Consider the following 134,490-nt stretch of genomic DNA (forward strand, 5'->3'; position numbering starts at 1 on the left):
GCCCGGAGACAACTACGAGGCCTGGAGCAGCTGACCAGAGGGCTGGATGCAGTGCAGGGCTTCCAGAAGGGATAGGCTGGGGCCTGTGTGAAGGTTTTCCTGGCATCACAAAGAATTCCCTCCTGGTGTCCGTCCTGAAGCTCCTACCACTCCGTCTGTCTGAATGACCCAGCCTGGCTCTGGCCTTCTGAGGGGGGAGGAAAGCCCCTCTCTCCACCCTCCCATCACTCTGCAGGTCTCAGTCATGCCCTCCTCAATGGCCCTTTTTCCAGACCATGAAGCCCCCTGTGCAGAAGCCCAGTTAGGAGGGAGCTCCTGCCCCCAACCCCTCAGGCAGCACCTCCTCCGCTTCTGGAGGGAAGGACACCAGCACAGACATGGGACTCCAGCCCCAAGGTCATCTCTGGGCAGGATTTGTTCGCAGCCTCCCTCTCAGTTCCCTGGGCAATGACCCTGGCGTGGTGTCTGCTAACAGTGGGCTTGAGCTTCGGGCTCAGCTCCCTGCCTTGACCCCAGGAAGACGGATAAATCATCCACTAAAATTGAGTGTTGGGAGAGTTAGAACAGACAAGAGAAAATATTTCTTTACTCAGCGTGTGGTTGGTCTGTGGAACTCCTTGCCACAGGATGTGGTGATGGCATCTGGCCTGGATGCCTTTAAAAGGGGATTGGACAAGTTTCTGGAGGAAAAGTCCATTACGGGTTACAAGCCACGATGTGTATGCGCAACCTCCTGATTTTAGAAATGGGCTATGTCGGAATGCCAGATGCAAGGGAGGGCACCAGGATGAGGTCTCTTGTTATCTGGTGTGCTCCTTGGGGCATTTGGTGGGCCGCTGTGAGATACAGGAAGTTGGACTAGATGGGCCTATGGCCTGATCCAGTGGGGCTGTTCTTATGCATGTCCTTTTTGCGCTGGGCATCCAAAGGGGCAAAGAAATAAAGGAGAAAAAGTCTACCAACAGGCAGGGACGGGTCCGCTTTGTGGTCTCCAGAGTATACGGCGTCGTGGCTTATGAGAGGGTGAGAACCAGTAGAGACAGGTGGAAAAAATTATAGGAGTGATTGGATGGGGTGAATCCACCTCTAACGTGGTGTCTCTGTGTTCTAGTTAAACAGCTGATGTAATGTGACTGTAGTTGAAAATGTCAAATGTGATTTCTTTCCTTTGTATTATTTATTGTAGTATGAAACTTTTTAAATAAAAATCTATATTTCCCCCCCCCCCCAAAATCTATATTTCCCAGGAGCATCGAGGCTGAACGGGGCTGGCCACATGGTGCCCCCAACTGCTCCTATTTGGAGAGATCCTTCCAGAGCTCTGCACAATCCACTGGTATCCTGAACAGCTTGGTGTGTGTGTCATGTAGCAATCTCTGAGTTTGAATCCAGGGTGGGGTGGGTTGAGGGGAGGGAGGTGTGACATCCTCACAAGCTGTGCTGCGACACTAGCCATGCTGTAGCCAGTCCCAGGCGGCACCCAGGCCATCGCTTCTGCATAGACAGGATCACACCCTCTGGCTTGTCTGCATTTTATTTCAGGACAACAGCTGAAAATCCAGAGGAGCCCAACAGCTGTGAAGGAAAGGAAAGAGCACCACGTCAGGAAGGGAAAGGCAGGCACCCACCAACCCCGGCCCGGCTTGGCTTCAGCAGCACTGAGGCACCTCCAGGCCAGACCCCCAGGGCACAGGCCCAGCAGCTGCAGAGACAGTACAGCACCAGAACAAGGGCCCAAGACAAGGCAGCCCTGGAGGCCCAGAGCTCCCTGGCAGAACCCACGCAGAAGCTCCAGGCCGTCAAGGCGCTGGCAGCCTCTGGCCAAAGGGGACACCAGGCGGCAGGGCTAAGAGGCCACCAAGGGCCGCCCCCCACTGCAAGAAGAGCACCTGCCTTGCAGGAGGAGGGTCTTGGGGTCTCCCTCTGGCAGCATCTTCCGTTCAGGGGTCCCAGGAAGTAAAGCTGGGAAGACGCTGCCTGCCTGAGGCCCTGGAGGGCCCCTGCCAGCAAGCTGCTGCAGCAGAGGCTCCTGTGCGTGAAACCATCCCGGCCACTGGCCTCTCAGCCTCAAGCCCAGGGGCCCAGGATCTGCCCCAGACCGCTCTCCCCTCTGCTAGCAACACTGGCCCCCTTCCATGACTCGGAACCACACAGGGCAACACCCCAGCAGGGCCCCCCAACCCACCTTTTCATCCACGCAGGGAAAGGGCCCTGCCCACGGGTGTCGTTTCACACAGGGTTGCTGTACAGGTAGAAGCCGCCAAAGGCCACCGTCCCGAAAGACAGCAGCGCACCCAGGACCTGCATCAGGAGCAGCTTGTCCAGCTTCTGCGAACTGGCTGCAGGGGGGAAACAAGACTCTCTGTCAGGGGAGCCAGCGGCCTGCAGAAGGACTAGACCCTGCCCCAAGGAGGCCACAATCTCACATGCCCTGGAGAAACCGGGGCAGGGGAGGAGGAGGCGACTACTACTGGGATGTGGGCTCAGGCACATGGGGGGGGGGGCGGGACTGCGGACGCAAGGCCCAATCCTATCCAACTTTCCAGCACTGATGTAGGGCGTGTGCTGCATCCTGGAGTGGGGAGAAAGTCAAGAAGACCTCTTCGAGCTAAGGGAATATTTGTTCCTTTACTTCAGGGCTGCACTGTGACTGCACTGGTGCTGGACAGTTGGGCAGGACTGGGCCCTCAGGCAGCAATCCTATCCACACTTTCCTGAGAGTAAGCCGCACCAACTACAATGGGACTTACTTCTGAGTAGGCATGCCGAGGATTGGGCTCCCGCTGTCTGCAGGGATCTCTGCACCAAGTGGTGCTCAAGGAGAGGTTTGCTCCCTTCCAAATAAGTCCAGCCCTGCTGGCCCCCCAGCCCCCCCGTCCCCCGGGGCCTGGGCGTCCTCACCGGCGGGCGCGGCTCGGGGGGCGCAGTCCCCGACGCGGCGGAGCTCCAGGGCGCCCTGGGGCCGGCCGGGCGCGAAGACGGCCGTGTGCAGCTCGAGGGGCGCGGCGCCGCCGGCCTGGCAGGTGTCGCGGAGCAGCTCCTCGAGGCGCCCGCGGGCCTCCGCCTCCTCCTCGGGCCGCGGATGCACGATCACGCCCACCAGGGCGGCCGGGGCGCCGCGGCTCTGCTCTTGCACGCCGCGCAGCACCTCCCGCAGCCGCTCGGGCCGCTCCCGCAGCGACGGCGCCCGGCACAGGAAGAAGATCAGCTGCCCCGACGGCGCGGGCGCGGGCTGCGGCTGGGGCTCGGCGCGGGGCTCTCCCGGGCCGGCGGCGCCCGTGGAGGGCAGCGCGTGCTGCGCGAAGGAGCTGAGCACCGCCTGGCCGCCGTCGGGGCCCCAGGGCTCTCCGGCCAGCAGCAGCACCTGCGTGCGCTGCACCACCGCGCCCGGCTGGCCCTCGCACGCCCCGTCCCGGGCCCCGGGGGCCCGCAGCGCCCCGTCGCGAGGCTCCTGGCGCTCCATCGCTCCGGCCCGGCTCCGACGCCGCGCCCGGGGGACTCCGCGGCGGCGGCGACAGGTCACAATCGCCCGCGTAGGCCGCTGCGTGGGTGCCGGCGCCGGCGCGCCCTCCTGGGGAGGCGAAGCGAGGCAGGCAGGGACGGGGGCGCCCCCCCAGCCGCGGCCCGCTCCGTCGTCGGGTCCTCTCGCCTCGCCAGGCCTCCCTGAGCAAGCAGCGCCGTCGAGCGCGCCGGCAGGGAGACCCCTGACAGGCAGCCGAGCGGGGCTCCGCAGAGGCTTTGGACGGAGAGGCGGGGAGACGGCGGGGCCAGCGGAACGCACCGCTGCAGGACGCCTCGCGGCCGGTCGGCCTTAGAGACGGCTTTTACCGTCAGGCAGAATGCCCAGATGGCTCCTGCGAGGGGGGGAGAGAGGCCTTCTTTCCCAGCCTGGCAGAGCTCCAGCCACAGGGTGCTGGGCACTGAAGCTCCGTGGCATAGGCTGGCTCGTCGCCATCCAGTTGTGACCCAGTTCCAAGCCCGTGATCTGAGCTGATGTGGAAGTGCCCGAGGACCAGATGAAATGCGGCTTTTTGGAAAACCCAGTTCTGGACCCTGATTGTGGGAACGTTGTGACCAGTGCGGACCTGAAGCACCCAGGCCGATGCCACGGCAGGGGTGTCAGCCTCTGGCTTGCCTTTAACCCAGGTGCAGGGTGACCAAGGCAGCATCACCCAGGGCCCTCCACTGTGGACCACTTCTGTGCCCGTGGGCTTCATGCGGGGGCCCCTCCATTGCGGCCCACCCCGGCAAGAGGGGGCCCACGGGAGGGGGTAGTTTGCTGAGTGTCCCCTGAGCTCATGCCATAAGGCTGCTTGCATTGTGACATCAGCAGGGAGGGCAGGAGGAGGTCCCTGGAGCCCAGCAGAGGGCAGCAGCAGGCTGCAGGGCAGGTGCCAGCAGGACATGGGCACGGAGGGGCAGGGCTCGGGACAGCCGCCCAAGGGGCAGAGCTCAGGGCAGCCTCCCAAGGGACAGGGCTCAGGGCAGCCCCCCAAGCCACCAGTATGCATCCCGCTGGCCGGGGAGAAGGTCCTGCAGGAGTTCCAGATCCTGGTGCAGAAGGTGGGGGGCAGGCCTGAGGTACTCCTGATTGGGGAGACGCTGGAGGGCAAGGACATCCACGGCATGATGAGCAAGTTTGTGCAGGACCTCTTCTCTGCTACCTGCCACCCTGTCCACCCCGCAGATGCCCTGAAGGAGCCCTGCACGGCCACCTGCTCCCTGGGTGGCAGGCAGTGCCAGCTCATCTTCTTCCTATGCCGGGCCTCATGCCTGCAGGGCAAGCGGACGGAGCTGCGCAAGGTGCTGAAGGAGGTCAAGAAGTTTGTCCAGCGGTCCCCCTGCGCCCTGGTGGGGGTCATCATGGACCCCACAAAAGGAGAGGCGGAGGCAGCACGAAACCAGATGCTCCGGATGCTCCAGAGTGTCTTCCCCAAGCCGGTGAACAAACGGGGCAAGCAGGCGGCCGGCAGTAAAGGGGGGACATCACTGGAGCTGGAGGACATCGAGGTGGAAGCGGAGGTCTACATCCCTGGAGAAACACGGGGCAATCTGGCCATCATGAAGGCTGCCTGCCGGGCGTCAGAAGCCCTGGCCAAAGGTGCAGTAGGGTGAAACAGTGGGAGGGATAAGGAGAGGAGAGCCCCGCTGGGTCAGGCCCAGGGCCCATCTGGTCCAGCTCCCTCTACCCCACAGTGGCCCACCAGATGCTATGGGGGGGGGGGAAACACACGACAACAAGAGACTTGCGTCCTATTGCAAGTCTCCATCTGGCATAGCCTGAGGAGGTAGCCTGCTTTTAAAACCAGGAGGTTGCATGTACCCATAATAATAATAATAATAATAATAATAATAATAATAATAATAATAATAATAATAATAATAATAGTACACCTTTCTTGGTCTTTATTCAAGACTTTATTAAAGGTGGTTTACATAGGCAGGCTAATTTAAATCCCCGCAGGGGATTGAAAATTCTTCTTTACAATTTACAATTGAAAATTCTTCTTTACAATTTACAATTGAAAGAAGGCTCTATGTTTCAAGAGCCACAACAATTCAGATGTTTCATTCTGATCTGGCCTCCATCCTCCCACACTCAGAGCAGATGGAATAGCTTGGCTTCAGCTTGTCAGCTGCTTCAAGGTCGCATGGTGCCGGTGGCCTCGAACTGGCGACCTTGTGGATGTTATCTTCAGGCAAATGGAGGCTCTACCCTCTAGACCAGAACTCCTGCCCTCCTACAATCATGGCTTATAACTGTGATGGACCTTTCTTCTAGAATTTGTCCCATCCCCTTTTAAAGGCATTTAGGCCAGGTGCCATCACCACATCCTGTGGCAAGGAATTAATTACAAACTGGGTAGAGAAATTTTGTCATTTTTCTGTTCTAACTCTCCTGCCACTTAGTGTTAGTGGCTGTCCCTTCATTCTGGTGCTTTGTGAGAGGAAAAAGAACCCTGCCCATGTATAATTTTATATGCTTCAATCATGTCCCCCCTCAGGTGCCTTTTTTCTAGGCCGAAGAGCCCCAAATGTTGTATCCTTTCCTCCTAAGAGAGGTGCCCCTGTCCAGTCATCTTTTTGGTCATTTTCTTCTGCACCTTTTCTGGTTCTAGCATATCTTTTTGAGACGTGGTGACCAGAACTGTACGCAATACTCCACATGTAGCCTTACCATTGATTTGTACAATGGCATAATGATCAGGGCCTTTTTCTTCACAGTCCCTTTCCTAATGATCCTGAGCATGAAATTGGCCTTTCAAGCCATTGGGTTGTCACTTTCATAGAGTGTCAACCAGTACTCCAAGGTCTCTCTCCTGATCCATCACCAACAGCTTAGAAAGCCACCAGCATATATTTGACGTTTTGATTTTTTGCCCCAATCTGCATTACTTCACACTTGGGGCGCAAATCCTAACCCACTTTCCAGCACTGAAATAAGGGCAATGCAGCTCTGATATAAGGGAACAAGCATTCCCTTACTTTGCAGAGGCCTCCGTGAGTGCCACCCAACAGCACACATCCCATTGGCACTGCTATGCCAATGCTGGAAAGTTGATTAGGATTCAGGCCTTACTGACATTGGAGTGCATCTGCCATTTTGCTGGATGGGATTCTGGCCAGTGTGGCTGCCGGGTGCTGGGCTGCAGCTTCCTCCAGTGACTCTGCCCTGCTCTCCTGCTCCCCCTTATGCCCAGACCTCCCTTCCAGAGCCCCCAAACACATATCACAAGATTTTTTTGTACAAACCAGAAAACCAAACACAAATCCCACAGTTGCCGCTGAGTGGCTGAGCCAAGTGGTTTGGAAGTGGTTGCAAATCTTGCACTGAGCGTTTCAGTTCAGCTTCAATGTAGCCCAGTGGTTTTAGTGTTGGGTTCAGTTCTGGTTCACTGAAGAAAGAGAAACAGCTTTGGGGTTCATGTTATGGGTTCAGCTTGATGCCCTGCTCAACAGTGATGGTTGGTTGGCAGCCTTCAGTCTCGAAAGACTATGGTATAAGCCTACAGCACCTGGTATTCCCAGGTGGTCTCCCATCCAAGTACTAACCAGGCCTGACCCTGCTTAGCTTGCGAGATCAGACAAGATCAGGCATGAGCAGGGTAACAGTTGCTGCCAACAGTGATGTGCTACTGAATTTGGTTCTGAGTGTAGGACTTGCACTCTGAGAAGCCAAACTTTGTAAAATCAAGTGGGGGGGGCGCTCATTTGCATCTGCCCATGACCAATCAAAGCAGAACAAATGTTGTCATCTGGGCATTTATGTGGATGGGCTTGAATGGTTTTGCCCTGGGGCAAAGCTCCAGAGTGGGCAGGTCCTTGTGCTGACATGGTGGGCACTGGTAGGGAGGTTCCAGGGACCAGCCTATCTAGTGTGGTCTTGAGCCAGTGTCCAACCTGGTCTACTCCTGATGCCACTTGAGTGCAAAACTGATCAAAGCAGCAGGACTTCTGCTGTCCTTTTCGCAGAATGGAGGTTACTGTTCTTTCTTACAGCACAGAAATTCTTGCAGCCCAGGCTGGTGTTGTAATTCTCGGGCCGAGTTCCAACACGGCCTGTCTTGGGTTAGGGTTAGGGTCTGCCAAGTCTCCATCACAGCACAGGGTCCGTGGGAGGTGTCCCTCATTTGTAGGGATGGGCATCCGGTCTTGCTGCCCTGATAGGACTGGGCATTGTCTGTCATCTCTCCCCCCTCCCCCCTTGGTGGCCACATCTTGAAGAGATGGGAGTGGGAATGTGATGCCAGGGCCTCCTCTGCCATCAGGTTAACCAGAGAATTCCTGTGCAGGTTTGTCGGAGCCCGGGGTGGCTAAGGATCCGCTAACCGTTTCAGGTTCTTCGTGGACTTGGTTTTTTGTCAAAGGCCTCCTGGGGACTGCACTTGTTGTCGGCATGGCATCCGGCGTGGGGTGGTACCTCTATGAGCAAGGACTTCTCCCTCCAGACTTGATCCCAACAGCCTTCTTCTCCTTCGCCTGAGGTGCGTGCACGTTTCCTTTCCAGTCTTGTTAGGAACCGGCACGTGATGTGGAGTGAGGGAAGGTGCTCGCCCTGCCTCCAGACCGTGCAGCAGGAGCATTGTCGGGAGGGGGGCACTACCAGCCATTTGGCACCCACACTGTCTAACAAACAGCCCGATTTTATGTGGCCGTACCACCACCAGTTCTGGCTGCAGCTGACACTTTACAGCATTGCCAAAGGCCTTCCAGAAGCCTTTATCTTGCTTACCTGGGGTGGCCACTTTGTCTCCTCAGATTTGTGCCACCACCATTGGTGGCTGAGGGGCTTAGAGAGAGGTAAGGGAAAATACTTTCCCTTCTCCCTCCCAAGCTGCCCAATTGTCCCCATCACCACAGCAAGCAGTGCAGCCTGTTTTGATGCAGCTGCATGCTATGGTGGAGAAAAGCATAGAATTTGGCTGTGACTTGTGGAACTCACTGCTACAAGATGCGCTGACAAGGTGCTAGCTTGGATGGCTTTTTAAAAGCATTTGACAGCACTGTGGAGGAACACAATAGGCCTCTGCAGTGCTCTTAACCATGACAGGTTAAAATGAAACCAACTGCTGGGCTGAGAGAAGGTGGCCTTCTGTGCCAGGCTGTCCTTGCCCATTTCCTGGGGGAACCTGGTGGGTGCTCTGGGGCCAAAAATTAGATGGTCTTTTTTGCCTTGCTGGATGAGACAATTCTCAACAGTATTTGGCCAGGATGAAAGAGGGTGGAGGAATTTTCCAGCAGCCTCTGCCACGAAGGGACCAGGTTGGACAGGCACAGTAACCTTGGCTTGCTCTGCATTGTGGCCAAGGACTCCAGAGCCATGCATGTGAAGTGCCTGGCCTGCTTGCAAGGCAGCATGTCAACACTAGTGGTGTCATACCCTTCCTGATGCAGCCGAGAGACTAGTATCAGGATTGCTGGAGGAGTCATGGGGGTGAGTTGCTATTGTTGGACTCTTTACATAGAGTGAAAAATGCAGATCTCTGTAGAGGGCATTGCATTCTACAACTTGGCAGTAGGGAGGGGAGTCTAGAGGGAGGGGAAGCAGGCTTTTTTCACCTTTGAATACTCAAACTTAGTTCTTAGTAGGGACTCAGGCATGGTGCCAAAGGCATAAGGGAATGGAGGGGATTTGCATGCATTGGGTGGAGCCAGGTTGGAGGGAGGGATCAAGCAGAATCACTGGTGGACCAGTCAAGGCAGTGGGAATGAGCAGCTCCTTCCAGGAGCTGAGAGGCAAAGGGCAGCAGCTGCAGGCAGGGGAAGGTTGGAGGCCTCAGCTGGACTGATGGGCATGTCCCTTTTGGAAGTCAGGTGGATCTGCCTGCCCAGTCTTTGTTTCTGAGGTGTGGCTCAGATAGTGAACCCAGGTTTGATGCCCTGACCAAAGGCCCAGAATTTTGCCCTGAAGGCTGGGACAGCCTTGTTCAGACCATCACCCTGCAGCCCCTTGCAGACATCTCCAGTTTAAAAGTGGGGGGACGGAGCCCCTGCAGGCAGAGCAGTATGACTGCTGGGCAGCTCCGGGGTTTGCCATGGTGGAGAAAGCTCTTTGCCCTGGCAAAAGCTGCTAGCACAGTGGGAGCGGACCACAGTGGGAGCGGCAGCAGGGGCTGGGAGGCTGAGGCTGGCAGAAGGCAGCTCTGGCTCAGCACCGTGTCCTTTTCCAGAGTCCTTTTTGGCTGGCCAGTGGAGCATTTGGCAACGACAACTGCCTTCATACTCCCATCTTTGCAGACCCTTGGCAGAAATTCTGTGGAACTGACGGTCTTGGTTTCTCTTTCTCACCAGATTCTGAAATCACCTGGATTTCAGCTGTCCTGCAAAATAAACCCAAGAGCCTGCTGCACTCTGTGTTTGTGTCTGTGCCCCGTGGTGCTGGAGATGGAGAGCAGCGAGGATGCCAGCTGAGCTGTTCTGAACAGTTGGGAAGACTTTGCTCTCAGTCCCTGAGGCCTCCTCTGTAGGGTTAGGGTTAGGGTTAGGCCACACAGGCATTTGGTTGGGCCACCTACCCTTTGCTCTGCCTCACACTGCTGAGCTGGGATGCACAGGAGGCACAGCAGGGTCAGTACACTGGCTCTAGAATGGAAGAGCAGTGGGGGAATGGAAGAGACAGAGGGGCACACAGCTGGGACAGAGACAAGAGGCACTGCCCCAGACCTCAGCATGGGTTCTGGTGTCCACATGCAGAAACACTGCTTGTCACAACAAAGACTCTTGTGCTACCATGAGACTCACACAGTTTTTTATCTGTTTTTGTGGGCCAGAGTGGAGTCCCAGCTGCAACCACAGCGGAGTCTTGGGGTGGCCACAGAGCACTGCTTCCAGCTGCGGTCAGAGGTGCACAGCCCCCCCTGCCCTGTTCCTGACATGTGGTTCTGTATACATGAGTGTGTGATGCTGGGTGCATGCCAGCCAGTCACCAGGCTGACCAGGCCAGTCTCATGGCATTCAGAATTAGGTTGTTGGCAAGGAAGCCACGGATCCTGCAGGCCTTCAGGAAGAGGCAAACAATCTAGCAGGTTGGCTTAGGATCTGAGCAGGAGCAGAGTCTTACTCGTGAGTAAGAGCCCAAGGGTCAGGCACTTGGGAAAATAAATAAAACTGAGGAGGATAAAGTGGAAAGCAAGTTTTTCTACTTTGTTTTAAATTAACCCTATACTTAACCCAAGTTAAACTTAATCTAAGTTAGAACATAACCTAAACAGTTCAGTAAATTGGGACACAGAATCTAGGTGACAGCAATAAATAAACAAACATACAAAATCAAATAAAAACTAGCATGAGCTTAAAAAACAGTCCAGCCTAAGAGAACAGAACTAGGAGGGTAAGAGCCTAGGAAGGGCCAGTTCCCAACCACCCTCACAATCTAGCATAGTCCATTTCAGCAATTTAGCATCACCACCTTCAGGAGGTGATAAGAGCCCCATTAGGCTAATCCAAGCAACCCATTCAGGGGCCTGCAGAGTGGATTAAGCCCATCAGCAGCCTTTTGTATTCCTGAGCTTTTGTAATCTCACCTGGGAAAACCAGCCCCCCCTTTCAATCAGCAAGGAGGGGGGGAGGAGGAGCTAGCTAAGGGTATAAAGCTAGGGCCTGCCATCGCTGGAGCCTCTCTGCAGCAGCACGTGGCCTTTGGGACCCCAAGTGCCTCTGGGAGCTAAGTGCCAGGTAAGGCACCCAGCGTTTAGCATCTGGGCAAGTTCAGCAGCAGGGCGAGGAGGCCAGGGCCCCAGACACTGCCCTTCTCTTCCCTTGAGAAGAGGGCTGCTAACCAGTGTAGGGTTTTTAAAAGTACCCCTAAATAAAAATTAAAAAAAAAGCTATGCAGTCAGGCAGCCAGCAGCAGGGTGGGGGCTATCCAGTGTTCTGCATCGAGTGCCACATGTATGACTATTTGCCTCTGGGGCATGTCATGGGTGTGTCCTCGGTGCAAGGAGCCTCAGGGAACGTGTCCGCTCCCTCGAAGCCTTGGTGGCCGACCTGGAGAAGCAGAGGCCAGCAGAGAAGGACCGTGGGGAGACTTCCGGGGCGATCAGGCTTCGTCCCAACCTCAGGTGTGCAGCTCCTCAGCTGCCTGGGTGGGAAGTCTCGGGACTGGAGGACGTCATCCTGGAGAGGAGGGAAACAATCCCCTAGGGGGGACCCCTTCTCCAGAGGACGGGCCCGTATCTGAACACACTCAGGATACTCCTTGGCAGGAGGGGCTTCTTGTAGTGGGGGATTCGATTATTAGAAACATAGAGAGGGGGGTTTGCGACGGATGTGAGGACCGCATGGCGACTTGCCTACCTGGTGCGAAGGTTGCGGACATCACTTCTCCGCAAGAAGGCAGGCGGAGATCAGGGGTCTCAATGCGTGGATGAGACGGTGGTGTAGGGAGGAGGGGTTTAGATTCGTTAGGCACTGGGGAATGTTTTGGGACAAGCGGGGCCTGTACCGGAGGGAAGGGCTTCACTTGAACCAGGATGGAACCAGACTGCTGGCGAATAACATTAAAAAGGTGGCAGAGCAGCTTTTAATCTGATCCCTGGGAGAAGGCCGACAGGAGCCGAGGGGCATCTGGTTCAGGACTCCTCATCCCTATGGGACAAGGATGGGGAGATTAGAGAATAACAAGACAAAGGCAGAGTAGGAGAAGAAATTGGGAATGGTCGCGTGATGGGATGTGATAGACGGTTTGGCACAGTGAGAGGATGCGGGGACAAAGGAGCGAATAAGCAGCCCATCCTGGGGCATTCCATGTACAAATGCTTTTATGCGAATGCCCGAAGTCTCCGAGCAAAGATGGGAGAACTGGAATGTCTGGTGACAAAGGAAAACATTGACATAGTGGGCATAACGGAAACCTGGTGGAATGCGGCAAATCAGTGGGATATTGCAATCCCGGGCTATAAACTCTACAGGAGGGACAGGCAGGGGCGTGTTGGAGGTGGGGTGGCCGTTTATGTTAAGGAAGAGATAGAATCTAGAAAAGTAGAGATTGAAGGCGGGTCCGACTCCACCGTAGAATCTCTGTGGTTAAATTACCAGCCCTGTGGAGTGATGTAATACTGGGGGCATACTATCGTCCTCCAGACCAGAAATCGGAAGGGGACCTTGAAATGAGGAAACAGATCAGGGAGGTGACAAGGAGGGACAGGGTTGTAATCATGGGGGACTTCAATTATCCTTATATTGACTGGGTCAATTTGTGTTCTGGTCACGAAAAGGAGACTGGATTCCTTGACGTGCTAAATGACTTAGAGCAGCTAGTCATGGAGCCCACCAGAGGACAGGTGACTCTGGATTTAATATTGTGCGGTACACAGGACCTGGTTAGAGATGTCAATGTTACGGAGCCGTTGGGGAACAGTGATCATGCTGCGATCCATTTTGACATGCACGTCGGGGGAAGAATACCGGGCAAATCTTTCACAAAAACCCTTGACTTCCGACGGGCGGACTTCCCTCAGGTGAGGAGGCTGGTTAGAAGAAGGTTGAAAGGGAAGGTAAAAAGAGTCCAATCTCTCCAGAGTGCATGGTGGTTGCTTAAAACAACAGTAATAGAGGCCCAGCAGAGGTGTCTACCACAAAGAAAGAAGGTATTCCACTAAATCCAGGAGGGTGCCCGCATGGCTAACAAGCCAAGTTAGAGAGGCTGTAAAGGGCAAGGAAGCTTCCTTCAGTAAATGGAAGTCTTGCCCTAATAAGGAGAATAAAAAGGAACATAAACTGTGGCAAAAGAAATGTAAGAGTTGATACAGGAGGCCAAGCAAGACTATGAGGAATGCATGGCCAGCAACATTAAGGGGAATAATAAAAGCTTCTTCAAATATGTTAGAAGCAGGAAGCCCGCCAGAGAAGCGGTTGGCCCTCTGGATGGTGAGGGAGGGAAAGGGGAGATAAAAGGAGACTTAGAGATGGCAGAGAAATTAAATGAGTTCTTTGCATCTGTATTCATAGCAGAAGACCTCAGGCAGATACCGCTGCCCGAACGGCCCCTCCTGACCGAGGAGTTAAGTCAGATAGAGGTTAAAAGAGAAGATGTTTCAGACCTCATTGATAAAGATCAATAAGTCACTGGGCCCAGATGGCATCCATCCAAGAGTTATGAAGGAATTGAAGAATGAAGTTGCTGATCTCTTGACTAAGATATTCAACTTGTCCCTCAAAACGGCCACGGTGCCAGAAGATTGGAGGATAGCAAATGTCACGCCTATTTTTAAAAAGGGAAAGAGGGGGGACCCGGGAAACTATAGGCCGGTCAGCCTAACATCCATACTGGGTAAGATGGTGGAATGCCTCATCAAAGATAGGATCTCAAAACACATAGACAAACAAACCTTGCTGAGGGAGAATCAGCCTGGCTTCTGTAAGGGTAAGTCTTGCCTCACGAACCTTATAGAATTCTTTGAAAAGGTCAACAGGCATGTGGATGCGGGAGAACCCGTGGACATTATATATCTGGACTCTCAGAAGGCGTTTGACACGGTCCCTCACCAAAGGCTACTGAAAAAACTCCACAGTCAGGGAATTAGAGGACAGGTCCTCTCATGGATTGAGAACTGGTTGGAGGCCAGGAAGCAGAGAGTGGGTGTCAATGGGCAATTTTCACAATGGAGAGAGGTGAAAAGCGGAGTGCCCCAAGGATCTGTCCTGGGACCGGTGCTTTTCAACCTCTTCATAAATGACCTGGAGACAGGGTTGAGCAGTGAAGTGGCTAAGTTTGCAGACGACACCAAACTTTTCCGAGTGGTGAAGACCAGAAGTGATTGTGAGGAGCTCCAGAAGGATCTCTCCAGACTGGCAGAATGGGCAGCAAAATGGCAGATGCGCTTCAATGTCAGTAAGTGTAAGGTCATGCACATTGGGGCAAAAAATCAAAATTTCACATATAGGCTGATGGGTTCTGAGCTGTTTGTGACACATCAGGAGAGAGATCTTGGGGTGGTGGTGAACAGGTCGATGAAAGTGCCGACCCAATGTGCAGTGGCAGTGAAGAAGGCCAATTCTATGCTTGGCCAATTCTTAGAAAAGGTATTGAGAACAAAACGGCTAATATTATAATGCCGTTATACAAATCGATGGTAAGGCCACACCTGGAGTATTGTGTCCAGTTCTGGTTGCCGCCTCTCAAAAAAGTCATAGTGGAAATGGAAAAGGTGCAAAAGAGAGCGACTAAGATGATTATGGGGCTGGGGCACCTTCCTTATGAGGAAAGGCTACGGCGTTTAGGCCTCTTCAGCGTAGAAAATAGGTGCCTCGGGGGCACCTATTTGTATGACTGAGACATACAAAATTATGCAGGAGATGGACAGAGCAGATAGAGAGCTGCTCTTTACACTCTCGCATAACACCAAACCAGGGGACATCCACTAAAATTGAGTGTCGGGAGAGTTAGGACAGGCAAAAGAAAATACTTCTTTACTCAGCGCGTGGTTGGTCTGTGGAACTCCTTGCCACAGGATGTGGTGACAGCATCTGGCCTGGACGCCTTTAAAAGGGGATTGGACAAGTTTCTGGAGGAAAAATCCATTACAGGTTACAAGGCATGATGTGTATGTGCAACCTCCTGATTTTAGAAATGGGCTATGTCAGAATGCCAGATGAAAGGAAGGGCACCAGGATGGAGGTCTCTTGTTATCAGGTGTGCTTCCTGGGGCATTTGGTGGGCCGCTGTGGGATACAGGAAGCTGGACTAGATGGGCCTGTGGCCTGATCCAGTGGGGCTGTTCTTATGTTCTTGCTTTCTGTTGCACTTGGGTGAAACTTCTGTGACTGGCTGCATCGTTTTTGGTCAGCAGATTTGAACCTGCCAACAACCAAATCCCAGGAACTTCCTGACTTCAGAGTAAACAAATGCTGGAGTTAACCACATGCAAGAGGCACCTTCAGCCTTAGCTCCCCTCACCAACTTCACGGACAACCAGATTGAACAGTTGTATGTAGAAGGCAGAGGCCTCGTCAGCACACTTTCAGCAGGCTTCAGTACAACATAGGCACCATCTTGTGCCAGGGCCATACCACCAAGAGTCCTCAGGGTGCAAGAACCCCCCCCCCCGAGCCTCCATGCTTTCCTCTGGTCATTGTGGGCATAACAAGCCAGGCTGCAGGCTGCTCGTGGCCTCACCTACCCTCTGCCCACCCCTGCTGCCATTGCAGTGCTCACAAATTGTAGAGACCAGCTGGTGCTGCCCTGAGCAGCACTCCCATGTGCTATACCACCCCAAGAACCGCTGTGCCAGCTGGCAACAGAATAGGCATCATATGGCTCCCCTCTCAAGTCTGCCCCCCCCCTTTTTTCAGACTGCTGCTATGGAGCCTGCTGGGCTGCCTCACAATGTGCCCTTCACCAAGAAAGCAGTCTATCGTCTTGCTTTCCCTTTCAGCCAGAACCTAGTCCTCCTGGGCTGCAACTGGGATGCAATAAGACCTCTGTACCCCCCTGGAAGGACACACCTGAACTCAGCCAAGCCCAGGGTGCACACCCAGGAGATGCTGCTGGGGCCAGGATTTGGTCAGGGATGTCTTCAGATTCTTTGTTCAGGCTGCTACAACTACCCCTGCTCTGGAAGCAGAATTTTGGCCTCCCCCCAGGTGTCCATGTCATCTGTTTTGTGGCCTCTTCCTTTAAGGGACATGTTTTTGAGAGGCTTCTCCCACTCAGAACGTCTCTACCACAGTAGTTCCCCTCACCCTGGAGGAACTGCTGAGAGGGGCATCACACATCAAGGACTATGGGGAGGTCGTTTCTCTTGCCCTCCCCGAGCAGTCCTTTAGACCCTGCGCTCCCCTGAGCCTGCTTCAACCTTCCTACGGGTGGTTCTGCTTCACTCCCTCCCTGCCGTGCTTGTCCCCCGATCCTTCCAACTTTCTGGGACTGACGCAGCTCTGCCAACGGGGTGTGCAGCAGGGACGTGTGGTGGGTGGGGAGGCAGGGGCGGCAGAGCCTCCACACCTGCTGCGCGAGGGGCTCGAGCACTCTCAACCCACGTGCAGAGCGGTGCCTTTCGAAGGGCTCCCGTGGCAGGCTCTGCCTCACCTGCCTCCCCCACTGCAGTCCCTGGTGTGCACTGCAGCCTCCAGGGAAGGGAACGCTGTTCCTCTGTCTCCGGACTTCCCTGCACATCCCCCCGTGCGGCTCCAGGGGCGGGCGGACCCGGACCGTGCATGCACACGTGCAGCGGCAGACAGTGTCCCCGCAGGTGGCGCTCCCCGGGCTGCGTGCGGGAAAGGCGCTCTGCACGCGCTCAGAGGCACTCTTGCCGTCGCGCATCCGTCGCGCCGCCCGCGCACTTCCGTCGTGCTCCGGGGCGCGGTTCCTTTAAGACGGGGCCGCGCGCGGCCCAGACAAAAGCCGGGAAGATCCCCGCCCCTCTCCGGGCCCCGGATGAAGCCGCGCGCTGCCATCGGCCGAGGAGGGCGGGGCACGACCCGCAGCGACGCTCAAAATGGCGGGCGGGCGGGCGCCGCGCTCCTCTGTGGCGCTTACATAACGCGACCTTCCCTCCCGGCCTCGCGCGGCGCGCGTCTGAGTGACGTGAGCGCCGGCCAATGGCGCGCCGCGCCCGCAGAGCCGGCCAATGCGGGCGCGAGAGCCGGCGAGGGCGGGGAAAGGGGCGCGCGGCTGGCGCGTGCGCGGACGGGGAGGAGGGGCATCGCGCTGCCTGCCGGCTTCGCCTCCCGCGCGCGGCGGAGGAGGGGGAGGGGCGGGGCGCTCCCGCCATTTTCTTCCCTCGGAGCGGCCTCGCTTCTCCTCCGCGATGGCGCCGCTGCTGGGCCGCAAGCCCTTCCCGCTCGCCAAGCCCCTGCCGCCCGGGGGGGACCCGCCGTCGCTGCCGCCGCCCGAGGAGGCCGCGCCGGAGCCGCGCTTCGTCGTCGCCCACACGCAGGAGGCCTTCCGCTCCAGAGAGTATCCGTCGCCGCCGCCCGCCTCCCCGGGAGCGAGCCCGCTTCTGAGCCTCGGCCGCGGGCCCCGCTGGCCGCAGTGGACTCGCTTCTGTGCGGGCGCCGGGCCACGGCCCGTGCGGGAGGGCCCTGCGCAGAGGCGCTCGGCTTCTCGGGAGCCCTCTGCTCTCTGCTCGGGAGCGGCCCGGCGCCGGAGGGTCTGCGCCGCCCCGCGCTGCCGCTGCCTGCCTGCGCCCTCGAGGGACACGGCCGCGCTGGGCTCAGGGCTGCGTCCGACCCCTCCGGCGTCGCCTCTGCGGGCTGCGATGGCGCCTCCTCCAGACACCGGCGGCAGCGCCTCTCCCGCTCTGCCGGAGGGAGACGCTCTCCAGACGCTCCAAGGCCGGGGCGGGAGGGGAGCTGGACGCGCCTCCTCTTCAGGCCCCCGCTCGGCACTGCGTTTCCTTTGTGTGAAGCTCGCCTGAGGCCTGGCGACGGGCTGCGTCTGGGTGTGCGCCGCGCCGCGCCGGCGAGCGGCCCTTCGGTTCCAGCTCTGCAGCTCCTTTCCTGGGCAGGCCTGGCCCCAGCATGCTCCAGGCAGTCGGTCTGCCTGGATGTGCTTTGCTCAGCCTTCTGGCTCGCCGGGCATCGTCCTGGTGCCGGAGCTGCCAAGGAGAGGAGCCTCGGAGGCAGAGCTAGAAGCTGCAGTCTGGACGGGCCGCATCTCCGTCCGACAGCAGTCTCCGCTCTGGGCAGGGCTGGGGTAAGTTCCCTTGGGGCACACTGGCCCTTCAAGGATGTCACCAGCTTCGTGGTATCAGGAGTCTAGGCAGAGATCAGGCAGCTCTTCAGTGGTTCTGTCTGGGGTGAGATGTGCCAGCTGAAGAGGAGGGAACTTTGCTGGTGCTGCTACTGTTTCTCCACCCAGTACGCTGGAAGCACAAGCAGCCTATGTGAGCCTGCTGTGGAGACTTTGGAATTGTCTTCTTGCTTTCAGTGTGATGTTTGGAAAGTCCCTGCAGAGGGAGCTGTCCCTGGGCAGTGCTGCTTAATTGCAAAGTGCAGTCATAGAAGTGTCAGTGAGGGAGAGGAAGGAAGTGTGCTTGGAAGGGGAAATCTGAGGCAGGCAGTTCTGCAGTCTTCTGCTGTATATGTGTGGGTAGGAGCTGTGCTGGAGGGAGTGTGTGTGAGTGAGTATAGGGGATGCATCTGAGCCTCAGTAGCCATGAGAGGTTGCGGAGCACAAAGGAGCATGTGTGAAATGCAGCTTAGTGGAGCTACTGGTTCAGAATTGGGCAAGCTCAGGGAAGTATTCAGAGGGTGGCACATTGGTGCATTTTCCATGATGAGTAGAAAGCAAACACTGTAGGTGCAAAAGTGACTGAATTTGTGCATTTTGTTCTGTATGTGTATTTGATGGAGTGATATTGATCAGGCAGTTGGGGGGGGAGAGAAGTTGCACGCAGTGCTCCCTAGTGGGAGGGGGCAGTTCTGGCTGCTTTAGGGTGATTTATCATGTTGCTCTGGGAAACCTTGGAGTCTTATCCTTAGCTGCCAGTGGCCAACTCAGATAGAAAGGTGTTGTGGGTCTCCTAGGAGAGACTTTTCTTTCTCAAGCAAGTATGAAATAATGCACATTGGGGCAAAAAATCAAACTTCACATATAGGCTAATAGGTTCTGAGCTCTGTGACAGATCAGGAGAGAGATCTTGGGGTGGTGGTGGGCAGCTTGATGAAAGTGTTGACCCAATGTGCGGCAGCAGCAGAGAAGGCTAGTTCTATGCTTGGGATCATTAGAAAAGATGTTGAGAATAAGACGGCTAATATAATGCCATGGTACAAATCAAAGGTAAGGCCACACCAGGAGCATTGTGTCCAGTTTTGGTTGCCACCCCTCTGAAAGGATATCATGGAAATGGAAAAGGTGCAAAAGAGCGACTGAAATGTTTCCTAGGCTGGGGCACCTTCCTTATGAGGAAAGGCTGTGGAGTTTGGGCCTCTTTAGCTGAGAAAAGAGGCGCCTGAGGGGGGACATGATTGAGACATACAAAATTATGCAGGGGATGGACAGACTGGATAGAGAGATGCTCTTTACACTCTCACATAACACCAGAACCAGGGGACATCCACTAAAATTGAGTGTCAGGAGACTTAGGACAGACAAAAGAAAATGTTTCTTTGCTCAGCGTGTGGTTGGTCTGTGGAACTCCTTGCCACAGGATGTGGTGATGACATCTGGCCTGGATGCCTTTAAAAGGGGATTGGACAAGTTTCTGGAGGAAAAATTCATCAAGCCTTGATGTGTGTGTTCTGCCTCCTGATTTTAGAAATGGGCTATGTCAGAATGCCAGATGCAAGGGAGAGCACAAGGATGCAGGTGTCTTGTTGTCTTGTGTACTCCCTGGGGTGCTTGGTGGGCTGTTATGAGATACAGGAAACTGGACTAGATGGGCCTATGGTCTGATCCAGTGGGGCTGTTCTTATGTTCTCTGCTGCTGCCACTGGCAGGGAACAGAGGGCTAGACTCTTAGCTGAGGCACCAGGAGCCATTGTCTGATTTCAGTTTTGACTGCAAAGCTGCTTTGCCCATATCAGTTGCGGGGCTGCCAGTTTATTTAAACGTGTTCGCGCCTCCTTTTGGCAGTTATTCAAGATGACTTGCAACAGAAATGATAACTTATTGGGTACGGTAGAACATTCGAAACTGTTAAAAAAGAAGCACCCTGAAACAAAAATATGTCTGTGGAACAAACTGCATGATCCAAAAGTCTTAGTAAGTGAGGGCTCCTGAAAGGCCTCAGACCCCTTCCTGTGGCCTGCTTTTTATTGGAAGGTGGTCGTGGACTTGCTGCTGTTCCATAAGGGGTACAGCTGGATGACCCCAAATAGCAATCGCACTCTGGCATCCTCAGTGTAGCTTTTGTGCTCTCCTTGCATACGTAGAGGGCAATGTCCTTGTTGAATGGGGTCAACTCAAGGCATGTCAGGCCGGTTGGAGCATCTAGTGCCACCATTGTGTGTCTCCTGAACACAAAGAATCTGTGTGGCCCGGGTCATGACATTGTTGCGGCTTCTGAGGTTCAGAAGTGCAGATCTAAGACTTCTTGGTACGCTTGAAATCTTCCTGGCTTATCTTCTCTTGCAGCATGTGAGATGACAGGCTTATGCAAGCCACCTTGAATGTCTTGCTCAATTACAGTCATCTGTGCACCTCTGTGTTGACTTGCCAGTGCGCTGCACGCTTTTGCCTCCAGCTCCATAATTTTGAGCACCCATCACGGGCTGTTTCTGTGGCATGCAATTAGAAGTGTGGAACTTGCTCATTTAATTCCTCTTTTTCCTTCACTTTCTCTTCCCTTTCTCACAAGCCTGGTTTGTAAATATAAGATCAGGTAAACTGCTGCGATAAATGAACTGACCTCTGAGGAGCTGCAGGACCTATTTCCATAGGAGCAAAGCCTTGTAGTGTAATTGTGAAACATTCCTGTGTGCTGTGTTTGAGTGATCTTTCTGAGACATCATTGTAGAGATGCCTACAGAAGTTAGAAGTAATAGTTCTAGACCCATTCCTGGTTGCCACATTTCCAAAAAGATGTCGTGGGACTGGTCAAGGTGCAGCAGAGAGTGACCAGAATGATTACTGGGCTGGGGCACCTCACTTATGAGGAAAGGCTGCAACGTTTGGGGCTTTTCAGTGTTGAAAGAAGGCACCTAAGTCGGATATTTGTGACACACAAAACTATGCAGGAGATAGTCTGATCTGAGCTAGTGTGTGTAGCATCTGCCTGTTTCTGAGGGACTTGCCACTAGTGCTGCATTCCATTAGGGTTGGCAACTGGGCTTCTGTTATAAGTGGGGGGAGCTGTTGGTCTTGGTTTCCGATCCACATACCTTATTTTCCTAAGCGCTGCTTCTTCAGAGAGTACGAAGCACGGCTGGAGAAGTACAACCAACGCATATGGACGTGCAAAAGTACCGGGAGCAGCCAGCTGACCCACAAAGAAGCCTGGGAGGAGGAGCAGGAAGTTGCAGAGCTGTGAGTGATTCACTTGTGCTTTAACTTTGGTCTTACTTTTTTAAAAGGGGGTAACTAGGAAGCTGTCTTATCCTGACTCAGATCAGCATTACCAACACAGACTGTCAATGGCTGTCCAAGGCCTCGGGCAGCAACTTCCTTCTCTGCTCTTGGTGAGATGCAGCCAGGGATTGGCCTTGGGCCCCTCTGCATGCAAGGCAGGTGTTTTGCCACTGAGCTGTGCCCTTTTCACAACAGCATATTGTGAGCTGTTTCTGTGTTTCTAGCTGACTTTTCCCATAATGGCTCAATGGTGAGCCTGCGACATTCATGGCACAGTCAGGTGCATGCGCAAACTCCATGAGAAGAGCATCGGTTGAAACTTGCTTTCTGGGGAGGAGTGATGTGAAGTGTGCTTGCTCAGTGTTCAGGAGGAACACATGTCGTCAGCAACTGTTTTCTTGCTCAGGTAGTGGCTGCACTTGTGTTCAGGGTATGCATTCTCCCATACGCACCAGACTCGTGAAGGACTGGTATCTTGAGATGACCTAGTTCTTTCATGCAGCAGATAAATTAGATTGAGGTTGAGACTCCCATGACATGAACGCTCTCTCCCAAGCAAAGATTCCTATGCACAGAAAGTCAGCGTGTTTGGGAAAGGCTCTGCTTGGTTGAGGAGGTGGAGCACCGCCTTTCCCTGAAGCTTAAGTGGAACAGTCAGGAAACACTTTTATCACTTTGTCATTTGTGAGACCTAGGCCACAGACATCCACCTTGTCCTTGGCCCACCCTCTGATCGAATGACCCACAGACTCGTTCCTCAAGTCTGCAGTTGTGTGAACAGCGCAGGGGCAGTGCTGCAGGCTTGCTGAGTTCCCTGGTTCAGTGTGGTTCTGGTCTTAAGGTTTGCCCTCCTATAAAACTAGAGACTTGCTAGCAATATTCCCAACTGGATATTTTCCTATCTAAATGGACACAAGGCAAGCCCCTGCATTAGTCCTGATGGTGGTTGTCGTTAGAAGTGGGCAAGTGGTCACAGAAGGATTCAAGACCATCTGCCTGTAAGTGTCAGTAGCACCTTCAGTCGAGTGATATTCTATATCCATCCTATAGTGGCTGTCACTTAATATGCTGTGTTTTCTTTTTGCGGTCTCTCAGCTTGAAGGAAGAATTCCCCGTCTGGTATGAGAAGCTTGTCCTGGAAATGGTGCACCACAACACCATCTCCCTGGAAAAATTGGTAGATTCTTCTTGGCTGGAGATCATGACCAAGTTTGCTGTGGATGAAGAGTGTGACTTTGAGGTGAGGCCTCCCTCTGGGTGCTCAGCCAGTACTTTCAGGGCCGCTTTTCTCTCTTCAAGGCATGTGGGGGGGGGAGAGCACGCAACTCTCTAATGGTGTGTGAAGCTCTTGGCACCACCATGCACACAGAACTACAGGGGGGTATCTGTGGTGTTGGCTTCCTGGGGAGTTTGTAAGGAATTGGCTGCAAGGACAAAGGGGGCTGCAGAGGCTCAGACAAGCAGATGGCTGGTGGGGTGAAGGAAAGTCCTGTTTCCCTCCAAAACATCTTTGGTTGGATTCAGATGTGCAGTGGGGAGGGGCGAGTGTAAACCGCATGTAAGCAAATGGTTGCGGGCCTGGGCACCTGAAGGACCATCTTATCTTGCGTGTGTACTTTGGTACGCTCAGAACATTGCCTGAGGACCTGTGTTGGGTGCCTGCTGATTTGTTGGAAGCTGACAGGCATATGCAAGTAGTGGTGCAAGTCCTCTGAAGTGCCCTTAACTCTTCGTGGTTGTTCAAGAAAGCTTGCGGCGTGGGGGCTCAAGCTCTCTTTTGGTGATGATTGTTCAGTTGTGTTACGGTATCATTTTGTATTGTGCACCTCCCAGAGCCTTACAGGAGAAGGCATGGTGGTAAACTTAAAAAAAAAAAATACCGTAACTGCATGGTGAGCTGATCGTTTGTAGCCGTTTGAGTGCCTGGGGAAAGGGCAAATACCAGAAACGGAAATGGCGCATTTTTCCTGAAATGCAGTCCTTCACTGCTTTGCGTATTCGTTATTACATTTTGTAGATCAAATGTCAGTTCTGTGGAGAAATACAGTCGTTTTCTTGCCATGTCGTGTTTGGCCACTAGTGGGCGCTGGGGTATGCGGTGAACTCCCGTGCTCCCTGCCCTGCTGCACATCTGCAATTCCCGGCTGTTCACCACGCCATGAATGGCAGGAACGGGTTTGTCCTGAGTTTACTTGCTGCTTCCACTCAGGTTGGAAAAGAGAAGGTGCTGCGAGTGAAGGTGGTGAAAATACACCCCCTGGAGAAGACGGTGGAAGAGGAGGCTGCTGCGGAGAAGAAGACCAGTGAAGCCTGCGACTCCCCATCCAGCGACAAGGAGAATTCTAGCCAGGCCGTCCAGGACAGCCAGAAGGAGCTGACACTGAAGGAAGAGGATGCACGGAGAGACAGTCTGAGTGAGTGGCAAGGCAGTCGGACCCCAGGTCTGGGCAGGACCCTCCTCCAGCCAGTGCTGAATTGCACGTGCTGAGGGAGGTTCGCAGCCCACTATGGGGAATGAGATGCCTCCAGGTTTCCAGAGGGCATGCTCTGCAGCGCTACTCCTTAGGCCGGTGTGTCCATTGCAGCAGAGCTCAAGATTGTGGTGCCTGTTTAGGGAATGGGGCACAGCACTTGCTTCGAGAGAAGCCTTCAGCAGGGTGTCTGTACACTTGAACATCAAACACCTGGATACCATTCAGGCTTGGCATAACAGCTGCTGTCTGGCATAAGACTCTCATTTAAGTGGCTCTTTGGAGAGACTTGGTGCCCCATGCAGGTAGTGTAGCTTCCTGGCCTCGTAAGATCCCCCAGGGTGCTGACCTTCCCCTCAGTTGGCGTTTAGGCTAAGGGCAGCAGTTGAAGCACTCCAGAATGCCGAAGGTTTCCTTTTCCAGTTCTTTGAATGGAGTGTGTGAGTGAATTCCTTGCCACTCTTCTAGGAGCTGTTTGCCTTTGGTGGTGTGTTTATGTGTATGCTTTTCGCAGCAGCAGGATCACGTGCAGATGCTAAGAGAACAGAGATGAAGCTGCGAAAAGCAAAGGCCTTTTCTCAGAAAGCTTTTGCAACGAAGTGGGGAGAATCCTGCTGTGTTGAACCTGCTTTTTGGGAACGATTCTGCAGCTGCACAGTCCATACATTCTCAGTGGGTCAGCCTCAGTTCTGTATTTTTGGTGGCATTTCCATGTTAAGAGGCTCCTCTCACAGGTTGAGCACAAGCAGCCAGGGAAGCAGCAGTCTTTCCCCACCATGTGTTGCCCTTGGGGCAGGTGTGACTCAGTTGCAGGCCTTTATCAGACCCCCTTCTCTTTCCTGCTTGGGCAGATGATCGGGCACGCCGATCTCCTCGGAAGCTTCCTACCTCTCTGAAGAAGGAAGAGAAGAAATGGGTCCCTCCCAAGTTCTTGCCGCACAAATATGACGTGAAGCTGCAAACGGAAGACAAAGTAAGGAGGCTGCTCAGATCCTTCCTTTGCAGTTGGGGAGGGTGGGGTGGGGGAGAAGGTAGAGACCTGACAGCCTCCTGGCAGAGAGGGAGAGACATGTGAGGTGGCCTTTGTGCATGAGGCTTGTGAGTGCATCTGCTGTGCTGCTGCTGCGCCGGGGTGGTTGAATGGAGTCACGCCTGTTTGAAGGGCAGCATTCGAGGTTAGCGGCTGGTGGGGGGCTGCTGCAGGTCCCAGCTGCCCCGTGGAAGGCTCCAGGCTTGTTTGTGTCTTTCCCAAGATCATCAGCAATGTGCCGGTAGACAGTCTGATTCGGACTGAGCGACCCCCCAACAAGGAGATCCTGCGCTATTTCATCCGCCACAATGCGCTGCGAGCCGGGACTGGGGAGAACGCCCCCTGGGTGGTGGAAGACGAGCTTGTGAAGAAGTATGCGCTCCCCAGCAAGTTCAGCGACTTCTTGCTTGACCCACATAAGGTGAGACACCAGCCCAGTGGTGGGGTAGAGAGTAGGGGCTGGAATGGCAATTCTACGGTCCCTTTCAAAGGTGGCCTGATGTTGGGGGTGGCTCTGAGTCTCCTTGTCCCTTGGTGGACATTCAAAACCTAAAATGGCACTTTTTGTGTGCGATACATGTGTTGTCATTTATGTGCCTTGCTGTCAGTCTCCAGGAGCAGGATGGCCCTGTTGCCTGCCATGTACCTTACCCTCTCCCTGATAGCCTTGTGTGGGTGTTCATCCCAAAGAGAAAAGAATGTTGAGAACTTCCTCCAGTGGAAGCAGGGTGTCCTTGTGAGTGATAAGTTCACTTCCTGCTCTGGCAGGAAGGCTCCTTGCTTAACTTGCATCCCTCCAGCAGGCCAGGCTGTGCAAGTCAGACTGAGGGAGCTTGCCTCCCCCGCCCCTGGGCCAACCCTGCTTTGCTTGGAGGCACTTGGGGCATCAGTGGACCCAACTTTGGAGGTTGGGTGAAAGAGGAGCCTGAGTAGGGGGCTGCTGGGGTTTCTCTCACCTGTCCTGCAGGTGATAGAGGGTTCAGGGAGAGGACTGAGTGTGGCCAGGGTCAGCTGGAGAGCCAAGTCCTTCCCTTGGATGCTGTCAGTCTGGCCCAGTCAGCCTGTCCCAGAGGGTACAAGACCCTGTTGCGACTGTAGGGTGGCCAGTTTGAGGGTGGGGGCAGACTGCATTGTGGAAGGGCAAGAGTCCCTTGGGGGACTTAAGAAATTGGTGGTTGGTGAGAAAACCTTGAAGAAAATTTGTCTTAGGCCACCACTGAAGCATGACATGGTGGGAAAGAGCTATGGTTGGAGCTCAGGGCTGGTGCAATTTAACCCCGCCCCACTTCTGAGAGGAGTTCTCTTTTCTTTCTCCATCCAACAACAAGCTTCATAATTTGCAGGTTTTATTTAGACCAGGGAGGAAACCGTGGACAAGAGCTGCATGATCTCTCTACCTTACAGTCCTGTGGTGTCTCTCACAGGCTGGAGAGGCTAGACTAGAGAACAGAAGTGCTGGCAACTCCTTGCTGGGCTTAGCAGCAGGCTAGCAGCTCAACTTGGCCTGGGCGTCTGGGCCTGCTGGAAGGATTCCCGTTCTTCCTGACTCTCTCAAGGCAAGATCCCCTGCCACATTCAAAGCTGGTCTGGCTCTGCTTTTAGGCTTTTATTGTCCAGTATTTGGACTCTAGGATATGCTTTTCAACTGGTAGGGAGACAACACTCTTCTAACTTCTAGAAGCTTGAAAGGAATTGGTTTATGATTTTTTCAGTTGCCCAATCAGAAAACGTACCCCCAAGAGTGTTCCGAAAAAAGAAAAGTAGATTATTGGCATGATTAAAGCTAGAGCATTTAGTTCTGGTTTTTGTCCAGATGCCCTGAGGCAGCTTCCCCTGGTGATGGTGCCAGATGACATGGGGCTGAATTTTCTAGTTCTTTGCAGGTGCTCCTTTGGGGTTTTTACATGGTTCTTGGAAGGAGTCTATTGAAGACTGTCACCATCCCTTAATCCACCAGTGTTGAAGCCTGTTTTTGGAGAAATTGTGATTTTTATTTCTCTCTTCCTTACCAACAGTTGTGCTAAAGACAGTGTGCAAATCACAATGTTATTTCATTGAGGCCGTGAGAGCCACATTAGTGTCTTGTCCTAGGCCAGAGCACCTCTGAGGGAAAAGTGGGGCTCTCGCTCTCTGAACTGAAGAAGTTGTGTCCCCTTGAGTGGCTTTTGTCTCCCTGGCATACATAATACAGGTCTAATTTGGCCTTATGACTTGTATGGGGTGGGTATTTCTGCCTACTTTGGATCTTTCTTGTCTAATAGCAGTGGGGCAGCCACGTAACTAGACACAGCAGCAGCTTTTGGGATGGGTATTTCAGCCAGTAGTTCAGAACTAAACCCAGGTATGTGAGAAGTTCTTTCCTGGGATGAAAACTGTTGTTGGACAGTCCCCATCAATGTCCATTTCTTGCTGTAGTAGGGAAATGGACACTGGACCTACCATGAGAAGTTCATTTTCTCCAGCACAAATTGCGTATCCTACCCAACCAAGAAGTTCTTCTTATTGGGAACTCTAGAGCATGGGTCTCCAAACCCCGACCCGGGGACCAGTTGCGGCCCACGGCCAGCCTCAATCTGACCCATGGCCCTCCTCTTGTCCCCTGAAAACCTCTGACCCACTTGGTTATACATGACTGGAACTGTGCTCTGGTTGCATTTGAAGGGTGATCTAAGGCCCAGAGAGTTTGAATGAATGAACCCATTCATTCATTTATTCACTCATCTAAGTTCCATCTCTTATTTATATAAATGTTATATTTAAATTTTTTTCCTGCCCTCAGCACCTTGCCAGATATTTGATGCGACCCTCTGGCCAAAATGTTTGGAGACCCCTGCTCTAGGGGGAGAACTTTGATCACCAGGATTTGTATTTGGAAAAAATAAGGTCCTGAGGGCGGCAGCCCCCTTTTCCTTTTTGTGCACGTCAAGGGTGTGCTTAAGCTTATGTACAGTTGCTGTTTGTGATACTTGGTGTTTTGGAGACTGTGTCTTTCTAAGCTAAGGTGCAGCCTGGGTCTGGGAAGGTTCACTTCTGTAGGAGGCTGTGGACATGCCAGACTCACTTAGCCCTGCCCACTTGAGCAAGTGAGGGAAGGCAAAAAGCCATGCAAGGGTCATCTCTCTCCAAAGCAGAAAACGAATTTATCACAGCAAATCCAGCACTCCTCATTGGAGCTGGCAAATCACTTCTGGTCACCCTTTCTTGCAGTAGCAGCTTGCTTTTCCTTCGATTACCCCATGGTGTCTTGTTGCAATCTGGGCCTCTTTGTGGTAGAGCCAAAATACCATTGGGTGGCCGCCCTTTGTGAAGCTGCCTGAGAATATTGTTTTAAGTCAGCATAATTTAAATGTACATAATTTGCAAAGGCTTGCAGTAATCGCACAGAAAGGCTTTGAAATATTTCTTTAGTTTGCAGATAGCCCTGCACAGGCTTTAAAATTTCAGAGGAACAGCAAGAAACAGGGATCCGTGACTGGTCTGTGCCAGAATAGCAGGATGGCTCTGCTTCCGTGTAGAAGCGTTGTTGCTTGGAATTCTTGAGAACTGCCACCCCTGTGGACACAAAATCAGCATTCAGTTGGCAAAGTGCCTATTGATCTTTTTTCCTCTGTTTGGCTTCCAGTACATGACCCTCAATCCTTCCACAAAGAGGAAGAGCACTTCTTCGCTTGACAAGAAGGCTTCCAAGAAGGCCAAGTCTGATGGCTCTTCTCCAGGGCAGGGGCTGAGCTCTTCCCTGTGGTGCAGAGTTCACCTGAAGAAGTCACTCCTGTGCTCCCCACTGAAGATCAAGAACTCCAAGAACCCCAAATTCCCTGCAGAGGAGCTGGAGGAGGTGATGAAGATGATGGCACCTGGCAGTTTCGGCCGCAAGGGGCTCGGGAAGCAGAAGAATCGGAAACTGCTGAATGGGCAGAAGTCTGCTGGGAAGTCCCGCTCTCCCAAGAAGGACCCCAAGATGAAGCAGATGACCCTGCTGGACATGACTAAGGGCACCCCCAAGGTGTCGAGAGCCCCCAAGGGCTCAGGGGGGACTCCCAGGTCTTCCAGCAAGCCTGCTAAGCATCTGCCCCCTGCCGCGCTCCACCTCATTGCCTACTACAAGGAGAACAAGGACCGCGAGGACAAGAAGAGCGCCCTCTCCTGCATTATCTCCAAGACTGCCCGGCTGCTCTCCAGCGAGGACCGTGCCCGGCTTCCTGAGGAGCTCCGAGGCATTGTGCAGAAGCGCTATGAACTCCTGGAGCACCGGAAGAAGTGGGCCTCAATGACAGAGGAGCAGCGCAAGGAGTACTTGAAGAAGAAGCGAGAGAAGCTTAAAGAAAAACTGAAGGAGAAGGCGAAGGAGCGACGGGAGAAGGAGATGATGGAGAGGCTAGAGAAGCAGAAGCGCTACGAAGATCAGGACCTCACAGGGAGCAGCCTGCCAGCCTTCAGGCTGGTGGACACCCCGGAGGGGCTGCCCAACACACTCTTCGGGGATGTGGCCATGGTGGTGGAGTTCCTCAGCTGCTATTCTGGGCTGCTGCTGCCGGACGCCCAGTACCCCATCACGGCAGTCTCCCTCATGGAGGCCCTCTGTGCTGACAGGGGGGGCTTCCTGTACTTGAACCGGGTGCTTGTCATCCTGCTGCAGACCCTGCTGCAGGATGAGATCGCAGAGGACTACCGTGAGCTGGGGATGAAGCTCTCAGAGATACCGCTCACTCTGCACTCTGTTTCTGAGTTGGTCCGACTCTGCCTGCGCAAGTCAGATGTGCAGGAGGAAAGTGAGGCGTCAGAGAATGTGGAGGAGAACAAGGACCTGGCCGCTTTCGAGGACAACGAGGTGCAGGATGAGTTCCTGGAGAAGCTGGAGACCTCGGAGTTCTTTGAGCTGACCTCAGAAGAGAAGCTGCAGATCCTAGCAGCCCTGTGCCACCGGATCTTGATGACCTACTCTGTGCAGGACCACGTGGAGGCTAAGCAGCAGGCGTCGGCCGAGCTGTGGAAGGAGCGGCTGGCTGTGTTGAAGGAAGAGAATGACAAGAAGCGGGCAGAGAAGCAGAAGCGTAAGGAGATGGTGGCGAAGAACAAGGAGAACAGCAGCAAGGAGGAAAACGGCCTGGCGAGGGCGGGGGAGAAGAAGAAGGGGGAGGTGGAGAAAGCAGTGAAGGTGGAGCCGCGGGCAGAAGTGAGCACCGAGGACATGATCAGTGCCGTCAAGAGCAGGCGGCTCCTGGCCATCCAGGCCAAGAGGGAGAAGGAGCAACAGGAGATTCAGATGAGAGGTGAGAGGGGGGAGGGGGGAGAAACGTAACCGGGAATTGAAAGGGGGCTACAAAGCTGACATGTATGAAATGCTCCTGCCTCACTCCAAGCAGAGGACCCCAGGATCTGCAGGGCCGGGTGGGGGAGGAGTAGGAAATCTCTTGCAGCAGTTGCCACCTTGAGGGGCCAACATGGGCAGTGCGAGATCTTCACCAGTGCCTCACCTTGCTGCAGAGAAACCTGCATGCCTTGCCTCAGCTGCTTGGGTTTCTTGAGTTCTTCTGCCACGCGCTTGCCCAAAGCACCTGTCTTTCACAGTTCTTCTGGTTGGGAAGCTCCAAGTCCTGTCACCCTGGTCTTGGCTGACCACTAGGAAACACTGAGCTGCTGCTCGAGTCCAAGGACCAGCATCTTGCCGCTCCGCTGAGAACTCACTGAAAGGGTAGCCCTGACAGTCTAATTGAATGGTGGGAGATGGAAGAAGAGGCCTTCTGTGTAACTACCCACGTGGTGAATTAAAATGTGATGGAGCAGTGATGAAAGGCCTTTGCTTTTAGACCAGTTCAGGGTCCCTGGAGAAGGATGGCATTACTCTGCCTTCTGGAGCAAGTGGGAGGAGTGACCAGGGCCTCAACCCTAAGAGCGCTGCCCTGTGGCCAGTCTGTCTTGTGTGTAAGAAGGGCAGCAGATGGTTGTGAAAGGCCACAAGGAGTTTTGCAGCACTGGGAAAAAGTGCCTCTTTCACAGGCTACTGCCTGCTGTTTGCCAGGCCTTGGGGTTTAGGCTGCAGTCAAGAGCTTTCAGGAGCCACAGGGGTCTTGGCTTGTGTTTGCTGCAACCAGCGGAGATGATTTCTCTCTGACTAGCAGCTAGAAGCCTTGGTGGATTCCATGGAAAAGCCTTTTGTGGCATGAACGTTTTTCTGTGGTCACCACGTGCATGCTCTGGCAAGCTAGGATGTGCGTGCATGAACCAGTCCCACATGTATGTAGCTAGATGCACTCCTTCCATCCTGTGTGTAGATAGTCCCCTCGCTGAAGTGGTGCATGTCCTGAATGGGTCCTGAGCAGGAGAGAGAGAATCTTTCTGATTGTCAAGTTTAAGGTAAACAAGTGACATCCTTATGTGGAGGATGAGGAAATATCTTTATTCCTCCTTCCCATCAGTAAAACTCGAAAAAGAAGCAGAGGAGGAGAGAATTCGCAAGCATAAAGCTGCGGCTGAGAAGGCCTTTCAGGATGGCATTGCCAAAGCGAAGCTGGTCATGCGCAGGACGCCGATCGGCACAGACCGCAACCACAACAGGTAAGAAAGAGGAACTCCTGTCAGGCTGCCTTGTGTGAGAGCAGCAGGTGCCTTCCCTGCACTGCTGCCTGCCAAGCCATGACTGTCTGGTGCGGGTCCTTGCTGGCCGTGGCCTGCAGACACTGCTGCCTCTTCTTGGGCAAGTTTGTTGGACTGGCTTTAGCTGTGCATTCCTGCTACTTTCTGCCTTCCTGTGGAGAGATGTGTGCAGGAAGGCTGGCTTGTTGAAAGTGACCGTCACTTGTGTCATGCTGCCTTGTTGACTGCTTTGCAAGCAAACCACAGTGTTTTAGTGCAGTGCTGTGGCTCTGTTGCAGGTGTGTAGTGTCGTTACTCTGCCATTTTGTAACAGCAATCTGAATAAATGCCTCCCCCCCCTCAAAAAACCCCTCTTGTTGGACTGCTGGGTTTCATTCTTCAGGCTTGGAAGCTGTTTCCTAACTGTAATGAAGAGGTCCTGGTGCCAGTGACACCACAACTGCAGCCTTGGCTGGTCAATTCAGACTTCTTCCCCCATGTTAGTCACGCTTGCCTTCTTGCTGCCTTCACTGGACAGCCTGCAGCCCCCCAGCCTTCCAAAGCACTTCTGAGTCCAGCCCGGCTTTCCCAGCACATGGGTTCCATGCTAGACTTTCTTCTCAGTTTTTTCTTTTCACACTTGTCCCTGCTCCCCCCCCCCAGTGTCTCTATCTGTTGCTTGCTTCTACCCCTCAGCCTCCTGGCTGCTGGACTCCCTGCCTTTCTCCTTTCCTGTGTCTAGATCTTTGAAATGCATTCCCCCTCCAGCTTTCACTTAATGCACTGTGACAGTCGGTATCCAGAGGCTCACACCTTACCTCGAGCAGTGCAAGCGTTCATAAATGCCTGTTGACGCTCCGGCCAGTTCAGTCACTGTCTGGAGCCGGTGCTGGGAGAATCCTTGCTCAAGACTGTCTGACCTTCGGTCTTGTAGGTATTGGCTTTTTTCCGATGAGGTTCCTGGATTGTTCGTAGAGAAGGGCTGGGTCCACGATGGCATAGACTACAACTTTACACCCCTTTGTGAAGAAGGCGATGAGGAAGAGGAGGATGCAGAAGAGGAGGACGAGGAAGATTATGATGACTACCCGGAAGGCAAGTATGACCACTCTACATTGTGAGTCTGAGGGCAAGACCTTGGACGTGTGATGTGCTCGTGTGATGCATAGCATGTCGCGGGCCTTGAGTGCTAGTTTGTCGTGGCCCTTTGGCTGACGGGGTGGCCAGCTGCCTGTTTCAGAGTCCTTCAGCAGAAGCAGCAGCATCCAGCTGGTCTTTTAGCTTGCTGCCCCTGCAGGGGGTGTCATTTTTCTAGGTATGTAAATTGGCCCAGGTTGTCCAGCCATCTCTCTTGGAAGACCCTCTTCAGCAAATGTTTTGATTTGGTGACAAGGCTGGTCCTGTTGGGCTCTTGTGCTGGAGAAACTGGTCTGGCTTGAGCATTCTTGGAGATCACATTCTCTAGGTCAGCTGCAGATGGCAGGACAGACTATCTGTTCTGGGCACATCTTGGCTTGACTCGAGAGTAAGAAGTGGCCATAGAAGCTCTAAGGATGGAGGCCATGTTTTAACTGTGTGTGTGTTGCCTACAGACATGCAGGAGACCCTGGTGGAAGGAAGTGTCTTGAACCCTCAGCAGGGCTCCCTGCCTATTCCAGAAGTTCCTGTTGAGACTACTGTGCCAAAGCAAGGACAGAATCTCTGGTGAGAGGCTCTTCTCCTGGTGCCTCAGAGCACAGGTGTTTACTGCTGGGGGTGGGGAACTGGCTTGCAATCTTGGGATTGGCTGCAAAGCTATAGCTTCTGATGATCTCCTAGCCCCGAAACAGCACTTCTTCTGGGAGGGGGGCTCTCAGGGGCCCTGATCGTTGCAGGAGGGGCTTGTTGAGATGCTCAGCCAGTCATTCCAAGGAATGGGTGCTGCTTGCTGAGGAAGTAGGCCAACTGGTACCACTAGTCTAGTATGATGCTCTGCTTGGGGTGCGCCAGGACCCTTTGCAGAGTGTTAATCTTTGGATTTGTGAACTAAGTTTTGGGTTGACTGGCAGAACTTATGTAATCTTCTTGGTGTTGCAGAGTACAAGATTGCAGACAAGGAACTGTAGATTTAAAATATTTAATAAATGGTGACTCAGAGCTTAGTGGAACATACAACTCCTCCCCTGAAGGATGCCTGGCTGCCAGCCAGCCACTTTCTCCAGCTGAGCTGTTCCCTTTAGCTTCCCTAGTAAAGGCACCTTTCCACCAGTGGGGGGCAGTACTGGCACACTCTTTGGTGGAAATGGTCCTGTTTCCCACCAAATGTGTTCGAGGATAGCTTCTCTTTTCCTTTGAGCTAAGAGTTGGTGAAAGCAAAAAACCCCAAAGTGTGTTGACAATGAAAAGAGCCATTCAGCAGATCTGTATTCACTGGGGCGTTGGATGAATTGCCAGAGCAAGAGTAATTCCCTGATCCTTGGCTGGGTGAAACTCTTTATCTGGCAGGGATTGGGGTGCTGCTTGTGGTGCCTACCTCTGTGACTGGGCTTTGTTTTACTCCCCGTTCAGCCTAGCACTGAGGCAGTTGTGTGTGTGATCTCCCACAGGTTCCTCTGTGACAGCCAGAAAGAGTTGGATGAGCTTCTGACCTGCCTGCACCCACAGGGGATCAGAGAGAGCCAGCTAAAGGACCGGCTGCAGAAGAGGTGAGACCCTGTTCGCTTGGGCTGGGCCAGTCGGAGGCACCCCTTGCCTCTGCCAGAGCCAAGCTGGCCCTTGGGCAGTGGTTTTCAAACTCTCCAGGAGAGTTTGAGCCACTGTAAGTTCTTGCGGGGAGGGGGAGGCAGTAGGGGTGGGTGGAAGGCAGCGGTGCAATCCCCAGGATCGCGCTGCTCAGAGGGCTGCAGGGGCTTGGGAGCACTTACCCAAGCCTCCTGCAGCTTCCCCAGGGTGCGGGGAGCCTGGTGCAAACCTTTGTTAGAGCTCCCTGCAGCAGTGAATGTAAAAGCGAAGCGATTGCGCCCCGCCTCCGCTAAAGTGGAAGTGGAGCATGATTGCTCCACTTTCACTGCTGCAGGGAGCCCTAACAAAGGTTTGCACCGGGCTCCCCGCATCCTGGGGAGGCTGCAGGAAGCTTGGGTAAGTGCTCCCAAGCCCCTGAAGCCCCCTGCTGCCTCCTCCCTGCCTCCAGGCTGCCCCACCCCTTAAGGGGGCAGAGGCCAGGGCCCACGCCCCAGTTTGAAAAGCCCTGCCCTAGGGGAAGAGCAGCTGCCACTTTCCAGAGCTGCAGGTGCAACTAGCTCTGTGCGCTGCCACTGCCTTTGTCCTCCATCGGGGGCTTTGTTGCTTGAATGCCCAACTGCTGGCGGGGCTTGTTGTGGACCATTGAAGAACTGATGTCTGGCATTTTGGAGGGATAAACGTCCTCCCAAGGAGGTCCCTGAGTGCATGGCTGCTAACGGTTGGCCTTCTTCTCGCCTTCAACAACAGAACGCTTGTTGGAGTTGTCATGTTATGGCACAATCCCAGCTGTAAAACAAAAGACTTCAGGGACTGCTGCATTGCTTACTCTAAGCCCACTGCTGACTTGGAGTGGTGCGCCCAAACTGTCTTGCTTGGTGTCAGTGTGTGACTCTTCCCTTTGCTAGCACAAGCTACTTGAGTGTCTCCACAGTCCTGATGACAAAGGTCCTGGCCTCTACTGCAGGAGGTCCCTGAGGTTGTGAGGTACAGTCAGACATGGTGTCCACCCTCATGGCCATGTCTTCTCTCTTCAGGTATCAGGACATCACTCATTCCATCCACTTGGCTCGGAAGCAGAACCTGGGCTTGAAGTCCTGTGATGGAAACCAGGAGCTGCTGAACTTCCTGCGCAGTGACCTCATTGAAGTAGCAACGAGGCTGCAGAAGGGGGGCCTAGGGTACATCAACGAGGCTGAGTTTGAAGCCAAGGTGAGCTGCGGCACTAGCAGGAGGAGAGGGAGCCATGCCCAGAAGAAAACTAAAGTATCCAGAGTCTTCCAGCTCTGAAGCAGCTGCATAGGTGACAGGTGGGGTGCAGAGACTGCCTCAGGTCCTGAATGTCCTGGGAAACATCCTGCTTCCTGCTGACCAGGAGAAAGGCAGAAAGACCCTTGCATTGGTGTGTGCTATTGTTTTAAGGACAGTAGCTCCTAGTGCCTGCCTGAGACTTCAGGTTGAGTAGTACCAGTACCATCCTGAGGGCTCTTGCCATCTTCTCTGGTGGCATCTGGAGCCCCTGGCTGAGAAGTAGTGGGGAGGAGGCTGTACCTCTGGCAGTGGTGGCAGGGGGTGCATTCCAATTGATGACCTGTCATTCTGGCAGGGAAGCCTCGTCTGTGCGTGGCCCTGTAGTGGCTTGTGGGAAAGAGCCACTCGTAGAGCTGGTTATGAGACAGAGAGGGGCTACAGGAGAGCTCCCACTGCTCTCTAGGAGTGATCTGGAAGGGTGGGAAGAAGCAATACCCAGGTGGGTTGGCTGGTTGGGCTGCTCCTTGCCCTGCTCCCAACAGTAGAAAGACCTGGTGACCTTGTCCCTGCAGCACCTGCTTTTCATTCTGTAGAATGAAACCCTGGATAGGAAGCTGTGCAAGTGTGCAGAAGGCATGCTGGAAATGAAGACTTAATGTGTGTGTTGACTTTTTCTCCAGGTTTGCTCGCTGGAAAGCCTGAAGGATTTTGGGGAGTGTGTGGTTGCCCTCCAGACAAGCGTCATCAAAAAGTTCTTGCAGGGCTTCATGGCCCCAAAGCAGAAGCGGAGGAAGCATCAAGGGGAAGACTCCGCCGTGAAGGAGGGGGAGGTGGATGAGGAGAAGAGAGTGGCTGAAGAAGCTAAGGTCTGGAGCTGCATCGCAGGCTGGCAGGGCACACTCAACTAGAGGCCTGAAGGGGTTGGAACACTATGGGGGCGTCACTGGAGGCAGTGGCCCAGCTCTTGCAAAAAGGTGCACAGGGAGCAGCAGCTGCCTGCAGGCTTTTGAGACTCCTCCTGGAAGAGGGAAACAGTCACTGGCCAAGGGCTGCAGCCCAAAGAGGCAACCTGTCTGGGAGTGAGGCCGCTTGATCTCTGTGGCACTGCTTGAAGTGTTCATTCTCTGGGTTCCTCTTGAGTGAAGAGGGCGTTCCCAGGCCTCATAGGATCCCCATGTCTTCACTTCAAGGCCTGTCATGGCTAAAGCCACAGAAGGTTTTGCCTTCCTTTCCCTGATTGCCACTGTGTTCCACTGGCTGTTGCTACAGCACAACTTCCTGGCCCTCCTACTGCCAGGCTCCCCTGCTCCTCCTGGGCTGGTGGTGGCTTTTGCCATACATTACCCACCCATCCGAAGGAAGAGGGGCAGTCTGCGCAGTGTGGGAGCCCCTTGTTGCAGACAGAGCTCTTTGGGGGAGGTTTGGCCAAAAGACTACCATCTTCCTTGCCCTGGAGCCTGGGCAGCAGCCATGCTTCTCCTGATTCTGCTTCATAAGAGCACCTTGTCTAGTTCCAGGGGCATGAATGGGTCTCCTTGTCTGCCAGTTGAGTCAGGGTTGGTGTGACTTGGTCTTTGACTCGACTCCTGGCCAGAGATGACTGGGTGCACTAAGGCACAGAGTCAGGAGAGGGTGCTGAGCAGCTGCGAATGGCCCCCATTGGCTCCCAGCTTTCCTCTAGCCTTCCAGACAGGCCTCTGCTTGGTGCTGTATTTGTGCCCCCCCCATTTGCCAACCTCAAGCTGAGGCCTTAGGTTGGGGTGGGGGGCTTAGGGTGTTCAGGCTTCCTGTTCTGCAATCCTTGGGAAGCCGTGTTGAAAGCCTTTTCCGCAGTGTAGAGCAGAAAATTCTGCCAAGAGCTTCTGTACATTTATCTTGGCCCAGCAGAACTTGGTTTGAGCAGCTCCTTGGAAAACTGATGGGTCTTAAGAAGCGCTCTGAGCAATCAGTTAAAGGAAAAAGAGTCTCACTGGAGCCTTAGCCCAGTTTTCTTTGTCTGGGACTGCTTCCCCCTTCTGCTCCAGGTACTGCGTAGCAAGGGGAGAACTCAAACGTGGTGCAAAGCTTGTTTGCTCAGGCATCCTGTTTTCACTGCACTCCGTCTAATTGGGTGGGAGGAGAATGTGCAATTCTGCAGAAATCCGGGGTTTTGCTTGGCTCCTGAATGGCTGGTAACAGTAGAGCCTGGCTGTGGCTTCTGGTGCGCAGCTGTCTGGGGCAGAAGGATGGGAGCTTGGAAGCCACAGGATGCCTGTGCGAATGTAGGAAAGGAGAGGTGTGTGATGAGCTGATGGGGGGGGTCACATTTGAGAATGATCTTTTGTGGGGAGTCTGGAAAGTCCTTGCCAGTCCAGGTGCTGGTGCCAGCGGGGTGGGGGGCAGTTTGTCCGTGCCTCGGCAAAGAGGCTTCTGCCAGAGCCTGTCGAGCTGGGGCTGGCAGCCATGCCCTGCTCCGTGGAGTGGCGCAGCTTCTGAAGGTGCCACTAGAGGGCGTCCCAGGCTGTTCTCCTGTGGCATGACCTGAACTTTACTGCCTCAGCTGTCCTGGCAATTAACAGAGCTAAAGTTCTGCTGTTTGTTTTTTCTTGATGAACGAGTATTTGGTTTGGATTTCAAAGTCAAGAATGCAGCCGGGTTTCAGGCTGGCTGCAGCAGTATGTTGAGCAAGAGCTGTGGGCCTTGGAAGTTGTGGAGGTAGGAAGGAAGGGAGAATTCTTCAGCCGCCTGAACTACAGCTGTCCAGACCCCCAGGGAGGGAGGGAGGGAGGGAGGGGGCAGGAGGCCTTCCGTGTCCTTGGGAGTCTTGGGCTAAGTGCTCATTCTGCCCCCAGGTGGCTTCAGCTGTGGAGAAGTGGAAGACGGCCATCCGAGAGGCGCAGACCTTCTCGCGCATGCACGTGCTCCTTGGCATGCTGGACGCTTGCATCAAATGGGACATGTCGGCAGAAAATGCCCGCTGCAAAGTGTGTCGCAAGAAAGGTCTGTGTTCAGGCCCAGGGACTGCTGCTGCTCTGGGGAAGCGCCGTGGGGCTGCGGGGGCAGCTGTACCCCCCAAAGGTGTGTCAGCTGATTCTTTTTGGAGGATGTGGTCTGCCTGCGATATTCCTGCCCTCCAAGAGCTTGGCAGAGGATACACGTCTTCCCCTCCACCCCCCACCAAAACTTTTCCTCAAAGCAGTGCTGCAGGATTGCTCAGGCTGGAGGCGAGGGGCCGGCCTGAGGTCCCTGCTCCAGTTTGGGAACCAAGTAAGGACTTGACAGCTGCGCCCCCAGATCACCCTTTGCGCTGCAGCCATGACCCCACACTGGCTCTAAGCTGTGCCTCCTGAGAGCCCGCTGAGCAGAGGAGGTGGCAAGGGTGTCCAAGGAGAGATTTGGAACGGGGTGTGCAGAGCCAGGGGAGTGTCGTGCCTTCAGTGCTGGGCGTTAGGCCTGGCACCTTCAGGAGATGGACCTGCTGCACTTTGCGGCTGGTGCTGGGCCAGCATTGTTCCCACGGCTGTGCTGCTCCTGTGTCACTGGGCCACTGTTGCTGTTGGCATAGACATATCTGACAGTCGCGGGCTGTTCCTCTTCCTGGCAGTATGGGCATTGCTCTTGGAGGCCTCCCTTCGGCCTGAGCAACATTCATGGCCTGCTTTCATTGTGCTGCTAGACTTGAGGTTGTGCTCTGTCCCCCTTCCCCAGGCGAGGATGACAAGCTCGTCCTGTGCGACGAATGCAACAAGGCCTTCCACCTCTTTTGCCTGAGGCCAGCCCTCTACGAGATCCCTGAGGGCGAGTGGCAGTGCCCGGCCTGCCAGCCGTCTGTGGCCAGGCGCAGCTCCCGGGGCAGGTGAGACTACCCTTTCCTTGATAGCAGCCTGGGCAGCCCTTCCCTGTGAGCCAAGGCACAGTAATGCCAGTCGGGTACTCTGCAAGGTGGTTGGAGCTGTGCCTTGCGTGAAAGTTAGGTTCTGTGGGCTGCCTACACTTATGGGAGCCACCTGGGCATTGGTTCTTGGGGCTGGAGAATGTGGGGGGGGTGCTGTTCCTTGTGGTTGCTCAGGTCTTGTTTCCACATGGCCCAGGGTGGCCCCGCAGTTCCCTTTCCAAAGCAACCTTTTTGAGGTGGATTATGCTGAGAGGGTGCCTGGCTCAAGCACCCCCCCCCCCCGTGAGCCTTTTGAGGGGGCTTCCCAGCCGGTGCCCTGCCTTGTGCAAGTGCCGGCCTTCCTACCCTCCAGCTAGAGGCAGCAGCATGATTAGGCACCTCTTTCCCAGGCGGCAGGTGCTTTGACAGCCAGCAGCAGTTCCAAAGTAGGCTTTTGGCAGCTTCTGCCCTGAGGCAGAGTGCGAGGCACAGCCTGTTGCCCTCGGAGGCAGCGCAGCGGGTGAAGTGTGGCCTGCAGGGAACTGTGGCAGCGCAGAGATCTGCTGCCTTGTGTTGACTCCTGTGCACTTTGCCTCTAGAAACTACGCGGAAGACTCTGTGGAAGAGGAGGACGACGCTGGGGAGGAGCAGTCGGCAGAGGATGAGTACAGCGGCGAGGTGGAGGAAGAGGAGGAGGACTATGAGGTGGCTGGCCTGAAATGTAGGTCCTTCGCTACTGACCCCATGCTGGCTGTAGCTGGTCTGGCTGCTGTATTTTCATGAAAGATAAAACATCAGTTTAGTCACTGGAGAGGGCCTCGGAGCACAGTGGCGCTCACGCCTTTGCCTGTGGGGCATCCTGGGTGCAGGGCTGCTGCTTGTAACTTCCTTGACTGACAGCTGTGCTTCTTGGGACACAGCTGATGCCTGGCCGGTCCTTCCCCTGCACTCGGGAAAAGGGATGGGCGGGCTGGATCACAGACTCTGCTGCCTGGGGGGGGCAGAAGTGGGGCTGACCTTTGTGGCTAGGCCACTGGAAGTGTCTGAGGGTATTGGGGTGTCTCAGATGTGGGTGTGGCAGGTGGGTGGCTGCGATGCTGCTGTCATGCCAGCCTGCCCTTCTGGCTGGAGCAGGAATCCTCTGATGGGGCCACAAGGACTGGCTGATGAGTTGGCGCCCTCAGTCTTGGGGTGACGGGTTAGAGCCTTGAGGCTCAGCTCAGTCCTGAACGATGGCTGCTGCTTCTGCACCTGTGAGTGCGAGGGGGGCCTCGTCTCTTGTCCACCCCAAGATTCGACTATGCAGCCAAGCGTAGCAACCTGGACAAGAATCTGCAACAAGATTCAGACGTGCAGAGTAGACTCTACCCTTGGGTGGGGAGTCCACCTGCCTCTACTGCAGGAAAAGCTGGCCTTCAGAGCTGCAGTACCTCAGCCCTCCCAACTGAGCAAAATCTCCCCAACCCTAAGGCTCCCCGTCAGCCTGGCTGTCAGGTCCTGTCCCCCCATTCAAGAGTTGGTTCACACACGCAGTGGATTGAAGGTACAAAGCTCTTCCTGGGTAGCACAGTTGAGTGCTCCCATGGGGGTGCTTGGCAGGTGCCGCACAGCTCTGCGCAAAGTGACAAGTAGCTTTGTTTTTGTTGACTTTTAGTAAACCACTTTGAATGCCCACTTGGGAGATAAAGTGGGATATAAATTTCTAAATAAAAGAAATACTGTGCTTGTCAGCACTGGAAATGCCTTGTGGGGTCATCTCCTCAAAAATAGCACAGCCAGAATGGTGGGGGACAGTATGGCCACATGGGAGGTAGGCTGAAGCTCCACCCCTGCCCCCTTGCTCAGCTAATCCCCCCAGCCCTTGCTCTTTCCTGCAGCAGTCCTCTGGGGGAGACCTCCGTGATTCCAGTTTGCAGACCTGTTCCTGGGAGGGGGAGGCTTGCAACCAGTCAAATGAGGGGTTTGCACCCAGCCCCCCGCAGGACCCTGCACCTCACTTTGTGGGTGCTTCTGTTCAGGTCTGGGGTGGAGTCCCTCCAGCTCCAGAAGGGAGCCCCATTTGCGAGCCTCTGTGTCTGTCTGTCTGCTGTGGAAGTTCGTTGCGGCCACTTCCTGTGGGCCTGGCCAGACTCAAAGCACAGAATGGCATGGTCCCTCAGAACAGAGCCTGGTCCTGCCAGGCATCCGTCCAAGCAGGGACGGCCAATGCTGAGACGCCTCCCTTTGGGGGTGGAGTGACCTTGACTCCTGGAGCTGTGCTGGTCCTGTGGGCCCTTGTGGAGAATGCTGGGCTGCTGACCCTCAGTGCATGGGGCCGTCTGGCGTGAATGCGAGTGGCCTCCGCCAGGCTACCTACTTTCGGAGGGGGAGGGGGGCTGTAGCAGGCAGGCACGCAATGCCAAGGCCCGCTTCCCAGGCAGCTTTCTGCAGTGTGGCAAGGAGGAGGGAGGGCAGTTCTCCTCTTTCACCGCTGAGACTCTTCCCCTGCAGGAAAGAAAGTGGACAGCCAGCCCTGCCTCTGTGGGGATGGCGCTCTGTTGCGGAGACCTCGCCTCCCTGTCAGTTGGCAGGAGCATCTCTCCCCTCCCCCCCACACTCAGGCTGGCTGTGGAGAGACCCTTGCAGCTGCTGGCCCTCTCTATGCATACCGCTTACAGGTGCTGGTAGTGGCCTCTGGCTCCCAGGCTGCCAGCATGGGGAGATCCTGTCTTGGGCCTCTGGCTGCTTGTTCCTTTGCAGCTGAGCCTAGGAGGGGATGGGTATTCCTGGGGGCTGACCAAGCAGGTGGGTCTCAAAAGTGTTGATGCAAGCAGCGGTCTGTGAGTGCAGCTGGGCTTGTCTTCTGATGGGCCAGCAGTGGAGGCAACCCAGGCGCACCGTCTGTGCCTGTCTAGCTGGTCTTGACAAACCCAGGCAGTTCACAGCAGCTCTGGCCTGAATGCCCCACAGTGTGTGGGGGCAGCTGGCGGCTGGCCATGAATGGGCCACTTGGAGTATCAGCCTTCAGGGGCTGTTTGAGGTGCTTGGAATCGTATGGGGGTCAGGGAGGGCCTTCCTCCTTCGGCACTGACTCTCAGCTACTGCATCTGATCCGTAGTGAGACCCAGGAGGGCCACCAAGGGGAAGCTGGGAGGTACGCCTGTTGACCCTCCGCGACGGAGCAGGCATCGAGGGAAGAAGCGGGCGCTGCAGACCTCCCGGGGGTCCCGGCAGCAGGCGGCTGCACCTGTTGGCGAAGCAGTCATTGATGAGCTGGTAAGAGCCGCTGGGCTCCTGGGACGATTATCTTCAGGAGTCATGAGCAAAGCAGGTGTCCTCAAGCACCTCCCCTTTGTGCTGGGAGCGCCTGCTGCTTGTACTGGTACAGGTGGTGCAGCAAAGCTATGTCAGGCATCCCTCTAGAGGGCCTGGGCCTCTGTTCCCCCCCCCCCAAGTCAGCAGGAAGCTGGTTTAAGAGATCTTAAATAGCAGCCATGTGTCTGTGGTGATAGACGGGGCGGGGGGTTGCCTGCTGGCCATTGGCATGCAAACAATGCGGAGAGCAGCAGGCCTTCCAGGCCGGCCTCCAGGGACAGTTGTTGCCCACGCGTCGCCCCCCCCCACACACACACAATTCATCTGTCTTGCATTTCACTTGACATTTGAATAAAGAGATCTTTGGGTTTCTGGCCTCCCTGCACAGGGGGCTGGGGCTCCCCCTACCCTGTTCCAGCATTGCAGGATTGAATTGGGCAGCCCACCCCGTTTCCAGATGTGCCCCATGCAAGATCACATCTCAGGGTCGTGCAGGGGAGGGGGTGGGCCTGCCCTCCGCTGCTGAGTGTTAGGGCTCCTTGCAGTGTCTGACTCACTGGGCAGGTGCCCCTCCTTCCGCTGCACCTGTGCAGCAGCTTATTGGAGGACTGGGTCACCATCTTTGCATCTCTTGGCCACTGCTTGCCCTTTGGAGAAGGGGTGGGCTGCCTGCAAAGCTGTCCTCCTGGCTCTGGGGGCAGAGCTGGCCTGGAACCCAATCGGCCCCATCAAAGTGCCAGCAGCTGCCTGCCTGCTTAAGGGGGGGGGGGCAGGGCCTTGAAGTCATGTGCTTCTGGCTGTGTGCAGTGCTCTGTTCTACCTGCTCCCTCGTCTGCTGCTCCTTCTACAGCAGCATGGCTGGGGGGGGGCGCTGCTTGAGTGGTCAACGCAGGCATGACCTGACCCAGCAGCAGCTCTCCCACCTCCCCAGCTGGCACTCTCCTTTTCCACCCAGATGCTCCAGACGAGGAAGGTGTCACGCAGGCAGAATCTGGAGCTGCAGAAGTGCGAGGAGATTCTCAACAAGCTTGTCAAGTACCGCTTCAGCTGGCCTTTCAGGTGAGGCGCAGGGGGGAGGTTCTGGGCTCATGTGCCTGAGTACTTGTGCTCAGGCTGCCACTCCGTGGAAAGGCATTGAAAGAGATGGGAGGAGTGCGAGCTGCCTGGCCGAGCTTGCTGCGCCTTTGGCAGCTGAGCTCTGCCACTGCCTGCGACTCCCTGGATGTTCTACCACTTCTCTCTTCACTTCTGTACCACCTTTCATGGGATAGTCTCATGAACAGTGTGCAGTGACAGACACCAACCAAAGGGCACCACTGCCACAGCAGTCGCAGCCAAGGGATTGCTTAACGCGGCAGAGAAGGCGTGCCTTGAGAGCACTGTTTCCAAGAGCAGAGCCACAGAGCTCAGGCAGGGGTTCCACTGCTTGGGTGGGGGCAGATGCAGAAAAGGCTCTGCCCCGACTGAGGAGTTGAGTCTCACTCAAGGACTCAATGCAGAGCAACAGCTCTCCTGAAGGTTGTAAGCTGGGCAGGCAGGGTTGTGTGGCAGGAAGCATAAGGCATCAGGGTTCAGGGCTGATGGGGAGCTGGGGGTGGTTCTGGCAGAGGGAGTGTTGTGCTTCCCTCCCCAAGCAGCTTGGCTCAGTCCTTGTCAGGTGCTCAAGGGCAGCCTGCACGGATATGGAAACCCACTACAGAGTCTGGGGGGGCAATGGTGGTGCGCTGCTGGTGGGGGCAAATTTGACAGGGCCACCGCGCTTGGCAAGTCCAGCCGATCAGTGTGGAAGCGGCCACTAATCTGTGGGGTTCCTTGGCAGGGAGCCGGTGACCACAGAGGAGGCGGAGGATTACTTTGAGGTGATCAGCAGCCCCATGGACTTCCAGACCATGCAGAGCAAGTGCTCCTGTGGCAGCTACCGCTCCGTGCAGGAGTTCCTCACCGACCTCAAGCAGGTTTTCACCAATGCAGAGCAGTACAACCAGAATGGCAGCCACATCCTCTCCTGCCTGGAGAAGACGGAACAGTGCTTGGTGGACATGCTGCACAAACACCTGCCCAGCCACACGTACTCCCGTAGGAGACGCAAGCGGCCCTCGGCCCCACCCTGCCCGGGACTCGAGGGGGCAGAGAGCGAGGCCGAGGTGCTGGAATATGCCCGGGGGCGCAAGAGGAAGAAATGAAGAGGGCACCTGATGGGATGCGGCTGCAGTGGGTCTCCCCAGCCTGCCCGAAGGGGGCTGGAAGGGGGAGGGGGCGTCACCCTGCTCCCCCACCCCCCTCCGGGTTTGCTCTGGCTTCCTAAATTTCAGCAATTCCCTGAATGCATCTCTCCAGCAGTGAGGGGCTTAGTGACCTCAGTAAGGCCCGCGGTTCTCACAGGTGAAGGAGGCAGGAGGGTCCTTCAGGTGTGTGTGGAGACACCTCCAGTCCTGGGAGCCAAGGGCTGCCTCTGAACCAGAGCTGCCTCCTTCCACCCCCTGCCCCCCTTGCAAGGGCAGGCATGGCTGCCGTCAGCAAACTTGGTTGCCAGTTGGCTGCTAGATGGTGTTTGTATTTATAGGGTGTTCCCCGAGAGTCGCCCCTTCTGTTTGTCTCTCCCCTGTGCCCCTCTCCTCTTGGGCGGCCGGCAAGCACTTAACCTGTCCAGGGTCACTGCCTTTCACCAGCATCACTGTACAGACCAGCCTCGAGGGTGCTTGTCTCAGTTTGGCCTCTTGGGTCGGGGCAGCAGGAAGGGTAGTCCTTTCCCTCCATGTTTCCTCTCCCCCCTCCACAAAACTGCCCCGAGTGTGCAGGGAAGAGCGGGCTTGCCTGCCAAGAGTGGCAAGTCCACACTGGGAGTGTCTGGGAAGGAAAACTGGCACTCGGTAACTTTCTACACTTTTTCTAGTTCAGGAAAGATTCTCATTTCCAGCAGCGAACCTTGTACAAAACCCCTTGTAAGATACAGCCACCTTGACTCAGACACGCACTGTACAGTTTATATGAGGGTGTGTTTGCTTTATATTCCCCCCCCCCCGTTCTTTTCTTAGGTAACTAGTTGAGGTTGACCCAGAGAAAATCTGTCAGGGCTGCACACTTTGTAGACTGGGCCTATCTCTTCCCCCAATCCTTTTTCTGATGAGGCTGAATTTTTGGTCAGGGGAGCCCTTGCACAGTCCTGGCCCGGCCCCCTTTTGGAGTCGAGGGGTCTCCTGGGTCCCTCCCTCCATGGAGGGTGTGTGGAGGGGAGCCTTTCTGGCACATGTTGGATTTGAGACTGGGAGTGAGAGGAGGGCTGCGTCTCCTTCTCTGGGGAACGGAGCTGCCTTGTCACCTCCCGGAGCGCTGTAGTGCAGCATGCTGCTGAGCTCCTCACTGGGGTGCCCTTAACCATCTTCCTGGGGTCCTTGCACTGACAGCCTTGTTGAGACACACCTACCCCCCACTCCCTCCCCTTCCAGCTTTTCTTTTGGGTTTTTTTTGCAATTCCTACACAGTGGAAGTCTTTGGACAAAGTTTTTTCTAAAAGGTTGTTGGGAGGGAGGGAGGGGAATTCTGTTAAGGGCTGTACTTGTAATAAATTGGAAATACAAAAACCTCAGCTGTGCTCTTGCCTGTCTGCTTCTCTGGGGCTGTTTTGCTGCTTCTCAGGCTGCAGAAGGTGCCAGGGCTGAGCTGCTTCTGCTTCCCTGATCATGGGACTGACATTCTAGCTCTGAAAGAGGTACAGTTGGGGGTGGGGGGAGGCTTGTGATGTAGGCCTGATCTGCAGGGCCTGGTGCTGTTTCATATACGACTTGCACAGAGCCTTCAAGTAGGCAGTTGGCTGCAGGTGTGCATGCAGAAGAGTCCTGCTGCTGTTCTCCCCAGCCATCTGCCTCTCCTTGGCTCCCCCAGCAGTACTGAAAGGGCATCCCAGAGCCTGTGCAGATCAGGGTATAGGGGCAGCAACACCGGAGTACCTCTAAAGCAAGCCTTTACTGGCCAGACCACATCACAACTGACCAGAAAAGTGCGCAAGGGCCAGGAGAGCAAGAAGGCCTGCTGCTGTCTGAGCTCTGAGGCAGATGAAGGCCTGTGACTGGCAAGGGAAAGGGAGTCTGAATACTCAGAGGCCTATTCTGACTTCTCAGTGTCACATGGGAAGCCCCCCTGGGCCAACTCACTCTGCAGCACTGGCTGACAGAGGCCCCTCGGCAGTGTCTCAAGCACTTTTCCTGCCTTCCTTAGAGTTGCAGCTGCTGTTGAATGTTTGTGGACTCTGCCTGCCACTGTGCCACAGCCTTTCTTTGGTCCAGAGCCATAAGCCATCTTGCAGGTGGCACTGCATGGGCCCCACTTCCTGGAGCTGCCCCAAAACACCACCCTTAGCAGGTGCTGCTGGCACTAAGCCAAGAGGATGCTCTCCCTGCAGCCCTTAGATCTGCCCTGTGGAGGGGCCAGAGGGGAAGTCCCAGGCAGGTGACACCTTGCTCTTCCTTGCTCACCATAGCCTGGCTGCCAGGTGCTGCTGGGCACCCACCAGTTATCAAAGGAATGCTGACTCCCAGCTGCTGGGCACAGTCACATATCTGACAGCTGGCAGGTGGCAAGACCAGGCAGGCATTGTGTGTGTGTGTGTGTGCGCGTGCACATGGGGGGGGGAGTCTACAGGCACCTCTCCAGAGGGGACTCCCCACTCTCCCCAAGAGAGAGGGTGTTAGCAGGATGTACCCCCCAAGGAACATCCTTGGGAGGAATGGCCCAGTCTTAGATGGTGACAGCAGTGATGATGCCAGATCCACAGGAGGGGTCCAATCTCTTGATAGCTTTTAAATCCAACACTAGAGTACAACGGCTTGGGCAGCATATACTGGCTCTTGGCCCACCCTTGTATTCCCCCAAGGACCTTCTGGTTGCTCAGCACCCTGCAGCTCCACCCTGGACACGCCTGTGTCAACCAGCACACTTCCCAGAGTGGGGCAAGTACCGGACACTGGGGAGGAAGCCACTGGGCAGCAACAGCCTCAGAGGGTGGTGGAAGGTATGGCCAGGTGGGGCTTGGTCCTGCCCGGCAGCAAGAGGACCCCCTCCTCCAGGTATTTCCCCAACGGCCCCAGCAAGATACGGCAGCCCAGGCAGGCCTTGCACATACCTGGGTGCCCTTTCAGGTCTCAGTCTGTGCTGGAGGCCTCCTGCACATGCCAAGGCCTTGGCGAGGAGCATTGAGAGGACCTTTCAGCCTTGTGATTCTGTGACCCAGGAGCCTGCTGGCATCAAAGGCAGCCATCCTACCCCTTTCTGTTCCTCTTCCCTTGAGACATGAGCGGAGTATGTCTGAACAGGAGAGCCAAAAGCATGCAGACAAGATGGGTCTCCCTAAGCAGAGGGCATGGCCAGCTCTTCTCCCGCAGTGGGCTTCCCTCTGGCCGGGGGCCACAGAGGACAGCCTTTCCCAAGCTTCCTTGGGGTTGGCGGGTCTTCTGCAGCCAGAGGAGCTGGGCAAGATCACCTGGAGGGGGAGGGTCATGAATGGAAAGGATTACTCACTCCCTGGCAGGGCTGTGGGTGGCGGAGGAGAGGGTGCCAGCTCCAGCAGAATGAGCTGAGCAGCAGACACAGCCGGGAACGCATGCAGCTGAGGCCAGCCCAGGCCTTGATTCTGTGGGCCACCTTCCACCCCACCTTTGCTCACTCAGCAGCTGACTTCTGCTTGGCTAGTAGCCAGTTCAGTCTCTGCAGGGGGGGGGGGGGGGGTCTGTGCCCTTTTGCTGTTCTGGAAGAGCTGAGGGGGAATACCAGCCGCTCCCCAGCTGTTGCAAAGGGCAACATGATGGTGGTGCCAAGACTGGGCCCTGAACAGCCTGCTCTGGTGCCTTTGTTCTGTGGCCACATTGCCCAAAAGCACCCCCCACGAGCAGCTTGGCGTGGCTGCTACTCTCCTTCTGGCCAGCTAGATGATGGCACTTCAACCTGCAGAAAACGAAACTACGCAAGCTCCACAAGAACAGCACAGCACTGAGAAGAGCTCACCAGCCCAGCCTACATGGGCCAGTCCTTGACTGGAGCGGACAGCCCAGGCCGAAGCACCTGGAATGCACGGGAAGGGTGGCGCTGCCCTGGTGCCACCTGGCCCCCCCAACCCTCCCCTGCTCAGCGAGGACTGGCTGCCTGGGCACAGCCCCCAGGCAACCTGGCTGGCAGCAACAGCCTAGGCTGAAGGTCAGAGGACCGGCAGCAGCTGCGGCTGGGTGTCCGTGGGGGAGGTGTGATGGCTCTCACCAGGCCTTGGCAGAACTTATCTTGTCACTCTCCGGCTGGGCTAAAAATATGCTCCAGAAAGCTGGCTGCCCTTGGCCTCCAGCACTGGCAACAACTTGTATCGCAACCTCCCCTCCCCTTCCTGAGGCCACAGGACCCCTTCTGGAAGTCGGTGGCTTGGACCAAGCCAGCAACTGGGGCTGCCTCCCCCACCTCATTCCAGCAAGTGCCCAGATCTTTCACCCGGCACTCCCCCCTACCCCTCCCTCCCTCCCTCGGCTGAGCAGCTGTTCCCAAAGCCGCTGCTGGAATTCCTACGAACAGCATTTCGCTTCAGTCACTGAAATAACACCGACACGGTTTATTGGGTTCCTCTCGCTCACACTATTTTGTCCCTGTTCATTTCTTCTGGGTTATGGTTTTCTTTTTAAAAATCTAAAATAAATTACAGAATTAAATAACTTGGACAAATCCTCTCCTGTCTTTCCCCCAAAGCAAAGCATTAACACAGGGCTGGATCTGGGCAACAGAGATTCAAACCACACTGCTGGGGAGTCACCAGATGGCACACATGGCAGGCCTTGCCATGGCCAGGTGCTCCGGTTGGGGCCCAGGCACTGGCTGGCTCCTCTCCCCAACCCAGAAGCTCCCACCCCAACACTGTTCCCCCTCTCCGTCTCCCCCACACTTGCAGGCCCCTTGCCCTGTGACAAAAGACAGGCGGCGGCTGCTCCCATACCAACAAGGGCTGTCCTGGGTGGCTTCAGACATGGGTGGGGTTGCCCAGATAAGGGTCTGTCTTGGTCATATGCAGCATCACAGTGGGGGCCTTGTAGTGGCTGTGGGCGCCAGTGCAGGTCCCCCCACTGCAGGGCTTCCCCCTAGTCCTCAGCCCCAGCTTCCTGTTGCACAGGCCCTGCCAGGTCTGGAGTGTTTTGGAGCTCCACACCCAGACCCCGCTGGTGATGCCCACCACCAGCGACATGAAGATCTTCAGCATGAAGATGGCCACAGTGGGCACGGAGGCCTCCAGGGAGCAGTCCAGGCCCCGCCGGCCGGGGAGGGCCGCACAGCCGTGCTCCAGGGCCCGCAGGTGCCAGTAATCCACATTCAGGCGCTCGTAGAAGTAGCAGACAATGACGCAGGTGGCCGGGACGGTGTAGAGAATGGAGAAGACCCCGATCTTGACCATGAGCTTCTCCAGCTTCTCGGTGTTGGTGCCGCCCGTCTTCATGACCTTGCGGATGTGGAAGAGGGCCACGAAGCCCGTCAGGATGAAGGAGGTGCCCACCACCAGGTAGCAGGCGAGCGGGACCAGGACAAAGCCCGTGAGGGCGCCGGCGTCCATGCTGCCCACGTAGCAGAGGCCGGTGAGCTCGTCGCCGGCCACCTTGCGCATGGTGAGGATGACGATGGTCTTCATGGCCGGGACGCCCCAGGCGGCCAGGTGGAAGTAGCTGCTGTGGGCCTCGATGGCCTCGTGGCCCCACTTCTTGCCGGCGGCCAGGAACCAGGTGAGGGTGAGCACCACCCACCAGAGGGAGCTGGCCATGCCGAAGTAGTAGAGCAGCAGGAAGACCAGGGTGCAGCCGGCGCTCTCCAGGCCCTCCTGGATGAGGAAGGGCTGGCCGTGCTCGCGGTCGCGGTCGCAGGCGATGCTCTCGGCGCCGGCGGCGGCGCGGATGAGGAAGGCCAGCGAGTAGACGTTGTAGCACATGGAGAGGAAGATGATGGGCCGCTCGGGGTACTGGAAGCGGCGCGGCTCCAGCAGGAAGGTCAGCACCGTGAAGGCGGTGGAGGCGAAGCAGAGCGCGGCCCACACGGCCGTCCACACGGCGGCGAAGTCCTTGTCGCGCCGCGCCCAGTACACGTCCACGCCGGGCGCGCAGCGGGGCGCGCAGGCGCGGCCGCGGCCCACGGCGCGGAACTTGTCGGCGTTGGCGCAGCGCGGCGGCGGCGGCGGCGGGGCGGGCGGCGGGCGCGCGGGCCGCGGCGCCACGGGGAGCATGCCCTGGCCGGGGCCGGGGCCCGGGCCGGCGGCGGCGGCGCTGCTGGCGTTCTCGGGCGCCTCCATGCAGAGCGCGTGCGGGTCGTGGCGCGTGGGCAGCCGCGCGCAGTCCAGCGCCTCGGGCCAGCCGAAGTGGAAGTGGCGCATGACGGGCGCGCAGCGCTGCCGCGCCGCCTCGCACATGGGCCTGCAGGCGGGGATGCCTCCGCGCACCTGCTCGGCGCACAGCGGCGCGAAGAGCGAGCAGAGGAAGAAGCGCAGCTGCGCGTGGCAGCCGTAGGCCACCAGCGGCGCGAACTCCTGCAGCTGCAGCGCCGCCTCGCGCTGCCGCGCGTGGCCCAGCAGGTTGGGCATGCGCGTGCGGTTGTAGCCGATGCCGCGGCACAGCGGGATCTCGATGGCCTCGCAGCGCCCGCCGCCCTCGGGGCCCGGCAGCTCCAGCGCCGCGCCCGCGCCCAGCAGCAGCAGCAGCAGCGGCGGCGCGCCGCGGGCAGCCATCCTCCGGCCCTAGCCGCGCCGCCTCCGCATGGCGCCTCCGCCGCCCGCCCGCCCGGCCGGACGGACGGCCCCGCCGCGCCGCGCCGCCTACACCCGAGGGGCGGGCCCGGCACACCCGCGCGGGGCGGGGCGGGGCGGGGCGGGCAGGGGGCGGGGCGGGCGTCTGCTTCCCCCCGGGCTGCCAGCCTTGCGCCGCGGCTGCTGCCGGACTCCCCGGCCAGGGAGGGCGGGGGACTCGGGAAGAGCCGCGGCCGCGGGGGCAGCCCGCCCTCCTCCGGGGCCGGACGCGGCCCTGGTGAGCTTGCGCCTGCGGAGTCCTGAAGAGTTTGGGGTCAGGACTGTGGAGGGCGCCCCCGCCTCCGCGGGAGAGCCGCAGGTGTCTGGCAGGAGCGGGGCCTCGAGCGCAGTTCGCTCCCTTGGCGGCCCCTGGCCTGCGCCCCTTGGAGCCCGGTCTGGGGTTCCCCAGTCTGCGGGCCTGCTGCGGGCCTCCGGCTTTGGGGCTCGCTCTCCGGGTGTTTTCCTCTTGCTGCTGCCTGCTGACGTGAGCAGCTTTCGTAGTACAGACGTGGCCTGTAAAATGTTCTAAAAGGTGGCGCCCCTTCTCTTTCCAGCCCAGCGCATTGCCCCCCTCCCAGCCGGCCACCCCAAAGGCAGCTCGGGGCTCTGGTGTGCACGTGCACACCCAGCTGCAAAGGGGGCCCCTCTCAGCTCTTGCTGACCCTAGCGCCTGGCCTTCGGGAGGAGGACAGGCTTTCTTGCCCCAAGGGAAGCATGGGGGGGTGGCCACGCTGCCCCCCTTGCGGGAGAGAGGGAGGGAGCCCTGGGGGGAGGTGAAGAACTCAGCCACATGGATCCTTGGGAGATAAATTTATCTTCCTCTGGAATTTCACAGAAATAGATGGCACAAGGCCCCTGGGCTCCGGTTTCAAAGGGCTACCGGAGGCCTGTGCCTGGAGCCAGCCAGCCAGCCAGCGAGGGAGGGAGGGAGGGAGGAGCGGAGCATAACGACCCCCAAAGAGGCAGTGTCCTCCCACCAGCATCATTTGCACCAGAGGGTCGTCCAGGATCTGGGCTGCATGTACACAGAAGGGAGATGGGGGGTGGAACTATAACACTGCGTGGTGTACACTGGGGGGAGGCTGTCACGTTTTTGAACGTGTCCCTCTGTGAAGAAAGTCTCTGTAAACAATGGAACCCCAGTTTCCTGGCCCCATGTCTTTAGTCGCCAACTGGAGGCACTCTTCCACCCCAGCCGCCAGGCAGAGGCTCTTACCTACCCCAGGGTGGCTGTCCTGCTCTGCCCTGCCACAAAGCAACAGGCACATGTTCTGGAGGTGCTGGCTTCCTGGCCTGGTCACACTCTCTCAGGCGAAGGGCTCAGCCAGACTGTAAGCGCCTGGGGGCAGGGGCCTCTTCTCTCAGTCTGCGTGTGCACCCCAAGGAGAGGCATCATGTACATCAAAAGAGACCTGGGAGCACACACACACCCCCAACCGTGCAAGCCTCTGGCCCACTCATCCACATGTGACCAGAGCTGTGCTCCATTTGCGTCTGGAGGTGTTCTGAGGGCCATCTGAAGTTTTTTCCAGCCCTCGACACCATTCCAGATATTTGATGTGGCTCTCTGGCCTAAAAGTTTAGAGACCCCTGGCCTAGACAACCACAGTGTGTGGTACTTGGGCCTGTCACCAAAGATGTCCCAGAAGCTACAACCAGTCAAAAGTGCATTGCTGGTTGGGGGCACAACCCACAGCCAAACTGTTCCCAGGCACAGCTCAAAGTCTGAGAGGCAGGTCCGCAACTCTCAGCTGAGGCTTTGCTGGGCATTCAGCTGAAGGGGGGAGACAGGGGTACAATGTGTGTGACCCCCGTGGCTGTACAGGAGTAGCAGAAGAGCTACTGCTTCCCTCCCCTGGGGCCAGCATGCTTGGGCACTGTGCCTGACAAGTGAATGGCACAACTTTGCTGCATCAGCTCCTGCCTTCCTTCCACCGTAGGGATGGTTGCAACCTTGGCAAGTGCACAGCTGCCTGCCTGCCAGGGAAGTACAGCCAGAGACCAGGCCTGTTGTGAGTGCTATGACATAGCCCGAGAGTGCCCCCTACTGGTGGGACAGAGGCTGCAGGTACCTCCCGCCAATCCACCCACCCCCTTGGCCAGCGGGACATCCTTGGCCCCTGCCCACAAGGGGACAACCGACTGCAGCCCTGACCCCAGCTCCTGCCTCTCTGTGGCTTTCCAATGAGGGGCCTCCCCCAGCTCCAGCCAGCCTTGGCTTGCACGGCCATTCATTGCAGGCCCCCCTTTTTCAGGGGGAGGGGCGAGTTTCAAGGCAGGCCTCCCTTGCTGCCGTTCTTGGCCATCCCATGCAGCAGTGGTGGCAGGAAAAAGGGAGTGGGGGGCTCAACACAGACCCCTCTTTCTTTGCCACCCCTGCCCAGCAGCTGGCCTGGCAGCCAGGCCTCTCCCTGCACAAAGTGACTCCTTGTTCAGCCTTCCCAGCAGTCGGCGCAGAGAATTTCATGGAACCAGCTCCATTTCCTGGTGGAGTTTTATTACATTCCCAACAGAAATAAATAAATAAATAAATGCCTGGCAAGAGAAAAGCAGGCAGGAACCTTTTGGCTGCGAAGCACAGGGCTTGCTGCTGGAGAGCATCCCAGGGAAGAGGCCCAGTGGCTGGGGGGGGGGGAGGGCAACGCACCTCTGCACAAACAGCCAACCGCCTTCGCCCTGGGCTCCCGACTCACACGGGACAATGTGCCACCTCCAAAATCCTGCCAGCCCCAGTGGAAAAGAGCCAAGCCTCTCCCCAAGGAGCACAAAGGGAGCCATCATCACACCCAGAGAGTCTTCCCAAAGCAGAGAGGGATGACTGGCAACTTGCAGCCCCAGGGAAGGTCCTCTCTCAAGGGGGGGGGGAACAGTCCGCCCAGGCCTGGGATGATGGAGGAAGGAAGCTCCTGCTTCCCTTCCAGAGATGCGAGGGTCCTTTCTCAAGACCCTCCTTTATTGCATAGGGAAAAGATTGCTCTTGCCACTCCTCCTTCCTGCTGCTGCACCGTCAGTGGCCACGACTGCATCAAGTGCTGCACATAAGAACAGCCCCACTGGATCAGGCCATAGGCCCATCTAGTCCAGCTTCCTGTATCTCACAGCGGCCCACCAAATGCCCCAGGGGGCACACCAGATAACAAGAGACCTCATCCTGGTGCCCTCCCTTGCATCTGGCATTCTGACATAGCCCATTTCTAAAATCAGGAGGTTGCGCATACACGTCATGGCTTGTACCCCGTAATGGATTTTTCCTCCAGAAACTTGTCCAATCCCCTTTTAAAGGCATCCAGGCCAGATGCCGTCACCACATCCTGTGGCAAGGAGTTCCACAGACCGACCACACGCTGAGTAAAGAAATATTTTCATTTGTCTGTCCTAACTCTCCCAACACTCAATTTTAGTGGACTATCTTAGCACATCTCTTCTGAGCAAAACTGGCTTCAATGACCCCCTTCTACCTGTTGCTTTGTTTCCCTAAACACAGGGATGATTTCCCCCTTTTAACCCCCCCCCCGAACAAGTTGCCATGGCTGGACACAAGAAAACCAATGCGGAAAAAGTGTCAAGCCTGCAAAACCCAGTATTGACTGCTTGCTTGGTAATCCTGCTCTTCACCCTCTGAGAAAATAAATATTGATTTAACAGAACTCAGCACTTTTGGGTCCTGCCAGCAATGCCTGAATATAGCTCAGTGGTAAGAAATGGATCTTGGAAGGAACAGAGGAGAAAGAGCAGTGGGTGTGCACCCCACCTCCCAAAAGCCCTGCACCAAAGGCGGTGAGGCGCTCTTCCCCCTAGACAGGGACTGGGCATTGCTGCTGGACACACCTGGCCTTTCACTTGAAGGTTGGCATGTGCTCCCCCCCCCCCCCGCCCTTGCCTGCTCTTCAGCAGGAAGGCGTGTTTAGTTGCTGGAGGGCAACCTGGCTGAGGAGGGCCGAGGAGGGCCTGGCTGGCACTGCCTGCCCTTGGCTCTCCCCCACCCCACTGCAGGCTGAGCCTACAGCAGCAGCAGGGGGGGGCAGTGGCATTCAGGGTGCGGCAGGCAGGAGAAAGATCCATGTGCCCAGCAATGCGCAGGGCACCTGACCGGCATCTGCATTGTGGGCTGTTGACTCTCTGGAGCCGCTGGGTCGGCATTCAAAGCTCCGTGCTCAGGTCTGCTGCCAGGACAGGCTGCTGGCACCAGGATGCCAGAGTTGGACCATGGCAGCTGCTGCAGTTAGGGGTGCTCCAAGGCTTTCCTGGGCTGCGATAGCAAGATGCCCTGTCCAGCACCCCTTACGCATTGATGGGCCAGTGAGCCCCAGGCGGTGCTGTCACCACCTCTCCTCCTCCTCATGCTTGACTTGGAAGGGAGGGGGGAGCAGGGCAGATGGGGAGCCTCTCTTCTGCTCTGGTCCCCTCTTACTTAGTCCAGCAAGGGGGAGGGGGTGCCTGGCCCCAAGCACGCACTCTCAAACTTGCAATCTGGGGAGAATACTGGCCTGCCTTGCAGGGTCCTTGGAAGGGCTCCTTCAAGAAGCCCCGCTGAGTGCGCAGAAAGTGCTGTGCAAATGCTCCAGTGCTGCTGTCCTGGGGGGACAATGGGGGCACCCATAGGATGGGAAGCCCAGCAGCAGTGCATCGCTTGCAGGCCTTTTCCAAACTGTATCAAGACACCCCCCCCCCCCCAGGCTGCAGAGGTGAGCCATCGCCCAGGACATGAATCATGAACCACACAGTTGACTCTAACACTTCCTGGGCAACAGCCTGCCTGCTAATTAGTTGAAAAGAGCACCCAGCTGGGAAGGATGAAAAGCATTTTTGGTCCTCTCTCCCACAGCACACCAGCCTGCACCCTAAATCAGAAGCTGCAAGCCACAACCGGGGCACCCCCCTCCCCGTCCCAGAAGAGCACCATGGCACAAGCCCCAGAGGCAGAGGCTGGAGCAGCAGCTGGTCAGGGTCACCTGCCTGGAATTCTGCAGTCTGCAGGGCCGAGGGACTAGCCACCAGGAGGCAGCGTGCTCAGGTTCTGGAGGTCTCAGCCTGGTGCCTGGGTCTGCACTCCTGCCGTTGCCAGGAAGACACAACCAGGTCTTCCCAATGCGGGGTGACAGGATTCCCCACATTCACACAGGGCTGGGCTCAGATTCAGGCATCTGGAGCAGAAGGCAGGCGCAGCTCCTCCTCCCTTCTTAAAGGCATCAAGGTTCTAACCCTCATGCTGGCAAAGGAGCCTGAAAGCCTGCGGGCAGGACTGGATGATCTCTCGGGAGCCACCACAAAAACTGGCCAGGCGCTTGAGAAGCAGAAGCCACCAGAAGCCCAGGACCCCATGAAGAGCAGCACTGCTGGTCTGCCAGCAGTCACTGAGGCTGTTTCAGTCTGCAAACTTCTGTCTGCAAAATTCAGTTGGCTCCAAGCCTGAGAGAAGGAAAACTCTGATCCCAAACCTCCACTGCCTTGTGGCTACATCCAGTTATGGAAAAGGCTTCAGGAGTCAACCTCAAGGCAAAATCCGGAGCTGGAGTCCTTGAGGCAGTTCATGGCTGAACACAGTCACATTCTGGCAACTCCTGCGATGCTGCTGGAACCAACAATATTGGCTTCTGCCTTTCCATTGGACCATTTCAGTGACGTGGAGAGGGGGGATTTGCTGCATGGGTAACAGCCTATCCTCCATACCTACTTTACCCAGGCTTCGCGCACTGGAGAGGACACTCTGTTCCAGAACCACTATTCAGAGCGCGAAAACCATAGTCTTCTGAGACTGAAGGATGCCAACAAGCCTGGTGATCTCAGGGAGCAGCTCCTGTTGGGCCCACTTTACCTGGCTCTTGAGAGGGAGCCTCTGAGAGCCTCCTCAGCAGTCACTCTTTCAGAAAGAGACTGGGCAGCCCCCCCACCCCACCCCGTGAACTCGCTGGAAGCATGGGCTATGTCAGAATGCCAGATGCAAGGGTCTCTTGCACACCAGGATGCAGGTCTCTTGTTATCTGGTGTGCTCCCTGGGGCATTTGGTGGGCCGCTGTGAGATACAGGAAGCTGGACTAGATGGGCCTATGGCCTGATCCAGTGGGGCTGTTCTTATGTTCTTAAACTACAATTCCCAGGAAGCCTTGCAGGTCTCTTGTTTTCAGGTGTGCTCCCTGGGGCATTTGGTGGGCCGCTGTGAGATACAGGAAGCTGGACTAGATGGGCCTATGGCCTGATCCAGTGGGGCTCTTCTTATGTTCTTATTGAGAGAAGCACCTTTTCCCTCCAGCGGGATGTGACTCGGGCTGTGGTGTCCTTTTGCCCAGCAGCACCTCCTTGCTGTGGGCTACCCCTGCTACCCTCGTGGTCTGGATTGGGCAGGTCAAGAAGTGAGGAGGCAGCTGGGCTTGAGGGTCTCTCACTGCACTGCATTTCCAGGGCATGCAGGGAGAGGACCAGAAAGCCAAGATGCACACTGCTTGCCCACTGGGTGCAGCCCATCCGCATGTGTCAAGGCCAGGGCAGGGCCAGCTTGAGCCCAGCCAGAAGCCCATCTCCTGCAGCACCACTGACTCCAGCTGGTAGGCTGTCCTCCAAGGCCCAGAGATACTTCCAGCCCTGCTACCAGAACCCCTTCCAAGGGGAAGTAAACCCAGTCCTGCCACATGCAAAACAGGCCATCCGATGCTCCTTCAGCTTTTCCCCTGCTAACTGGTTAAGAGGCACTTTTTCAAGTGAGTGCTCCTCTTTTATTTAGCAGGGGGAGAGTAACTGGCCCACCTCACCCCAGCAGTGTCTTTTCTAGTGGCTGTCTGCTGGTGTTGCATCTTTTTAGATTGTGAGCCCTTTTGGGACAGGGAGCCATTAGATATTTGATTTTCTCTGTAAACCGCTTTGTGAACTTTTTGTTGAAAAGCGGTATATAAATACTGTTGTTGTTGTTGTTCAGCCTCCCCTGCAGATGCAGAAAAAAGCCCCCAGAGGTGCAGCACCTGAGGAGCTCCTGCATGTCTGTGCCCACAGGCCTGTGCCAAAGAGCTCAGGGCGCCTGCACAGCTAGGGCAGTAGAGTGTCTTGCCAAGTGCCTGGGTGATGCTGAAGCAGGCACCGTGGAAAGGGGCTGGGTTGCGCAACTTCAAAATCCGCCTCTGGATTCCTCCTTGTCCATCGCTTTTGAACAGGAGTGGACCAGGAGCAAGACAATGGCCAAGGCGTTTCCAGCCAGGCAGCCGGCCACAGGCCGATGCATCATCAGCTCACGGGGGAAGAAAGGAATGTCTGTCTCCACTGCCCGGGCCAACCCTCAGGTTTCTCACTTCCTGTCCGCGGGACTTCCCAGCTCCCGAGCGCAGCAGCAGCATAAAGGGACTTTGTGCGCATTTTCTGGAAAAGTGGGAGATGGGGGAGAAGCGGTTTTTTTCATGTTACAAGAGAACGTCTCTCAGCTCATAATGAAGCACACAGTATATTAAGAAGGAAAACATTCCGCCTGGACTGGGGAGGGAGAGACAGAAGCCCTTTTCACGGCGCCCTGGCCACAGCAGAGCAGCCGCTGCCAACTCCAGCCGCTCCCCGCACAGCTGCTGCCAACACAAACGCCGGGGCGGGCAGTGCAGGGGAGCACTTCAGCCAGCCCCACGGAGGTGGAAGTTACCGGCCCAGGCTCCACAGCCAGGCTGCAGCTGGCGCCACCAAGCGCGTGGCTCCACTCTGCCTTCCGCACAGGGCAGCCCCATGCCAGAGGAACCCCCCGGCTCCACACTGCTCCTTCACAGGCCTTTGCTGCAGGCGGCTGCCTGTCGAGGAGCGGGACTGGGAAGAAAGCACAGGAGCAACCAGGGAGGCGCTGCCTGGAGGGGGGTCAGGCCTGCCCAGCAGAGGGAGCCTCCCCCTCCTCGGAGGCACAGAGCAAGCCTTCCTCCAAGTCCAGGTGGGCCGGGAGTACCTTCTCCTCGGCAACCCCTCACCCCGTGTTGCGTCAGTTTGCTTCACAACCCCAGTACGCTCTAGGAGAGCAGGGAGGGGCGCTAGCACAGAGGCACCCATGGCGGCTGGGGTTAGACCAGGCCCGGCGGGCAACGAAACCCCTTTGTGGAGAAGGGGTTTGAGCAGAAGGGGCAAGGGCGGAACAGAGTGCGTGCTGAGGCAGGTGGCCTCCAGCCGCCAGGGGACAACCAGCAAGGGCTGCTTCCTGCAGGGACCCTGTTGCACCTGGCTGGCCCCCACGGAAAGAGGCAGGTGGATGCTTCACAGACCTGCTCAGTCCTGACCCCCCCCCCCGCCAATTCTCTGTACGTCTTGACTTGCTTCAGCACCCCCGAAGACATTGGCCACTCGGGACATGCACACTGTGAGATATGCGGAGTGGCTGTGCCGCTCACGGAGGAGGACTGGAGAGCAAAATCGCAGGCTGCTGGAGTGGAAGGGACTGTGGAGGCCCTCCAGTCCAAGCCCCTGCTCAGCTCAGGTACTGACGGCATCCCTGGCAGACGGCCATCCAGCCTCTGCTTGAAAACCTCTCAAGTGCTTCCTCGTATCCTGCCTCGGTCTCCTTGCCTGCAGCCCAACCCACTGGTCCTAGTCAAGCCCCCAGAAATTCCTGGAACCTAAACCCTCCCCTGCAGAACTCGTACCAGTGGTGGCAACTTTGTTTAGGCTCTGCAAGCCTAAAAACCCAGAGCTTGGCCTTGGATATGGAAAAACAGAGCCAGGCTGTTCTGGGCAGGGCAGGGCTCATAAGGAGGGGCCACTGGGGACAGGCGAGGGGCGGAAGCGGGTCCTCCTCTGTCCCCTGCTGCCCACCACGGCACCTCCCAGCCTCCAGGCACCTGCAGGGGCCCAGGCTCAGAGAGACTCTGCCAGCACTTGCCGTTTCCTGCACGCCTGCCAAACATTTGTTCTTCTAGCAACAAAACAGGCACCCAAAGGCAGCAGGTCTCAGGAGCCACAGGCAAGGCTGCAGCCCAGGTGCTGTTGCCAGTCCCGTGTGGAAGGCAGCAGTTTCCACAGGTGAGCTGCATGTGTGGAGGGATGCAGAGCCCAAGCCCCTGAGCCACAGCCACACACCTGCAAGTGGAGGGGGACTGCAGGGCTTGCAAGCAGCTGCTCTTCTTCGCGTCTGCGTATTTTACTCCGTGTTCTGCTTGCTGTGGAAAACAGTGCCCCCCCCCCACTCCTGAGCTCCTTCCTGTCCCCCTCTGGCTTCAGCAGCACCTCCTGCTCAGACTCTAAGGACATCACTGCCAGGAACCAACCCTTTCTGCAGAAGCAGAGGCTCTCCTCCAGCCAGCCCCCACCTCTGTCATCACCAGCCTCACCATCGCCCTCCAGAGGCTGACTCGGGTGATCCTCTCTGGCTGTGGATGGCCACTGTCTCTGCGCCCCACTGGAGATGGAAAGAGAACGGGCAGAAGAGGGTGTCCGGAGGAGCCCACCCCACCTTTCTGAGTCCAGGGAGCAGAAGAATCAGGGTGTTGCTTGTGGGCACAGCAGCATTTGCCAGACACTGGGCAGTCTCCTCCCCCTTACACACACACCCAGCTCTCTCCCCCATCCCATTCTTCTCTTTAAAAAGCTTTAACTGTTACCCTGCACATGCCTGATCTGGGAAGCTAAGCAGGGTCAGGCCTGGTTAGTACTTAGATGGGAGACCGCCTGGGAATACCAGCTGCTGTAGGCTTATACCAGAGTCTCTCGAGACTGAAGGAGGCCAACCAAGAGGCAGACCATGGGCTCAGGTCACCCATGCAACCTGGCTTGGTGGAAATGGCAAGGAGCTCAGTCCACACAGGACACCAGCTTCAAGATGCTTCTGTCACAGTGGAGGGTGGCTACAGTATTAACCCTGCACTGAGGGAGACCACAAGAGGCCAGGGCCACTAGATGGCCTGCATGGCACCCACATTGGCCCCCCTTTCAAGGCACACACAGGGCAGCTGCTCCTGGCCTGGTGGAAAGCTCACCTCTCAGGCCGCCCATCCTCTGTGGACAAATGAGCTGGCACCAGGCTCACAAGCCTCTTCCTTGCAGAAACAAGTTTATTTTGCACAATCCAAAACACAAATTTTCCAGGAACTTTTTTGAATCAAGGCAAAACTCCCAACCCTCCGACATCCAACACCCCACTGAAGTTGTGGGTGGGACAGGCAGGCAGGCAAGGAAAACAAATTCTCTTGCAGCCAAGGAACTGGTCACCTGCGGCTGGAGGAAGGCAGAGTTCCCTTCCCCCACAAGCAGAGGACGCTGGGAAAACCTCGTCCCCTCAACAAAGAAGAGTGTCAGGTCTTGGACTCCAAATAATGCAGCCAAGGAACAGCACCTGGACAAACCGGGGACTTCTAACTGCACACATTTCTGCAGCCCCCAGGAGTCCAAGCGGAGTGGACACCTCCACACCTGTTTCCAGAACGCTGTTGTGGGGCGTGCCGATGTGGGCCTCCCTCTCGTTAGGGCACCTGGTCTTCCTCCTGCAGAATCGGGCTCTGAAAAGAAGCAGCACATCAGAACTCAGAACTCCTCCTCGCCCTGCAGTCAAAAGCGGCAGCAGCGCCACCTGCTGTCCCAGAGGCGCCTGCAGGGAGCGCACAGGGACTTCGGCAGCCTCCCACACGGCCACCAGAGTTTTGTGCTGCATTCGCTGCACAGCCGGACTGGGGGGCAAAAATCTTTACTGGCCACAATGCTTTGGAGACCCAACCTCCAACTTTCACACCAGAAGAACCACAGGCGTGCAGCGCCGTTCACGGCTTCTGCGTACCGCCAGCAGCCCTTCTTTCTCCACGGCCTGCTGCCATTGGTTCAGGCGAGAGAGGACACTGCTGCCCCTGCACACACGCAGCACAGGCTCTGGCCTGACCCCAGACCTTCTTGCTGTTGCTTTCTGGCACACGGGAAGTGGTCAGGATACCACCCACAGCAGCAGCTCCTCCTCACAGCCCTGCTGTTACCTTCGGCTCCACTTCTGCTGGGGGAGAGCTGTGGGGGCCAAACATCCTGCCGCACATTTCCTTCTCCTTTGCCAGGTACTCCCCGTAGCAGCTGCAAAGAGAGCAAGCGCTTTGTCCGGAGACCACCAGCTCTTCCTGACCGGACCTGGGCATTGAGGCCAAAGCCTGGACCTGACACCGCTACCTTGGGAAAGGCCTGTCGCGGTCGGCTCCGTCCAGTCCGTTGGCAGGCCAGGCCAGCCATGGAAGTGGGAGCCCAGTTCAGTGACTTCAGCGTGCAGCCTCTACCAGTGCCGTTCCTGCCTGCCGCCCTGGAGTCCTCGCTTGATTCCGCATGCTCCGCCCAGCCTGCACATTTCAGTGTGGCTGGTGGAAACAGGCAGGAGGCAGCAGGCAGAGGGAAGGGGGAGTGCCCTGCCTCCCCCTGGCTGGGGCAGGCAAGAAGAAAGCCAAGGGGGAAGTACATGGTCAGTCGCTACCTGCTGCTCCCTAGCCCCTGTGCTGCTGGCCAACTCTAGCCCTGGCCAACTCTAGCAGCAAGGGGCAAGTCGAGGAGGGGTGCCCCGCCCCCTGTGCCTGCCTGCCAACACCATCAGTGCACCGGCCACCTTCCTGGGACCCAGCCCGTCCTCCAGAGGCACAGCCAAGAGCAATCACAGGGGCTCGGCTGCATCCTCCCTCCCACCCTATCGTGGTGGCGGCAGCAGCAATGCTGTCCAGAACCTCCCCGCTCTGAGGCCTCAGGCGCACATTAGCAGGCCCTGGCGCAATTTGGGACTCGCTGCCCCCCAACACCTAGCGTGGCCTGTGATGACAATTCAGTCATCAGAAGACAGTGATGACCACTCAGCAGCAAGGAGGAAGCTCAGAGCCTTGGACTGCGAGGGGGAAGTGTGCGGGTCCTGCAGTGAGGGCTCCCCCACCTGGCCAGCTGCTTCAAGGCTCTGTTGATGTCTTGGTTGAAGGGCTGCTCCCGCTGAGCTCTGATCAGGAAATCTCGTGCCCTCTCATAGTCCGCCAGAGACAGGCAGGCCTGCAAAGTGGAAAGAGAGCGTCGCAGGGGCCAGGGCAGCCCCCAAATGGGGCACACAGCCTGCTGGCCTCCTCCTGCTAAGCGAAGGACACCTTCAATGCCAGGCAAGCAGCCCAGGCACCACCACCCCAGCACCGGCTGCGATGGCAGTGCTCAACACGTGCACTGGAGTTCACACGAGAACAGTTGCTCCCGGCCTCTCCTGAGTCCCAGGGAGCCCTTCCTGCCTCTGCAACACTCGGCCTGACCAAGGAGGAGCTGCCTGGTCTGCTGGCACTGCTGTTGCAGACAGAACCAAAGTCTGCCACAGCCCTGACTGCCGACTGCACCCTCAGGCCTGGCCGTCCTTCCCAGCATTCATCCTGCCTCCTCACCCCCATGGAGGCACACACACGCCTTTGCGCACCAACGGTATGCCACACATCTAGCTACACAAACTGCGTGTCTGTGACAACAGGAGGGCATGGCTTCTGCCCCTCTAGCAGGGGGCCCATGGAGTGCCTTAAAGGGACATGTGCAAAGCGTCTGGCTTGCTCCTTACTGGTCAGATACCTCAAGCTAGCAATGGAACCCAAAAACAGTCCTCACCTGGCCACACCTGAACAGCGCCTTGGCGTTTCTCCGATCGAGCTCCAAAGCCTTCTCCCCATAGGCGAGTGCACGGGCAGGGCGCTCCAGCTTCAGGTACGTGAAGGACAGGTTCAGGAAGACCAGCAGCTTGGCCGCATCCACTCTGGCCTGCGCAGCCTCTTCCGCAGACACCCTCTGCAAGACGGAGGACGCCTGGGCAGGGACAGAGGGGGGATGCAGGGCCTCTCCCGGGCTCAGCGTGACCTGGCTGTGGGCCTGCGAGACTGGCAGACATGGCAGGCTCCCATGGGAATGATTTCAGCAGGTTCCTATGACTCAAGGGCTGAGCTCAGTCCCAACCCCTTATGTCAGTGCTTTCCAACACTGGCATAGCGGTGCCAGTGGGACGTGTGCTGCATCCTGCAGATGGATGTCCCTCACGGAGGCCTCCTCAAAGCAAGGGAATGTTGTTCCCTTACCTTGGAGCTGCAGTGCCCTGACGTCAGTGCTGGAAAGGACTGCGCCCAAAGTACAAAGTGCTCAACATGGGTTGACATGCAGTGGCCCACTGAAGAGGCAAGGGGGGCCTTCCTGTCTTCTCCACTCAGGGTGGCTCTTCCCAGTCAATGTGCCAACATCCCTGACTGCCACCTCCAGCCTTGCAACATTCCAAGCAACTCCAGGAGGCGATGAGCCCAACCTCCCCACTTGGCAGCCATTCACATGCGTGGCCAAAGACCGGCCTGCAGCCACTCCACCTCGCCTCCCCTGCACACACCTGCAGGCCCCACGCTGCACCTGAGGGTGGGCAGGCAGTGCCAAGCAGAGAGCGAGAGAGAGCATGCACGAGTGCACGTGGGAAAAGGATCAGAGGACTGGCTTGTGGGGTTTGGAGGGGGCTGGAGTGGGCCTGCCACCCACATCTGCTCTCAAGGCTCACCCCCTCCAGCCACGCACCCGCTTGTACCGCTCTCTGGCATCCAAGAAGTGTTTCTGGCGGAAGAGGTAGTTGCCGAACTCCCGCTCAGTGTCAGCCACCTTCAGCTTCACCTGCAGTGGGAACCTCTCCTGTTGCTCCTGAGCAGAGAACCCCCCGGGAGGGGGGGGGGAGAGAGGCATCAAAGGCCACGTGCGGACATGTTCCCGGTGGAGCATGGCATCGACAGGAGCCCTTCTGCTGATGCCCCAACAGACGGCCTGCCTCTCTCCAAGGAGGAGGAAGTGCTGAGGGAAGAGAGGGAGCCGTGGAACCAATGAGGGCCTGAGAACCTCCGTGGTCCTCTCTGCCGGGGAGAGGCACCTGCACACCTCAGCAGCAGGCTGGGTCACTCACAGTGTTCAGGTCAAAGAAGCGGTCGGATTCTGCTGAGTCCAGGAAGTCCAGAAGCTCAACCTCAAAGAGTACCGTTGCATTGGGAGGGATCAGGGGAGGGCAGCCGACCCTCCCAAAGGCGTAGCGTGGCTCAAAGAGGAATCTGGCCAGCTCTCCTTTCTTCATGGTGAGCAACCCAACTTCCATGCCCCCCAGTGTGATGTCTGCAAAGGCAAAAAAGGGCACGATATTCACGTGCTTATTTTAAAAATTCACTGTGAATGCATCACAGCCCACTGGGCTCTGCTGGCAGCTGCCGGAGGCCCTGAGCAGAGAAAGAAGGCAGGCAGCGAAGGAAGCCACAGGCCTCTGAGCTGGTGCAGAACGGGGAGACAGGGACAGAGGACCCTGTCCACGGCCTGAGAAGGCCCGGTACGCGTGGTGTACCACCGGGGCCTTGGAGAGGCTTTTCAGGACCACTCTTCCCTGCCTGGACTCACCTTCGCCAAGTTTCATGAGCCTGGGATTTCGCCGGAAACAGTTTGTGTCAAAGGGCCTGTCCATATTCTCCAAATACCCTGAAAATTTCACTGAGAAAATCAGAAAGGAGCTGTCAGTTCTGGCTGGCAACATTCAGCGCAGTCTTTCCATTCAGACCAAGCAGTTCCCTTCCCCTTGGAGCCTGGAGAAGAGCAGGGCCTGGACCTGGATGCTCATTCCAGAACTGGTGGCCAGAAGCCTCACTGTGCAGGCCAAGAGGAGCCCGCCCCCCAGCTGGCCTGGAAGCACAGTTTAAAGCGTTGGGGAACCTCACAGAGGTTTTCCGGACACAGTTGGAGGTTGCATGAGGCTCCATGAGCCTCAAGTGAGTGGGGGGGGGGCGGATTTTTTTAGTAAGGGGGGACGGTAACAGCCCATGGGGGGCGCTGTCACGGACCTTTGCCCCGGGCGTAGGGCTGGGGAGGTCCACTGCTGGTTAGACTCTTGGTCACCAAACGGAGTGGATCCGAGTCTCAGAAAGACCAACCCATTTTCTAAATCTGCCAGCCTCACCCTGTTGTTCAGCAACAGTGAGCAAGACCTTGTTGTGGATGTGCCTCACCAGTGCCCAGACAGATCACCTCACTGAGCACTGCCCAACATGGCTTCAGGCTCTCCTTTCCTATTCCAGAACAAGAGGACAAGTGTAGGGAGGGGGTTGCTGTGGCTGCACTTGGCCAAGGTCCTCTGGGTGCCACGGCCAAAGGGCTCTGATGATTCCTGGGCTGGGGCACCTCCTTACGAGGAAAGGCTGCGGCGTTTGGGCCTCTTCAGCCTAGAAAAGAGGCGCATGAGGGGGGACATGATTGAGACATACAAAATTATGCAGGAGATGGACAGAGTGGATAGGGAGATGCTCTTTACACTCTCACATAACACCAGAACCAGGGGACATCCACTAAAATTGAGTGTTGGGCGGGTTAGGACAGACAAAAGAAAATATTTCTTTACTCAGCACGTGGTCGGTCTGTGGAACTCCTTGCCACAGGATGTGGTGCTGGCGTCTAGCCTAGACGCCTTTAAAAGGGGATTGGACAAGTTTCTGGAGGAAAAATCCATTACGGGTTACAAGACATGTTGCGTATGTGCAACCTCCTGATTTTAGAAATGGGCTATGTCAGATGCAAGGGAGCACTCCAGGATGAGGTCTCTTGTTGTCTTGTGTGCTCCCTGGGGCATTTGGTGGGGCCGCTGTGAGATACAGGAAGTTGGACTAGATGGGCCTATGGCCTGATCCAGTGGGGCTGTTCTGATGTTCTTATTCTCCTTTGCTCTGGAGGTGGAGAGGGTCTGCTTTGGAGGGGACCACAACAGTGGGCTGGCAAGCAAAGCTAGGCCCCCGTGGCAGAAAACTGAGCACACAGGCATTGACATCTGGCAGTCCTTGCCTGCAACACAACCATCCCTGCTCAAGGCTGAAAGGAAATCAGACACTATCAGGCAGGAATTAGCCACTGAACACGCAGTGCTGTTTCTGGAGCGACACGCCTCAACGCGCAGGGCTGCATTACCCAGCACCGAAGCATCCAGAGGTACCACATCTCCAGAGCCAGCGCGAACCACCTCCTTCAACACTCCTCGGTCCCCAGTAACATCCTGCATCCGCTGACCCAGTCGGCTGTAAGGAGACTGACAGCAGCAAAACAAACATCAGCATCCAGTTGCATTTTTCACACACATCTTTTCACACCCTAATGTTGCACCCAGACATTTACACAAAACCAGTTTGTCGGTGCTTGTTTATTAGGGGTGCTGAATCAGTGAAGTTGTCCTTTGGTACTCAGGGTCGATTCAGGGAGGGGGCATTTCCTTGACTTGGCTCAAAACCTGGCCTACGCTTATCCCTTGGGACGGGGACGGCCATGAACCTCGAGGAATGAAATGGATTTCTCTGGAAACTAGCAGCCATGCACAATCCCCAGCACTTGCGAACCAGGGGACAGCACAACAGGCAGGTGGGAAAACCAGGCTGTAAGAGCCCGAAAACATTTTGCGTAAGAGAATGTCTCTACTGTCCGTACTGCGCATTAAAAAACAATGATCTACACGCTTTCTCACATAAATGTATCTTAAAAAGCAGCTTCCTTTAAAAAGGAAACACAAGACCCAGAGCTCCCAAGAATGAAGGTCTGCGCATGTGGTCCTAAGGCTAGTCTGCAAGAACCAGGGTGGATCAAAACAAACAATTTTTTAAAACCTTTTAAAAAAAATACTTTTTGTTTACAAAAAACCCCTGATGATAGTGTTTTTTAATTTAAAATATAGCTTGTGGATCTCATTATGGAGTACAGTCTAATTCTTTATTATGAGACAACATAGGCATATTGATTTTTTTAAAAAGTTTTCCAAGTGCATTCCAGAATGTTTGGACTGGGGCCTCAATGTTATGGGGTTCCACAGGCTTTTGCGCAGATGATTTAGGGGTGAATCTTCCAATCCACCCAAGTACTGAATCTAGAAGACACCACCAGAAAACGAAGCGCTCTCAAACTGGGTTTGTCTCCAGAGACCAACAACTGCCACAGAGTTGAGAAAAGACCTGATCAGCGCAATTTTCTGACTGAAGGAAGTCACCTGTGACTAGACCTTTTTCCCCCTCCAACTGCCAGGATTGCTTTCAAGACTCCTGGAGCGAAGCTGCTGCCTTGAGGGTGGCAACCCCACCACCGCCCCTCTGCGACTCTGGGCAGACAAAGCTAAGCCCCACCACCCGCCTCGGAAAGTGCAGACAACAGAGGCTGGTTGGGAGTGGAGTCGGGCACACCTGTGGTTTCAAATAAAACAACTGAAATGTCTCTTGGGGGGTGTCCTGAAAGTAAGAAAATCTTCCAAACAGTCATGATGAGCCTGTTAGATGGATCTTCTCACTTTTTATGCCTTCATAAATATCTGCTGCAATCAGACAGCTCACAAAATCATTCGTTTTGGGATGTTAACTGCCAAACAAATAGAACATTTTTCAAAATAAGTCACTGCTTAAAGCACACAATGCAACCGGCATCTCCAGGTTGTGACAACAGTGAATTTAGGCTACAGCCAGCAAGAGTGGACTTTTTGTTTAAAAAGCCCAGCCTGAGAAGACTTTCCAGGCAGCAACTTCCATCCAAGCTGCCCTGGTGAGAAACTGGTTGCCCACGCCAAGCACGTGTGCAGACCCGGGAGGTGTGGTGGGTGGGGAGGCAGTTGAGGCAGAGCCTCCTCACCAGCGCCCTTTGGAAAGCACTGCCACTGTGTGAGGCGCTCAAGTGCTCAGAGTGGTGCCTTCTGAAGGACTCTGGTGGGGAGGCTCTGCCTCGCTTTAGCCCACCCTGTGCCTCCTGCAGAGCCCTTTGAAGCACTGCTGCAGCCATGTGGGTAAAAAGTGCTTGAGCACTTCACATGGCTGCCTCGCTTGCCTCCCCACGTGTCTGCCAGTGGACATCCCTCTGAGCATGTGCAGAGTGCCTTACCCTGGGAAGGGAGCCAGGTCTGGACCTAGTGGCAGGGCGGTTCTGGGAAGAGGGAGAGAGAAAGGCCTGAGCCCTCCGCATCCTCAAGAACACCCCCGTTCTGCCTTCGCAGGTGGCGGGGGGGGGCAGAGACGCTCTGCGCATGCTCAGGGTCCACGTTCTCCACACGGGCCCTGCGGCGCTCTGCACATGCTCACTCCACTCTCCAGGAGGCGTTCTGTACGTGCTTGGAAGCAGCGCTGCGCAGGCCCGTTCTGGGAAACACTTCGGAGAGGCGCTCTGCACATGCTCAGATCCACGCCCTCCACCCCCGCCCGAGGCGCTCTGCACGTGCTCGGAGCCCAGGAGGCCCGGCCTTGCTCGGCCTCACCCCGTCTCCCCCTCCGCCGCCTTCCCGCGCCTGAGGCCGGACCCCGTTGGGCCGCCGCTCCTGCTCCTGCTCGGCCTCCATCGCTCCTCCGCGCCAGGCACTCCGCGGCCAGCCACGCCCTCCGCCGCCGCCCTCTCGCCCAGCCCAGCCAGGGAGGCACGCTGGAGGCGGGGCGTTGGCTTTGCACCCAACCTGCTGTTGGTCTGTGGGACTCCTTGCCACAGGATGTGGCGCTGGCTCCTCGCTTGGGCGCCTTTCAGAGGAGCTTGGAGGGATTCGGGGGGGGGGAAGCCCATCACAGGTTGCAAGCCCTGATGGGTAATTAGCCTGTGGAACTCCTTGCCACATGGTGTGGCGATGGCACCTGCCTTGGGTGCCTTTCAGAGGAGCTTGGAGGGATTCTGGGAGGAAAGCCCATCACAGGTTGCAAGCCCTGATGCGTAATTAGCCTGTGGAACTCCTTGCCACAGGATGTGGCAATGGCATCCGGCCTGGATGCGGTGGCGTAGCTGGAGGGGGACAGAGCAGCAAGTCCGGTGGGGAGGCTCAGCGGGGTGGACTCCGTTTTGCTCCCCCCCCGCTGGGAATGGCTCCGAAGGGAGGGGCCGGCTTGCCCACCTCGCTGAGACTCCCTGCCAGCCTGAGTGTCCCAGCCCCCTCCAGCTACGCCACTGCCTTTAAAAGGGGACCAGACAGACCGATGGAGGAAAAGCCCCCCACAGTTGCAAGTCCTGATGGGTGTGCGTGCAGCCTCCTGGCTCCAGAAGTGGCTGCCTCTGAATGTCGGCTGCAGGGAGGGCACCAGGCGCAGGCTTCTTGGGTGCTCCGGAGGCATCTGGTGGGCACTTTGAGATCCAGGAAGCTGGGCCAGCTGGGCCTGATCCAGCAGGGCTCTTCTGAGTTCTGTGCGTCTCAGGAAGGGCAGGTGGAGGCTTGAGCCCCCGCCAGGTCAGTGAGCCTCGTGGCTGGACAGCAGCGCTGCGGTCCCACAAGCAGCAGTGTGCATGAGAATGAGTGTGCAAACGAGTGAAGGAATTGAAGGAATTTTATCAGGAGTACAAAGATTCTTTGGGGCACAAACTTACTTTTGGTCTCCTCCCTTCTCCAGGGGATCCTAATTTCTGTGAATCACAACATACGTATAAAACTATGTAGGCTTACACAAAACGAAAACACTGGTCTTCACACAACGCATGCCAACGTCTTCTGAGATCCCAGGAAACTTCTGGCTCCCCTGCTTTGGCCCCCGGGGCACTTTTTAACCCCAGGCCCAGGTATAGTGTACCCCCTGCACACACACCCCCCGTGGCCCCTGATGAGATTGGAGAACGTAACATCCCAGGAAATTTCTGGGCCCCCTTTTTACCCTGGGTCTGGGTACAATTTTCCCCCTGCACCCCCCCCCCACGGTCCCTAGAAGGAACGAGTGAATGGAGAAGGTCTGGGATGGAGAATGTGAGCAGAGGCGCTCTTCCACCCTCGCTCACACTTGGGTCATCCAAGGAAACACACTGATGGGAGGCCCAGGACACACAAGGCAGGGTGTTTTTGTGTCGCCACTTGCTGTGCTTGCAGGCACTCACTGCCTCCAGATGTGGTGCTGGCTTCCGGCCTGCACTGCCCAGTCCCGTATCCTGCTAGTGGAGCCTCTAGAGCAGTGGTTCTCACATATTTAACACCGGGACCCACTTTTTAGAACAAGAATCTGTCAGGACCCACCGGAAATGATGTCATGACTGGAAGTGCCATCACCAAGCAGGAAAAACTTTTAACAATCCGAGGCTGCAATCCAACCCACTCTTACCCAGGAGTAAGTTCCATTTACTATATTGAAAGAATATACATAGTAGCTTGTTCAAAGTACAGCTCTGTAAAATTTCCTCAAATGCAGTCACATACCACAGTAGCATCAAGTCTAATATATTAACAATAAAAGATTGAAATGAATGGGGACCCACCTTAAATTGGCTCGCGACCCACCTAGTGGGTCCTGACCCACAGTTTGAGAAACGCTGCTCTAGAGCAGGGGTGTCCAAACATTTTGGCAGGAGGGCCACATCATCTCTGACAGTTGTTGGGCGGGGGGAGGAAAAAAAGAATTGACATTTCAAATTTGAATAAATTTTCATAAATGAATATATTAGAGATGGAACTTATATGAATGAATGAAGGTCTTGCAATAGCTCAAGGCCTATAAAAGGCCTGGCACAAAGCAAGGTCAGTCTTGCCTTCGCTGCTGCTGCAGCATCACAGATGTGAAACAGCAAGCAGGGGAGGGAGTCCCACAGCTCATGCAAGAGATCAAACAGTTGGCTGTCATGCTGAGAGCAGTTGCATTAGGCCAGTGCAGGCTCCAGCAAGTCTGCAGAGGACCAGAGGCTCACTGGAGACTGGGGGCTCCCTGAGGGCCTGATTAGGAGGGCCGCAAGTGGTCCCAGGGCCGGGGTTTGGGCACCCCTGCTCTAGAGGGAGGGAACCTCTGAGTGCCACTTGCTGGTTTGGGAGCCCAGCAGGAGGGAAGGGCTCTTGCCCCATCGGTGGGGCTCTGTGAAGGCCTCTCCAGTGCAGACACTGCAGCTGTTCTGATGGTTTCTGGCAGGGGGAGACGGGACACTGTTCTGCTGCCAGACTACAGCTTGGTGGGCTCCTGGGAGTCAGAGCTACCACCGTCCTCCTGAGCCTGAAGCATGGCAGGCGTGGGCAGGACAATGGGCAGAGTGTTGGTGCCCCTCTCATGCCAGCACATGTCTACAATGGGGTACAGCTTGCCCTGGAACTCCGCCTGGAAGGTGTAGATAGGTAGCAGCTCGTCGGGGCTGTCAGCGTTGTAGAAGGTCAGCTCCCCCCTCTCATAGTGCAGGTAGACCCCAATGCGCTGGGGGCGGGCTGTGAGGGGCAGCACCACCCGGGGGCTGCTGAAGGCCTCGTAGACCTTCCCGTCCTTCAGGCCGATGAGCCACACCCCGTGCTCAGGGTTCTTGCTAAGCTTGCCCTTGCGGCTGACCGTGCCCCGGATGACACCCAGGCGCCAGTGGCTCTTGGGCCCCACAATGACCTCCCAGTAGTGCCGCCCCCAGGAAAAGCCCCGGTTGGCCAGGGTGCAGTTGCTGTAGTCGAAGCGCTCTGCGTTGCTGCCTCGTCGCTGGAACAGCAGTCCCCCAAACTGCACCACCGTGTTGCCTTTGGACAGCTCCAGCATGGGGTGGGCGCTCACCGGGTCCAGCTTCAGTTTCTCTGGGGCTGCCATGCAGAGGGCGAGGGTTACAGCCTGGCCAGGAAACCTCAGGCGACAATCACGCTATTCACAGGCCACTTTCCAGCACAGCCGTTTCTCCAGCAAAAGAACTACAGCAGCCCCAGGGGGGCCCCAGAAGGACTCCAGATGTCCCTCTAGAGGTCCCAGGAAGCATACCCTGGAAAAGGCACTCTGCAGACAGGTGCACAGGAACGACTCTTCTCCCCCTACTCAGCAGAGGAGAGCCACTGCGGGGGGGGGGGGGGAGGGGGCGCCTCTTGGCCCAGTCAGTGGTCAGCCAAAGCTCCCTGCTAGAAACAGAACCAGGCTGCTCTGCAGGCCACTGCTCCAACACAGGAAGGCTCCAGACGGTGCTGCCTTTGGTGTCACCCCCAAGGTAGACATGGAGTGCAGCTGCACTTCCCTTCAGCACCCATCACACCTTGGGAAGTGGGGCCTGGGCAAAGCCTCCTTCCAGCCTGCACCTGCGCACTAAGGGGGTCACAGAGGCTAGCCAAGAGGCTGCCTTGCTGAGTCAGGCTCAGCTCAGCACCAGGCTGAGGGGTCTCTCCCAGGAGGTCTCTGCCTGGAGGTGCTGCTGGGATGGCATGCGGGAGCTGCTCAATGAGACCCTGTTTGAGCTGCCACCTGGCTGCAGCGGGCTGCGATTAGGCTCCTTGGGCACTGGCTGGGTCTTAAACGGTCAGAAGGCAGCAGCTCCTCCACTGCCTTTAGGGATGCCTCTGGAGAAGGGAACACATGCTGGGGCTCTGGGGCCTCTGCCCTGTTGACAACCAGCTCTTTTGGAAAAGAACCGGCAAACACAGAAAAAGCACCGCAGGGCAGAGGAAAAGCAAAGCCCTTGTAATGACTGTTTGTCTTGCTGCTGCCGCTGCTTTTAACTAACTTGAGTTATTTAAAAATACTTATTAAAATCACACACGTAACATAAATCAATGAATACAATCAGCAGCAGCAACAAACATTCAAAGACTTACTGAGACCCACTTCAAAGAACAAGAAGACAGAGACCCTGAATCCTACTACAAGTTCCAGCAGGCAAGAGGCATGTTGTGTGTTGCCAGTGATGAGGTCAGCACGCCTTGAGGGGAACAGGTGGGGAGGATGGAGTGTCACTGCTCAGCAGCAGCCACCACCAAGGCGGCCCTGCTCAAGCAGCACCTGACCCAAAGAATGCCTTGGGACTGGGGGGGGGGGCTCAGGGTGTCGCAGTGGCTCAAACTCTCATGCTCTGGGTGGCTCTACAACTGCTGCGCCCCCCATTCCTCCACTTCAACACCTGTCAGTCCACCCCCCAAGCCACCCTACCTGGGAGGATCTTGCGCAGCAGGCGCTTCCAGACCATCATCTGGATGTCGTCTTGGTGGAAGCCGGGCTTGAAGGCCACGGCACTGAAGGTGCTCTCAGCCGGGTGCTGGTGGGGGAGCTCTGACCTGGGGGGGGAGTAAGTAACGTCATTTTTCCCCCCAAGGACGGATGTACACTGTGACTCCCATGCAGTGTGCAAGGCTGGCTAAGAGCCAACTTTGCTCTGCTCAATGGCCAGCACTTCTCCACATTTTGAAAAAAAGGAGTGCAAAAAAAAGGTCTGTTTGCCTCCCCTGGCTGCTCCCTCCCTGTGCGAGGGCCCACACTGTAACACCCCCCTCCTGAGGGCCTCTGGGAAGCAGGCTGGCATCTCATGTGGCATCTGGTGGGTTTTTGTGAGACGGCAGCTGGACCTTTGGCCTGACCCTGCAGGGCGAATCTGATGTCCTTCTGTTCTGCGTGTCTGCATTCCACTTACTTGGAGGGAAGAGATCCATATTTCTGAAAAAGAAGAATGGAGAGAGGCAGAGTGAACCTGTCCTGTTCTGGCCTCTGGCCAAGGACAGTGGGCAGGGGAGGGGGGAGATGGGGGCACATGGAGAAGGAGCTGCAGTTGAGTGCCCTGCTTAGCCCTTAGGTGGCCAGAGGCTGCCAGATCTCACCAGGCCCCTGTACTTCAGCAGCAGCTCCTACAATGCTCTCTTTCATGTGCCAGAGAACATGCCAGTGTCGGTTTGCCCTCCCCGGTGCCCAGCCCAGAGCATCTTGGGCCAGCCCTGGTCAGCCTCACCCTGATGAAATCCAGCTGGCCCTCCTGGTTGAGTTTCTCCAAGGACCCCTTCAGTTCCTCTAGCCTCCGCAGGGCGCCTGCTGTCTGCTTCAGCTGGACATCGATGGCTGCGATGAGCTGGGCAGCCTCCCTCTCAGTTCGGTCCAGGAGCCGGGCCTTCTCCTCGTCCACGTACCTGTGCAGCTCCTGGAACTGCTTCCGGATCACCCATTTGAATACGTCTGACTCATTCTGTGAGGAACAGGACCGCTGCTAGGACCAGCAGGGGGCCAAGGGCCTATGCAAGGCTGCCGGTCATGGAGTCAGCCTCTACGCCATCAGGGGCCAAGTGTGGTCCACTCTGCCAGGCAGTGGTGCTCAGGTGGATGAACCCCTCTATCCCCTGAGGTGCTGGACACTGAATCTGGAACTGCCTGCCTGGAGCATGTGTGCCTCTCCCCAGGCTGAAGGGGGCTTCCCTCCTCCTCCTGTGGCCACTTGCTGCTGAAAGCTCCCTTGACCCAGGGGCCTGGATGGGCAACTCCCCAGATGGAGTCAGCAGCCTGGCCGAGCCAATATAAATGTCTGGTGCAGAGGGGGTGCTTCGAGGAGGACTTGCCCCAAAGGCTGTGGCTCCTCTGAGAAGCTACTGGCTGGGGGGGGGAGGCTGGATGTGGGGGGGCCTGGCACAAGGGGGGCCTCTCCGCGCTGCATCTCAAGACTCCCCAGCTCACCGCGATGCGCGTTTTGTTGTTCATCAGCTTGCTGACGTGCTCGCCCAGGCTTCCCTTCTGGCGCTGCACCTCAGTCATCAATGCGGAGAGTTCCTCCTGGGGAATGGAAGTGGACTTGGGTAGGTCCCTCAGGCAGGGGGAGAGGGGCTGGGAACTGTTCAGAACAAGCATGCTAGGAAGGCCCCAAAACAGGCTTGTCTGTGAGGGGGTCTCACCTAGATGAGTGTAATTAATCTGTGGAACTCCTTGTCACAGGATGCAGTGGTAGCACCCAGGCTAGCTGCTTTGAAAAGGGGATTTTACTTATGGAGGAAAAGTCCATCACAGGTTAGAGACCAGGCAGCAGATCTCTGAATGCAAGACAAGGAAGTGGCACAGGTAAAGGTGTCTTATTGTCTTGTGTGCTCCTGGGCCACTCTGAGATACAGGAAGCTGGACGAGATGGGCCTCTGGCCTGACCTAGCAGGGCTCTTCTGATGTTCTTATGAGAGACCCCCTGCTTGCTCTCAGAGCCCAAGAAGTGGCTGGAGAAGGATCCAGAGGCGGAAGGAGCATGTCGCAACATGGCCCAGGGGGCCTTGCTAAAACACTCTTCCTCCTCCCAACTTCTGAGATGCAAGTTAGAAAAGTCCCCTGCAAAGAGTATGGAGCAGGCCACCTGCCTCTCGAAGCTGCCTAAGCTGCCTTCGGAATGGTCTCCTTTTAAAAAAAAATGGGGAGGGCTTCTTGCTCAGTGGCAGAGCCCCCACGTGAAATGAGGAGCACGCTGGATCCTGACCCCAGCAGCATCCTGACCAGCAGAGCATCCTGGCCTGAGACGCTTCCCTCTTGGACACTCAGGGGGGAAACGGCTGAGAGTCAAGGTCAGGACTTGTCTTGCAGCTCCTTATTCAAGATGTTCCTGGAGGGCTACTCCAAATGGAAGCCTTCCCAAAGGCTCCCCCAGCAAAGGCAGCAGTTTCATTCCGCTGGGACGCAGCCCCCCCCCCCCTCTGTGCAGGCAGGGGAGGTTTCTCTGGAGCGGACCCTTATCTCCCTGTCCTGGCCTGTGCCAGGCTCTGGCAGGGTGCTGAGCAGCACATGTTGTGGTCTCTTTTCCAGGGCCCCTCCCCAAGGTTCACCTTGTTTTTGCCAGGGCTCTCTTGCCCCCCCCCCAGCTTCCCTCACACAACTCTTGCTTCAGACTGTTCTCCTCCAGCCTGCTCCTTATCATGGCCCGCTTATCTGCACATGATTCCCGCTCCCCCCACTACACCAACTCCTGATTCTTGGCTCAGAACCAGCCGCCACCTTCGCAGGGACATTTCCCCAGGCCAAAGCCTGCCAACTGGGAGCTGGAGGTCCAGGGGAGACCCCCCCCGGTGCCCACACACATCTGCCCCCCCTTAAGCTCTTTCGCTGAGGCCCAGCTCAGAGCCCCCCCACCTCATCAGGTGTCCCCGTCCTGGAACTCCCCCCTCCTGCCTGTGCCCGGCCTGGCCCCCTCTCCAGTGACCTTCAGCTGCCTGCCAAAGGTGTTGCTGGTGCTCACAGCAGGGTGTGGCCCTGGACCATGTTTGTGGGTGGCTGGTGCTACGTGCCTTTTGAGAGCTGTTGACTAGGACTTGTTCCTCTGCTGCCACTGGTGCTTTTGTTTAGCTTTCATTCATCTCATACTTGCTTAAGCTGCCTCTCTGTGCAATGCCCAAGGGGGCTTACTAAACAATGCGAGCATAAAAGACACATAAGCATCTATCACTAAGAGCAGCTGTGGCAAAAGACATGAAGAGGACAAGAGAGTGCCAATTAGGTCAGAAGGCCTCCAAGACCATTCAGGGGCTGATGCCCACTCTGGCAAAGGTCCACCCACAGCCCTCTACAGCCCTGGGCTCTAACTTGCCAAGAGCTGGCACACATCTGAGCCCCTGGGACGTGGGACCCACTCCCAGAGCCCAGCCATGCTGCCTCTTCTGTTCTTGCCTGGTGGCAGCCAATTGGCCTGTGCCATGACTGCGCCTCCCAGGCTCACTGGCAGAGAGGGGCACAGCAGGAGCACACGGTCCACTTTGCAAGGGGAAGGGGGACAGCAGGTGGGTGGGACGGAGACTGAAGGGGGCCCTCTGGAGGCTGAGAGGCTTGACCAAGGCAAGCCCCTCAAGAGCCGCAGTGGCACTGACCTCACCTAGGACCCAGAGGCCTGGCTACTGATCAAGCAGCGCAGGGCAGCGGCAGCACCCCCACAGCCCCCCTCTGGGCCCCAGACCACTGCTGGAGACCTCTGCCTGGAAGTGCTCAGCGCACTTCAGCTGATGTGACCTGCTGCATGAGACTCCAAGGAGAAGGTTGTCCTCGAGGCCCCACCTGTCCACCCCGGTGCAAACCTCCCTCACCCGGAGACCTGCCTTCATCCGGCTGTAGACCGCAGAGACAGGCGTGACCTTGTGCTGCTGGTGGATGCCGATGGTGCCGCAGAGTCCACAGATCACCTCCTGGTCTTGCTGGCAGAAGAGGCTGAGTGGGTTGTGGTGGTCGGGGCAGAAGGCCTCGCTTGGGTCGGAGCTGCCAGCGGCATGCAGAGCCTCAACCACGCGGGCCAAGCTGACGTTTGGTGGAGAGCTGCTGCAGTCCACGGCTTTCCGGCACACAGGGCAGAGGAACTGCCCCTCCAGGTCTCCGGAGAGGGACACCACACAGTCCTTGCAGTAGGAGTGCCCGCACTGGAGCATCAGGGGCTCCTTGAACACCTCCAGGCAGATCGGGCAGAGGAGCTGATCCTCCAGCTGGTCGATGCTCATCTTTCGGGCCATTTGCCTCCCCCCCCCCCCCCGGCTGCCTTCCTCCAACACTCAAGAGGTGGGCAACAGCAGCAGCAATGGGTGGAGCAAGGCAAGAAGGAGGTTTCCTTCTGGTTCCTCCTGGGGACAGACAGAGAAGACAAAAGGTCAACAAAGTGGCACAGGGCAAAGGAAGAAACTTTTGCTCTGCATATGCTCAGGGGCATGACAAGAGAAAAGCCAAGAATGGAAGAAGCAAAGATCCCACAGACAGGAAAGGTGTCAGACGCAAGATTCAAACCAGCATTTCCTGATCTGGGGCTCAGTTGCTTAGCCAGCAGGAAAGCGCAGCTGTTCAGTGGCTGGGTCACTGCTCTCCCCCTGCACCCTCGGCACCAGGGCCTTCCCAGTGCTGCTCCTCCCAGGACTGAAGCCCTCTGCATGTCCTGCCACTGCCCCAGAGACGGCAGCTGCACACGGGGGGAGGAACTTGGGGCGTCGTCTTGCACTGTTCTTCCCAAATCCGTGCCTCTCTGGGGGCCAGGCAGCTGCAGTCGCTGTACGTGCCACTGGCCAGTCACTTCCACAGGGTGGGGGCGGGGCAGTGCTGCACAGGCCACCTGCCCTGTGGGTGGACAGGCCTTGATGGTAGTCACAGCTCCATCCCCAGGGCAGGTCAGCTCACCTCCCCAGGTCAGCTGGTCTCCCCAGAGTCCTGGTCACTTCCCCGCTCCTGCAGTGGCAGCAAGTCTCACTGGAAACCAGTCATTGTAGTCTCTTGCAGCTGGACTGCAGACCTGCTTTCCGGGCCAGGAGAACAGCACTACTGGTGGGACTCCAGGGCAGTGCTTTGCCAGGGTCACTTTCTCCAAAGGATAGGTGGGGGAAGACGTGGGAGGTAGCTGCCTGGCCAGGAGAGCCTCCCCTTTCCCACAAGCCAATCCCTCAGGCCATGGCAGGCCACTCCCAGCCACGCTGCCAGCTCTCCTCACCACTACCCCTCAAACCAGATCAAAACGTACCTGCCTCCTGCCTTATCTAGAGCTCTCACCTTGTGATAAATTTAAAGGTTGACTTTAGTGGGCACAGTCCCCGAGGGAGGGCGAGGAAAGCTCTCCCTGGCCTGAGACCCCGGAAGGGGAACTGCCTGAAACTGATGCCTCACTTCCAAGGCAGCTGTGGAACTTGCACTGCAGTCACGCACCCAGGGCTTTTTTTCTCATGGAACGCGGGGGATGGAGTTCTGGCAACTTTTTGCAGGGGCCCCTCCCCTTTGGAGGCATTGGGGGGGAGCAAAACAGAGGCATTTGCTGGGTGGGTGCTGGGGGGTGCATGGTGGGCGGGTGCCTGGCCCCTGCCTGACCGCACAACGACCCCCTCCTGCCCCATCTCCAAGCTCTCGCCTGAGCCCAGCCCGCCTCCCCTCCCCCCCGCGCTCTGCTTCCCAGCGCAGCTTCCAAGCCGGTGGAGGGCGCGGGGGGGGGGAAACGGGCTGCGGCACCCACGGAACGCCCAGGAACTGGCTTGGCAGAGGAGGAGGAGGAGGAGGGGAAGGAAGCTGGCTGGTGCAGCCCCGTGCCAATCTGCAGCACGAGCCTAGGCATGTCTACTCAGAAGTATGACTCATTGTGCTCAATGGGGCTTGCTCCTGGGAAAGGGTGCATAGCCTTGCAGCCTGAGAGCCCAAGCATGTCTACTCAGAAGTAAGTTCCACTGTGTTCAATGGGGCTTACTCCTGGGAAAGTGTCATAGCCTTGCAGCCTGAGTAGACAGGCAGAGGAAGGGCTCTGTGGCTGCAGTCCTCTCCACACTTTCCTGGGAGGAAGCCCCACTGCCTCTAGTGGGACTGACTTCTGAGTAGACAGGCACAGGATTGGGCCCTGAGGCTGCCATCCTATCCACAGTAAGCCCCATTCACTAAAGTGGACTTCTGAGTAGACATGCATAGGATTGGGCTCTTAGGCTGCAATCCTAGACACTTTCCTGGGAGTAAGCTCCATTGACTAGAACAAGACTTACTTCAGAGTAGACATACCTAGGATTGGGCTCTTAATCCTGCAGAGGTATATATTTGCACCCATTTTCACATGCTAAGGGCAGGTGAAAAGGGATTCTCCGTGTGTACAACGTGCTGTCCAGCCTTGCCAGAGATCCTCCTCATCCTTCCCCCAGAAGCATGCCCTCTGCCAGCCAGCATTTGCAGCTCCTCTCCAGCAATGCACCGCAGCTGCTCAGGGCAGCAGAGAACATACAATTGCATGCCAAGCGCCTTCCCAAAGACACAGAGTATTCTGATACCTGAATTAAACCACATTTAATGGCTTGTTTGCAAACGTAGCTGTTTCTATGTGCACCTAACGACCCCTCTCCTGTAAGAATTCCTTTTTTGTTCTTACTCCCACAGTTGCTTAGAGTAATTTTACTACATGGAACTCATGTAAGCCATTTTCCGGAATCCATTCACCACTTCCTCTCCTTGAAGTAGTGCCACACTACATACTACACGCTACAAGTGCACCTGTACAGTATTTTTCCCCATGTGTAGAAAAAATAGCTAGGGGGAAGGGGATGTGGAGATTGACAGCCCAATCCTATGCATGTCTACTCACAAGTAAGTTCATCTTTAGGGGGGAAGCACATAAAAAATATTTTATTTCTCCAATAAAAAATGGTTTAAAAATAAATAAATAAATAAATAAATAAATAAATAAATAAAAGATTAACAAGTTGTGAGTTCCTGCACCTTTTTATTTACAAAAAAAGCACTGCACGTACCTATCAAGCAACGAACTTGGGATCTGCTGCCAGATACCTGGGGGACTATCCAGGAAGGGCTCCTGCCTGCCCATTGGTCAAGCAGCAGCAAAGAGGGTTCTTGTTCCCCCAAAAGGAAAAAAAATAACTGGGGAAAAGCCAGCCCTGGATTTGAGTGCGAGAGACCTACAGACTCTGGTCTGGTACTGGAAACCAAGGCCCCTGCAGGCAGAGGAGACAGCCGCCTTTCTGCGAGTCGGAGCACAAGGAGAGGCCCATCTAGCTCCACACTGGGCACCAGCAGCAACCCTTCCTGTCTCGTGACCAAGTCCTATTGTTCCCGAATGGGCGCAGGGTTAGTTGGATTATGGAGAGGCAAACAACAGACAGGAGAATTCAGAGGACTTCTGACAAAGTAAACGTTTACTCGTTTGTAAATGGGACCCCCGCACACAGGTGGAGGACCCCGAAGAGTTACAACAATGCAGGTTTTATAGGGCATTCTAACTAGAGAAGGGGTAGCAAGAACAAAGAGAGAGAAGAAAACACTGGTGGGAATAACAATAAGTAAGCAGGCAGAAAAGCAAAATCGGCATCCACTTTCAGTTTGGAATGTTGGGTCGGGAGGACCGTACAATGTGCATCGACAGGTTATTTCTATTTATTATTGACGGTTTGGTACTCAATCACAGTTAGTCCTTCAGGGTCTCCCATCCTTGGTCTATTTGTTTATTGCCATCTGTTCGTCCTTGGAGACCCATGCCAGGCTTATCCTGTAGCCAGCCTGTTTTCTGAGAAGAATATTAGATGCTGACCGGTAGCATTCCCAGACAATGCTGGGAACTGTCCCTCTAACAAGGGTCAGAGAGGGGAGAACTGGGCCTGGTGGGCATTTCAATATTGTGAGCTGGGCATTTTGGGGACACCATCCTGACACCGCGCGGCAGGACAGCTGCTGGCGCGCACAAAGCGGGAGGAGGAGCACCAGAGCCCGTCGGAGGCACCCCAACGTAGCCCGGCACCCAGGCCGGCGGCACAAGCAGCCGAGCACCACGCGCCTGCTGGAAGAGCACGGAGTTCTCCTGACGCCGGCCGCTCGGCTCCGTGCTGCTCCGTGCAAGCACCGCCAGGGCGAGCCCAGCAGGGACAGGCGCAGGCTCTCGAGCGGCCCCCAGGAACGAGCAGCAGCGCAGCAGCCACTGTCACCAGTGGCGCGGGAGAGGCCGCAGGGCGGGAGGAGGAAGGGTGGCTTCGGCAGCCCTCCCGGCGCTGCACCACAAGCGGGACGCGGGGCCAGGCACGGGCCTGGCTGCCAGGACTCCCCTGCGGACCGCTCGGGCCGCCGAGCCCTCGGCACCGCAGCAGCCGCGCAGAAAGGCCTCCGCCTCAGCAGCAGCGCTGCGGGGCAGGCAGTGGCCGCGTGCGGGACCTTCGCCCTCCCGCCCAGCACGGCGGCAGCAGCAGCAGCAGGTACTGTTGCGCACGCGCACCGCCGGCCGGACACCCGAAGCCGGGGCAGGGCCCCTGCAGCGGGGCCGCGCACGCGCAGTCCTGAGGGCGGGGCGGAGCCTGCGCAGTGGCCGCGGCCCTCCTGTGCGCACGCGCCGCTGCGGCGGCCTGTGGAGGGCCATGTGTGGGCGCGGGCGGCGTGGCGGCGGCGGGCTGTACGGGGCTGCGGCCTCCGTCCTGGCGGGCCTGGAGCGCGGGGAAGGCGCCCTCAAGACGCTCGTCTACCGGAGCCGCTTCCAGGTAGGCTTGCGCTCGGAGCGGGGCCTGCGCGAGCCTCTGGAGAGCGGGCACAGGCACGCGGGGGCGGGGCTCGTGAGCTGGGCGGCGCCTGCCAAGTGGGGGCGGGGCTTGTGGGCGCGTGGGCGTGGCCTGCCCGGCTCCGAATGATGGTCTGTTCCCTGCAGAGCCCGCGGCTGCTGCTCGCCCTCCTGTCCGGGACGCTTCGCTACTCTCCGGTGCTGGACACGATCCTGGAAGCCGCCGGTCTGCTCCGCACCGAGAAGAAGCTGCCGCCACCGCTCGCCAAGGTGGGGCAGACAGGCGGGTGGGCTCTGGGTGGGCGCTGGGCAGGCCAGCGGCACCGGCTGCCACTGCCCTCTCTCCGCAGGTGCTGGTGTACGAACTGCTCTTCGGCAAGGGGCTGCGAGGCGGGGGCCGGCCCCAGGGCCTGGTGCTGCAGCACCGAGCCCGGCTGCTGGCCGAGCTGGCCCGCCTGAAGGTCCGGAGGAAGGTGAGCTGCAACGAAGACCTGCTGCCGGGGCCCCACCCAGGTGCGTGCGAGGGAGCGCCGTCTGGCCTGGTCTCGGACTGGGTGTGGCGCGTGGGGCGGACCCCGGCTGGCTCGGGGCAGCCGGAAGGCACCAGCAGGCTCCCTTCGCCTGCCGGCTGCTGGCTTCGCTCCCAAGGCTGTCCCAGGATGTGGGGGAAGGCAATGCCGGGCCAAGGCAGAGGCTGAGTGAACCCCAGCCAGCGCCTGCTCTCCCGCTGTGTCTCCCAGCCCCTCAGGTGCCGCGCTACGTCCGTGTGAATGTGCTGAAGACGTGCGTGGATGATGTGGTTGATTACTTCAAGCGCCAGGGTTACACCTACCAGGGCAAAGCCACCAGGTGCGTCTGTCCTGTGCCACTTCTGGCTCAGCCCTCTCGGGTGGGTGAGTAGGTGCTGTCTCCCCCCCCCCCCATTCCTCTGCCTGTTGAGAAACAGCAGCTCGAGAACCAGAAAAGGGGCAGCCCTGCTCCCTTGCTGCATCTTCTCCAAGTAATTACTGGTTCTAACAGAGCTGACCAGGCCTTCTTCCGCCAGTAGGCGCAGTGTCTCCACTCTGAGTCCCCTGCATCAGGAGGAGCTGGCTGGCTCTGAAGCAGAGACTGGGAGGGCCTCTGGGTTGGGTGTGGAGCAGGATGTGTGCAACCCTGTGCCTGTCTTTTCTTCAGCCTAGAGGAAGTGCGCTCCCTGTCGGGAAAGAGATTCTTGTTGGACCCCCACCTTCCTGAGCTGCTGGTCTTTCCTCCACAGATGGACCTCCATGAGAACCAGCTGTATTTAGCTGGGCACATAATTCTGCAAGACAAGGTGAAGGGGGGCGGCGGCGAGGAGAGCAGCACAGGGAAGGACAGAGTGGATAGAGAGATGCTCTTTACACTCTCACATAACACCAGAACCAGGGGACATCCACTAAGATTGAGTGTTGGGCGGGTTAGGACAGACAAAAGAAAATATTTCTTTACTCAGCGTGTGGTCGGTCTGTGGAACTCCTTGCCACAGGATGTGGTGCTGGCGTCTAGCCTAGACGCCTTTAAAAGGGGATTGGACAAGTTTCTGGAGGAAAAATCCATTACGGGTTACAAGCCATGATGTGTATGTGCAACCTCCTGATTTTAGAAATGGGTTATGTCAGATGCAGGGGAGGGCACCAGGATGAGGTCTCTTGTTCTCTGGTGTGCTCCCTGGGGCATTTGGTGGGCCGCTGTGAGATACAGGAAGCTGGACTAGATGGGCCTATGGCCTGATCCAGTGGGGCTGTTCTTATGTTCTTAACTACAATTCCCAGGAAGCCTTGCAGGTCTCTTGTTATCTGGTGTGCTCCCTGGGGCATTTGGTGGGCCGCTGTGAGATACAGGAAGCTGGACTAGATGGGCCTATGGCCTGATCCAGTGGGGCTGTTCTTATGTTCTTAAGGACTGGTGAGGGGAGGGCAGACTGACCTTTCTAAGTAGCTTCCTGCTCTTATCCAGCTGTGGCTTCTGGCCCATGCTCTTACTTGGAGGAGCCTGCCAGCACAGAGGTCTGCATGTGGATAGAGGGTGGGCTCCACAATTGGAGCTCAAGGGCTTTACAGGAAGTGCCCTGGTCACTGTTTCTTGGGCTCACGTGCTTCCAGGTAGGGTGCCAGTGCTTCAGAGGGGAAGCTCCTGCGCTTTCACTGCCCGGGCGGCAGTTGAGGAAATAACATGCACTGAGGTGCTCACTTTGGGATGACTCTTCCCTATAAATACGAGCATGTGGCTGTCTCCTTTCCAGGCTGCAGGGGTGGAGGCAGCAGCCCTGAGTGTGTGTGCATCTGCCCGTCTGTTCTGGCAGGTGTAAACAGCCTTTCTGGACACCTACTTCTGAGACTGGGGGGTGACGACAGGGGGATCAAGCCATTGTGTTGGTGGTGTGTGTGACTTGGGTCTGTCTCCTTCCAGGCCAGCTGTCTCCCTGCTTTTCTCCTGGCTCCAGCTCCAGGGTCCCATGTGATTGATGCCTGTGCAGCCCCTGGCAACAAAACCAGCCACTTGGCTGCTATCCTGAAGAACAAGGGGTGAGAGGGGGGGCAAGTGGGGGTGGAGACCAGAGAGGGGGTGTTCTGGGAGGAGCTGGCCCTGGTGGGGGGCACACACTGGTTACACCCTCTGGCGGAAGAGACTTGCTTGTTTCTGGGTACAGCTAAGAGACTTTCTGGAGAATGTTAGTTCACAGGGGAACTGACAATCATCTGGTCCAGCCCTTGTGCAGCACCACTGACCTTCCAGCCTTTGCTGAAAAACCTCCAGTGGGGGAAAGGCCACAGCTGCACAAGGCAGGGTATTCCAGTGCCAGGCAGCCTGTCCTGTCCAGTGCCAGTGCCTCCTTGTGATCAGCCTCCATCTCCTTCCCTGTAGTCCATCCCACTGGAACTCGTCCTGCTTCCGGGAACCACAAAAAAGCCAGCCCTCCCCTTCTTTCATGTGAAGGCCCTGCTGAACTCTGGCTTCTTTCCATGTTGTCCCTTGGGGCTAGGGCAGGCTTAGTGGCTCTCCTCAGCTTGTCCGCTGGGCAGTGCCATTTCATGGGCAGTGCCAGTCTGAGCACAGGTGGCTGTTTGTTCCTTCCTTCTTCCTTAAAATCCAGTCGGATTTTTGCCTTCGACCTCGATGCTCAGCGCCTGGCGACCATGAGCACCATGTTGGTGCGGGCAGGGGCTTCCTGCTGCGATCTGACCCACTTGGACTTCCTGGCAACAGACCCCGGTGAGCCCAAGTACGGCAACGTGAAGTACATCCTCATGGACCCCTCGTGCAGCGGCTCAGGTGAGGGGGCCCCAGGACCTTCCTGCTGTGATTGTCTAGCCCAGGGGTGTCAAACCCGTTTCATACGGAGGGCCACATAGCATTCATGACACCTGCTGAGGGCCAGAAGTGATATTAGGCAAGACATGATGTCATTAAATAGGTCATAACCAAAAATAAAGACTTTTTTCTCACTTAGGAACTCATTAGCTGCAAATAACAAAAGAGAAAATATATGAATCTTGATCATATTCCAAGATATGGGAGAGCCCAGTTTTCATGTGGACTGCCCTTTCAGCAGTTACACCTCAGCACTACTTAGCAGCTGAAAGCTTGAGGGCCGTATAAAAAGCTTCTGCCGGCCGCATCCGGCCCCCGGGCCTTATGTTTGACACCCCTGGTCTAGCCACTCACCGTGGGTTGAGGGCCAAAGCAGGCCTTTGGCTTCCCTTGAATCTTTTTTAAGCAGTGAGAAAAAATGTGTGAGTGGTTAGATTGTGTCCAGTGTTTGCAGAAAGCTGGGTTTTGCAGGGGAGGGATCAGTGCTGTCCTAGGGAAGGTTGCAGGGTGGGAGGAGAGGGAGATCCTGTCCTTTGCAGTAGCTGTGGCCACAGAATTGGAACCCGGTCCTCTGCTCTCAGCAGTCAGCCTGCTCCCCGGGACCATCTGGGGGGAACAGCCTCCGGGCCCAAGGGGGTTACACCACCTCAGCTTCTATAGCTGGGTGCCCTGACGGAGACGGTGCTGTCATTGCAAGGAGCACGACTGAGGTAGGCTGGCAGGAGCAGCAGTGTCACCTAACCCTGTGCCAATCCATTCTAGGCATGGTCGGCCGACTGCCAGTTGAGGAGGCTCCCTCGCCACCTGAACGCTTGCAGGCCCTGGCCAGGTTCCAGCGGAAAATGGTGGCACACGCCTTACGCTTCCCTGCTCTCCAGCGCCTGGTGTATTCCACATGCTCTGTGCACCAGGAGGAGAACGAGGATGTGGTGCGTGATGTGCTGCAGCAGTGGGGAGAGGATTTCAGGTATGGGGTGTGTGTGTGTGCTTGTTGGGCCAGGCCCAGGCCTCTTGGGGGGGGCATGAAAGGTGCGTGCCTTGAGAGGCTCTGGCAGGCCTGCAGGGGCCTGGAGATGGAGTGTCCCGTTCTTGAGTTCTCTTGAAGGGGGGAAATCCGAGGGCTGCTCTCCCTGGATGGCAGTGGGAGGCGAGACAGAGTGGCACAGGGTGGGGCTGCTCTTGCCTCACATCTTCTCTCTGTAGGCTGGTAGAAGTCCTGCCCTCTTGGCCCCAGCGCGGCTTGGCCACTTTCCCAGAGGCCAAATGCTGCCTCCGAGCAGCTCCAGAAGAAACACTGACCAATGGGTTTTTTGTGGCAGTGCTGGAGAGGCGGCATCCCAACCCAGGAGTCTCTGAGGAGAGGTGAGTGTGACGCAAGGAGGTGCTCTGTGGCCTAGAAGCTCACGTGGTACTGGAGGAGGGAGCAGCCTGCTGCTTTCTCTGTGCTACTCAGAGGACCCAGGAATGGCTCCCTCATGTCAGTGCAAGGCAGGATCTCAGTCCACCTGAGCAAGAAAGTCTGCCCCACCCCATGGCAGAAAAGGAGTCAGTCACTCAGGCCCTTTGGCTTGCCTAGTGTTAAGGCAGGCGCCAGCACCTGTCTTCCTGCAACACTTGGGGTGGGTTTCAGGCTACTATTGGGCTTCTCTCACTGCAGTGTTGCTCTGTGTGGAGGCTGTGCTCGCCCCAGCTGCCCTGCTCTTTCTATTCCAGCACCAGCCCATCCCTTAAGCGGACCAGCAAAGTAGCAGCAGCAGCCTCCTCACCTCGCAAGGCAAGGAAGAAGCTGCTGGACCGTCCCAGGAGGCAGCCTTTGAGAAGCAGGGGTGGGGGGAAGCTGCTGTGTGAAGTGGAGTAAATGTTTCTAAGACAACTCATTGCTCCCGTTTCTTTCCCAACAAGGTCAGGTTGATGAGCCCGCTGCACCTCCCTCCCTCCTGTTGTCACCACTGCACCTGTGGCTTATTTCAAAGGTGCGGGTGCACACACACTGCTGGGACTAGTGAAGGGGGTTGCTGGCTGAGTGCTGGGCTATGCAGGAGCCTTTGGGCAAAGCTGTGCACCTTGGCTCTTCTCCCACCTTCCCTGCAGTGTGGCCCTTTGAGGGCCAGTTTCATGTCATCAGGACTCCTCTCCAGAGATGCTTTATGGGGAGAGCTCCCACCAGCCAAGTTCTGTAGCTACCTGCTGGGTCCCAGCAGTGGGGGGTGGAGAGGACTCCACCCCAGCCTGGAAGAGCCTCACACCCACCCTTGGCCTCTTTAACCACAGACAAACTCCAGCACGTTGACATCATAGTTTTTATTTTAAATCAACATAAGCAAGGAAAAAGAAATTGCACCATTCACACTAAACCCCTCAACAGGAATGATCCAAGTCTTCATGGCAGCATTTTAAAAACATTGAACCTATTCACTCTTCCCACTGCCACACTGCGGGGGGAGGGAGGCACTATGCCTTGGCTCCTGCTGCAGCTGCCCCACAGTGGTGGTGGTGGTGGAGATGCAGGTGCATTTGCAAGAGTGAGTCCACCTTTCTTGGGCCCCCCCACCTGCAGAGAAGGGGGCTGAAAGATGATGCTTGGGTTGCAGGGTCCTAAAAACTGCCCTTGCAGACACCATTCCTGCAGCAAGGCTCAAAAGCAAGAACTGGCTGGGCTGCCCATTGAACAGTGAAGGTCTCAAAGGAGGGCTGGTTCTCCCCCCCCCCATCACTCCTCCCTAGAGAAGCCTCTGGGATGCTCCTCTGGCCCGGGCAGCAAAGGGTGCCTGCCTGCACAGTCCCCCTCCCGCCACCATCCAAAACATGTAAGAGCCTGCAAGTGCTACAGTGACCTGCCATACACACTAGAGAACAAGACAGACCCCCCCCCCCAGCCTCCACAGAACCAACAGGCTAATTCCTAACAAACAGCTTTGCACTTTCACACTTCTATGAACCAAGCTTGAAGGAATTCCAAGGCAATTGAGCTTAAATATAAAAATAAAGTTTTATTTTGTTAAAAAATGTTTAAATATTTTGCTTTTAATTTAGACCCAGGCAGGCACGCGCACACACTCACATGGTCGTCTCTGACGTGTTCACGAGAGCTGCCAGCCAGCTCCATGCCCCAGAGAAGTGGGGAGCCGCCTCCTGATGTGTTGCTGCTGCCCTTGCATCTGCACCGGGGCCAAGTTGCAGCTGGCTTCCTCCAGTACAGCTCAGTACAGCACCCAAGCCTCTGCCCCCCCTCGCTCCAGGCCAGTCTCCTGCAGCGGTGGGGGAAGGTTGGGGGGGGCCGCCAGCCTCGTCGCACACACCAGGATCACTCAAGACCTGTAGTAGTCCTGCAGCGATGCGACCGTCCACACCCAATTAGGCAGGGGTCGTCTCCCTTGGAGACAAGCACCCCCAAAAATGTTTACAGCAAGTCCGGCATCACCAACATGCCGCCACACATACAATTCTGTTCTTCCTCCAAACTCGATTCACAGAGCAATTTAAAAAAGAAAAAGCACCACCATACTGTGAGCAACAAGGAAGGGGGTGCGCCGGGGGGAGCCCCACAAGTGGCAGCCTCCCCTCTTCAGCGCCTTGGAAAGACAGCAGGGAGGCGCGAGGTGACCCCCCATCTCACCAGGGCTTCCAAGCAGTCCTTTGCCGATGCTTCTGGCAGACCCACCCCCTGTGAGAGCCAGTCATGTTCCAACAGAGGGCCCCCACCCAGAGAAGCACCCACTAGCCAGGCGGACTCTGGCAAGAGCTGGACCTTGGCCTGGACTTTGGGCCCGTGCCATTAAAATAAAGGCTTCTGAGGGTGAGGGTCACTGGCCAGCCCCACGGCAAGGGGGAGCAGGGGAGAGGAGGACGAGGAAGGCCAGGTGTCGGCTCCTGCTGGGAACATGCATGCCGCCCTGAGCCAAGCATACCCATCATGTTCCTCCGCACTTGGCAGCCCGAAATGGGGCAAGGAGATGGATCCCTGGGAGAAGACTGTCCAATGGGGGGCAGGGAGGGAGGGAGCAGATATGTACAACATTCCATCCAAATACGGCCACGGCCTGTTCAAGTAACAAGGGCTTCGTTACTCCTCCCCTGCTCAAGGGGGTGTGACCCAAAGCAGCTTCCTGTGGACTCCCTGGCCAGTCCCGCAGGCAAGACACCAGAATGAGCCCCCCTTGCTTCCTGTGCCCAGGGCAGGCCTCTCGGCAGCTCGGGAGGGGGCCAAAGTCCAGCCAGGCTACTTCTTGCGGGTGTTGTGTCTTCGGGCCTGCAGCCGCTGGCGGCTCCCCACCTTGGATCCAGCCCCAATGGAGAAGGCAGGTGTTGTTGGCCCTGGAGGGACACAAGGCAGAAGCAAAGCCCCATTTGAGCACCCCAGCCTTGGCCACAAGTGCTTCCTACTGCTCTGTTAAAAAACCCTGTGCGCACACAGTCCTCTGGGACGATCCATTAACTGCTCCACAAGCATCAACTTATGCGAGAAAAAGCTTTGAAGAAAAGCATCCTTTGTTCTTCAGTGGTACATGTCTCCCTTACAGGAAGTGCTCTCCTGCCTCTCAAACACCTGGTCTTAAACACTTCTTAAGGCTTGCTGGCCAGTCTCACTCTGGGGCACATGTGCAGCAGATCCTGATCACAGACAAATCCCTGCCTGGCTCCAGGATCAGCAAAGCCCTGGCACTGAACTAGTGCGCGGCAGACTGACTGAGAAAAGCTTCTTCTTTCACAGCTCTCTAAAAAGAAAGACATCCTCTCAAGAGGGGACCAAGATCAGGCTCGAGAGACGGACGTATTTGCTTTATGGACACATCTCAGTCAAACCACCACTACCCAAAACTGCAGATAAAAATCCCACCTGCGCCTGACAGTAGAGTCTGGACGAAGGGAGGAGAACGCCCCTGCCCGGCTTCAGCGTGGAGAGGTCTGTTAAGGATCAATGCTAAAGCCCCCCCCAACTTACCGAAAGTCGTTGCTGCTCCACCAAACGCTGGGGCAATGGAGGCACCAAAAGAGAGGCTGCTGCCTGCTGTGCCTCCTCCTGGGGCAGGCAAACCCTGACCAAAGGTGGGGGTGGGAGCTCCTGCTGACACAAGAAGGGACAGAGAGTTTGTTCAGAGCAGGCTTTATTTCTCAACCTTCACCTACTTGCTTTTTTTCTCAGGGTGCCTTTCAGAACTGGAGGGGCAACATCCCCAAACCAGCATTTTAAACACAGGGATGAAGACTCCTCAAGCAGGAATCATAAAAGCTGCAGATGCACCAAAAGCTGCACCCCATCAACGCTCCCAGGCACGGAAAACCAGTCAGGGGAGCCCAACATTCCCAAGAGCTGTGCTTTCAAACTCTCAGGGAGCTGGAAGACCACAGCAAGTCCTTGCAGGGGAGGGAAGCAGCGGGGGTAGGGAGAAGGCAGCGATGCGATCCCCAAGATCGCGTCACTCAGGGGGGCCGTAGGGACTGGCACGCACTCACCAGTCCCCGCAGCAGCCTTCCTGGGGTGCGGGGAGCCCTGCAGGAGCGTCTGCTGGGCTCACCAGTCTTCCAAAAGTTAAAGTGGAGCAACAGCGCACCACTTCTGGTTTTGCGGTGGTGGAGCATGATTGCTCCATTTTCACTTTTAGAAGGCTGGGGAGCCCTGCAGATGCTTGTGCAGGGCTCCCCGCAACCCCGACAGGCTGCTGCAGGGACTGGTGAGTGCATCCCAGTCCCTGCAGTCCCCCCCCCCGAGTGATGCTACCTTATCCCTGCCCCCACCCCCTTAAGAGGGCAGAGGCCAGGGCTGTTAGTCTGGGGTGTCACAATGTCCCAGTTTGAATAGCTCTGCCCAAGAGGGTTACAGTGAAATGCTCTCTACCCTCACAGGAGTAAGAAGTATCAGCGCATGGTGCACTGGACAGCCCCACATGAACCGAGGAACAATTTTCAGGTCCTACAGTTTAACTGAGGCCAGAGAAAGTGGGTATCACAAGCACCCCAAGAAAGCTTGTCAAAGCACTGCACAACCCTGTCCCAGACACCCCCACTCAGAAGTAAGTAACCCCTGCTAATTGGGTAAGAGGCACTTTTTCAAGTGGGTGCTCCTCTTTTTAACAGGGGGAGAGTAACTGGCCCACCTCACCCCAGCAGTGTCTGTTCTAGTGGCTGTCTGCTGGTATTCATTTGCATCTTTTTAGATTGTGAGCCTTTTGGGGACAGGGAGACATTTAGTGATTTGATTTTTCTCTGTAAACTGCTTTGTGAACTTTTAGTTGAAAAGCTGTATATAAATACTGTTATTAATAATAATAATAAGTCCCACTGAGTCCAAGGGGGCTTGCTCCCAGGAGGGCGGGTACAGGTGATGCCAGGGCTGGTGTGGTGCAGTGGCAAGAGAATGGAGATGCGACAGTCTGGGGGGGGGGCTGGGCAAGACTCATACAGCAGCTGCACTCCTGGAAAGCGCAAGACGCGCATCAAGAAGGCTGACGCTCAGTGGCTGACTTTTTCCCTCAAGTGTCTTCAAACACCTTTGGATGCTGGAAGGAGCTGGGCTGGAAACTACAGAAACAGATATTTTGCCAACACACACAAAAGGAAAAGGACCTCCTTTTCTATTTGGCGAAAAAACACTTTTTCAAGAGCCCAGCCTGCTACCTCAGATACCCTCAGGACCCAGAGCACTGGGAAATGCCCTGGAAATGCTCCCTGCACCACCAGCACAGCCACCCCAAGGGCACACAGCCTTCTCAACAAGCAAGGGGCAAGCACCCACTCACACAGCCCCCGGCCCCAAGCCAAGTCTCCAGGGGACTCACCTCCAAAGGCTGGCTTGCCCTCGGGAGTCGTGCTGAAAGCAAAGGGGGTGCCCTGGTTCTGGCTGCCCAAGGGGGGCTGCTGTGCCAAGGAGGAGCCAAAGGGGGGTGCTGCCCCCGCTGCCCCGCTCTGCCCGCTGCCAAAACCAAAGCCCCCGGTAGGGCCTCCTGCGCTGACACCGCCTGTGGCAGCACCGAGGCCAAAGGCACTGCCTGCTGCTGCTGTTGCTGGCTGGCTGGCCGCCCCAAAGGGGAACGACGAGGGGGCAGAGCCACCAAAGACGGACCCTCCTGTGCCGCTGCTGCTGGTTGTCTGGGTGTTGGCCCCGAAGCTGGGCACTGCTGCAGAGGTGGTGGCTGTCCCAAAGGAGAAGACAGAGGTGGTGGCTCCAAAGGCCGGCTGGCCGGTGCTCTTGGGACCAAACGATGCCAGCAAGCCACTCCCTCCAAGGGGCGCCTGTGCGGTGCTGCCAAAGGCCGGCTGGGTGGAAGGCTGTAGTGCCGACCCAGCAAAGCTGAAGTGGGCCCCGAAGCTCGGGGGGCCGCCGGGGCCTGGCTTGCTGGCTGCCTGCCGGCCCTCAGGGGCGCCAACATCCACAGTCAACTGGCTGGCACCTGCGCTGTAGGGTGGGGGCGGCTTTGACGGAGTACCAAAAGCTGCAGAAAAAGCAGTAGAGCAGGACCCAAACGTCAGTGGGGCTGGCTGCTGCGTGGTGGCTGCAGGAGCCAAGCAGGCCGGAACCCCACTGCCAAAGATGCTGAAAGATGTGGCGGCAGCGGCAGTGGTGGCGGCAGGTCCAGGAGTGCTGCTAGTGGGGCCCTGGCTGAAGGCAGGGCTCGCCCCCAGGCTGAGAGCAGGCTCTGTGGCAGTTGCCGCTGCCGCCTTGCCAAACTGGAAGATGGGTGCCGACGCTGCAGTGCCAGAGGTGGTGGTGCTGGGCAACGAGCCAAACAGGAAGGGCTGGGCTGCGGAGGCGGCAGCGGTGGTGGCGGCGGCAGCTGCTGCAGTGGTGCTACCGCCGGGTGCTGCCGGCATCGCGAGCCCAAAGCTGAACACGGGCTTGCTCACAGAGGCAGGTGTGATGCTGGTCACTGCAGACGAAGAGCCTGGAGCGGCAACAACGGCCTCCAGCAGGCCAGGAAAGCCAGAAGCGCAGGAGGTGGGGTGGCTGCCGGGCATTCGGTGGGCAGGCGCCGGCTGAGGGCTCTGCTTGAAGGTGAAGAAGGAAGCCGCTGCCGTTGTCGTGGCCACTGCAAGAGGAGCAACCGTGGTTGATGGAGCAGGTGGCGCTCCAAAGATGGGCTTGAAGGTGCTGCCTGGGGCCCCGCAAGGCAGTCCTAAGGTGGGCACCACCCCAGGAGCAGGAGCTGGGCTGGAGGCTGCAGACACAGGAGTGCTGCTGCTGCTACTGCTGCTGGAGAAAGCCAGGCCATCACTCTTGGCCAGGCTGCCAAAGAGGGGCTTAAGGACAGGCATGGGGCTGGGTGCTGCAGAGGCTGCTACCGCTGCAGGCTGGCTGGTGGGTGGACTGACAAGCATCTCCAGGACGCTGGGCCTGGGGGCTGAGGGGGGCCTCGCTGGTGTCTGCCCTGGCTCAGAAGAGGATGCGGTGGCCACACCGCTTGTGGGCTCTGTAACAGCAGGGGAAGGAGCTGCCGCCACCAGGGAAACTGGCACGCCGAGTGTGATGGGCTTTGCCTCCGGCGTGGTTGCAGGCGGAACAGTGGTCAGGTCCAGAGAGGCGGCAGGTGTGAGGGACTGAGCAGCCTCTGTGACAGCAGCTGCAAGAGAGAAAGAGAGAGAGAGAGAGAGAGAGAGCGCTACTTGATGCCTATGAAAACTCTGGCAAGAAAGCCAGTTCAACAGTCCCCACACGGAAGTCACAATGTGGCAATGAGGCGACCATCAAAGGTCACTGTAGCCGCATCTCTTGCTGGCCTTGCGAGGGGGGGAAGACTCCGTGCAAGCAGCAACAGAACAGCCTGTGGGTTCCCGCCCTCCACAAGGTGGGAGCAGGGAAGCCTGCCCACCCCCCACCCTCTCATGGAGTTAATTGTCTGCCAATCACTGCACAGCTGTGTGTTGCAACCGGAGGTCTTCGACCTGACATGCAGGACCCCACCTAACAGAAACCACCAGCAGTTTCTGAACAAAGGGTCTTGAACCAAATGGCTCTCAAAAAACAAGCCCTGATCTTTTCACCCAAAGTTGCAATGTGGGGGGGGGGGGGTCTGGTTGCAAAAGGCTCCTCTGTTAACTCATCAGTGAGGGAGGCTTTAGGCCTGAAGCATCCAACCCACCACTAGAGGAAGTAGGAGCTAAACTAGGAAGGGTTGGCCTCTCTCACACACTTTGTGTGGGCCTTTTTGCCCCTCGCATGTCCCACCTGCTATGCTCTCTCACCAGTCAGCTGCAGGTCAAACACCCACAACATGGCAGGGATGGAGAGACCCGCCTCCAACAGAGAAGTGGACCAGAACGTGCCCCCCTCCACTCACGGAGCTACACAGAGGCACGACAAGGCCAGGCTTCCAGGAAAGCAGAGGCCTCTGTGCTGACCCAGCACAAGCTCTCCAAAAGTGTAGCAAAGTCTGCCGGGGAATGAAGGCTCGAGGAAGCGGGGAACAGAAAGTGGTTCCTGTAGAGTCTCTGTGGCCTGCTTGTTGCAGCTGCCAGGGCTGGACACACACCCAAGCAGTCAAGTGCCCTCCAGTCTCCAGGGAGCCCCTTCCACCCCTCGGCGTGGCCCCGTTGTCAACCAAGTGAGCCTAGAAAGGTTTTAGGAGCAGCAGCTGCTCCCCCATCACTCCAGCAGCAAGCGGAGACCAAAGCACTCTAAGCACCACATCACTCACCTGCCTGCACGGAGCAGCTCTGCTCTCCTTGCATCTTCTTCAGACTCTCCAGCAGTGGGTTTGTCCCCACAGCGGCTGTGACAACAGTCAGCACAGGCAGAGGCTGGGCAGGCCGCAAAGGGAAGGAGAGAGCGCTTGGCGCAGAGCTGGTCTCCACAGGTGGCTCTGGAGCAGAATCTGCTGGGGAGGACAACACGCTTTAGCACACGTGGCTCGGCTTCCAGACCAGGTAGTGGCAGAGCAGAGCAGAGCGGAGCCCCAGAGCCCCCAGGCACCGAGACTGCCAAAGCTGCAACTGCCATGCGCCACCAGGGGATCTGAGAGAACTGGAAGAGAAAGGCACTCTCCTGCCGCACCGCAGAATCTCACTCACAAGCACCCCGTTCTACTAGCCTGCGGAATAAGGAACAAGGGAGAGCTCTCCTACCAGTCGCTTTCTCCTCCAGGACTTTGTTGAACCTTTGCAGTGTAACCTGCTTGTCTGCATCCAAATCCTCGGAGGTGGCAGAATAGCCCAGCTGAGGGGGGGGAGGCTGCGAAAGAATGGGCAGAGATCAGGGCTTGCCCCAGCCAGACTCTCACACCAGGATGCACAGCCTGTAGTGGGTGGCAGGACAGCCCCTCCCCCCCGAACCTCACAGACAGGAATCAGCAGAGGAGGAATGACCTGCAGTCACCTCTGTTCTGCTTCCGCAGCTGCATTTACAGCAGAGCACGATGCCTGTCCCAAGAAGACACCAAAAGATGCCCAAAAAACTGGTTTTAAGGGAAAGCTAGAAAGGACAAAGGCCGCAGCACGCAGAGCTTCCCAGAAGAGATTCCGCGCAAGGAGAGGGCAGCAGGAGGGGCTCTGATTGCAACACCACCACAGAGGCATCCTGCAGCTGGGACGTCAGACCAACAGCCACTGCGCAAGGTGGGGGGGGCTCAGATACTACCCCACCCTCAGACCAGGGAACTGGCTGCTCTCTGACAGACACCCCACCCCTGGAAAGCAGCCCGCCTTGTTCAAGTCACACACACACACACAGACCCTGTGCTGCAAACCAGGAGGAAAGACAAAAACACGGCAGGAGACCTGGCCGGAGAAAATTACCAGAGCGAAGAGGTGATCTGGGCGCCGAGTTGCGAGAAGCTGGATCCTCCGCTTGCGCTTCCGGCTGCTGCCTGGCGAGGAGCACAACTCCAAGGAGCTGTGCCTACTGACAGGTGTTTCTGCGGCTGGACAGGAAGTGACCAGTTGGGCAATGCCTGAGCAGCGAGTTGGGTGATGCCTGGACAGCGCGCCCCACCCAAACTCTGTCCCAGAGGAGGCAGTGGAGCTTTGAGCCTCCAAACCAAACCCAAAACCAACTTTCTGCAGACAAAGCCTTACAAAATCTGAGAGGAAATGAAGCCCTTCCTAGAAGCAAAGCCCCTCCGCCAGGCAGCCGCTAGTCTCTTGATCTACTACAGTCCATGGCAGCTTCCCTCCCGCCGTTCCCCTGACTAAGGAGGGACCAAGGTGTGCAGCAGAGATACTGGGGCTGAGCAGGGGCGCCCTTCCAAGACAACTGTGGTGTTGGGACAACTCAACTGGGCTTTTTGGAGCAGGACTGAGATCCAACCCTCACAACAGCTCCCCCATCCCAACACCTGCACTCACCCTCCTCTTCCTGCACCTCCTTGTCTGCCTTCGCAGGTGTGGAAGCACCGCTGGCCTGTGGAACCTTTTCTTCCCTGGAGCGACAGAAAACCGCCACTTACTTGGGACGCGATTCTCAAAGAGCCCCTTTCTCCGCCTTGCTGGAGGAGCACAGCAGCTTTTTGAGTGCCACAGAAGCCACCTGCGGGGCCCCGCAGGCCAACGTTTCAAAACCTGTCCTGCTTTCTGGACAGAAGCACAAAACCGCCCTGCACCCCGCCACCCAGAGGAGCGCCAGATTGCAAGGAAAATGGCCATCGCAGCACCCGCCTGACCCACACGCCGCAGGGCAGCATCACCGTGGCGGTCCCAAACGCCTGCCAGAAACAGACCCCATCCCCTGCTGGGACCTGCCAGCGAGCCTCTGCCCACCCCCACAAGCAGCAGAGGCTGGACTCACACGAGGCTGGACTCCAGGGACCGGGCCTTCTTGCTCGGCCTCTCAGGGGTCTGCGAGCGGGAGGATGCTGGGCTGGACAGCGGAGAGGTGCTCTGGCCAGTTCTCTTCCACAGCTGGATGGCAACAAAAGCAGGGATCGCCAGAAGCAGCAGCTGCTGCATCCCAACTTCCCAGTGCCAAGCGAGAGGTTCCAGGCCCACCCCCAACCCCAGCAGATGCCCTGCCTGGGGCACCAGGAAACTCACCTCTGCCAGGCCTTGGGAGGAGCTGTAGGAGCTGGCAATGGCATTGCGGATGGAACTGGGAATTCCCCCCACACAGAGGCTGTTCACGGAGCTGATGGAGGAGGTGCGTGAACGCTTGGAGGACACATCATCCAGGCCGTGGGAGAGGAGGCTGCGCTTCAAGGAGCCGAGTCTGGGGAAGAGGGGATGCAGTCTGGGCATGCAGCTGCCTCTGTTTTGGTGGGCCTCTCCTTCCTGCCCCTCAGCTGCCCAGGCACCACAGAGAAGCCCATCTGACTGCTGTCTGCCAACAGAGCAAAAGTTCCCCCAGGAGTGTCGCAAGGCAGGTGGGCCACACAGAAACCTTCTCTCCAGGCCTCAGGGCACCAGCCTGCCTGAGCCTGCCTGAGCCAGGAGCTCAGACACACCTGGCACTGCTAAGTGCCGTGCCTTGGCCAGAAATGTCAAATAGGGCAGTATTACAGGGCCCACAGTGTTTGGAGAACTGCTTCATCCCACAACCCTGTCCTTACTAGTTCCAGCCGGCTAGCTGAACTCAGGTGAAGCCTCCACACTTACTTAGGCACCACAGAGGCTGCCACTCCATTGGCCACCAGAGGCTCCAGCAGGAACTGCCCGCTCCCACCACTGCCATGGCGCCTGTAGAAAGAAGACAAAGTGTGTTGCACGCAGGTTCCCTCCTGACAGCCCTGAAGCCTCCGGCTTAGAAAGGGCACCTAAGGTGCTGTTTTGAAGCAGACCAACTCCAGCGACAATGAGGTCATGGAAAAAACCAGACACCCAGACAACATTAAAATTAAAACAGAGAGCCAGGATAGTATAATGGCGCAGGAGTTGACCTATGACCCAGAAAATTTAGGTCAAATCCCAGCTCAGTCATGAGGCTCTCTGGGTGATCTCTAACTAGTCACCCTCTCTCAGCTTTACCCACCTCAGTGTTGTGGTGAGGATAAAACCAAGAAAAGAATCAGCAACCCTACCCTAACCTCCTTAGAAAAAAGCGGTCTAAAAACATCAGTAATAAACAAGCCAAATAAAGTTTTCTTAACCAATAACCTTTTAAACAACACTGCCTCCTTATTCAAGGCTAAACCACAAAACCATTTTAAATAACACCTAAGTGCTCATCTGAACCTTGGCCACCTCAGAGACGAACCCCTCCAAGGTGCATATCCACCCAAAACTGGACTGCACAGCTTTGTCCCTGCCGACAGGTCACAGGAAAGGCTGACAATGTTTTTTCTCTGAGGCATCTTCCCGGCTCGTTCTCAAGAGTCAGTTTGAATAGCTGCTCCACTGCTGGGCCAGAGAGCAGCGCCTGACTTGAGAAGGAACTAGTACCAACTGACTGTGGGTCCCAGTTTCCAACACTAACCACTGATCGCTGTGGCTCTTTTAGGCTTTCCAGATCTCTATAGGCTAACAAGCCAACCCTGCTGGCCATTACCTTCTTTTACTCTCCTGTCCGCTAGGCAAGCCCTGGGGGTGGTTCTCCTCCTCTTCCTCCTCCTCCATCATGGCCCTCTTCCTGCTCTCCTTGAGAGCACTCAGGACTGCCTCTTTGGCACAAGGATCCAGGGTGTTGTCAAGTGTGGCTGAGAAGGAGACTGGATAGGAGAGCTGTTCCAGCCTGCCAGAGAAAAGAGAGGGTGAGCACTCTTCCTTGGCCAGAACATAGGGCACCCTAGGCAGCCAGCAGTGCCCACCCCTTGGCCCCACCCGCCTCAGTTGAGTTGTGGGGAGCAGACTGCCCAGAGCTGCTCCAGTACTGCTGGTTTGTGACCTCATAAAGAGCCCTAGCAAGAACAGCATCAGCAGCAGTGCTGAACCAGCTGCTCCTTGCCTGGGTGGTAAGGAGAACAAGAAAGGCTGGCTCACTGCAGAAGGAGCATCTCCTGCCTGCTAACAGGAGTATTGCCTAGAAACCCACTCACAGTGGGGAGCGGCCAATGTTGCTGTCTGGCCGAGCAATTTTCACCGTCACGGGACTCTGGACCGCATTGGAGTGGCGGGTGGACAGTCGGTTTTTCCGCTGATAGCCATCCCAGCAAATTGAGGGTAAAGTCCCCAGTGAACCATACTGGGCCTGATGAATTGGGTAGCGCCGGCGAGGAGGCAGTACAAAGTGAGGAGGCAGAGCAAGAGAGTTCCTGTAAGAAGCGAGAAAAAAAAAGTACACACTGAAGACATGCAGCCAGGCAGAAAAGGACAGGAACAAATAGCCTGCAGGCTGCAGGTGAAGAAGAGCCAGGCCCCATTCTAGCTGCTGCAGATCAGCCCTGAGTCCAGTTTCCAAAGAGGAGCCTGAAAGGTGCTTTCCCCAAACAAGCAGCTCCCTCTTGCTACAGGGCTTCAGAGTGACGCTGTTGACGGTCCTCAGGGCTGCCTTTCTCAAACGGTGGGGCATAAAGCAACTTCAGGTGGGGCATGTTGCGTACCACGCACTGCAGACACCCTTGAAGAGATAGGGTGCAGAGCTGCTGGGCAGGGAGGGCTACCGGTGGGTGAGGGGCTGCTGTGTGACCCCCAACAATCAGGAAGACAGGATTGGAAAGGGGGCTGTGGGGGAGAAGGATCCAGGTCTGCCTTCTGCTTTGACTCAGCAGGACTGCTGTGGCCAGAACAGTACAAGCCGCTGTGTGAAGGGACGTCTGGCTGATGGGGACTTATTGCGAAGCCCAGGTGATGACGTCACTTCCAGGTTCATGACGTCGCTCCTGGAGAGTCCCAACAGCTGTCCTTCTAGAAGGGGGCCCCGCCGCCGGGAAAATGGGGAGGCGCGCCCCGGCAGGCTGAGGGGGGTCTGAGCGGAGCTCCCAGTGCGCGGCCCCGCAAGGCCCTCAGAAAGCGCTTCCAGGGGGCGCCGCCAGCTCCCCCGACGGCCCCGAGCTCTTCTCCCGCGGAGAGTGGCGGCGCCCCTCCCTCCGCCCCAGGCCGAAGGGTCCTTGCGGAGTCGGCCACGTGCTCCGGCAGCGCGGGACGGAAGGCGCACCGGCTCCCCGCGGCCTGCGGGCCGCCTGGTCTCCTGGAGGGGCGGCCCGCCTGGTCTCCCAGACAGGCTCCGAGGGCGCGCCGGCCTCCGCGTGGGCGCGCAGCACCGGTTCCTTCCCTTACCGGCCGGGGCAGCAGCGGGGCCCGCCCGCGCGCAGTCCTCCGTTGGCGGCGCCCTCCGCGGCCGTCCTCTTGGCGCAGGGGGCGGCGTCGCGCCTCGGGCGGAGGGGCTGCTGCTGCTGCTGCCGCCGCGGGGCCCTCCGGGCGCCCCCCGCCCAGCGCCAGCCGCAGGCCGCGCCCGCCGCCAGCGAGAGCGCCGCGCCGCCCGGGCCCAGCAGCAGCCACAGCAGGAGCAGCGCCGCCGCCGCCGCCGCCAGCAGGGCCAGCGCCCGCCCGCCCTCCGGGGGCCCCGCGCCGCCCTCGCCCGCCGCCCGCCGCAGGGGCGCCCACCAGGCCCCCCCGCCCGCCGGGCCGCCGCGGGACATCGAGGCCTCGCAGCAGCCGCGCGCCGCCGCCACGGCCGCCCCGCGCCCCGCCCCCTCCCGGCATGCCCCGCGCCGGCCGCCCCGCCCCGCCCCGCCCTCCCGCGCGCCGCCCAAGGAAGAGGCGAGACAGCGAGGCGGCTTCACGCTTTATTGGAGGCACATCCCGGCGCGCTGAGGTAGTCGCGGGCCGCCCGTCTCCGCAGCCCCGCAGGCACGCGGCCGGCCCGCAGCGCCCGTGCCGGTGCCGGCGTCGGGCCCTCCGGCGGGCGTCTCGGCGCGCTGCAGCCGCGGTCCGGGTGGAGGAGGCTCCGGGGGTCTCGGGCTCAGGGCGCGGCGCCGGCCTCTGCGGGGAGAAAGGAGGGAGCGGCGCTGCGGGACGGCCCTGCCGGGGAGAGCGCCGCCCGGCCCCGCCTGCGCTCCGTGCAGGGAGCCGCCCCGAGCAGTCCCCCGCCCGTCCGCAGCGCCTCCGCTCACCGCTCTCGCTCCAGCCCTCGGCCGCGCCGGCCAGCGCGTAGTGCCTCTTGCGCAGCTCCCCGAGGCGCAGCCGCTCCTTCTGCAGCCAGCTCTCCAGCTCCAGCACGCGCACCTGCGGGAGGAAGAGGCTCAGCAGCACCTCCCCAGCCGCCCCCCCGCCCCTCCTGCCACTCACCTGCGAGTCCATCTCCTGCCGCTTGATCTGCGTCAGCGTCGGCGCCGAGAAGTCCAGGCTGTCTGGGGTGGGGGGCACAGGTTACTCTCACTGGGGCTGGGGCCCCCTGCCCTGCCCGTGGGGGCGGCGGGGCTGGAGTCCTCGCAAGGGCCCCCCAGCACGAGGGGCTTGCAGCGCACCTTCCTCCTCCATCTGCGACTTCCCGGCCTTGGTGGAGGCCACCACCGCAGCTGTGGCCTGGTTCACCTCCCGAGAGGCTGTTTGCAGTTTGCGGAGCTTCGCGCTCTCCTTGTCTGCTTTCACCTGCCAGATCAAACCCAAGAGCGTCAGGTGTTCCCTCCAAGGCTGGGGGCAGGCCAGATGCGGCATGGATAACCCTCTGAGCTTGTGAGGAAGAGGAAGGAGTGCCAGCAGAAGACCCAATCCCTGGGGGGTCTTCAATGACAGCTCCAAGAGTGTCGACCCAACGTGCGGCGGTGGTGAAGACGGCCAGTTCTGTGCTTGGGATCATTAGGAAAGGTATTGAGAACAAGACGGCTAATATTGTAGTGCCATTGTACAAATTGATGGTAAGGCCACACCTGGAGTATTGTGCCGCATCTCTGAAAGGATATCATGGAAATTGAAAAGGTGCAGAAGAGAGCGACTAAGGGCCTCATCCTATCTAACTTTCCAGTGCTGGTGCAGCCCTGAGGTAAGGGAACAAACGTTCCCGTATCTTGAGGAGGTCTCTGTGAGTGCCTCCCCACCGCAGGATGCAGTGCATGCCCCATTGGCAGTTGCACCAGCACTGCAAAATTGGATAGGATTGGGCACTAAGGTGATTACCAGGCTGGGCACCTCCCTTATGAGGAAAGGCTACAGTGTTTGGGGCTCTCTGGTTTGGAAAAAAGGCACCTGAGGGGGGAAGTACAAAATTAAGCACAGGAAGGATAGAGTGGATAGAGAGATGCTCTTTTCCCTCACACAACACCAGAACCAAGGGACATCCACTTAAATTGAGTGTCAGGAGGGTTAGGACAGACAAAAGAAAATATTTCTTTACTCAGCGTGTAGTTAGTCTATGGAACTCCTTGCCACAGGATGTGGTGATGGCATCTGGCCAAGATGCCTTTAAAGGGGGATTGGACAAATTTCTGGAGGAAAAGTCCATCGTGGGTTACAAGTCAGGATGTACGTGTGCAAGCTCCTGATTTTAGAAACGGACTATGCCAGATGCAGTGAGGGCACCAGGATGCAGGTCTCTGGTTGTCTTCTGTGCTCCCTGGGGCGCTTGGTGGGTCAAACGCCCTGTGAGATACAGGAAGCTGGACTACATCGGCCTTTGACTTGATGCAGCAGAGCTCTTCTTACGTTCTTATGGGGCAGGCCCACCCAAAGCTCAGTCGGGGCTGCAGAGCCAGGCCTCTTGGCCAACACTGTTTCCAATGGCTGTGAGAAGTCTTATTCTGAGGGTCTTCCAGCTTCCTTCCCACCTCCCCCAACCCGCCTCCAGTTTTAAATGAAGTGATGAATATAGGGGGCCTCAAAGGCATCCCTGCTGCACTGCCCTGGACACCTATGCTGGCTGTTCTGGGTAGCACCTACTTCCAGGGGCCGAGGTCTGACAAGACATGGCACATCTCTCAGTCCATTGTGCTCAGTAGGAAGTGGGCAAGAAAACAGCACCAGGACAGAAGCTGGGGACTGGCATGTGGCAAGTAAACATACCATCCAGAACAGCTCCCAGGCCTCTGGTCTGTTCCTTTCTTTAAAGAACTCAGTTGCATCTTGGCTGTTAACCATGCCCAGAGCTCTGACAGCAGTGCACAGAAACCATGCAGTATCCAGGTAATGGGACTTACCTTGGAGGCTGCTACGAGCTGGGCAGTGCTGGCTGCAATCTCCCGGGAGCAGACCATCAGCTCTTCCAGCTTCCCTTTGCCTTGAACAACTAGGTCAGCTGCGTCTCTAGGGACAGACACACAGAGGTTGGTGGGCCTTTTCCTCCAGAGCTGCAGCCCACAGCCCCTCCTGGTTTTGCACGGCTGTCCACTGGTGGACATCCCCAGCCCTGCCTGACACTTACACCATCACCGTAGCTCCCCAGCCCACGGCCTTGGAGGCGGAAATCAGCCCCTCTGTCCAGCGTGAATTCCTGGCATAGAACTCCTTGGGTGAGGCTGCTCCCTAGATGGAGAGAGAGCGAAGTGCTACAGGAACCAGTGGAGGAGACGGTCCAAACCCACACTTCCTCCCAGGCTACAGGTGTCCCTGTCTGGGCGATCAAGCACCCAGGGCAAGAAACCCTCCAGAAGCAGCAGGGCAGTGAGGAAAAGCTTGCCCCACAGACGGCCCAACTCTGCCAAAGGCCATCAGGTGCAAAAGAACAGGAAGAACCACGTACACCACCCTGAGCTCCTTGGAGGAAGGGCAGTATAGAAATGTGACAGATAAAAATAAAATTTATTTTAAATAAATAAGTGTGAGAGCAACTACATTCTTGACGTGTTCTGCCTGATTATGCTTCCCAGACCAACTGGGAGGGGACCAAGACCCCCCACGACTTCCCTCCTTTCCATTGGCCCAGCAGGCATTCAGCATTGTCAAACCCCAAGAAGCTGCCAGTCCCTCTCTGCAGCCCTTGACAGAAGAGGCCCTGAATGCAGCAAAAGAACCCCCCCCCCCAAGCTGAGCAGGGGCTGGGACCAGTTTCCCAAGCCCACCCAACTGCTGCAAGTTGGAGTGGTTATGGCCCCGCTCAGTGACTCGGGGTACATGGAGCAAAGATCGAGGAAGCCTTTTCTGGAGTGCTGCTCAGCAGTGGTCAATTTTCAAGGAGCAGTGCAGAACGAGAAGCAGAGGCAGGAGGATGGCCAGGCCATTGCCGCACTCACCCTCCCACTCTCCACAATCTCTCGCTGGAGGTCCTTGGAGGCCAGCACCAGAGCCTGGATGGCCTGCATCAAGCCTGTGCAGGAGCCGAGGATTCTGCAAGGGATCACAGGTGGGACAGGGCTGGTCACCCCAAGAGTCTCAGACCCTCCCCACCACGGGCAGGCAAGGGAGCAGAGGTCTTCCCCTCTCCTGCCAGATCACATCAGGTGGGGAGGAGAGCCCTCTGGCAGAAGGCTGAGGTCACAAGAGGAAAGGGCTAATGGAGATCTGGAAGGTCTGGGCATCAGGAGGGGGTGCAGAACTCTCCCCACTGACCCCTGGGAGCCGAGTGTCAGCAGCAGCTCGCCTTGTGCCACTCCCCCCTCATAGGGCAAGAGGCTTGTTGGGTGAGGCTTCCTCACCACCACACCCCACCAGCTTGCAGACGCAGCAGGCAGAGCCCAGCCCTCTATGCACACCAACCTCTCATTGACTTCCAGCATCACTCCTGTGTCTCCTGCCTGGGACTTGTTCAGCATCTCCTGTCATGACCAAGGGGGAGGAGAATGTGGGTCAAAAATATGGCTGCAGCCCCCTGCCCCTCCCCTCCTTCTGCTCAGGACTTTGCTTCTTGCTTCAAGCCCAGAACCGTATCTTCAGATCTAGCCACATTCCTCTCCCCACCCCTAGGCTCTGCCCCATTGCCCTTCTCAAAATCTCCCTTGGCCCTAGCTGCTCCCACTCCTGATTGCACTTCCTGCACTGTTGGGCTCCCTCTCTGCATATCAGCTCCTCCATCTCTGCTGGCTTCTCTGTTTCTTACAAACATTCCTCAGTCTCCCCATTTTCCTAAAAAGCTTCCCCTAACTGCAACCCTTGGCCTCCATGCTGCCCCTTCCCAAGGCCTCCTCCAGCAGTGATTCTGCTTGATCCCACTGCTGCTGCTGAGGTCATTTCTCCTGGATTGAGACCTGGTTGAAGACCAGGAAGCAGAGAGTGGGTGTCAATGGGCAATTTTCACAATGGAGAGGTGAAAAACGGTGTGCCCCAAGGATCTGTCCTGGGACCGGTGCTTTTCAACCTCTTCATAAATGATCTGGAGACAGGGGTGAGCAGTGAGGTGGCTAAGTTTGCAGACGACACCAAACTTTTCCGAGTGGTGAAGACCAGAAGTGATTGTGAGGAGCTCCAGAAGGATCTCTCCAGACTGGCAGAATGGGCAGCAAAATGGCAGATGCGCTTCAATAAGTCAGTAATGTCAGTAACTGTAAAGTCATGCACATTGGGGCAAAAAATCAAAACTTCACATATAGGCTGATGGGTTCTGAGCTGTCTGTGACAGATCAGGAGAGAGATCTTGGGGTGGTGGTGGACAGGTCGATGAAAGTGTCGACTCAATGTGCGGCAGCAGTAAAGAAGGCCAATTCTATGCTTGGGATCATTAGAAAAGTATTGAGAACAAAATGGTTAATATTATAATGCTGTTGTAGAAATCGATGGTAAGGCGACACCTGAGTATTGTGTCCAGTTCTGATCACCGCATCTCAAAAAAGACAGTGGAAATGGAAAAGGTGCAAAAGAGAGCAACTAAGATGATTACTGGGCTGGGGCACCTTCCTTATGAGGAAAGGCTACGGCGTTTGGGCCTCCTCAGCCTAGAAAAGAGGTGCCTGAGGGGGAACATGATTGAGACATACAAAATTATGCACGGGAAGGATAAAGTAGATAGAGAGATGCTCTTTACACTCTCACATAACACCAGAACCAGGGGACATCCACTAAAGTTGAGTGGTGGGAGAGTTAGGACAAAAGAAAATATTTCTTTACTCAGCGTGTGGTTGACCTGTGGAACTCCTTGCCACAGGATGTGGTGATGGCATCTGGCCTGGACGCCTTTAAAAGGGGATTGGACAAGTTTCTGGAGGAAAAATCCATTACAGGTTACAAGCCATGGTGTGTATGTGCAACCTCCTGATTGCAGAAATGGGCTATATCAGATGTAAGGGAGGGCACCTGGATGCAGGTCTCTTGTTATCTGGTGTGCTCCCTGGGGCATTTGGTGGGCCTCTGTGAGATACAGGAAGCTGGACTAGATGGGCCTATGGCCTGATCCAGTGGGGCTCTTCTTATTTATCTTGCTGTCCTTGGCCCTCCCCTCCCAAAATCACTTCGGATCCAGTGGGCATTCCTTGTCCTGACCTTGCCTCCCTCCATGTCCTCATTCATCCCTACCGCTCCTGCCTACAACCTTAGCTCTTCCGGCTCCAACCTCCTCAGCCTCCAATTTCTCTTTTTGTGGTTCTGTCTTCATGAGAAGATTTCAGGAAAAGCTAGAGCTGGGAAAATATGCTTATTTTATGTGGAATAAAGGCACCCTCGAGTCACGCCTTAGGGAGAAAAGGCATCTCCTCTATTTTGAGTACTTACAAAGCTGACATTTTGCACAAGTGTGTTCACTAGGGCCAGGTGTTCAATTACAGCCCAAAAGGATGGAGGCTCCTTTGGAGTAAGTTATTATCAATTTTGAAGCAATTCCTCATTTGGAAGCACCTCTTCCAAATGAGGCTTGAGATAGATCCTGACTCTCTCTCTCTTTGTGATCGCCCTCGTAAAGACACAATTCAGATAAGGCACAGTCGTCAACCATCAGTCGAAGAGCAAGTCCCGAAATGCAGGCTGCAATGGTTTGGCTACGTCTGCAGAATGAACACCAGTCAGCTGCCACACAAACACCTCTGGCAAGAGCGACCTCCCTGCTGGAGAGTTCAACAGGAAGTAGCAAAGAAAATGTGACTCAAACACATTGAGGAAGACTTCAGGGACCAGCAACTGACCAGCAACAAGACAAGAAATATCCCCAAGAGTGGAAGCCTGTCCTGAATGACACATGGATCCCATTGGCACCTACAGCAGCGCATTGGCTGAGACAACAACCTGCTCCCTAAGCACCAGCTCTGGACCAAAGGAGGAGATGATCTGGCCTCAGGGCAGAAGGGAGAGAACTCCCCTGTGGCTCCCAGTAATAAGAAGGGATCTGCTCGGGGCCTGTGATTTTTGCAGTGGGGAAGACGGCCCTCCTTCCAGTCTGGGGCTCAGTGACGCAAGGCGGGTTTCCTTTGGGGGAAGTGGCGATGGCTGCGTGTGGCAGCAGCTGCTGGGGCTTTGTGGGCCTCGCTCTCCAGGCAGCAAACCACTGACTGCTGGCCCCATCGGTTTCACTCTCGAGACCCCCCCCCGTCCTGCTGCACTTGCTGCTGAGCTCAGATGGTGCCTCCAGACTGCACCTCTGGCTGAAGGCCCCCCACCCCCCACACTCACAGCTTCCCATCGCACCTCAATCCTGGTGGCTGCGGCCTCGATTGCTGCCGCTGTGGCTGCCATCTCCTTGTCCACCAGGTCCCCCAGCTCCTCCTGCTTGACGTCCAGGCCTTTGGGGCGCAGCTCCTGCAAGAGCACAGGGGGAGGTTACCCCTCCTCCAGCTTCTCATCTCCAGTTGGGCCCTTCTCAGGCTGCAGACCACTTCCTGCAACTGGTGCTCCTCACCTCTCCAATGGCATTGATCTGGCGGAGGCAGCTGGCGACTCCCGTGCAATCAGCACCCTCCAGTGTGGCCTTGTCCTTCAGGGCCCCCAAGCAGCGCAGGGCTTCAGCCCCACATTCTTTGCAGACCTCCAGCAGCTCTGGAGACACACAACAGAAAAAGAGGCCACTTAGGCACCCGTCCCAGAGGCCCTGGTCCCTTTCTTGCTTTCCTGGAGGGGATACTCACCGTCTGCAGGCTTCATGGGTGCCATGTGCGACGTGGCGCTAGCTTGCAGGATGGTGTCACTAATCAGGTGGGCAAAGGGAGGCACACAGGACAACAAGCTGCTCACATCTAGGGGCAGGCAGAGAGCACATGAGCCGGGGGGCACCAGCCCCCTCCCTCAGAGACCAGCCTGGAGCACACGCAGTCACTGCCACGAGGATCCAACAGGGGCCACTGCCAAGCAGCCATCAATGTGCCACCACCCAGCCCTTCACGCCAGTTGCCACGCAGGGGCTGTTGCCTGGGCATCTCTCACCTGACTGATCCGACAGGTACTGCCCACGTGCCTCCTGAAGCCGCTCTGTGCACAGAGAAGCTGCCAGAGTCCTGGACAGAAGGTAATCTGGGTGACACATGAAAGGAAGAGTGAAACGAGCTCCCCCCCCACACTGCCACGGAAGGCAGCAGGCGGTCAGTGGCCTGGGAGCAGGCAGTGTCCACGGACCATGTGGTCCAAAATGAGGCAGACCAGCCCCCAAGACCCTTCCCACTGCAGCAGTCTGGCAGGTGGTGGTCAGGCTCTGGGACGCCCCCCAAGGGCCAGGCACTGACTCGCATGAGTTTGTGTTTTCTCCTGGGGGCTGCTTTCATTCCAGCCACTTTTTCCTGTGGATTGTGTTGCTTTGAGCCTCAGTGCTCAGATGAGATGCAATTTTGTTTTCGTTGGCAGGAAAAACTTTTTTTAAAATAAAAAGGCATGGGGGCAGCTGCTGGGCCACCTGTGTGCATTTGCCCCAGGGAACGAGAAGTCCTTGCCTGTGCAACGTAGGGAGGAATTGCGCTCCCCCCCCCACTGCCCAGTTCCAGGCTGCAGCAGCACATACTAAACTGTGCCTTGGGTCTGCACCGAGCCTGACCTTTGGGGACCGCTAGGGAGTGAGGAGAGCAAGGTGTGAGGCCCCCCTGCCTGCTGACCTGGGGAGCTTGTGCAGCTGGCGTGAGCAGGCTCCTCAAGGCAGTGCAGGGCACCCTGAACGATCTGCTCGGCCTCCTCCAAGGCGCACTGCAGGAGGGCAAACTGCTGGTCCCAGAGCTGCTGCTGGAGGGCCTGAGTGCTGCTCTCCTGTGGGCAGAGAGAGAGGGACACTGAGGCTTTGCCCTCCACTGCTGCCTGGGAGCACTCAGGGCAAATCCTCTCCCCACTTGCCTGCTCTGCTTGGGGCTCAGCACACAGAGCACTGGACGTGCAGCAGTGGCATGTGCTCCAGCCAGTGCTTGGATGAGGCGGGGTGGGGTGCCCTGTGCGCTCCCCAACTCTGGCCAGAATCAACTCCAGCTGGGTGCTGTAGCGCAGGGGAGGGGGCGCTTGACCCTTGAGCAGCCATCTCCTTTCTCTGGGTCAACCGGCTGCACAAGGGAAGTGTGAGGCAATTGCCAGTCTCACAGCCAGGGGGTCTCCATACCCCCTCGCTGTTCAGATGGAGAGGAGGAGAACCAGAGCCAGCCACACAGCCCAACACTGATGTGCTGCTCTCTAAGATGCCCCCTTGGCTCATCCTTCCTGCCCGTGACCGACAAGTGGCACCCGAGTGGCTCATCCTCTTTGCCACGGAGGAGCTCTGCACAAGGAACACGGGTCGCGGCAGGATTCCAGGGGCCACTGGGGAGACCCTCAACCGCCCCAGTCACCCAAGAGCCCGCCTTGCCGTTTCTAGGGAGGCTACTGGCTGGAGGAGATGCCGCTCAGGGGAGGGGGCGGCCTACCCTGTCCACCAGGCGGCTCTGCAGCTCCTGCACCGCCTTGTGCTGCTCTGCCCTCCCTCTTTCCAGGGCGGCCTCCAGCTGCTGCACACTGCCCTGCAAGGCTGCCACCTGCTGATCGCGCTGGGCCACTGCCTCGGCCAAGGACGCCTTTTCCTGCTGCAGTTCAGCCAGCTGGACCCCGTGCTCTGCTTCAGACTAGGCAGCGGGTGGGGGGAAGGGAGAGGATGCATCACCAGTCAAGAGCCCTGGCCCTTCACAGCAGCCAGTCCGATCACCCACCCTGCTGCCTCTGCCAGCACTGCGGTGGCCCCTCCTTGTGGCAGCAAAGAGGAGGCACCCACATCCCCCCAAGCCTGCAAACTGCAGTGGAGGAAGGCCTCACCTGAACGCTGGACTCCACGGAGCTCCTGAGGACCTGCAGTTCCTGCCTGCCAGCCATGAGCTCCCTCTTCAGGGTCTCCAGGACCTCCGCTTGCTCCAGGGTCTGTGGGGTGGACGGTCGAGAATGTGATCGTGCCAGGCCCCCTCTTCTCCCCCCCCCAGCATACCTGCAGGGTGGCCCCCCTCACCTTCCGCTGGGCCTGTTCACTGAGCCGCTGGAATGAGTCCTCCAGCTCCTTCCTCTCCCGCTCCACATCTCCCTGGGCCTGCCTGGCCAGTGTCACCTGCTTGGTGACCTCTGCATTCTAAGAGAGAAGAGCGGGAAGGTCAAGAGCGGGAGTGGGCCCATGAGGTCCTGTGTGGGAACGGGCAGGGGGTTCACCCCAACTCTGGGGAAAAGACTGATGATGCAACACGGAATGCACCCCTCTGAAGAAGAGTGGGGTGCATTCCATACTGCATCACTAACGTAGGCCTTTCCTCCCCCCCCAATGTTCTGCAGACCCCAAGAAGGTCCTGGAGGGGTCCCACCTTCCTCAGAGAGAATCCCAGAGCCAAGAGATTCATCCCACAGGGCTCCCAGTCTGACACCCTTGGCCAACATGTCCCTCAGCCTAGCGCTGCTGTTCTGGGGGTTCAAATCCTTGGCCTATGTTACGGTTTGTTGCCTTAATAATAATAATAATAAATAATAATAATAAAATAAAACTTTATTTCTATCCCGCCCTTCTCCCCAAAGGGACCCAGGGCGGCTAACAACATATAAAACAGATTAAAACATAATTTCACAAACAGATAAAAACACATTAAAAAACACATTAGCAGAACCCATAAAAACAGTAGTCAGATAAAAGTCAGAATAAAAGAGCATAAAACAGCAGTACTTAGAGGAATCAAGCCTGTAAAAAGCAACTAAAAGATGTATAAAAGATGTTAAAAAGGCCATGAAGTCAGAAGGCTTGGTTAAACAACAAGGTCTTCAGGCCTCGCCGAAAGGTCTCCAGAGAGGGAGCCATTCTCAAGCCAGAGGATTCTCAAGGCAGAACCAGTGGGGAGAGAAGGGACCGCTGCCACTGGACAGCGTCCAAAGGCGCCCAAGTGGCTCCGTTCCAGGCCTGTCACGGGGGGCAGCGCTACCTTGCGCAGGAGGTCCGCGTGGTTCTGCACCAACTCGCTGTACTTGTCCTTGAGCTTGGTGTAGCGCTGCTCGGTTGCCTGCGCCTTTCCTGCAAGAGGCAGACGGGCAGGGCTGTGACTACTGCTTGGGGGGCGTGGCAGAGCAAGGGCAGCCTGGGTCCAGCTCCATTGGGGAGGGGGCAGGGCACCACCACTCCCCTCCCCCTGCCCTGGGAGAGGCACACAGCCAACCTGCTGGAGGGAGAATCAGTACAGCAGCCCTCTGCCCCAGACAGGCATTCTTGGGGGCTGCCCCACCTCTTCAGACTCTTCTGGGGGGCAGGTTCACCAGAACAACTCTCCAAACAAGAACAATTTCAACTCAGCTTCAGTTCATAAGGGATCCCAAGGATTGGGGGGAACTTCTAAGAGAAGATTTTACTTCTGGGAAGATTCTCCTCTTGGTGTCAAAGGCAAGACCCATCAGGAGAGAGGCCCCCATGTGAGGGCAGCCCCTCAGATTCAGAGAAAACCTGCAGCCCCCGCAAGCACAGAATTCCCCACAAAAAGCACAAGGAACAGATGCACCCCCTACCAGACCTAGAAGCAGATGGGGAGCATGACTGGAAGAATGCTGGAGGGGGAGGGGCAGGCAAGCTTCACTGGACTCCGCCAAGTCCAGCCCTGAAAAGTTCAAACCTCCAAAACAAAAACAAATAAACCCTCAGCCAGGCAGAGTCTGTGGGCACCTGCTTCTGCGCCTGGCAGGGGCTCCCTGCTCAAAGGGCGGAGACTCTCCATCCAGTGGGTGGAAAGCCTTGGAATCTCCAGGAGGGGACATTGGTGGCGGGCTCACAGGTGGTTCTCCTGCAGTTCCAGGGCTGGGCAGCTCAGCCTGAGGGAAGGACAATCCCCTCGTCTGCTGGCACCATACCTCTGGGCAACACGCCGGCCCAAGGTTGCACAGGAGAAGCCATGCTTGCCAAGGCAGGGGTGCCCAGGACATGCATGGAGGCACTTCCAGGCTGCTGTCCTGCCACCTCTCTACACAATGCAGGAGCAGCGCCAGGAACCCTCCAGAACGGGCCGTGGGGGCTCCCAGCCCGGCCCAGCCCAGATACACGCAACTCTCCAGAAGCCTGTGAAACAGACCGATGGGGCGGAGGGCAAGATGCTGTGACAGAAACACAAGGCAGGAAAACAGGAGGAACCTTCTGGGGTGTTCCAAAGCAGTGAAGAGCCAAGTGGCGCCTGCATATTGCAAACAGGCGTGTCCACCCTTGCTGGCCTCCTCTGCCAGGATCCAAATGGGAGTGCTGTGGCCAAGCAGCCCTTTTGGCCCCCCCCCCAGGTACAGGCAGCAGTGCCCAGTGGCCTCCTCTGCCCACTGCCCTTGCTCTCTGTGCCAGGCTGCTGCCTCCCCTTTCGCAGTGGCACAAACAGGTGGCCCCATTCCATGGGGGATGGGGACGGGGCACATCATGCAAGGGAAAGTGTCCTGCCTACAAAAGAAAGAGGCTCCTGGAGGAACTCTCCAAGGAGACAGCAACACCTGCAAGCCCCTGCCTGCTGTGTGTGTGTGTGTGAGTGTGTGTGTGAGAGAGAGAGAGAGAGAGAGAACACCGATAGCTACATTGCTAAACTATAAACAGATTGATTGTGCATGTTGAAAAACGGTTGCAGATCCCAAGTGGAGAGGAAAGATGAGGTTTGCCAGCGTATCCTCCACAGCTATGACAGCATTTAAAACACAGCTTCTCCTTGATTCACAGCACAACAATTGCTGCCTTGATTGTCCATCTGTCACACACCCTGTGCTGTCAGGATGAGACAGAGGACGGCATCTGAAGCCGTTCAGCGGGCATTGTGTTGTCCCCCCCAGGATGGTCGAGGGGTGGGGCTGCTGGGCTCTCAGCCCACCCCACTCACTCTCAAACTCTGTCAGGCTGCGCTGGGCTTTCTCAGTGTCTTCGTGCCGCTTCTTCAGCTCGTCCAGCTCCGTGCGCAGGAAGTCGCCCTCGTCCAGCGCCTGCCGCTTGAGGTGCTGCTGCTCTGCCAGCTCGGCCTCCAGCTCACTGACCTGCCCCTTCAGCTGCATCACCAGGCGCTGGTTCTGGAGATGAAGAAGTGGAAGGCAGAGCTGACTAGACACCAACCGCGTGCCGCAGGGGCCGGAAGCGGCTGTGCCGCTGCTCCCGTTGCAGGGGTGGGGAGCAAGCTGCTTTCTCCCTGCCTCAGGGCGATGCCCTCTGTGTGGGGGTTGCTTTCACTCAACTGTGCATCTGGTGCCCCCACTAGATCTTGCTGGCTCCCAGCTGCTCTTCTGGAACAAGCCCCTTCCCTCCTTGGTCTCCCTGCTTGCTTCCCCTCCAAGGCAGGGCTCCCTCCATCTCTGGAGGCTGTTCTGGGCCCAAGTCCAGGGTCACCTCTCACAGGCCGCCCACATTCCGTGGCCTGATCCCCAGAGGGCTGCTCAGATCACCCTTGCCCCTTGGAGGGCGGCCTGTGCCCAGCACACCAGAGGCACTAGTGCCTGCCGCCCTGCTCGGAGGCTTGTTCACAGGACAGCTGCACCTTCCGCGCATTGGCCTCCATCTCGCACCATCATCCTTCTTCCTGGGTGTGGGGAAGGCCCGGCCTGTGGGGGAAAGGCCCAGTCACTCTGCTCGGAACTGAGCCTCGCCTGCCTCTCTGGCCTGATCTTTTGGCTTGTCTATTTGTTAGTGTTCCCCTGCCTCCCAGTGGTCCTCAAAAGGGAGAGGAGAGCAAAGGCCAGGGCTGGCTGCACGATCTGGCTGGATCAAACAGCACTGCAGTGTGCCCTGTCGAGGGAGGGAGGGCCGCACAGGGCAGGCATTCCCTTTTTTGGCCTCTTTGGAGTGTGGCAGGCACTTCCTATGCCAGGACCTCCTCCTTTGCTGCAAGAGGAGAGTAGGAGGGGGTTGTGCTCACCTCCGCCTGGACATTCCTCAGTTCCTCCTTCAGGTCGCTGACCTCCCTCTGCAGCCGCTCGATCAGCTGGTCCCTGGGAGGAGGGAGGGAGGGAGAAACGGGCTGTCAACCAGAGCAGCAGAGACCAGACAGCCTGCGCCCCCCCGCACCCCCCACCGTGAGGAAAGAGGTGAAAATGATGTGTGCCCAGCTGGTCCTGTTTTGCGGGGGGGACCTGGCAGAGGCCTCTCTGGAGGTGGGCTTGCAAGTCCCCAGCAGGTGCCGCCTCCCTCATTTGTGCAAAAACACTGAAGGCAGCTGCAGCCCACTGTCCTCTCCAGGCCGGAGGCCCCCTCCAAAAACATGGGGCTCCTGCAGCAATTGCTGGATCAACCACCCCAAGGAGTCAGGGAAGGAGAAGCTGTCACACTCGCTGTTTCGTCAGGGAGCGTCCAGGCATGGGCAAGAGTGGGGACATGCTGCATTTGGAACAGAGGCGCATTTCTGAACTCAGGAGCAGCAGCCGCTGCCACTGGCCAAGGGCCCCCTGCAAACGCAGCAGCCGTGCCAGTGTTGCTCTTCCCCCGTGCAGTCCACTTGGGAGTGGCCAGTGGCTCCACATGCCAGGGTAGGACGTCACAGGTGCACATGCATGCATGCACTTCCCCTGCCCCTGAAACCCCTCCCAGCTAGGCAGGCAGCAGCGGCCCCTCACTTGTCATCTCTGGTCATCCCGTTCTGGCTGTTGAAGTTGAAGGGGTCATTGCTGAACGAGCAGCCAAAGATGTCATCAAACTTGTTGTCGAAGAGGCTCTGGAAGGAAGGAGGGAAGCTGGCAGCTCTGCACGTGTCCACAAAGGTGCCCGAGGCAGCTCGCAGGCACGGTGCCAGGGACTGCACCTGGGCCCCAGGGCGGGGGGGGTGGCCTCTACCCACCTGCTGTGAGGAGGTCTCCATTTCCGCGAGGTCTGCCAGAGGCTCGCTGTCAGGGGACGAGGTCTCTGCTGGGATGACCACTACAGGGCTGATGTGCTCCGAGAGCGCCGAGGCCCGGAGGAAGTTGGGTGGGTTCTGGGGGGCAGAGAGAGGTGCAGCTGAGGTCAGAGTTCCAGGCTGCAGTGGCCTTTAGCTCTAGCCCTGTGAGGGAAATGGAGGGGCCGGGGGTGCAAGGGCACCAGGGGCCCTGGACGCAGCTCACCTCTGGCAGCTGTGGGATCTGGATCAGCCGTTTGAAGTACTGCAGGTTGCTGGAGCGATAGAAGAGGTCCTTCAGCCTGCAAAGGGGGCAGTTTAGTCCAGGCCCCCCTGGAGCCATCCTCTGGCCAGCCTCAGACATTACTGTCCATGACTGTTCTTGACATGACTGCTCAGAATCAGGCCCCTGCTCCATCGGACCAGGTCAGAGAAGGGGCCCCTATATCCAGACCACAACAACCACTGATTTGCTGGAAAGAAGCCCAAGACCCAGGCCTGCTGTTGCCCCACACTCCTCGCTCGAGGCCGAGAGGGCAACAGACCCACAAGTCCCAACCAGGGGCCAGGCTCCGGTGCACGTGCCCAGGCCCAACCCAGCAGACCTACTTCTTGAACTGCTCCAGGAACCGGTCCCTGTGGCCTTGTAGGGTGTCAGCTGGAAGACCTGGGGGCAGAGGGCAAGAGGCGGGTAAGGGGGTGGCTTCCAAAGGCTTCTTTTTGGGAGTGCTTGAGCAAGAGGACTGGCCCAGGTATGAGCCCCCCTCCCAATCTTAAAGCTGTGCAAGTCACTTGTTGCCCCTGGGCCCCTTTCCAGTGGGCTGGGCAAAGCCTGCTGGCCAAGTGTACAAACTGGTGCACTGATTCGAGGGCACTCTGCACGTGCTCAGAGGCATGCTTAGATTTCTTAGGACATGGCATATTCCAGGACACTGGTATGATGTCTGGTCCAGAGTTCTCCTTGACCATCAATTCTCTGGATGGCCTCAGGCGAGCTGCCTCAGTCCGCTGCTCACCCCCAAGACAGGAAGAACGGCCGACCTCACAGGGCTGTTGTGAGGATCACCAACAGGATGTTTGCAAAGTGTTCTTTGCCCTGAGTTTGTCATACTCTGATACTTGGCCATCCCTCTTTCAGTCTTGGGCAGGCCTGAGCTGGCAGCTAGCCCTGCAGACCTGGCCTTTGCCTGCAGTCCAGGGCAGGGCTGCCGCCGGGCACACTCACAGGAGTGGAGTTTGAAGAGGAGCTTCACTGTGTAGTCGTAGAGGTGGCTGCAGTCGAGGATGACCTGGATCAGAGGGGCCAGGCGGCACTGGCCAGCAGCGGTGACCGATACGGAGCGGGATGTGTCCAGGGAACCAAACACTGAGGGAAAACCACAGAAATAGTGTGTTTGGGCAAGCTGGACCAAAGGGCCTCTTGGTCCCTCCCCAGCTCGCACATCCACACAGTCACTCCTCTGCCCAAGGTCCCGGGAGAGCTGCTTCTTCCAGGCCGAGCGCTGCAGTGGAGCTTTGGAAGCATTGCTGCTGGAGACAGGACCTCCTTCACACGCCATCATGGCACCACTGGCTCTCTGTCCATCCGCGTGAGGAGGCGCCATTTGAACAGCACTCCCCTGCATGGAACCCGAGAGCCCATCCAGCTGCAGGGGGCTGGGCTCATACTCCATATGCAGGCCTTTTTTAGGAACTTTAGGGAACTCTCAGGCCCCAAAAAAGGACCAAAATAGGGACCTCATAAAAACTATGGGAACAGCAAAAACGTCACTCAAAAGAATGTGTTTTTTTTTATAATCCCTCCCACTAAGAGCACAATCCTAACCCGTTATGTCAGTGCTTTCCAACACTGACATAAGGGCAGTGCAGCTCTAAGGAACATGAACAAACATTCCCTTCCTTTGAGGAGGCCTCCATGAGTGACACCCAACTGCAGGATGCAGCACATGTCCCATTGGCATCGCTCTGCCAGTGCTGGAAAGCACTGACGTAAGGGGTGAGGACTGTGCCCTAAACTGGTTAAGGTCAAACAAAAAACATTTTTAAACTGTTTTCAACGCATATTAACTCTTTAAAGTTCTATTTTAGCTTGTCTAACTTTAATGCAACTTTTGATTATTTTAGACATATTTGAGGGAGGGAGTGCTGCCAATGGCATTAAAGTGGGCAGCAGCTCACCCCCCTGCTAAAAATGCCCCCTCTGGATCCCACTGTATTCAATAACTATTGCCCAGTTTTGAGCCTCCTGTTTCTGGGCAAAGCGGTCAAGCAGGTGGTGGCAGCTTCAGAGGGTTCAGGATGAAACAGGTTATCTGGATCCTTCTCAGTCTGGTTTCAGGCAGAGCCTTGGGACACAGACAGCCTTGGTGTCGCCCAGGGCTGGACAGAGGGAGCGCATGGTCCGTCTGGATCTTTCAGTGACTTTCAACACCATGGTGTCCTCCTGGGATGGTTGGCTGAGTTGAGGACTGGGGACACAGTTTTGCTGTGGCTCTACTCCTCCAGGGCCAACAGATCCCACATGGTGGCACTGGGGGGCTCCTACTTAGAACACTGGCCCTTGAGGTGTGGGGTGCAGCAGGATTCTACACTGTCCCCCACGTTATTTAATATCTACATGGCACCGTTGGGAGAGGTCACCCAGGGATTTGAAGCTGGGTGCCTGGTGTAAAAAAAATTTAAAGAAGTGGAAGCCCTCAACTTCAAGTCAAAAGTTCAGAAACACTTGTTGTGTCTGGGAACTACCTCCAGGAGAAATGCAACACTGGGCCTGAATTGCTGCAGCTTGCCTAGAAGTTATATTGAAAATCATAAAAATTTACACAAATTATTCAAAAGAAATTTCACAGCCTCATTTTTAGGGACCTCAAATTTTTTAAAAGGGTCTTTTAGGGAATTATAGACCACGTATCAGCCCTGCAGCAACAGGAGGGGGCCAGAGCAGTGTGCTGTGGGGTGCGAGTGGGGGGGGAGCAGTGGGAAGGAACAGGCAAGCACTACCACCCACCAAGGGCCTGCCATTCAGAGTAGGAGGACTCCCAAGCAATGGTCCTCACTGCAATGAGAGGCTTCTGGAGAGCAAGCTGCAAGCTGCAGACTGGAGTGCTGCCTGGCTGCTGGGCCTCTCAAGTCACCCCAGCTGGCCGCCTTCCCTCAGCAACCAGAGGCCAGGCTGCCTGTCAGGAGGCCCATCAACTTGGCCACTGGTGCAGGGAGTCCTGCCTTGGATGTGTGGCAATGGCAGCTTTGGGGGCTGCAAGCCCTCTGCCCCTACACCTGCCTCAAGGTCCAGGGGGAGAAGCCAGGAAGGGCCGTTGCTCACCCGGCACCTCTACTCCCCAGCTGCACTTTGCTGTGCAAGAGATGCCATCCCAGCAAAGGAGGCTCCTGCCTTTGGAGACGGCTGCCAAGAGGCCTTACCTGTCTGGAAGAGGTTCAGCTCACACTCCAGGTAATCAAACATCTCCACAGTGAGCTGGAAGCTGGAAGGGAGAGATTGGCAAGTGCTGCAGCTCAGCAGCACAACAGCCACCAAGGCAGGAGCACCCAGAGCCTCTTGCCAGAGCCTTCCCTGCCGGCTGCCCCTCTGCCCCACCCAGCAAGTCAGGAAGGCAAACCAGGCAGCCCCCCAGGCCTTATCTGCAGTCACTGCCAGGCAATTCTAGGGGGACCAACAGACACCCCAGAGCTCCCCACCACTGGCCAGGCGCAACTCACAAGTTGTTCACATCGTTCTCGCCCGTCTCGTCCAGCTGCCTGTCGGACATCTGGAGGTTTCCAGGGAAGCCAGGGTTCTGGGGGGGGAGGGGGGGAATCAGGCCAAGGCCCTGCAAACCTGGCCCTTCTTCTCTGCGTAGCCAGAACTGCAGCACTCCGGGTGGGGAGGCAGCCACAACACTTGGCTCTCAGCCCAAGGCAGGTCTTGTCAGCCAAGGCCACTTTGCTGGGAGTTGCACACGAGTAGGCTCACATCCTCCAAGATGAGAAAGACCTAGTGGCGCACCCAGGGGCTATGGCACCTGTGGCAGTAACATGGTAACATCATGCGATGCCAAGCAATGTCATGACCACGTGATGTCACTTCCGGGTTCTCCAGTCGCTTTCAGACTCCAAGTTGACAGGAGCGAACGCACACTCACAGAGGCAGCAAAATGGCCCCAGCCACCGCTGTGAGTGCCACACACTACAGTTGCTTCCTGACTCAGGAAGCAACTGGAGTGTGCGCACACTCACAGCAGCAGCTGGCCTTCAACCCTTCAAGTGGTGCCCAGGGCACACGGGCTGGTGATCCATACCCCAGGAAAGCCACTGGGAATGCCACACATTTGCGGCAGAGACAACAGGAGGAAAGCCACACCCATCCCTCCCTCCCTCCCTCCCCAGGGAGCCCCATCAAGTCCTCCCTGGGATGTGGGGTTTCAGGAGAAGAGTCACGTTCTTGCCAGCCAGAGCTCCAAAGGCAGCCACTCCCCAGCCAAGGGCACACATAGCAAGGCTTTCCTGCCCCTCGCAGGGGCCGTGGCTGCAGTCAGTCTCCTCCTCGACACTACGCTGCTCTGCCTCCAGGCTTGCCAACACCGAGCGCCCTGGCCCAGCACAGCCAGCCGGATTCCGTTCTATAAATACCTGCTGCTGCCCTCTTTCCAAACGGGATGCAGCCGAGACAAACAGGGTGGCCTGGAGCCAATCACAACTCTGGCAAGGCAAGGAGGGTGGGGAGCTGGCCAGGACCGCATCACCACTCTTTGGCAAGGCGTTCTGCAGACCAGTACATGCAGCATCTACCCCGCTGCCTTTGGGCTTGTGGCTGTCAAGCCCACCCCCCTCTCTGCGCCTGGGTCTGTAGACCACTCCTCCTGAGGACACAAAGCTCCCACCCTGCCACACCCCCAGAGAAGACAGGACACAGGAAGAGCCCCCCTCAGTCTTCTGCCAGAGGGGCAGGCAGGGTCACAAGGCGGCTGGATAAGTCAGCAGCCCCAACTTCCAAACAAAGGACTGTGTGGGGAGGGGGGGGTGGAGCCAGTCCTGAGGCCCTAATGCAGCGCCCAAGGCCCCGTCTGGATAAATTCCCCAGAGCCTCCCAGTCTGGAGAACCTGCAGATAGCTCTGAACCCGTCAGAGGAACCAAGAGGGGTGCATCTTCCAGGGCATGTGGCCAGCTGAGCAGCTCTGCGCAGGCTCTGTCTAGGCTGCCCTGCTCTCTTGCTCCGCCTCCAGAGAAGCCCACTGAGCAGCCCCTGCCTCTTGGTACCCCCCAGCTCCAACGGCCAGCCTCTCAGGCAGCTCTGGAGCTCCAGAGGTGGCTGTGGCAGGGCACGCAATGCAGCGATGCAGACTGCCCCCTACCTTGGTGTGGAACTCCATCTTGGTTCTCAGCAGTTTGAGGTAGATGCTGCACAGCTGCCCATAGCCCTCACTCAGGTGGCCCTGTGGAGGAAGCGGAGAGTGGGTGAGCGGGGAGGGCATCTCCAGGCTGGAGACAGCCCTCCCTCCCTCCCTCCCTCCAAGTGCTGCACAGGCCTGCCTGCCTGCCTGGAACCAGAGCCAGCTCACGAGGTCCGGAAGCCTGAGAGCAGAAGCATTCCAGTGCCAGGTCCTGGGGAAGGGGCACTGCAGCACGCCAGAAGAGAGACTGCCTCTCCTCCCAGTGGGATTGTCTCTTCACCGCAGAGATGTAATTCCCCCCAACGCTCGGAACCAAACCCTGGTGGCAAGGGGGGGCATGTGCAACCCACAGGCACAAGACCCGGAGAGCCTGTGGCGGGAGCTGCCTCTGGGCAGGACTGTAAGGGCCGGAGCCCCCTGTTCCAGCCCAGGGACAGCCAGCCGTCTTTCACTCTCCGGACTGAGAGGCCCCCCCCCGCAGTACTCACTCACCCACATGCGGCTCATGTCGCCGAGCTCGCTCTTGTACCGCATGGAGTCCTTCAAGACCTGCCAGAGAAAAGGGGGAGCTCATGCGTGCCCTGCAACTGAGCCACCAGACAAGACTGGAGGGGGCAGGGGAGAGGCAGACAAACAGGCCCAGGCTCCCCACCCCCACGCAGCGTCCACAGAGGGCTTCCAAGCACACAGAGCATCTTGCGCATCTCTCCCAGGGCAGCCCCTGCAACCAAACAATCCGGTGTGCCTGTTTTGTGCCCCCCACGTGGCAGTTGAGACTAAGAGGAAGCGGCTTGCCAAAGGTGTCTTCATGGCCTGACTGGGACGTTCTGATCCACAGGCCAGTCTTGCAGTCACTGCCCTGCACCACCTCTGGAGAAAGAGAGACTGTGGTCCACTGCAGGCTGGTTGGCCTCAGCTCTGATTCAGGTGATGATTTAACCTGGGGATCTGGACCACCATCGGCTGCAAGCCGTGACACAGAACCCTGGTTTCCAGAGGCTCTGCGGTCAGCCATGAGCAAACCTCACTTGCATCTCCCAGCACAAGCAGGAACATGGCCTAACTCAGCAAGCTCCAGCGTGGCGTCGCTACTGGTTTGGGACTCTCAGCGTGGGCCGAAGCTCTGGCAGGTAGGCAGCATCAACCACGGCCATCAACAGTTGGGGCAGCTTTCTGTGGGTCATCTCCCGGCTCCATGTCACCTAGCGTGGTTTCCGTCGACCGCCAGAGGGTCCACCATGGATTTCCCCTCATGGCAAACCAGGCAGGAGGTGTTTGGGGACCCTGAACCGCATCAGCTCCACACAGCCTGAGTGCCACATGCAGCTCGAGAAGGGGGTCCACAAAAGGGGGCGGCAGCAGGGCTTGGGGGAGGGGCAGCCTTACATTCACGTGGCCATCACGGAGGAGCTTGTGAAAGACGTGGCAGAATTTCCAGCACAGGACGGCGTTGCTGGAGAGGGCCAGGCGGTTGACCACTGCCCAGAAGGTGTGAGCACCTCTCTCGTGGTGGGTCCCCAGGATGCATGGTGGGGGGTGGCTAAGGAAAACCCGAGGAGTGTCTGGACCCAGGAAAGGACGGGGGTACCGCTGCCAGCCCGAGAGCTCTGAGCAATGGGTGCCAAGGAGGAGAGCCCGCAGCCCCCCTCCTGCCCGCCTGTGCCCGTGAAATGCCAACTGCCCCCCAAGGAGAAGAGAAGCAGCAACCAAGGCCCAGCCCGCCCAGCCTGGCCCCCTCTCCTGTTGCAATTATTGCTTCTTGCTTAATCCCCCACAAGCCTTGCCGGGAGCCGTCGGCAGAGGGGAAGTGCTGGCCCCTAAGACAGAGATACAGAGGCCCCCCTCTGACTAGTAATTGCTGGGGGGAGGAGCAGGGGCGGGGCCAGGAGACTGCCCCCCCAGTCACTCCTGCTTCCCCTGGCCTCTGCCCCCACTCCTGGCACTCACCTGGAGAGAAGGCAAGTGGGGAGCAGCCCATCTCAAACTGTGAGGGCTCCAGGCCCCCTCAGCCAGACCCCCTCCCCGAGTTGCCCACTTTCAAAAAGATATTTCTGGCGTGCTTCTCTTTGACGGCGGCTTCCTGGGCATTAATGGCCTTGGTGATGCTGACCGTCTGGACACAGAGAGAGGAGAAGTGTTAAGAGTGGAGAAAAGTCCAGTACCACGGCTGACACACAGCACGTGCACCCCTCCTCACAATGGTGTCGGCTGCCCACACCCGGCTCCAGTGCTGGGAACAACCTGGCATCTGCCCACATGGCGGCAAGTCCAGTGCTGGGATTGAGTCAGGCCTGCTGCCCCCGAAGTGGACAGGGGTCTGAATGTGGGCCAGCCATCAGGGTATGGAGAGAGGCACTCCTCCCAGGAAAGGCAGGGCAGGGGTCTGGCCTGCCAAGGCAGGCAAGACTTTTCAGGGCCAACGGCTTTGCCCCCCATGTCCCACTCACCAGCTCCCGCCACTGGTGCCCTTCATAAACCTGAGTCACACCCAGTCACAGGAAAACACCAGCAAGACACAGCAGCCAGGCGGGCACAGCCCACCCATCCCCACCTCTGCATCACTCCTTTATTCCAACCATGGAAAAAGTCCCATGAGCTCCCAAGGCAAAGGAAAGGCCAGACTGCAGACAAACGAGCAGCTTCTTGGGCTGGGCTGGCAGGTCATGGCAGCAACACCACCCTTGCCCCCCACCAAACACCCACAAGGGCCCTGGAAGCAAGCCTGCACTGCAGCAATGGCATGAGGGGTTGGGTGGCATCCAGAAGAGCGGGCAAAGCGCTAGCCAGGCACTCCAGCAGCCTGTGCGGCCACCGGAAAGGCTCCAGCTGTCGTTTTCGCTAGTTGCAGAAGTGGCCCAAACAGGGAGAGTGGGGAGGCTGGAACGCGCCCAGGCCCTAGCCATCCATGCCACAGTCCAGCGACCCAGAACACCCAGTGCTGGCCCAAGGGGCTGGCCCAGTGCTATGCCTCCAAGGAAGCCGTCCTCGTACCTGCCCTGCCCACAGTTTTGTGAGAACCGCAATGGTAACAAACACTCTTCCAAGTGACATTGGAGGCCTGCGTTGAAAGCCAGCAAGGCCTTTGCCACTCTCGCTGTCCCACAAAAGGACGCAATCATAGGAGGGGAGGCTTCGCCTCAGAGACCCCTACCCAGTCGCAGAGTCACGGGCGGCACACAGAATCCTGGGGCTTCCCCTCCCTCTCCAGGAGGACTCAGACAAGAACTGCAGCTGCACTCATAGGGCTGAGGACGGCCTGGAGCTGCCCAGGGCGGGAGGAGTTCCTACTCTGCTGAAAGCGCAGTCTGGTCCGGCACTCCCAGCTTCAGCAGCGCTGGAAGGAGCAGGTTCCAGAGGGGCCTTGAGCGACTGCAGCACCCAAGGCACCAGCTTAATCCCCCAGCCCCCCACAGCCACACGCAGCCCAAGCAGTGAGCGCCAGCAGTGTCCCGTGTCCCACCGGGCAGAAGCAACAGCTCCTGGGGAAAAATCCACATGGAACTTTCAGGACACCTAATGCCACCAGCTGGCCCCTCCCTCCCTCCCTCCCTCCTGTGGCTGTGCTCAGCCCAAGTCACTCTTGGCCCTAGCCCCAGAAAAAGCGGCTCAGAAGGGGCTGTGCCAGATGGCACAGTGCCAAGGAGGAGCCCCCACCCCGGCCACCTAAGAAGTGTCTGGCCATCAAGAAGGGTCTGGACAAGTCCGGCTGAGAGAGGCAGCGGCAGAAGCTACACCTCGGCCACGCTCCTTGCAGGGCTGGCCAAGGGGCTGCGGGAGGCCTGTTGGGAAGACCCCACAGAACACATCGACACACACTGCAACACGGCATTCTCAGCAGCACCACTGGAGTGAGAGCAGACTGGGACAGGAGCCACAGAACCCAGACTTCAAAGGCCAGGTGGTCAGTCCCGGTCCCTTTGTGTGCCCAGGCAGGCCTGCCTCCTCCAGGGCGAGGGCAGCATCCCAGGAAGGGGGCCTGTGGAACTGGAGACCAAGCAGCCCTGGAAGCTTCCCCTTTGCACCCTGCTTGGGCCAGGCCCACAGCGGTTTTGACAGAGGATGTGAGTCAACAGGCACCTCAAGGGCGGGCTGGGGAGGGACGCATAACAGTTTATTTGGGCTTCTGTCCCCTCCAAAGTCAGCCCCACGTTACCGGACGAACACACTGCAACCCCCTCCCCCCTGGCAAGATAAACATCCCAGCTCCGGCCAGCCAGGGAAAACACCTTCATGGACTGCCCACAGCCCACGTTCTTTTGCCATGAGAAGCAGGAGCAGCCAAGGCCTTATTGCATCCAGTCCCCGGAGGCCAGAAGGGGCACAGAGGGAGGCCTCGCCCCAGGGGGCAGCCTCTCCAGCCCACAGCCAGAGAAGGGCAGGGACCTGCCAGGCTGCCTTGCACCAAGCCAGGCCTGTGTCCACCCAGAGCAGAACTGCTGCTCCAGGGCCCCGGCCGGGGTCTTCCTCCGGTGGAGGGACTGAGCGGGCCCAGCGGCAACCGGGGCACCACTCTGGCCACAACCAGCACAGGACCCCCCAGTCTGGGGCGCTCCCGCTTGCACTTGCCCCCCAAGTCACCCCTTGCACAGCTCGTTGGCTGCCCCCCAGGCAGGTTCAGCTCTCGCTGCAACTCCAAGAAGTCACCCGCAGCAGGAGAGCCCGCGCGCCCACCAGGGAGCGGCTCCAGCAACGTCCGGCAGCCGGGCACGGCCGGCCAGCCCACCCTCGCCCGCTGGGGACCTGCAGGCGCGCCCCCTCAGCATCTCCAGGAGCCCCGGCACAGAGGGCCTGGGCCGGGCCGGGCCGGTGGGCGTCCCTCCCACACCGAGAGGGAGGCGGCGCGGGCCAGCGCCAGTCCGGCAGCTGCCCCTCCTCTCGGGCCCAGCCAGCCCAGGAGCCCCTCGAGGCGGGTCGCGGGGGCGCAGGGCCAGCCCGGCCGGGCAGCGCCGGGATGGAGGGCGGCTCCCCAGCCGCGATGCCGGCCGCCGGCTGAGCCCGGGACGCGCCTCCCGCGCAGAAGCGCAGTCGAGCCGGGCCGCCCCGCCCGCCTCCTCCCTCCGGAGCGAGCGGAGCCCTGCCGGTCCCGCGCCGCCGGCGCGCCTTACCAGCTTGCCCACCTCCATGGCCGGCGGAGGCCGCGCCGCGCCAGGCGCAGCACCGGAGACCCCGCGAGGGCGCGCGCTGGGAGCGACAAAGGCCGCGGAGGGGCGGGCGAGGCCGGGCGGGCGGGCTGGCCGCGCAGACGCCGCCGGCCGGGGGGAGCACAAAGGCAAGGCGGGGCTGGGCGGGGCTGGCGCTGCCGCTGCCGCGGGCTCCACGCCGGGCTCAGCACCCGCGGGCTGGCGGCCGTGGAGAGCGAGGGAGCGAGCGAGCGGAGCGGGGCGGAGGACGGGGGCTGCGGCGGGGCCTGGGCTCGGCTCTCCCCGCCGTCATCGTGAGCCGCGGACGGCGGTCGGCTCCCTGCGGCCTCCCCGCTTCGGAAAGGATAAGCTGCTGGCCGAGGAGACGAGCAGACTGGCTGGGCTGGGCGGCGGCAGCGCGGGGGGCCGGGACCTCGTGAGCGGGGACCGCTGCCTGCGGACCATCACCCCTCCCCCGTCGCCAGAAGCGGGCCAGGGGGCAGCTGCGAGGGGCAAGGGCAGGAAGGGCTCGGGCGGGCTCCCGCCTCGGCCAGAGAAGGGGCTGCTCCTCGGTGCCGGGATGGGGAGCCCCCTGCTCTGGCCTGAGCAGCCAGGCAGGCAGCCCCCAGCACCGGCCAGGCCACGGGCCTCCCTGGGCCAAGCAGCGACTGCTTGGGGGGCGAGAGTCGGCAGTCCGGAACTGGGGGGTGTAGCGGGCCTGGCCCTGCAGGCAGCATCCCCAGGCAGGGGGCGTAGAAGCCCGGAGAAGGACCTGCAGGGCCGCAGGCCGACTACCCCTCAGCCCCGGCCCAGAGGAGCCACTGGTGTGCAGTCGGGCTGCTGCCCCCAACACTGGGACCTGCCCCTTCCGGAGATCCTGCAGGGCTGACTCCAGGGCCCCCCCCCCCCCCGGCCCACAAAGCACTGGAGGCATCTGGCCAAGAGCAAAGCTGCTCCACAGCGGGGGGGGGGGGTGTCAGTGGCATCTCTCCCGCTCCCCAGCATTTTTATCTCCTGGAAGTGGGGCTGTCATGCAGGAAACCCGGCTCAGCAGTTCCTGGACTCTGAACTGGAGGCAAGACACTCCAGCCTGACTGACAAGGCCTCACCCCTCTGGACCATGCCTGGCTTCCAAGCAGGCACCAACCATTCATCTCCAGCACAGTCAGTGCAGACAAGGCTTTGCACAGAGAGGAGATTCCTGGGCTCAACACTCTGGCCAGTCCTGCTACTTCACAGTTGTGCCTTATGGCTGTGAGTGTGCAGTGTGCTCAGCCTGTTGGACTTCTGTCCATATCCTGTAGCCGCCCTGCGGGTAAGGCAAGCAAGGGCCATTCTTCCCATACTGCGGGCAGGAAACAGGCCGCGAGGGAGGGAGTGGCTCGCCTGAAGTCACCCAGGGAGTCCATGGTGGAGGTGCACTGGCCCTGGGGAAGTCCTGGTTCGCAGCTCTGCCTCACCACCACCACACTGCTCCAGCCACCCTGTGCTGTGGAAGGCCAGGTACTGGCTCTGTAGATGGACACCAGCAGGCCTGTCAGGTGCCAAGGGAGGGGAGAGCAAGGCTGTCTTCCACATCCTACCCGGGTCCTGCAGACAGAGAGACTTTTGGAGGCAGCCCCTGCCATGGGAAGCAAGGGAGGGTCTGTGCCGCGTGCCCCAGGTGATACTCTGCTGAGGAGTCAGTCCTGCTCCCTCTCCCATGACTGGGCGAGCAGAAACCCCCCTGGCCTGGGCCGCTCGCTTGGCTGTGGCACCAGATGGAATGCCCTGCCCGTCCTGAAAGGGGTCTCTGTCCAGCCGCTGGGGTATCTCACCAGCCCCGTTTCTGAAGCAGAGTCAGGAGTTTCCAAAAGGGTCGAATGCAAGTTTCTCTCCCCATCTGCAGACTGCGGGATTCATGGGCATCCCCCCTCCTGCAGCTCAGGTGATGGAGGAGCCATGGCTGCAGAGCCATCTTGGGCCACCAGCCCCCCCAGCCACCCCTTAGAGCTGCTGTGCCCCACACTTGAAGGTCTGCTGGCTATCGGGGCTCACAGCCACCCTCTGTGAACATGCAGGAGCCATTGCCTCCCACGCCCTTGTGCATTGGGCAGTGCTCTCAAGTGGCACTGAAGGGACCCAAGGTTGGGTGGTGCTCGTGTTTGTGAATAAGGCACAGGAAATTGCACAACCATTTCGGGGCTGAAAAGCCCTTGCGGTGGGGCCTGCTCCATGTCGCAAAGACTCCCTGGGTCCTCCGCAGTCAGAAGTTGGCTGCCCTCCACCAGAGAGAGTGTCCTTGTTTCCCACCCCCACCCCAGGGCTCAGAGGCAGGGGCCAGCTGAACTGCCACATGCCCCAGGGGCCGAGTGCAGAGCCCTGGACTCTGCTGGCCTGGCAGAGGTTGGCGCAGGCTGGGCCTTCTGCAGCTGCCCAGGAGTGGGGACTGAGCCAGATGCTCAGCAAGGAGACGTGCTTTGGAAGTGTGCCTTGAAGGAGCCGGGACAGGCCTTGTGCTCTGGCCCTCAGACTTTGCCTTCACGTGCATTTCCTCTGGCCGGGCCAAGGGCAGTGGCAGCAGCTGCTCAGAGACCCTTTTCTTGGGCAACTACTGTCTTTTTTCCAGAGTGAAGGAGCAGGAGGGAAATTGCCCCAAGGTGAACATGGCCTCTCCTGTTCCAGAAACCGGGAGGAGCATCAAGTGCGTGCATGCTCACGAATGCAACGGGGGAGGGGGTTGTTTCAGGGGTCAAGCCAACTATTTTTTGCGGTGGCCAGAAAGCCTGGCTCCATTAGCTCCAGCCCACCCCTTGACTGAAGATTTGCCTGGCTCTGGGTCCCATTGCTTTCCTGGGGCAGGCAGCGACCCAGCACTGCCTCCAGTGGCCCAGGAGCCAAGCAGAGCTGCTCAGCTGAGGGGGCACCAGGACCCATGAGAGGGGGTAAAGGGGGTAATTTGTACCACAGTGCATTGTTAAAAAGGGGGCCCAAGAGCCAAAGGGGGGCCCAGAAATTTCCTGAGAACTTACATTTCCCTTCTCATCCAGACTTACTGTACGCATTGGATGCTGGGGGCACTCCCTCAGGCGCTTTCCATTCTAGTGTGAGCCTATATATGATGTTGCTAATTTTCTGCAATGGTTTTGTATATTTAAAAGATTTTAAAGAGACTTAGGAGTGTTTGGTTTTCCATTTTAGTGTATCTAGCTGCCAGTGCCACACAAACAGGTAGATGTGGGCACCAAAAACTATTCTGGCTGTTGCCACTCTCCGCTTGCTTTGTTATGCCCCCCGCCTTTGGGAAAGGGCCCAAAATAAACATTGTACCCCCTGATAAGATTCCTCTCAGAGGCCTGGGGAATATACTGTACCTTCTGGCCATGATCAGGGAGGGGGCACTCTTCTCCAGGCAGCCTTTGTGAATACAGAGGTTGGGGGGGTGCCCGCAATGGATTTGAGCCTTGGTCCAGCAACTCTCAGGACACAATGCAGCTATGTCCAGCTGTGGATATGATCAGAGGCTGCACCACCTTCCTTCAGACAGAGAAAATGTGTTAGACGTTTGGGTAGAACCAGAGAGAAGCCAAGGAAGGGCAATGGTCTGTTCCTTTGCCAAAGTTCTTTGGTGTTCTGCACCACGTGTCCCAAGCCAAGCGGTGACAGGCCCACGGTGCAGCTCATGCTGCCTCCTTCCCAACTCCAGGCCTGTAGACCCCCCCAAGAGTCTCCCACCCATCCAACTACTCCCAGCAAATGCAGGCCCAGCCCAAGCCCCTTTTTCAGCCAAGTCCCTCATGCTGCGTCCCTCCTATTTCCAACTCCATACAGAGAAAGCAAATTGGCCAGAATTCAGGTCAGCCACAGTGCTGCAATAACTTCAGGCAGGATGCTGCATGTGTGACACAACATTTTCAGTCTTCTTCATTTTCCAGTGTGCACATGCAGAGTGGCTGCACAGCCCAGAGGAAGAGGGGGGGCCTCGCCATGCTGGAGGACTGCACATGTTCTCTCCCTGAGATGTTGTGGACACACCAGGAGAGCAAGGCCAGACCAGGAGGCTGGCTGCCACCTGGCCTCAGTCACCCCTTTGCATTCCTCTCCCAAGACCTGCCTTGTTGGGGGAGAACAATTGGGGGCAAAACAAGAGAAGCACCGGCTACCTGAGGAAGCAAGCAGGCTCCATGGAGAGCAGCCCCCAGAAGGAACTCCATGCCCCACTGAGCTGGACAGCAGCCTCTTGGCCAGGCTAAGGCTTCCCTGCCTTAGCTGTAGCACCCTCTTCCTGCCCCAGGCTGATCATCTCAAAGCACCATGTTCAAACTGCACACCAGGGAGCCCTTCCACTCCCCAGCAAGCAAAACAGGAAGTCAGAATGTCCCAGGCACCCCCCTCCCTACTTCCTGCCAAAAGTGGTGCACCTTGATCCTTGCATGGATGGCCCACATCTAGATGACACCTGGGAAGGGGGACCCAGAGCTAAGAGAGGCAGCACCAAGGGCCTGCCACAACTCTGAAAGGCAGGAGGGAGCTGGCTTAGAAAAGGATGAACTCCCACGCCACCGTTGCTGGGAGCTTTCATGTGAGGCCACCATGTGCAATTCCAAGGACCTCACCACAACCAGCTGCTCCTAACTGGGGACCAGGCTGCACCATGTCCAGTTTCCTGCTGCCTCACCAGACTAGTCCCAGGGCTGGAGGAAGTGTGGCCATCAGTCTCCATGTCAGCAGCAATCACACGTGGCCTTCTACTGGCAAAAGGAGAACCACAATAAAGGGCGTTTGGGTCTTGGAGTGAATCAGTCAGAAGGCACTCCTGCACCAAGTGGTTGACCCTGGGCTGGGCCACTCACCAGGCCTCCCTCTCTCTCAGCAGCTTCAAGAGGGGCACAGAGCAACCCAGTTGTGACAGGAGGAGCCTGGCCGGCCACCCAGCTGTCCATAGGCTTTGCTCTGGGGCAAGGATCCCCTGAGCAAGGAAGTGGTCTGACTTCCAGGCTCGAGTGCCAAGGAAGTGGTCAGACACCAGCCAGGCTCGAGTGCCACCACACAAATGTTGCCCATCACTGAAGAAAGTTGTCCGTGAAGGGGTGGAGCCCGCTTGCCCACTCGAGTCCTTGTGCCTCCCTTTCCACCGAGCCTGCAGTGCCACAGCGATTTGGCCAATGCAAGCAGTAGCAAGGCTCTGCTGCCGCCAACGAGGCTTCAAAGGCAGCACACAGGTGATGCGCTTGAGGGCACACATCAGACCTCCTTTTCCTGTCACTGGCCCTCCGCCATGTGAAGGGGGTCAGCCAGGCCCATAGCCAGGATCCTAGAGGTGGGGGGGCGACTTTTTTCAAGGGGGGCAATGATCTCAGGTATCTATACTGGTGGGCAAAATGAAAGGATAAGTCTGGAGAAACATCAAACACCCAAAACTCCCCCAAATTTCATGAAGAGAAAATAAGGTGGGTTTTTTTTGAAAGAGGCATTCATTAGCTGTAAAGTTGTAACAATAATTTGCATAGAATAAATGCATCTCGGCATGCCATGTAAAATGTATTGCCTACATAGAAATAACATGCAACATATCCATTCATTTAAACACCAGTGCAATACACAACCCTGCAAAATTAAAACATATTATTATTATTATTATTATTATTATTATTATTATTATTATTATTATTATTATTATTGTGATGCAGGTAGTATTTACTTGTAATGAAAGTGCCTATTTAACACCTATATAGCACCTATCTAACACCTGTATAATGCCTATCTAGTGCCTATGCAGCACCTATCTAGCTCCTAACACCTATCTAGCACCTATTTAACACCTATCTAACACCTATCTAGTGCCTATTTAACACCTATCTAGCACCTATATAACGCCTATCTAGCGCGTATAGCCTACAGTTCTGAGAGTTGAATCTCCTTAGAATCAGGCGTGGATCCAGTGTCTGTTTGGAAAGGGCCATGAGCACTACCTTCAGAGCCCACATCAACCAGGCAGGTAGCTGGTAACCAACCTGGGCTTATCCCTTCTGTGGACATTTGCTGGGCAGGCAGACCTGGGTCTGGGCTCCCACCTGGACTTGGAGCCCAGGTCTACCTGCTGTGTAGACCTGGGCTCCTGCTTGAGCTTATCGCTTCTGTGGACATTTGCTGGGCAGGCAGACCTGGATCTAAGCTCCCACCTGGACTTGGAGCCCAGGCCTACCTGCTGTGTAGACCTGGGCTCCTGTTTGAGCTTATAGCCTACATAAGAACATAAGAAGAGCCCTGCTGAATCAGGCCAAAGGCCCATCTAGTCCAGCTTCCTGTATCTCACAGTGGCCAACCAAATGCTTCAGGGAGCACACAAGACAGCAAGACACAACCTGCATCCTGGTGTCCTCTCCTGCATCTGGCATTGAGGTAGCCTACTTCTAAAATCAGGAGCTTGCACATACCTATCATGACTTGTAACCTGTGATGGACTTTCCTCCAGAAATTTGTCCAATCCCCTCTTAAAGGTGTCTAAGCAAGTTGCCATCACCACTTCCTGTGGCAAGGAGTTCTACAGACTAATTACTCGTACACGCTGGGTAAATAAATATTTTCTTTTGTCCGTCCTAACTCTCCCAACACTCAATTTTAGTGGATGTCCTCTGGTTCTAGTGTTATGTGAGAGGGAAAAGAACATCTCTCTAGCCAACCCTTGCATAGTTTTATATGTCCCCCCTCAGGCCTCTGTGGTTATTTACTGGGTGGGCAGACCTGGGCTCCCGCCTGGACTTGAAGCCCAAGTCTACCTATTTGGGTAGACCTGGGCTCCTGATTGAGCCGAAAGCCTCTGTGGCTGTTTGCTGGGTGGGTAGACCAGCCAATCTCTCATTCCAGTCAATCTCCTTGACACTTGCCCAGTGGGTGTTCCCAACACCTGATTTTGCTCTCCGTCCTGGCGGGTGCCCTTCCCTGCTGGCAGGACAGTTGGGGGGATTTGCACCCATGGCCTCCCCCAGATCCGCCCCTGCTTAGAACCTTTCCCACACTTAAGTTCTTGGTTCTCTTTAGCTCAAATGCTTTCCATGTTTTCTCCCACCAGAAAAAAGGGTCTCCCCAGCCCCAAGCAGCAGCCATTAATTTTAAAAGTATATCTGAAAGGCAAGAACCTGCCCCCAAGATTTCTCCAACAGAAACATTTCTCCCTGCCCCCCCCACAGCAGTACCATTATAGTAATTAGCATGTTCCACAGTAGAAGAAATAGCCCCCTCCCTTCCCCCAGCCAGTACAAGGAGAAATCTCTCCCAACCTTCTTGTAGCTGCTCTTGACCAGCTCCGCTCTCCACGTGCTCTGGATGGGGCAGGGTGACCAGAGGTCATAACTTCCAAGGAGCCCCCCCAGGACCCTGTTCCACTCACTCTACACACATGCACTCAATCTCCTCCCCAATCCCTGCCAGAAGCACCGAACCCTCTTCCTTCCTGTGCACAAAAAACGTTGCAAAAAGGGCTTCAAATCACCCCCAACTGATGCCAGATTAAATAAAGAGGAAAGGTTTGGAAAAAATGCTAGGGGGGCAAACTGCTGGCTTGGGGGGGCAAAGCCCCCCTGGCCCTCCCTAGCTATGGCCCTGAGGTTAGCAGCACTTGAAACTAGAGTAGACCCTCTTCCAGCTTCAGAAATGCAAAACACCTTGAAGAAAAACTGCTGGGAAATTTGGCTTCTGCTTGAGCATCCAAAGCCATGACTGCATCGCCCTTCTGAGAAGGTGGCACAAGGTCAGCAGCTGGCTGGAAAGGGCAGCTGCTGGCTGCGCCCCCTAGTTCTGCCTTGAATTCTGCAAGAGCACAGGAGACACCAGCTCAAGCCACACTACAGGGCTGTCTTTGCATCCAA

The 134,490-nt window shown here is 57.3% G+C and overlaps 8 protein-coding genes and 1 pseudogene across 11 annotated transcripts; 3 read left to right on the top strand and 6 right to left on the bottom strand.

Moving 5' to 3' along the window:
* The first annotated feature begins 4,404 nt into the window (after positions 1 to 4,404).
* On the top strand, positions 4,405 to 7,984 carry LOC136659360 (uncharacterized protein C2orf72-like). Its single transcript, XM_066636498.1, has 2 exons — positions 4,405 to 5,101; positions 7,794 to 7,984. Exons 1-2 carry the CDS (start codon positions 4,405 to 4,407, stop codon positions 7,982 to 7,984), a joined length of 888 nt encoding a protein of 295 aa, XP_066492595.1.
* On the bottom strand, positions 7,005 to 7,124 carry LOC136659802 (5S ribosomal RNA; annotated as a pseudogene).
* A 9,162-nt stretch (positions 7,985 to 17,146) lies between the features above and the next one.
* On the top strand, positions 17,147 to 46,225 carry BAZ1B (bromodomain adjacent to zinc finger domain 1B). Its single transcript, XM_066635028.1, has 19 exons — positions 17,147 to 17,398; positions 21,293 to 21,409; positions 22,547 to 22,691; positions 23,661 to 23,865; positions 24,774 to 24,895; positions 25,176 to 25,373; positions 28,575 to 30,222; positions 31,369 to 31,507; positions 32,460 to 32,620; positions 33,118 to 33,229; positions 34,111 to 34,209; positions 35,281 to 35,455; positions 36,175 to 36,360; positions 38,326 to 38,473; positions 39,182 to 39,329; positions 39,947 to 40,068; positions 42,445 to 42,602; positions 43,597 to 43,700; positions 44,461 to 46,225. Exons 1-19 carry the CDS (start codon positions 17,250 to 17,252, stop codon positions 44,822 to 44,824), a joined length of 4,500 nt encoding a protein of 1,499 aa, XP_066491125.1. The 5' UTR covers positions 17,147 to 17,249; the 3' UTR covers positions 44,825 to 46,225.
* A 2,987-nt stretch (positions 46,226 to 49,212) lies between these two features.
* Positions 49,213 to 51,372, bottom strand: FZD9 (frizzled class receptor 9). Its single transcript, XM_066636499.1, has one exon. The coding sequence runs from the start codon at positions 51,370 to 51,372 to the stop codon at positions 49,630 to 49,632; it is 1,743 nt and encodes a 580-aa protein (XP_066492596.1). The 3' UTR covers positions 49,213 to 49,629.
* Positions 51,373 to 61,757: 10,385 nt separating this feature from the next.
* FKBP6 (FKBP prolyl isomerase family member 6 (inactive)) lies at positions 61,758 to 69,691 on the bottom strand. Its single transcript, XM_066636500.1, has 9 exons — positions 69,611 to 69,691; positions 67,303 to 67,420; positions 65,752 to 65,841; positions 65,273 to 65,475; positions 64,897 to 65,016; positions 63,958 to 64,152; positions 63,260 to 63,369; positions 62,337 to 62,427; positions 61,758 to 61,871 (listed from the first exon to the last, which is right to left on the bottom strand). Exons 1-9 carry the CDS (start codon positions 69,689 to 69,691, stop codon positions 61,836 to 61,838), a joined length of 1,044 nt encoding a protein of 347 aa, XP_066492597.1. The 3' UTR covers positions 61,758 to 61,835.
* A 1,787-nt stretch (positions 69,692 to 71,478) lies between these two features.
* TRIM50 (tripartite motif containing 50) lies at positions 71,479 to 78,463 on the bottom strand. Of its 2 annotated transcripts, XM_066636149.1 has the most exons (6): positions 78,059 to 78,463; positions 75,678 to 75,773; positions 74,965 to 75,195; positions 74,653 to 74,675; positions 74,175 to 74,299; positions 71,479 to 72,850 (listed from the first exon to the last, which is right to left on the bottom strand). In XM_066636149.1, exons 1-6 carry the CDS (start codon positions 78,461 to 78,463, stop codon positions 72,240 to 72,242), a joined length of 1,491 nt encoding a protein of 496 aa, XP_066492246.1. In that variant the 3' UTR covers positions 71,479 to 72,239. The 2 variants fall into 2 exon arrangements, with proteins under 2 accessions (XP_066492246.1, XP_066492247.1); XM_066636150.1 differs by lacking the exon at positions 74,653 to 74,675 and having other exon boundaries at positions 74,175 to 74,294; positions 74,946 to 75,195.
* Positions 78,464 to 82,813: 4,350 nt separating this feature from the next.
* On the top strand, positions 82,814 to 89,289 carry NSUN5 (NOP2/Sun RNA methyltransferase 5). The gene is made up of 10 exons (XM_066636501.1): positions 82,814 to 82,933; positions 83,098 to 83,220; positions 83,301 to 83,463; positions 83,691 to 83,799; positions 84,127 to 84,265; positions 85,381 to 85,496; positions 86,066 to 86,244; positions 87,046 to 87,250; positions 87,487 to 87,645; positions 87,997 to 89,289. The coding sequence occupies exons 1-10, from the start codon at positions 82,814 to 82,816 to the stop codon at positions 88,139 to 88,141; spliced, it is 1,458 nt and encodes a 485-aa protein (XP_066492598.1). The 3' UTR covers positions 88,142 to 89,289.
* On the bottom strand, positions 88,577 to 101,717 carry POM121 (POM121 transmembrane nucleoporin). The gene is made up of 13 exons (XM_066636502.1): positions 101,356 to 101,717; positions 100,176 to 100,391; positions 99,689 to 99,871; positions 98,800 to 98,880; positions 98,242 to 98,413; positions 97,997 to 98,109; positions 97,558 to 97,631; positions 97,009 to 97,133; positions 96,340 to 96,445; positions 95,913 to 96,092; positions 93,060 to 94,838; positions 91,226 to 91,345; positions 88,577 to 90,597 (listed from the first exon to the last, which is right to left on the bottom strand). The coding sequence occupies exons 1-13, from the start codon at positions 101,715 to 101,717 to the stop codon at positions 90,503 to 90,505; spliced, it is 3,606 nt and encodes a 1,201-aa protein (XP_066492599.1). The 3' UTR covers positions 88,577 to 90,502.
* Positions 101,718 to 101,851: 134 nt separating this feature from the next.
* On the bottom strand, positions 101,852 to 126,737 carry HIP1 (huntingtin interacting protein 1). Of its 3 annotated transcripts, none has more exons than XM_066635264.1 (32): positions 126,629 to 126,737; positions 123,573 to 123,636; positions 122,910 to 123,052; positions 122,016 to 122,072; positions 121,485 to 121,565; positions 119,853 to 119,929; positions 119,556 to 119,617; positions 117,361 to 117,501; positions 116,745 to 116,802; positions 116,362 to 116,437; positions 116,100 to 116,234; positions 115,879 to 115,976; positions 115,185 to 115,257; positions 114,162 to 114,345; positions 112,254 to 112,342; positions 112,005 to 112,028; positions 111,305 to 111,421; positions 111,118 to 111,219; positions 110,736 to 110,930; positions 109,947 to 110,094; positions 109,288 to 109,374; positions 108,993 to 109,100; positions 108,767 to 108,903; positions 108,556 to 108,666; positions 105,706 to 105,764; positions 105,243 to 105,336; positions 104,435 to 104,535; positions 104,211 to 104,316; positions 102,546 to 102,669; positions 102,367 to 102,428; positions 102,192 to 102,303; positions 101,852 to 102,060 (listed from the first exon to the last, which is right to left on the bottom strand). In XM_066635264.1, the coding sequence occupies exons 1-32, from the start codon at positions 126,644 to 126,646 to the stop codon at positions 102,041 to 102,043; spliced, it is 3,063 nt and encodes a 1,020-aa protein (XP_066491361.1). In that variant the 5' UTR covers positions 126,647 to 126,737; the 3' UTR covers positions 101,852 to 102,040. The 3 variants fall into 3 exon arrangements, with proteins under 3 accessions (XP_066491361.1, XP_066491362.1, XP_066491363.1); XM_066635265.1 differs by having other exon boundaries at positions 126,641 to 126,661; XM_066635266.1 differs by lacking the exon at positions 112,005 to 112,028.
* Between the last annotated feature and the right edge of the window lie 7,753 nt (positions 126,738 to 134,490).

This window comes from Tiliqua scincoides, chromosome 8, assembly GCF_035046505.1.
Source record: "Tiliqua scincoides isolate rTilSci1 chromosome 8, rTilSci1.hap2, whole genome shotgun sequence".
In the NCBI taxonomy this organism is placed as follows: Eukaryota; Metazoa; Chordata; class Lepidosauria; order Squamata; family Scincidae; genus Tiliqua; species Tiliqua scincoides.

Coding starts and splice junctions, on each gene's coding strand:
- FKBP6 (XM_066636500.1), bottom strand. CDS start 69,691: ATGGAGGCCGAGCAGGAGCAGGAGCGGCGGCCCAACGGGGTCCGGCCT. Junction 65,017..65,272: donor GCTTCTTTGACCTGAACACT/GTGAGTGACCCA, acceptor TTCTCTGCTCAG/GAGCAACAGGAGAGGTTCCC. Junction 64,153..64,896: donor CCAGAGAGCGGTACAAGCGG/GTGCGTGGCTGG, acceptor GTCCCTGCCCAG/GCGTCCTCCGTCTTGCAGAG.
- LOC136659360 (XM_066636498.1), top strand. CDS start 4,405: ATGGGCACGGAGGGGCAGGGCTCGGGACAGCCGCCCAAGGGGCAGAGC. Junction 5,102..7,793: donor GTCAGAAGCCCTGGCCAAAG/GTGCAGTAGGGT, acceptor ATTCCTGTGCAG/GTTTGTCGGAGCCCGGGGTG.
- HIP1 (XM_066635264.1), bottom strand. Junction 111,220..111,304: donor GTGAACAGGCCCAGCGGAAG/GTGAGGGGGGCC, acceptor TCCACCCCACAG/ACCCTGGAGCAAGCGGAGGT. Junction 109,101..109,287: donor GTACCTGTCGGATCAGTCAG/GTGAGAGATGCC, acceptor GCCTGCCCCTAG/ATGTGAGCAGCTTGTTGTCC.
- FZD9 (XM_066636499.1), bottom strand. CDS start 51,372: ATGGCTGCCCGCGGCGCGCCGCCGCTGCTGCTGCTGCTGCTGGGCGCG.
- NSUN5 (XM_066636501.1), top strand. CDS start 82,814: ATGTGTGGGCGCGGGCGGCGTGGCGGCGGCGGGCTGTACGGGGCTGCG. Junction 82,934..83,097: donor TCTACCGGAGCCGCTTCCAG/GTAGGCTTGCGC, acceptor TGTTCCCTGCAG/AGCCCGCGGCTGCTGCTCGC. Junction 85,497..86,065: donor GCTATCCTGAAGAACAAGGG/GTGAGAGGGGGG, acceptor CTTAAAATCCAG/TCGGATTTTTGCCTTCGACC.
- BAZ1B (XM_066635028.1), top strand. CDS start 17,250: ATGGCGCCGCTGCTGGGCCGCAAGCCCTTCCCGCTCGCCAAGCCCCTG. Junction 23,866..24,773: donor TGCACGGAGAGACAGTCTGA/GTGAGTGGCAAG, acceptor CTGCTTGGGCAG/ATGATCGGGCACGCCGATCT. Junction 38,474..39,181: donor CAAAGTGTGTCGCAAGAAAG/GTCTGTGTTCAG, acceptor CCCCTTCCCCAG/GCGAGGATGACAAGCTCGTC.
- TRIM50 (XM_066636149.1), bottom strand. CDS start 78,463: ATGGCCCGAAAGATGAGCATCGACCAGCTGGAGGATCAGCTCCTCTGC. Junction 75,774..78,058: donor CGGTCTACAGCCGGATGAAG/GCAGGTCTCCGG, acceptor TCCATTCCCCAG/GAGGAACTCTCCGCATTGAT. Junction 72,851..74,174: donor GCTGCGCAAGATCCTCCCAG/GTAGGGTGGCTT, acceptor TCTGCATGGCAG/CCCCAGAGAAACTGAAGCTG.
- POM121 (XM_066636502.1), bottom strand. CDS start 101,717: ATGTCCCGCGGCGGCCCGGCGGGCGGGGGGGCCTGGTGGGCGCCCCTG. Junction 98,414..98,799: donor GCAGCCTCTGTGGTGCCTAA/GTAAGTGTGGAG, acceptor CCTCTTCCCCAG/ACTCGGCTCCTTGAAGCGCA. Junction 96,446..97,008: donor CAGATCACCTCTTCGCTCTG/GTAATTTTCTCC, acceptor ATTCTTTCGCAG/CCTCCCCCCCCTCAGCTGGG.